This window comes from Juglans microcarpa x Juglans regia, chromosome 5D (genome assembly GCF_004785595.1).
Source record: "Juglans microcarpa x Juglans regia isolate MS1-56 chromosome 5D, Jm3101_v1.0, whole genome shotgun sequence".
NCBI lineage: Eukaryota > Viridiplantae > Streptophyta > Magnoliopsida > Fagales > Juglandaceae > Juglans > Juglans microcarpa x Juglans regia.
The window spans coordinates 35,653,932-35,798,110 of record NC_054602.1 but is presented as its reverse complement, the minus strand read 5'-3'; the positions used below and the strand labels follow the sequence as shown (position 1 = coordinate 35,798,110).

Genomic DNA, 144,179 nt, shown 5'->3' with positions numbered 1-144,179 from the left:
TACAAAAACGTGGTCCAGTCATAAGAGTTAGCAAACTAAAGAATGTCAAACTAAAGTTCTATTCTTGTTCTTTTCTATATTACATTTTCATTAGTTTAGTACAAAACATTCAACTTTCAAGATCATCTTCATATATACAAACAATGTAGACATAGGCATGAGCGTTGTAATAAAAGAAAACTATACATGAGTTGGGAAGATCAATTTTATGAATAAAACAAATTTCATCTTCGTAAAACAAGTTAACTATCTTCTTGATAGCCTGATCATGTGTGAAACTAATACATGGCCGCAACTAACCAACACTAAATTTTACAATAGTTGTATATATGCCTCTTGACTTGACTTGTTCATAAACTATGTTTGGATTCAAATATCTATCAATGGTTTGCTACCTTTGCCACTACCAATTTAATAATTATTTTTTATAATTGACAAAACTCTAAAACACTTTCACGATATTTAGTTCATTATCATATTAACAATTACCACTTTTCCTCAATGACTTCCAGTCTTAATTCTTAGTTCTAATTTATACGTATTTTAAAGATTATATTTTTCCAAATAAAAAATGTAGCAACACTTTCACTTGGACATATGTGCCTTGCATAGTTCAACTAACACATTGTGCCAGAATTTAGCCCTTGCTAGAGATCATCGAGTAAGGCCAATCTGACCAACACATTGTTCAAAAATTTTGAGCATTACAAGAAAATAAATCTTGCTCGGGATCACCAAGGAAGTCTAGTCCAACGGACACATTGTTCAGTTATTTCAAGCATCGCAAGAAAATAACTCTTACTCATGATCACTAAGTCAGTCTAGTTTGACAGACACATTGGTCGGTAATACTGAGTAGCGCAAGAATTTATGTAACAACACGACACAATATTTATAAGGATAATTTTACTGGTACTAAATTACGGTTGATGGACCACATTGGTAAGCCCAATTACACTCTATTGGATAATTTAGAATAGACCCAGGCCCAAAAGTTTATGTGGTAAATTATGGGTTTTTGTATTGGGCTCGATAATTAAGTTTAAAGCCCAATTAATAATTATGGACAAGCACGTCTTACTTAATTGGTATTGGGCCCAAGAAATTATTTATAAGCCCAAAAATATTATTGGACAAATTGAGCCTAGTTTCAAATTTAATATCATACAGCTTCTCATACATACTAGATAAGGCCGCCATAAGATTTGCAGTAGTCTTTTCCTTAATAACTCTGTGTGCAACTAGCCTTGATAGAGTCAATCGAATGACCCCAAAATATGTCGATCTAATAAGTTCCAATCTGCATATTTCATGCCATTTGGCATATTCCCCAATAGATGAAGATGAAGTCTCTTCTCGTAGAGATAATCCTTGATCTGCATCCTCCGATACCCGAGATTTATGTCATTATTGTTCTCAATTCTAAACACCTCCACTTCTTCTCTAGCCATCATTCTTACTCAATTTGAACCTAGCTCTTGATACCAGTTGTTAAAACTGATAAGAGAAAAAGTAAACAAAATCAAAATCAATCACATGCGACATAAAATTTATGTGGTTCGGCAGCGTGCCTACGACCATGAAGTTGTGAAAGATTTTGTTTCAGATGATAGTCGAATACACAATGCAACAATATGGCAGTTGTACATAAATAATATATATACAGTAAATCCTAATTAGTGTGTAAGGGGTCGGGTTGAATTAGTTCAAGAGCTAAGAACGGGTTGGATTGGTTCTAGAGCTAAAAATGGCCCAAGCCTCATTGAAAATCTACCAAAAAAAACTTTAATGAACCCTTGTCGAGTTGGATCATCAAACTGGCGATGTACAAATAAACCTAGGCTCCATACAAAGAAGCCTAACATCCTTAACTCAATTAAGGTCCAAATTAATATAGTTGTAGATATCTTTAAGGGTTTTATTTATTTGAGAAATTCTTTCTTTCTTTCTTTTTTTCCAAATATTCATAAATCTTGATGACAATTTATTGTAGACCCCAAAATATTTTTCATAAATTAGATTTAGAAAGTCAATAGTTTTTCCTAAAATTATGGGATTTGTTATTAATTTTTTTTTTTAATAGAAGTGTTTTTTACCAACTCCTTAATGTTGTACATCAAAACAGAGAGTATCAAGAAATTCAATACTGGTTAAAGAGAAATTATATTTACAGCCATAAAATGTGCAAGCGTCGCGTACGTCTTTTGAAAAAAGTGAGTAAATAATATTGGTAGAATTTGCTAATGGTGATCATTGGGTGTGACCACAAGGAGTGATAAATACGCAAAACAACCTTACTAGATGTATTTAACTCAAATGTGAATTACAAAATATGAAGGAGGAGTTCTCTGCTCAAACTCAACTCTCTCTCTATCTCACATTATCTTTTCTCTCTTATTTTCCCACACTCAAACAATGCAAACAATCTCAGCATATATAGAAACGATTTGGAGGTCCATTGCATAAGCAATGACCTCGTCACTAAATGGCACCGAACTCCATTTTTACTGCCACAACTTTACCATGAGTTCCATGTGAGAAAGCTTCTTCCACATGTCTTCAACAAGTTCACATTATCCAATTTTCCCTTTAAACTTGATTGAGGGTCTTAATTCCCAGCATTGACTTCAGTCTAGTGAACGTATCACCCTTTAGTGGCTTCATGAAGATATCTGCAACTTGGTCATTAGTTTTGTAGGATATTAATTCTACTTCCTTATTTTTTATATGCTCTTGGATAAAGTGATAACGTGTATCAATGTGCTTGCTTCGTTCATGATACACCGGGTTCTTAGCCAATGCATTTGCTGACTGATTGTCGATGTAGATTTCAGTGGGCATTTCTTGTGGAAATCCTAGATGCTTTAGCACATTCTTTAACCAAATTGCATGGCACACTGTTGAGTTGGCAGCAACATCCTCAACTTCAAAACTTGACAAACTCACTATTGATTACTTCTTGGATGACTATGTAAACGATATGTCTCCCATGAAGAACACAAAGCCTGTTGTGCTTTTCCTTTCATCCAATTCTCTGCTCTAATCATTATCCGAGTAGCCAATGAGACCGAGGTTCTTTGTTGTTGTATAAACAACCCTTCATTTACTGTGCCCTTGATGTAGCGGATGATTCTCTTGGCAACATTTAAATGTGACTGATCTAGTGCCTCCATGTATCTACTAATCAGTCATAATCCATATAGAATATATGGTCTAGTACATGTCAAGTACCTTAAGCTTCCTACTAAACTTTTAAAGTAAGTTGGATCCACATTTCCAACTTCACTCCTCTTGAGTTGTAGTCCACTTTCAACTTGAGTTGTTACGAAATAAAATTCTTCATGCCAAATTTCTTGAGAATCTCCTTGGCATATCCACTTTGTGAAACATAGATGCCATCTTCCTTTTGAGTCACTTTGAGGCCTAGAAAATGTGCCATAAAGCCAATATCAATCATTTAAATTCTTCTATCATATTCTTCTATCAACATATAAGTGTGTTTATATGAACACTTCTCAAATCCACTCTCTTGGAAATACTTGTCGATGTAAGTATTCCAAGCATGCAAAGCTTGCTTTAAGCCATAGAAAGCTTTGTTCAATTTGTATGCCCTACCTTCATCACTGAATTTGACATATCCTAGTTGCTGCTCGACATAGATATTTTCTTCTAGGAAGCCATTCAAAAATGGACTTCACATCGAGCTGATAGCTTTTTCATCTATGTTGTGCAGCTAACAAAATCATCAATCAGACTGTCTCTAGCTAGGCAACCGGAGCAAACATTTCTCCATAGTCAATTCCTTCTCTCTATTTATAGCCTTTTGCCATGAGTCTTGCCTTGTACCTTTGTACTTCTCCTTTGGAACTTCTCTTTATTTTGTAGACCCACTTCACACTAATTGTTTTGTGACCATCTGGCAACGTGGTCAACTTCTAGGTGTCGTTCTTCTCAATTGTATTAATTTCTTCATCCATGGTTATCTTCCATTTCTCCTCTTTAATAGCTTCTGTGAAGTTTAGTGGGTCACCATCTGCGAAGAAACAAAATAGATTTGTATCTTTGATTATCTCAGTGGCTTTGTACACTTCTTGCAAGCTTCTCGTCCTCTTTGGTCTTTCTGACATGGATGTTCCTGATGATGACGATGACGAGTCTTCTCTGAAGGATGGTGGGTATCCATGTGGTGGAGTTTGTGTTTCATTCATAGGAATTAGTGGTAATCCTGTTGTCTCTTCCTCTTATAGGATCACATTTGTGTTGACCCATTTTGCTTCCTCTTGATCCAAAGTCTAGTGCCAACCTTCTCATTCTTTAAAGATCACATCCCTACTCATGACCACCTCTTGAGGATGGGATTGTATACCTTGTATCCCAACATCTTGTCACCATAACCGACTAAGATGCATTTTTCTCCTTTGTCATCGAGCTTGTTATAAGTGACACAACCAAATATTTTGAGATGGTTGATGCTTGGTTTGTGTCCACTCCAAGCTTTTGTTGCATGATAACTTGGAGATTTCTAGTTGGGCAGCGATTCAACAAATAAATTGCACATGAAACTGTTTCATGTTCATACTATTCCAACAGATATAATTTTTTAATGGGTTTTTTTTTTCTTACAACAGTCATATTTTTCCAACAGATATATTTTTCCAGCAGTCATATTTTTTCAACGAATATATTTTTTTAACGACTATATTTCTCTAACGGTTATATTCTTCCACTATAAAACATAACATTTCATCAACAATTTTATTCACTTCAATTCAAGTTTTTCTGCAAAATCATTTTTCTCATTTTCTCCTAATGGATCGTTTGTTTTTTCACAAAATGACACTTATCGATTCAAATTCTAGTAAAAATCAAGAGATCTCACATTTTACTACTAATTCCATAAAAGCATCCACAATTAGCAGAAACCAACAAGTGGTCTAGTTCAATCAAAGCCATATTACACACATAAAGACCAGAACTACTTCCAAAACCACATATTGGAACGGGGCAATGCCACAATGATGGCAAATAAAAAGTAAAGCAAAAGGGCGCTACCCTACAGACTAGCAGAAGGGAACACAGAAAAATATATAAAAATGATTTGCCCGACAATTTGGGCTGGCAATATTTAGCCAATAAAAAATGTGAGTTAAAATTACTATAGATATGTTTAGTTTGATGTGGATAGTTTTTAAGCAAGCTAGCCAAATCTTGGCTAAATTTTGACTATGCCTAGTTCACCACTAATGCTTTTAGTTAGCTTAACTTCTCTAGAATCATGTTTTGATCAAACTTATGATCTATCTTTGTTTTGATGTCTTTGGTACTGATCATGGATTAACAATAGTTATAGTACTCATTGTTTTATAGAAACAATATTTTGTCGTCATAGAATATGCAAGTATCGTGTATTTCTTTTGAAAAAAATGAGTAAATATAAGATCCACATGAAAAAATAATAATTTTTTTAATGGTGGACTCGACCGGAGTGTGCACGCAACGCTTACACAATCTATGACTATATCTAATATTAATTAATTGCTTATTCAGTTGTTGTACCCCAAGAATATTGGTGAAGCCAATGCAAACAAGTTCCATTATCCTTTGTCAACCCTTCTTTTGGGATTTATTCATTTTGAGCTTTGCTACTCATAATCCTCACACACCACACACCACACTTTTTTTTTTAATTTTTTTGGTTTTATTCTTCTTAAACTAATTGAATTCTCCTACTCATCTTCCATATATCACACATTTGGTAAGAGAAAAAAAAAAAGTGTGGTGTGTGGTCATCTTGGAAAGATCTTGGAAAGAACAATTGCACTGTCGAAGTGTCCTTCGCAGGCTTTAACATCCGAAGCCAGAGTCGTTGCTGAGCTAGAAGCCAAATCCATATTCACGTCCGAGCCCTATAAAGTAAGGGCCCGATTCTAGATCCGAAGCAGCAGCAGCCACCGAAGAAGGAGCAGCTTATGACTTTGAAGCAGTTGGATATGCCTTATGAATAGAATTTTTCATAATGCTAGGGGCCGCCCAACATATATTGTTGGGCGTGCCCCTAATGCAATTGAATTTTTTTCTTTTTCTTTCGAGTATGTTTAAGCACAATTCAATATTTAAAAGAAATACACACATTTATCAGTAGTAACTTTCTTAATCATTAAGAAAACTAAAATAAAATAAAATATATATGGCTGTCAAATTAAGGGTACAAAATCAGTTCACAAATGACACCCGACCTCTATGAATTAGCGTAGAAAAACCCTCATGATGCCTAATTGATGGGGTCTCTTCTCATGTTTTGGAAATGAGTTGAACTTTGAGATTGTGAGTTTATCTAGATCGTTAAGACAGGTTGCGTTTGGTTTTCAAACTCAGCTGAGCTCAACTAAGTACAGTCTAACTATAAGTTGAGTTTAACATCCAAACACTCAATTCTCAAATTAATAAACTCATCTCAACTGAAAACTTTTTACACTGGGATCTACAACTTTTTTCAACTTAAAACATATTTATATGTGGGACCCACAACCTTTTTCAATTTCTTATAAAAAGTATCAAACTCATCTTAATATTCGAACACAGTACTAGTTTTAAAGTCAGTTTAGATGAGCCTTACATAATTCCCTTCACTACTCAACTCACTACTATTTATAAATAACTAAACTCAGATAAGTTCATCTCAACATACAAACACAGTCTTAAAATAACACTGATGTTTGATAAAAAAATAAAAAATAAATAACACTGATGAAATTTCCAATTAACAACCGGTTCGCATATAATTCCAAGACTTTGATCCAGACAGAAATTGACATGAAGAGAAATAATCACAAAGCTCCTACGTTTCCAGAATCTGCGGCACATGATCCCACTTGGGGCATTTTTTTTTTTTTTTTTTTTTTGTATATATAAAAGGAAAAACCAAGCTCCTACGATTATTTTAAAGAAAAACAAAATTAAAGGAAGAAAAGGAGTTTCTTCAGGGAAAGTGGGAGATAACCCAAAAAGGCAAAGAAGGGGCTGGGAAGATGTATTATATCCATGCAACAAAGAGAGAAGGGGGGGAAAAAGAGCAACACGAAAAACGGGGCTTACATGAGGTGGAGATGGTGCTGCGGTAGAGCGGTTGGTGAGGGTAACAGTTAGTACGTACAAGTGATGGTGAAGGATGATCGATCGGTTTGATTGGGGAAAGAATGTTCTTCGTCGATCCAATCCGTTGCGGTGGAATATATGATTAGTTAACGAGGAAGTGAGCGAGCCAGGGAGATCGATAGCACGGTAATTATTTGGACATTAGGCGTCTAGAAGATCCGAACATCTGATCGAGAATGATGACAAGTGCCATAGCGAGCGGTGCGTCGATTTCGGGCTGTACGATAAGGCGGAACACATCCAGTCCAAAGGCTACTTCTCCCACTGGCTCCTTCGGCTTGATCTCCGCTACCCGTCTCCTCTTTTTGTCCAACACCACGCAGCATCTTTGTGCAAAACAACCCTCGATCTCATAAAGCACGTTCTTGCCGTCGCCGCTGCTCGATAACGAGGACAATGATGATGAGCCACTCCCACCAGTTCCTAAACTGACGCTAGCCAAGTACCTAGTGTTGAGGATATTCACGTTCTTCCTTGCCAGAAATAGAGGATTGACTGCCGACTCTCCATCATACACCAGCCAGTTGTCTCCTAGGCTCAACCTGATCTGATGATCATACACATCATATATATAAATATATCCGATCAGCCAAGATCCAATCAGTTACTGTTGAGAGAGAGAGAGAGAGAGAGAGAGATACATGCCTTGCGGCGGATGGTAAGCATGGGTTTGCCGGTAGCATCCATGAGAACGATCTCGCCCTTATTACCTGCCACATAGTTATCTACTCTAAAAACCAGATTTCCCTTGCCGTCAAATACCGTAAATCCATTACAGTTGAACAGTAGAGACTTCTTCCAAACCGTTAGAATTGCCGCGCTGTCGTTGCTTCTGGCGGGAGACGATGAGGTGGTGGTGGTTTCGAGCCTCTCGGCTACGTTGCTGGGGTATACTCTTGTCATTCTAGTGGGAGTGACGGAGGGAGATGATAAAAACGATGTTTTAATTTGCTCTTCGAGGTTCCCAAGGCAACTTGCCTAATCGCCCTTCCAGGAACATATTTATATACCTTTTTTCGAACATATTTTTATATCTTCTGTTAAATACCCTACGGCAACAAACGTTAAGCGACACTTGAAAAGTTGAAATAGGCTAATGCGCCCCCATACGATAGACAGCACTTTATTTTGGTAAAGAGGAAGACTTATGGGTGGTGGGTAATGTCCTTGACGTGATATTGATAAGGAATTTTAATTGCTTAAAAAAAAAATTGATTACAAATCACAATCATTCAGCCTCCCCCACTGTCTTTACTTCCAAGGCTGATAAAAATCATTAAGACCTATTAAAATAAGTAGATTAAAGATTTGTGTGGCTGAGGACCATTTCGCGGCCGGTCCGCGCCCAAGATATTTCTATCCTTCTTTTACTAGTTTTATTCGTGAATTGTATTGCATATTAATAAATTGAGCAAATAGCTATCTGATTGGTTTGGGCGGTTTGTGCGACTCCCTCTGTGGTCCACCTTATCGAATTGTCGGACCCCTGACTTTGTCTTTGTCCTTGTTATTTTATATTAAATAGTATATGTAATGCGGGACATGGTCACGGATAGATAACATAAATTAACAGTTTCAATTAAGTAATACATGGCATCACTACTCCGTTTGTTTTCATTCCACGAACAGAATAAGCAAATAGTGCCCCCCTCTGCAACGTGTACTTCATTTCTCAAACTGTTTTTCTGTTTTTTTTTTAAGAAAGTAGATAAACACACTTTCATTTACGTAACCCTTTTCAATGCCACTTTTATAAAATAATTTATAAAAAATTATTATTTTATTAAAATATAGTCATATTAAAACACAATTGTGAATAAGGTTGCCAATTGCTAATTCAATTGCTATGCGGATGCTGAAAGGGTTGTGACCATGCGTGGAAGGGGCTAAATACCACTTCGAGGCCTATTGGGCTGCTTCATGGGCCTGGACTACAACTCAGGCTAATAACCCAATTCCCTGAGAGCCCAATCCATCCTAACCGTTGAAGTAATAACTAATTGAGAGTCTCTCAGACAATGAGAGTTATCCGATCATTTGGATTTGGCTAAGTCCTACATCCCGAGACTTGAATTTCAAATAACAGATGAGCCCGCTATCGCATGGCAATAGAAATCTCAGGGGCTTTATATGTACATATCACCCAGGTATGTGAAGATCATCTAATTCATTTGTAGAAAATGAGATTCTCATTGTGATCATTGACTTAGCCATCGACGGTGTTCCCTAGAACCCCCATGCTACACAACTCTATGGTTGCAGGTGATCGTGTGTGTAAAGCTGTGAAACACATCCATAACAGTTTATCTCTACTTGTCCTACAACCAGCGTGTTTTTCACATGCCCACCACCACTCGATCTCAAGCAACCAGACACCAGGAAGTGATGTCGTGAAACATGGAGGGAAGGCTCACGGAAATGGAGGGAATAGTAAAAAAACTCATTGCCGAGGTAGACTCACTACGAAAGGAGAACGAGATCCTCAAGGCGAAAAAGGGGCCATCATGAGGGGACACAACGCCTAGCCAAGCCGGTAGGGTCGAGATGGAAGCACATAACGCTAGAGCTGGCCGACCTCCTCAAGAAAATGATGAAATGAGAAGTTGCACCATGACCTGCACAATTTCATGTACAAATATGAAGAGATGACCAAAAAAATAGGGACAAATTCTTCAGTGGATGAATTGCTAACCAGAAGTAATCTGTCGTACAACGCAGAAATCATGGCAGTACCCCCACCACAAAAATTCAAAGTCCCAACAATAGGCATGTACAACGGATCTAAAGATCCAATGGAGTACTTGGAAAGCTTCAAAACCCACATGACACTCCACGGATTCTCCAGAGAAATCACATGTAGGGCATTCCCTTTAACCTTGAAGGGAATGGCCCGAGGGTGGTTCGGAACATTGCAACCGGGATCCATCGATAGCTTTGAAGAATTGGGCAGACAGTTTTTAACCCAGTTCATGGCTAGCCAGAGGCAGAGAAGGCCAGCAGCATACCTATTGACTATGAAGCAGAGGGAAGAGGAGCGCCTGAAGGCATATTTGGCATGGTTCAATAGGGAAAGAATGACAACCGACGATCAAGATGAAAAAATTATGTTGTCTGCTTTGCTCGGGGGAATTTGGCCAAGAAGTCCCTTTTTGGCCGAATTAGCAAGGAAAACCCCCTCTACCTTGCAAGAATTTACGGACAAGACAGATGATTTCATCAACACTAAAGATATATTGATTGCCAGCCAAACCTGAGAAGAGGGAAGAGCAAGTGCCCAAAGAGAATTCAAAAAAGGAGCAAGATGGAGGATCGGGATCGAAGAGAAACCCACACGAAGGAAGGTGAGACGCCTGCACAAGCAGTCACGTGCATTACTCTAGTGTGTACATGCAAGATAAAGTCAGAGAGGCCAAACATGGTGTAAAACAGGGGCGGGGGTGATAGACCCAAAAGTACTGCACCTACCACAATACAAGCGGTCACAGAACTGAAGATTGCTATAGATTGAAAGAAAAGATTGAGGAGATAAGGGGAAACGGCGAGCTAGAACGCATTGTCTCTTGGAATGCTACTCCCCTTGGCGTTTGGGAGACAGAAGGCAAGAGCACAAGCACCAAGAAGAGGAGGCTCACCAAGAAGAGAAATAATGTCACAGGAATTGTAAGAGCGATAGCCTAGGTAGGACGAAAATCAAAGGAACCCACCCATAGGTGAGGTACAAAAAATCACCAGAGGATATGCCACGAGTGGCCCCACTTCAGAGGAAAGCATATGCTAGGTGGGCTAGATACGAGGAAGTATGCAACATAGGGAGACCTGCCAAGTAGCCCCAAGTGCAAGTTTCACCCAAGATCTCTTTTGACGATGATGATTGTCGAGGAGTAGTCTACCCGCATGATGATGCATTAGTAGTAACAATTCTGGTAGCAAATTACACCACACGGAGAATATTGATCGACAATGGGAGTTTTGTGAACGTCCTATTTTTGGACGCATTCACAAGAATGAGAATTGATGTAGACCAGCTACGCCCGACGCAAACTACTTTGAAAAGGTTTACGGGGGAAGTAGTACAACCCGTGGGATCTATCACGTTTCCGGCATCAGTAAGGGCAGATCCCCATTATGCCACTACCATGACAAAATTCCTGGTGGTAAGAATATGATCGGCACATAATGCTATCATTGGCCGACCTACGTTGAATGGTTTGAGGGCAATTACCTCCACCTACTATCTGAAAATGAAGTTTCTCACGTGAACTGGGATTAGTGAGGTACGCGATGAACATGTGCTTGCCCGAGAATGCTACGTCTGAGAGCTTAAGCAAGGGGAACTAGAAGTGGAAATGATCGAGACACGGAACAATGTTGTCTGACCCTACCATCGCCACCTGAAATTTTCATGACAGAAGCATAAACGAGAGACGAAGATGCCTTGAGACAAAGGGAGGTAGAAAAACCCTTGGAGCTTATCAATATTGATTCAGCCCAACTGGAGAACTACACAAAGATTGGAACCAGAATGACAAATAATGAAAGTCGGCTACTAAGACAACTCCTCCTCGAGCACAAAGATGTCTTCGCGTGTAGTCATAAAGACATGCTAGGAATCGATGTGGAGGTGATCGGTTACTAGTAGCTGGATTGTAGAAGAGGTAGATCAATTACTAGCAGCTGGATTCATCAGAGAAACTAAATACCCTAAGTGGTTGTCAAATGTAGTGTTTGTAAAAAAAACTAACGAGAAATGAAAAATGTTCGTGGACTTCATGGATCTTAACAAGGACTATCTAAATGATAGTTTTCCTCTTCTGCACATAGAATTAATAGTTTTCCTCTTCCAGGCATAGACACAAGGTATTGAGACTTCAGGCGGGAAGGAAATTGAGATGAGAGTGGATTCACAAGTCGTTGTTAGACAAACCACAGGAGAGTATTTGGCGAAAGGATCGAAATTGATCAAGTACCTGCATCAGGTCCAGGAAGGGTGCAATTACCTTTAGTACTTCCAAATCAAGCGAATCCCTTGAGTTGACAACTGGAAAGTCGATCAATTAGCATGAGCAGCCTCGGTGAAGAAAGAGGAAACTCTACCAAGGGAGATCACTATTCGGGTTGTTAACATGCCGACCGTTGGAAATGATGTGTTGGCGATAGGAGATAGCAAGCTGAAGTGGGCGGATAATATAATCAAATACCTATGAATAGGGGACCTCCATACCACCCGTGAGGAAGCGAGAAAAGTCAGAAACAGGGCGACCTGATTCACCATGGTAAACGGGAGGCTATATAAGCGAGGTTTTTCGACCCCAATGTTAAGATACATATCGAAAGAAGAGGCCGAATACGTCATAAAAGAGGTGCATGAAGCAGTGTGTGGAAACCACTAAGGAGGGAGATCCCTTGTCGTGAAGATCATGAGGGTAGGGTACTATTGGCCAAATGCCGTAAGAGACGCAAAAGAGTTTGTAAAAGGATGTGTTCAATGTCAGTTGCACGTGCCAGTCTCGAACACTCATCTTGAAGAACTCAGATCTATACTCTCCCCTTGGCCATTCGCTCAATGGGGTAGAGACCTGGTCGGCCCTATGCCCCCGAGCAAAGGAGGAACCAAATTCATCATTGTCGAAGCTGAGGCGATGACGACAGTGACCGCATAAAACTTGACAAGGTTTTTATGGAAGACTGTAGTATGTAGGTTCGGGGTGCCACAAAGCATTATCTCAGACAACGGTAAACAATTTGACTCAAATCATTATCACATATTTGTCGAACTCGGGATCAAGGTCAAATACTCCTCCCCAAGACATCCGCAAGAAAATGGGCAAGTTCAAATAACCAACAAAACCATTGTTGGACTACTGAAAAAGAAAGTAAATGATTGAAAATGGGCATGGGCGGATGAGCTCCCTGGGATTTTGTGGGCATACAGGACAACGACAAAACCTACGACAGGCGAAACATCATTTGCCTTAGCATATGGGAGCGAAGCAATGATACCAATAGAGGTGGGATTGCCCAGCTGCCGAAGGGAAAGCTTTGAGGTCAAAGCAAATAACAAGAAACTGGAAGAGAATTTGGACCTGTTGGAAGAAGTGAGGATGGATGCAGAAATAAGAGTGGCAGCCCACAAAAGGAACCATTCAATACAATAAGTTTGAAAGCCGTGAAAACTTTGTTATTGATATTATTTTGCATATTTATGTCAGTTAATTTAGCTGCATAATATTTTGTTACATCTAACTCTTATCACCAAGGTTACGCGATGGAGGCATCATCCCTTACACCACTCGCCAGAGTTGCATGGTCGAGGCTACCTCCCCCCACACGCTTATCGCCAAGCTTACACAGTGGAGATATCCTCCCACTACACCACTTGCCACTCGCCAAAGTTGCGCAATCGAGGCTACTTGCGCCACACTCTTATCGCCAAGGTTACGCAATTGATGCATCCTTCCTCTACACCACTCGCCACTCACTAGAGTTGTGCGGTCGAGGCTACCTCCCACCACACTCTTATAGCCAAGATTACATGGTCAAACCATCCTTCCACTACACCACTTGCCACTCACCAGAGTTGCATGGTCGAGGCATCCTCCCTCTACACCACTCGACACTCGCCAGAATGTGGCGGGAGGTGAGTTGCACGGTCAAGTCTACCTCCTGCCACACTTTTATTGCCAAGGTTACGCGGTCGAGGCATCCTCCCACTATACCACTTGCCATTTTCCAGTTTGATTCCTTTAAGAAAATAACACAATGTAGCGCAAGATAACAAGGGAAACAGTACAACAATATTGAAGTAGCATTTACATCATTAAAGTCAAGAACCAAATTGTAAGCAAAATATAGTCCTTTAAAAGAAAAACTCTTAGTATCTTGTCCCTAATACAAAGGCTGAAAAGAAAAATCTTCAAGAAGTATGAGGAAGGGGAAGGCGTCCGGCATAGTATCCCTTCCAAAAGAATAAAAAATATGGTAAGCAGAAGAACTAGCTCAGATTGATTTCCAGTTCAGGGTACGAAGATCTTCCTCAGGATGGTTGAGTAAGAACTTATGCAACTGTTTAATTCCAACCTTGAACCCAAGACCCCAGGCTCAATTTTGAACAGAGTAAGCAGCCATCAATTGAGGAAGAATGCGAGCAACCTCACTTTAAGAACGGACCAACTCGGTGTTCAATTCAGTCACCTTAACTTTCAATTATGACAGTTGCTTTTTGCAAGTCTCCAAAACCTGATTCAGCTCCACATAATGGCGATCATGATCCTTAAGATCTTTTTTCGCCGCCACCAGATCTTGTTCAGCCCTGACCTTCTCACCATTTGTTATGCTCAATCTAGTATTGGCTTCTCGTCGCACTTCTTCGGAGGTTAGCAGGCGAGCAGCGTAATCAGCCTTCACCTTCTTCAGCTTGTCATTCTCTACATTCATTTGTTTAAGGCAAGTAGCTGGATCATCCCGTTCCTTCTTGCTAGTCTCTGCTTCGCGACGATAACGGCTGGATTCCTCCAAAGAGCTCGCCAACTCTATTCAAAGCAATGAGACTGTAACACCCCCTTCCCGTAGGCTAGGAGTGTCACATATTTTTCATAAAATAAACCTGGCAAGAGATCTCATATTTCATAAATGAAATTAGAAATTTATTTTGTAGAAAAATGTCTAATAAAATGTCTTCCAAAAAATATTAAATAAATAAACTGAATAAATTCATGTCATAAAAGCAAATTTTATTTTAGAAAGTCTAAAACTAAAATTAACTGCTCCTTCTAATCCTGGTCTGCCTACTCGTACTCATCATCCTCACCTGGGTGGTTAAAAACATGAAAACAAACTAAAATGAGTCGAAGACTCAGCAAGAAATCCTTCACAATGTAAACATAATAAGCATAAGGTTTTCATAAAAGTTTTCATGCTGAGAGTTTAAATTCATTACTGTTCATACTGATACTTATGCTATGCATGATTGATTTAACTGAATTAACTGATTGATCTGATTGATTTATCTGATTTAATTGATTTATCTGACTGGCCAACACACTTAACCTTGTGTGCGAGGTTTTGCACTGACCCCACGTCCCGGGGCCACAAAGGGAGCCATTGATAGTATTCTGGCATACTATGGTGGACCATGCTTGAGCCCATGACTTGCATACCCACCCTGAAACTGAACTGCATTAGTACCCTGCATCTGAATGGCCATTTAATTAACTGATTTTATCTTATCTTGCACTTGAACTTAAGATAGCTTATGTGTCTTATACATGAGATGCATGACATATTACATACATAATTATAATTTCTGAATTTGAACATGATGCGGAATAACATAATCATTTGCTATGCTGGATGACATGTTTGCATATGACAAGAGTGGTGCATAAATAATGGCTGAAAATGAACTGACTTGAATAATACTTATATATAAGCTAAACTGTGATGATCCTAATTTGTGATCAAATTACTTACCTTGCTACGCTTCTTATTGAATATCACTTCGTAACTTGACACCTATACGCAATAATAACTATCACTAAATCTGTTTGGGAATAATATGTACTAATATCCTACTAAATTAAATTCACATCGTAGAACATAATCAAATAAATATTCTGTTTATCACAAAAATCAATGAATACTGATATCTTAAATTATTTACAATACTAATAGCATATTCTTACTTTCAAAATATAACTTAGTACAATACTTGAGATATAATCAATTCTATTAAAAATAAGTCATAAAAACTTCAATTCTTAAAATAGGTTTCCTTTCTTATAATTAACATACTTAAACAAGAAATAATAATATCATTTAAATATTCTTAACATGTTTCTTTATTAAAATTTACAACTTTAATAGCATAAATATATCAACATCTATTAAAGTAGACAGTAGAATCTCGTTTAATAAAGCGTTCAAAATAATTTAAAAACTTTTACTGCTGAAATATGATATCTAATATTTCAAATATAATTTAACTGTATATATATATATATGAATATAAAATAACTAGTAGAAACATTTGATTAATAAAAGTAGACTCAATCATAATATTATTCAACACTCATAACTTATTCCTTAATTTCTTTTTAAAGTATAACATAATAATTTTATTAACATCCGACAAAATAGATAAAGGAATATTAATTAAAATAATAGGCTTCATAATATACTTCAAAACACATTTTAAATTCCTTAAACATTTTCTTAAGCACAACTCAATTACAATAATCAATCCCACAAGAGTCCAAGCCCATTTAAAAACATATACCAGTTTACAAAAATTAGCCCCTTTCATAAAAAACAAGAAAGCCTGAGGCCCGCGTGAAGAAGTCCACTAGGAACCAGGGCATTCTGCCGGATGGGCTTTAAGGACAACGGGCCCATTATGAAATAAAGGGTGGCTACCTTTCAGGCAACACACGGGAAACACAGTTTTGAAGAGAAGTTGTGCGATGGTAGGGGACTCACCGAGGAAAGCAGCGCGGTTCGGCAGCTCTAGGCAGTAAACGGGATCATGGTGGCGCAACTGGAGGCTCTTCTGAGCATGGTGGTTCGACACAGTGAGAGAGAGAGAGAGAGAGAGAGAGAGAGTATTAGAGAGAAAAATCAAGAACCTGTTATGCCGAAACAAAAGAGAGAAAGAGAGAGAACTGGTGGTCGATGGCGGTGGGCTTACCGGAAGGGAGTGGGCTTGACGGGGTTGCGCTATTCAACGGTTTCTGTGGCCGAGGAGAGGGTGGTCTGCTGCGGTGGCTGCAGGTTGCTGGGATGGAAGCTGCGATGGCTGCTGGACAGAGTATAAAAGGCACAAGTGAGTTCTTCGTACTTTCGTGTGTTTAAAACAGAGTTTTTTGTGAAATTTTATAGACGATGGGGAGGATATATGGTAGGACTTTTCTGATGTGAGTTGGTCTCTTATTAGGACTCGGATTTACCAATTAAGGGATGAGAATGAGTATGAGGTGAGGAGAATGAGTATGAGGTTAGGATTATAAATTCGAGAGATAGGGATGATGCTTACGAGTGAGGATAGGAAGAACAAAATTTAAATTCAACCAAAACTCTAAAATCTGATAAAATCTAGTAATAATTATTGGAAATAATAATAAAACAAAAACTCTAGTAAATTCAACAAATCTATAATAGTAATTATTAAAATAAATGAATATAAAATCTGATAAGATTATAATAATAATAATAATAATAATAATAATAGGAAAAAAATATAACTAGAAGATTTACCTATATACCCTAAATCCATGACTAGTATGTTATAGAGACTCAGCTTGGGATAGTTTGCCAGCCATCTCCTTCTCCTCGGCGCTAGTAGCACGGACGGCACTATGGACCTAACTGACGAAAGATCACATGGATTGGTTTTCTTCCTCTAATTCCAAACGATCCTTAACCAAAACGGCCACCAAACAATCAACTCCCTAAAAAAAAGAGAGAACAGAAAAAGAAAGAAGATAGAGTAAAAAACAGCAGGAAAGAAAAAAATAAATATTAAGGCAAAGAAACTCACTGGCGAAAGGATACTCCGACGATTATGAATGGTAGAGTGAAAGGTCTCTTCACGGTGGGCATGCGAGTGCTAAGAGGGACTAGCTAGACGAGAACTAAATGAACCTCGAGGGTTAGGAACCTTAAAGGAAACACCAATGAAACCCACTGAAGCAGGAGTATCTAGAGTAGACTTTGATGGAACGCTTGGAGGAATGCTCGTATTCACTCCCGCCTGTTGATTGGAGCCAGTTCTATGTCACCCTTTGGAGTAGGTGATGCTCGAGGAGGACCTATGAGAAGATTCTCCATTGGAAAAGTTGAAGAAGGCTCACCACCCCTGGTGGGAAAAATGCTGAAAGTTGAATAGAGGATCGATACCCTACTCTCGCTAGCAGGAGATATGGTTGGAAAGACAAAAGGCAACTTAGGGATAACCCCACCCGAGATGGTCAAGGCAAGGGCGAGCCAGATGCAAGAGTAGCTTCAACATCCTCGACCCGAAGGGATTCCTCAGAAGCATCGAAAGAAGGAAAGCTACTCAGTACAGTCGGAGGTGCATTACAGAACTCTGGGTTCAGAGTTACAATGTCAGTTGATGCAATCTCATGTTTGCTGAGTAACTACAGATGGTATAGTTGGCTACATGACAAATTCTGCCACTATCACTGACTCGAGATCAACCTCAGCTTGAGCCATAATATCATCAAGGGAATTGGTTAAAGGTACTAGGGGAGAATTTGATTTTTCTCGGACATTGGCCAAAGGTGGTGGCGAGGGTGCACCCTTTGTGGAACTGGATTCATCTGAAGGTGCCACGGCCGCACTAGCTTTCTTTTTCTTCCTCACCCCTATAGTGGGTTGTGACCACCTTTTTAAATCACTTGCCAACAATGGGGCACCTAGAAATTTGTGCCCAAAAAATGCAACCGACTAGGTACCTTTAAGAATCTATCAATAATGGAGGGAGTCAATATGACATCCAACCATGGAGAGCTAGCATTCTGTTCTAACCAAGCCTGCACCAATTGGATACGAGCTTCCTCTCGGGTAGAAAAAAGAATCTCGAATCCGCGCTTCTCGGGAATTGGAGACCATGAAGCCCTAATAGAAACTTTTCGATTCGAGACCTCATCCGTAGGGAATTCCCAACAATCACCCAAGACAAAGAAAAATTTCCTCTGCTAATCCTTGGCATGAGAATACTTACGCTCTAACTGAATTGTTTTATTATGAGACCTAAAACTACAAACGTTTCCATCCAAGTGTCTAAATCCATGAAGAGAAAGGAACTCACGGGCCGTGAGATCGAGGTATTCATCACCTGTAGGCTCTAACACTCACCGCCAAAGAACACAACAAGCCATTAAAATCTTCCAGGCATTAGGCACCAATTGGGCCAGGGCAAGTCCTAAGACATCTAACACGTCACAGACAGGTCGTACAAAGGGCAAACAAAGCCCCCATCACAAACATGCCATATAAAGGGCAACAAAACGACCATACCTCTTGCATCGACAGCTTCGCGACGCTGATCAGGCAATCCCAAAGCCACCAAATTCGGGATGTTGAAGCTGTCCATCGCGGCATCCAGTTCAAGATGGGAAATGGTTGAGGACCAACAATGACCCTAAAAAATCGAGCGAGGAGCATTTTCCCCTTCTCTGATAGGGTTAGCAGTGGCTCCTTTATGACGAACAAGGGAATCATGGGGTCGTGAAGAACTAGCCCCATGAAAGGAAGCCATGGGATTTCCCTTAAAGGAAGCCATGGATTCACAGTGAGAGCTGAGAGAGAAAGTGCAAAGAAAACAGAGTGCTCAAAAGAAGAAATGAGAGAACCGAAAGTAGAGAAGTCAAAAAGAGTGTCTAAAGACTAAAAATACCCGCGATGGTTAAAGGGTAATGTGCGAAAGGGCGCTAAGGTGAAACTACATTCTGACAAAGGAGCACAAATGAAGAAAAACCCACATAACGAAGCAACACTATAATTACAAGTCTCATCACGCGCAGCGTGATGAGACTTCGCAAGGTAACTGGAAAGGGCTAAATACCACTTCAAGGCCTATTAGGCCGCTTCATGGGCTTAGGCTACTACTCAGGCCAATAACTCAATCCCCTGAGAGCCCAATCCATCCTAGTTGTTGAAGGAATAGCTGATTGAGAGTCCCCCGGACAAGGAGAGCTATGCGATCATTTGGATTTGGCTAAGTTCTTCATACCAAGACTTGAATTTCAAATAGCAGATAAGCCTGTTATCGCATGAAAACATAAATCTCAAGGGCTCTATATATACATATCGCTCAAGTATGTGAAGATCATCTAATTCATTTGTCTAGAAAATGAGATTCTCATTGTGATCGCTGACTTAGGAATCAGAGGCATTCCCCAAAACCCCCCAAGTCACACAACTCTTTAGTTGCAGGTGGTCGCTTGTGTGAAGCTTTGAAACACGTCCATAACAATGCGGATTGTCAATACATCATTGTCATATACCCTATCATTAGGACGGTGTTTTTGGGCGACAACATAGGTGGGGACCTTCTCAAGGTTACGGACAGTGCTATAAACACAATCCATCGGTGGTACTAAGTGCAAGGGACATGATGTATTAATGATAAGGTTATTTTACGTGTCCAATTAATTGAACATACGGGATAACTTGGATAATTCGAGAAACTCTAGTTTTTTTTAAGACATTTAAAGAGGGGTCTTAGGTATCTCAATTAATAAACAAAGTTTGCTAACAAAATTTGCTCAAAACTCCATGCCTTTATTGTTAAGGTAGATCATGGCCTTATAAAGGCTTACAAAAGATATTTTGAAAAACTGAAAGAGTGATGCTATTTATCATCTCATACCACACACTTTATACATTTAAAAAAAATTATTCTTTTTTATTTTTTATTTTAGTTTATTCTTGTTAAGCTAATTGAGTTGTTCTACTTATCATCCATACACCACATACTAGTTATAGGAAAAATAAAATTAAAATAGATGTGGTGTGTGGGGATGATAAGTAGAATTATTCAAAATAAAATACTACCTAACTTATTTAAAAGACTCCTAATATTTATTTATTTCTTTATTTAAATAATATATAATATAAAATATTAAGTACTCATAGTGTAAAACTAATATGTTGGCATGTTCTTATGACAAAATTTAGTCCAATTCAATTTTAAATATGTTAAGTAGAGTATAGGTTGCAATTGGAACAAAGAGTGCAAAAATTGCAAATCCGTAAGATCTGATGAGATCGATCTAGGCGAATTACATTAGTTATAACTTTTGATTTTCATATTGGATTGAGGTGATATTGGTGTCCTTGAAAAGAAAACTAAGTTATCAACCAAACATCACTCAAACACAAAATATTTTTTAATGTCAATTTTTAACATTTCCATCTAATCATTACCTAATAATTATTCAAATCAATACAACTTTTACAAACTTGAAAACAAAAATTATATTAACACAATTTTTTTAATTTATAATGTTTTTAGTCAACTTTTTCTTTCTTATTTCCCAAAACCCAATAAAACATGTTCACTCAAACCATTTCACTACTATTCCTAAAATTTTGAGATACTCAAAGTGTCCAAAGATGCCCTTAGCTACTTCAAGGATCTTACAAGTGTTTCTAAATTGGTTGTAACGAACATAATTTCTACAGTGAATTTTAGGTGATGACTTACATCTAGAGTGGTCATAGATTTTGAAGACGTTCTTCAAATGAGTTTCCACTTTGTTATCAAAATTGTTGTGTTGATTATTTACTATGATCTAATTAACTATTTGATTGATTGATTATAAATTTAAATAGTCCAGTAAATTTGGAAAACACTTATTGATTCCCCTCTAGATGTATTTAGGATTTGAACCACTAATTTCTCATTAACAAATGAGCGTAACTTTCCTAACTAATAATTATTAAACATCCATGCATAATGTTGAAGCAATTTTTTCAATGGGACCGGAGGCCAATACTATAGTCGAATGACCCAAGATGATGTTTTAGTATTGATACGATGTTCGAATGCTCATCCATGAATTAAATAATAAATAAAGCACATAGAATATAAATAAAAACAGAGACATAGAGATTTATAGTCTTTCATGGCCTCACTTTGCCCTCAATACAATAAAGAAATAGGGTTGAAGAAGATGTGTTCTGATAGAAATCTTGAGAGAGAGAGAGTCCCAAGAGTGTGTGGAGAGGTGTCTACGTTTATAAAGGTCATTTAATTTTATAAAGGTCTTCTTCATTCTTTGGAATTACCCTTTCAATAGCTTAATCATATTTACTTTATGTCACTTGCATATTTTTATATATCAATTAACAACTTTTGGGTTTATCTTTTCTTTCATTTATCTTCATCTCTCGGCTGCCCTTATCCTTTCCTTTTCTACCTGGCAATGGGCTTCCAATGGATAATTCATTTTATGCCCAACAGTTACCCCGCAATTCTTAAGGTTAGCTTGTCCAATAAGAAGGTCTCGAGAATCTTCAATATCAAAGTCAACCATGATAAAAGAAAATCTATGAGAACTATACAAAAATACATTATGGGAACTTGTCCTTAGTTTTTCGTTATTTTGCAACATACCAAAAATCTTTGAGGATGGGCCTCGAGGAAACTTGTGACACTCCTTGTAAGGGACTTCAGCGATGGGTCTCTAGAAAGTTTGTTTATGCGAAAGCATAATGGGCAAAGAGCATTGCAGATCCATAAATGTGTAACTTATTGCTAGTGAAGAGTGTGGAAAGTGTGTGTTCTGTATTTGGTAATTATTTTTATTTTTGTTGACTCTATTATTTTTCCTATTCGATGGAAATGGGTTCCTTTCGCTCTATGGTGATTTCAAGGTAGCATTGTTGTTTTGGCTTTGAAATTAGAGTTTGTTGTAAACTTGCACTAAGTGGATAGGGAACTTGTCGGCCTCCCATATCCATCTTAGGTAGTTTTTGAGTCCGTCAACCCATTCGCGAAGGCAACCTGCACATGGAAGTTATAGAGCTTGGACGCTTGTTACCAAAGGTACCCTACTGGAGGCAGATATGGGAGCCTAGAGGCTCATTCCCAGAGGTAACCCACATGAAGCGATTGCGGAGTGCTAAGGCTCATTATATAGATGGAGATGTTAGAAGTTGGATAAGGGATCTGAGTGCTTGACTCAAGGGCTATCTTGATAGATGCTCCTTTCGTGGGAGGCCCTAGAGTTTGACATTAAGCGGGCTGGCTTTTTTGTACGAGGTGGGGGCTTGGGGTGTTTGACTCTAGGGTGGCTCGACTTCTTTATATGAGGTGGGGGACCCGAGCTTTGACTCTAGGGTAGCCCAACTTCTTTTTACGAGGTTGGGGGGGGGAGGGGGCTAAGTGTTTGACTTAGGGTAGCCCAAAATGTTTGGATGAGGCGGGGGGCCTAGAATTCATGACATATTTCTATAAAAAAAACTAGATTTGTTAGTGTAAATAATCCAAACCATAAGTATGAGATAGTCAAACTTGAGCCAAGTGATCTTTATGCTTTTATCCATTCGCTTTGATACTTTTGAATAAATTCTGATAAGTATGAGATAGTCAAGCTTGAGCCAAGTGACTTGGTCTTCAAGGTTGTGATAGTAGGCTAAATGGGTTATTTGCTGATCTTTATGCTTTTATCCATTCACTTTGACACTTTTGAATAAATTCTAGAGTGCTCGAGCATGGATTGGAGACAAACCTGCTGTTGTCATTTTTCCTTTTCTTTTGTTTGACTATTGTGAGGGCTCAAGGTGCTCAGGTGAGGCTTGAAGGTGGCCCTTCCTCGGTGATAATGAAGACTAGTTATGGCCGAGCAAAAGCTCTAGGGAAATTTGTTCTAGCGAAGATAAATAGCTGAAGGGCTCAAGCGAAACTTGAGAGTGACCCTATAGTTCATGCTTTGTAGAGGGTTTGATGAGCCCTGTGGAGGAATCTACCAAAACTAAAGTTTGTTAACGTAAATAATTTAAATCACAAGTATGAGACAAACAAACCTAGGCCATTTAGCTATTGCTTTATATTTTTGCTTGGCGGAGATTGTTAGCCATTGAATGACTTTTGCCTAATAGAAATTATTTGCCACTGAGTATTTTTTTCATAATCGAGATTGCTCGCTATTTAGTAATTTTTGTTGTGAATTTTCCTGCTTATGTATCCTCTTTGTTCTGTTTGATTGTATTATAGATTTGGTTGGACCCAGGATGCCTAAGCGGTGTTTATTATATAAGACCAATTAGCGAAATGTATGGCTTATGCACTTGTCTATCTCTGTGTCATGTTTTTCCATTCCTTTAGAGTCTCATAGAGATCTAAGGAGTATTATAGGAAGAACATCTAAAAACCAAATTTGTTAGTACAAATAAAATCTAAGTAGCAAGTTTGGGAAAAGCAAACTTAAGCCAAGTGGCTCAATTTTTGAGTTTTCGTCCAACAAAGACTAAGCGCCAATATAATGGGTTGGCAGGTGACATGCTTTGCTCATGCATCCTTTTATTCCACTCATTGGTTTTGGGCTTTAGCTTATATATGGTACGACATTGTTGGGTGACGACATGTTGCCTATTCTTTCGAGTTGCCGAAGAAAAAGTATCCCAGCACATAAAAATATGGTTAGTGGTAAGTTATCACAATGCATGTGTCTGAAGCTTGAGTGTGAAGATTTTAGGAATAGAGGCCATCTAATGCATGCAATGTGCAGATCCATGGACAGATCACACGCGTCGAGGAGCATCCATAGTCACTACTTCTCAACCCAAGTTCGACAAGGATGCATGAGGTTTGGCTCACTTGACCCAAGGAGGTAGAGCTTGGTGGCCTAAAGTCATCATTGATTTTAGCGACGAAGCGCAGAGCGAGTAAGCTTCAAGCTCGCCCTGTGGCAAGGACTGGCATCAATGGGCATGAAGCTGGAGAAATGAGGCTTGGAACCACGTGGCCGGATGTTGCCCACCATACAACCTAGCTTCCAGCGGGTGAGCTCGTGGTGGCAATCTCGAAGCTTGTTGGCTAGTGGGAAAAGCCCCATCATCCCTACATATGTCCTCTGATGCGGTGGCTACTGTACTGGCCACTTGGAGCATGGTGGGCAAGCATCATGTTTGCCCACTAAAGTTTATATGGTGACGGGCTCCCTGCTCGCCACTCAAGGCATGGTGGGCAAGTTGTCGACGCTTATGGGTTGTATGAAATATTTGTGCATGTGTATCTTTGGGTGAGCTTAGGTTCTCGGAGTGAGTCCAATAGGTTCATGGTCACTGCCAAAGGTTGGAGGTGCTTGCAATGGGCTACGTGCCCTCCTGTGGCCTTATGCACAAATGGTAGAGCTAGGTGCTCACCCTTTCATGGGTCGGGCTGGCGGGTTACTACCCATCAACTTTGAGATTCAGGGGCGCACATTTCATGGCCCATCTGCAATGTACCATGCAATTTCTTTTTTATTTTTAAAGCAATAGACAATTCGGGCTCTTGAATAAGAACTCAGACACGAGAAAATTGATAAGGAGACTTACATGGTTGTCTAGAGATATTCTTTCGAGAATAGGCTACCTTTTGTTTGGAGAGCAATAAATCAGATCCCATACATGGCACCAATAGTTAAAAAAAATTTTCGAGAAATTTTACAATTTCTCGTGGCCTCACTTTGCTCTTAATATATTAAATAAAATTGGGTTGAGAAGAGGTTGAAGAAAATGTTGTATGAATAGAAATGGAGAGAGAGAGAGAGAGAGAGAGAGAGAGGGTCCCGAGAGAGTGTGGAGAAGTGTCCACGTTTGTAGAGGTCCACTCCTTTTATAAACGTCTTCTTCCATCATTGAAGTTATCCCTTTAGTAGCTTAATTCTGCTTGCCTTATGTCACTTTCACCTTTTTATATGTCAACCAACCACTTTTAGTTTTATCTCTTTCTTTGTTTATCTTTATCTCTTGGTAGTCTCTATCCTTTTTTTATCCTTGGCAATGGACTTCCAACGGGCTGGACCCTAGCTCAATTTATACCCAACAAGTGACATTCTCCACCCTTTGAAGTTTCCCTTGTGTTCAAGGGCAAAAATAATTTTGGCACTTCATTTTCTTTTTCTTTTTTATTGTTTGATGATGCCACACCCTGTAAAACTTATAATTTCTTTCGCCTCACATAAGTCTTTTCTTGAATATTTGTCCATATCTGCCAATATCTTTGACATAATGAAATGCTCGGAGATCTTGCACTTTGGAACCACTTTGTTTGGCTTAGACTTTGTCTCATTATCAATCTTTGCAAGCTTGTGCTTGTTTTTCCTGTATTTGATGATAGTGTATAGTTTATACTAGTTTTTCTCATTTGGAGTCACTAGAATGGCCTCCTTGATCATGTGAGAATATGGAGGATAAGTAGAAAATTCTGGTTGTTTGGACTTCTTCTCCTTGGATACCTCTCTCATCCTCTCTTAAATGTCTTGTGAGACTCTTTCTTGGTCTCCTCAATAGCTAAATCCTCCTATGGTCTTGGTCCCTCTTCGTTCTTTTTTATGATGGTATTGAAAGCCTCCTTTCTAAAGACTACATGCTCCTAATCATGATAGATTGATTCAATATCCACCATTCTTTTATTCATTTGTCTTTTTATCTCACAATCTCTTTTTCTCTATACACTTGTTTTCATTGTTGCTCAGTTCCCATGAGATTGAGTATGGGATCAACATGACAACCTGGCTTTGAATACCAATTGTTATGTGCCCAATTAATTGAACACGTAACATGATAATTTGGGACAATTTGAGAAGTCCCGAATCTCCTTTGTGGGACACTTCAAGAGGTCCCAAGACCCCCAGTTGATAAACAAAGTTTGCAAACAAAATTGGTTCAACATTGCATGATTTATTATTAATGTAGATGGCCTTATCAAGGCTTACAAAAGATGTTTACATAAAATCAAATACTACTTAACTTATTTAAAATTATGTAGCCATGCATAACCCATCCCACCAAGCCCAACCTTTGATTTGAGAAAAAATAAAATAAATAGTAGAGAAAGTTATTGTTTTAAGTCTCTAGGGTTTGAACTTTGAACTTTTTACTAATTATTCATGGGCTTTAAAAAGTTTCAAGTTAGTCCCTAGGGTTGGGATTATATTTGAAGATAGTCCCTTTGTCCAGACCTGATGTAAAACCTGAAGTATTTTACTGACGAAAAAAACTAACAAGGCAATCAACTGACATGTAAAGCTAGTCAGAACAAGGCATGTATCATATGAAAATCCAATAAGCATTAGAGAAAGAAAAAAAGTACGGTTAGCATGCCACATTTAGCATTGTTCATTCAAGCAGGATCTTTTCCCAATCCGATTCGGAAGTCAAGAATAACCCGAGCCGATATTTGGATTACCCACCTCCCATACCCGAGGTGGGTACCGATATAGGATGTGGATATCGTGTTTAAAACCCGAAACCTTATTATTTTTCTTTTAATTAAGTTTATTTGCAAAATGGAGAAATGCTACTATATCACCCTAGTTATACTACTTACTTTGTCCCATTGACGTAGTACCACCATTTGGTACCTCATGGTTTATTAAAAAAATAAGAGTTAAAAACACAAACATAAAAGGGGTAGAGGGAACCTAAGGTTTCCATCTTCCTCTTTTTGTGTTTTCTAACACCATTTTATTTTGAATATAATTTTTTTTTATTAAACCACATGGTACCATTTGATAGTGTCACATCAATGGGGGCAAGGTGAGCGGTAGAAATGGGGCGGCACAATACCATTTTATAAATGTGGTACCATTTGCAATGTGACGTTAATCCATCCGGATCCTCATCTTCAATAGATTTCCTACTCTCTCTCTCTCTCTCTCTCTCTCTCTCTTCGAAACCCTAGCCTCTCTCCAATCTCAAACCTCCACCGTCGTTTCTCTCTGCTAGACCTTTTGGCAAGTTTCTCTCTCTCCAACTTCTCTCTCGTTGGTTTCTAGAAATTTTAATTGGAAGTTTCAAGTTGGGATGATTTTTGTCATGGTTTCTTGTATGTTGTCTGATTTGGTTCTATTCCTTTTTGTTGAGGAAGATTGTTGTTTACTAAACTAGATTTTTAAGAATACTTGCGTCTAGAAACAAAAAACCAAGTAGAAGTTGGTTTGTGGTCTGCCTCAATAGAACAACCATATTCTTGAGCAAAGGCGTCGGTAGCAGTCAGTGAATATTCTAGGTTTTAGGAATTAGGATTATCTAACATTCTTAATTCGAACTACGTTTTTAAGAGATTGAGAAATTCTATATAAAAGCCTTATACCACACATCTCCACCTAATCAACATGTGAATTATCATTTATGTCTCTCTATTTTAATGCTTAAATATGTGTGAGTTTAAATAAAATGGCAAAAATGACAAATCAAATGTTAGTTAAGTGAAAGTGTCTGGTGTAAGATTTCCTTATAACATTTTTCTAAGAGATTATTTCTTTTTTATTTTAGATTATGTTTGTGAACGTACAATAAAATGAACAACTCACTTTTTTCTTGAACTATAATTAACCAAACCAAGATATTATTTTTCTTTCGTAAATTATTATGTAGGACGTTCACCTTATTGCTTCTCTAGTTCTTAATTACTTTGGAGCTGTGGTTATAATATTGAGAGGAATGATGAAATTGTTAGATTTACAGCCGATCGTTGTCATAAGTGTACTCTTTGGTTACAAAAACTGAACTCTCTTAACAAATTACCTTTTGTTCGAACTTCGGTAGTCTGTTGATGGAAAAAACTTGCGTCTTTTACTGAGAAAAAACTAACGAGGCAGTCAACAAGACACGTGTTATATGAATATCCAGCAAGTATTAAAAAATAAAAATGCACAATAAGCATGCCACATTAGCATAAATATTAATAAAATAAAACAAAGTTCTTATGGGATAAATGGATGACACTTCTTATGATTAGTTTACGTGGGAATTGATTGCCTCTTGAGTCTTTTCCGTCGATAGAGTAAGGTACGTTTGGTTACTAAACTACTCTCAACTCATCTCAACTTATCATTACAACTTTTTCAAATTTCAATACAAAATATAATAAACAATTCAACTTTTCTAAATTTTAAAATAATAATAATATTAAAAAATAATATTCTAATAATATTTTATCATCTCAACTCAACTCACTTCAACATCCAAACACACTCTAACATAGTTCCGACGGAGGTACCATTTTAGAATATGACCCTAACCCAATGACTAACATGAAACTTTTTACACCCTAGGTATCAATTTATAAAAGGTCCGAAACCCAGGGATCTTAAGAGTAATCTTTCCTTAAAAATTAACCTTGCATTACATGTGATAATTTCAGTAAATCAAAACAAAATAGGTTGGACACAAATGGTTTGTGCTTTCTTCTAGTCAGGAGAATTAAGAATCCTTGCACTAGTTGTAGCAGCGATTAATTCAGCACACAGACGAATCACCAAAAGTCAATAATGGCTTGCAAATTAAATGCTTCTCTGGGTATAATTCGACCTGAGACTTAATTTAAGTCGAACAGGAGACTGAGACAAAGGCTAATGAAACGATTATTGTGATTTGTTAATATGAAATGTAGCGTCTTGGGAAAGCTCGACTGCCGGTGGAGCAGGGAGTATATACTTCCTTGAAAATGAGTTTGCACTGGCTTTTACCTATGATCGCACCTGGACAAACAAACATCTACAAATATAATCGCACGTGGAAAGCAAACAAGACTTGCATGCTAATTGCTAGATTTGTACAAGAGTTGTGCTAGGCTGCCGCTAGCTTTGACCGCCTAGCACAAATGTGTGTTTTTATTTTTTTCTCATTTTTCATTTCATATTTTTTTAACATATTTAAATATTTTTAAAAAATAAAAAAATACATCAATATACAAAAAATCATTTTCTTAATCATTAAGTTAAAAAAAAATTAAATACACAAGCTGTCAAAGTAAGATGGCAAAGTAATGGGACAAACTAGCATTTTCCTTTGTACAAACATCACCGCATCGCAATCAGGCTACCTATATTCCCGAGAAAGGCAAATCTACAAAATACTTGTTCAAAAGAACCACACAAATCAAATGATACAATACAAGATCACTTCGAAAGCCTCGTGAAAAAGGGCAGTGCCCTTACGTTATCCCATGATGATTGATATATGATACAGAGCCAAATGAAAAACCAATCCTCTGGCAGCAATCTTATAGCGCCCATAACAAATTAATGAACAATCTAAATTTCAGTTAGACCACACATGAACCAGACCATGCCGGTTACCCGTATAAATCTCATTCCGTTCTTCATCATAGAAAAGGGCAGTGATGTCTTCCAGAGCCTCTGCAACCGTGCTCCTCACCCTGTAGTGATCTGGCTGTTTTGAGCTGCCTGCACTGCTGCTGCACTCATCGACCTTGGGACAGCTGCTGCTTGCAGTTATTTTAGCCAGGCATTTCCCAGTCAAGATGTTACTGATATTGACAGACCCAGCTGCATCCAAAAGTAAACAATGAGACTACAGTTCTGATTCCACCCACCTAAAATATTCTCCTCGTGAAATCACAACCTGACTTCAAGCATCAAATAGTGACAAACTCACAACTCTGATGTGATCTTCATGCGCTTTATTATGAAACAAATGCAGAAATTGAATAAAACCTCCCGCCATCGTTCTTATTCAAGAAAATAAACACTTGACAATTCAAATAAACAAAGAAATTAAGTTCTATAAAATATGCACAACCTTGCAGATGCAGGAATATCTAAAATTTCTATAATATTGTGGCCTTTGCAATAACCAAAGAAAAGCCCAAGCACATCTAGGCCCATACCCCAAACTGGACCAGTCAAAATATTGCAATTAGAGCCACTTGGAATCATCATAAAAGACAAGAATTTCTCCCTCAAAGCAATCTAGTATCCATTCACCACTACCTCATACTACACTTGGGGTACGACACCCTTGCCATACATCACAAAAATTGAAAAAGACTGACTTCAACATGAATTCAGATCAAACTACCAGCCAAACCGCTACACAAAATGGACCGTAAAAAGCCACAGTTGCAGAAAAATAATTATATACTCAAATTCAGCTGTTAGGGTTATAACTAGCCAAAAACAAAACCAACCGAAATTCATCAGAAATGAAACGATCCCACCTTACCCAAGAAATACTTAAGCAAATTAATCAGATGAGCGTTTATTAAACCTGGTAGCCAAAGCAAAGCAATCATGTATTCTAAATTTTGTTTAGTAAACCAAGAATAATTACTCTAGATCTCAAGTTAACCAAAACCAATTAGCAATTCTTGTGGCCAATCTGAAATAAATGCATCATGGTTCTCCAGCCAATACTACAAAGCAGAACTCAAATGGACTTCAACAGAATGTGACTACTTTAGGGTATAAGTAATATGTTACTGCCTTATTCAGTACCTTTTTCCCCCACAAAATTATTAATTTAGGGTTCACTATGTGAAAAATTATAAGGTAAGGCAGATTTGATTTCAAAAGAAGTTCCACAGGCAATCATACAAATTAGGGTCACATAAGCAAGGCTAGCAATAGCCATCAATCATTGGACCTTTAAATAATTACCATTTCCTTCCATCCAATGATCGTCAGAATCTGCCTTGCAGTAAGATATGATAAGGTCCTGATCACTTGTAATATATATGTTATTTGTATTGCAGTCAGGATGCCATAAAAGGTGATCCTCAAATGATGTCACAAGCTCCCCACGAAAGTTCCAAACAGAAACTGTTCGATTCCTGAATGTCAGGAACAACTGGTTCTCATACAGAAAGATAAATGCAGATGGAGTCATGAACTCAGTTCTGCTAACTTCCATCATCTCAGCATTTCGAACCTACATTCAAGGGAAATGATATTTAAAAGGTTAGGATAATCAGAGGCTGCTAAACAATGCCAAAAGAGACAACGACTTACATCAAGAATCTGAAGATTTTCATTTTCTTGCTTAACAAGAAGCTTCTCATTGAATTGTTCTATGAAGTCCACCTTCTTGCTTCGATGAAGTAGATGATTGAATGATTTGAGAACTGTGCCATCTTCTATTGATAAAATCTTGAGAGGGACGTGACTGCTTATCCTATTGAAAATCAATAACATGATTCCTGGACTGTACCAAAAAGTAGACATGATAGGGGTTAAGATGAAAACATAAGCAGTGTGATGCAAAAGTACAACATCAGAGCAAGGGAATGAAACTTCATAAAAAGCTTGGTTCAGGCAAGCAAATAAGAACCAATCACCACATACACACTCGCACATAAAGCCACACGTAACAAAATTACAAAAAGGGCACCACCATGCACCTAATTCATTGTGATTCTTTTTTTTTTAAGTAGTTTACTGTGATTCTTGCCAGGAATCAAAAGCAACCGCCTACCAATGCTTACTAGACAAATCAGTGACCTGTCAACAAAATGCACCCGTGGACCATGAGATCCTCACATCAACATAAAAACCAGATGTTAATTAGGATAACTAGAAGAGGCAGACAGCAAGCACCCAAAATGGCATGCTGTCTTCATTGCAAACCATAGTTTTTTCTATAGGTAAAAGAAGTTTTATTGATAAAAATTAAAATAGGTGTAGCCCAAGTAAAGACGTATACAAGAGAAAACACTAGTAAAAAGCTTGACGTAAATACAAGAAAATCATGAAAGCTGAGTCCGTTGCAAACCATAGTTACATACGAGCATTCTTTTCAAAAAGAGCAAGATACCCCCATTGCATCTTCAGCATCTGCCTTAAAGCATTGGGGATATCAGATTTCACAGTTTCTCTTTCTAATGAACTTGTTAGTGTATTGGCTATCATCTACAACATATTAGAAAAAAACCACATCCATATGTAATGCATATACCAATGAATCAATGACCTAGCACACCACCTGCACATTGTCTTGGCAATAAAAGCAAAGAGATTCCAATAAAGATAATAACTTAATCCTTTTACCTTTTAACCATATATACTCATAAGATAAAAAAGTAGCAGATACAGAGACTCATAAATTTACTCTGTTTCTCACATCTCACTTGAAACAGGAAACAGGTGCACCTGTGTACTTGGTCTATGCCGTTTACTATCAATAAGGTTTGACTTTTACTTATAAAAAATAAAAAAAAGTTGTGTTAGGGTATTTCTTTACAGCATAATTGAAACCACGGAGAACATTACCATCAGACAGAAAATTATGGAAAAGTCAATCAAACGTTATTTTCACTGCATAGGTCGTCCTAAACTAGGGATGCCAGATCTAACGATTTAGGCCTCGTTTGTTTTCAAGAAACATCTCATCTCATCTCATCTCATCTCACTTCATCATTACAACTTTCCCAAATTCCCACACAAAATAAAATAAACAATTCAACTTTTTCAAATCCCAAAACAAAAATAATATTAAAAAATATATTCTAACAATATTTTATTCAACTTTTTAACTTTAATCTCATCTCATCTCATCTCATCTCTGAAAACAAATGAGCCCTTAGAAATGCTGTAGCTTACATTGATAAAATATATAAATAATAATAATGAAAATTTATGGACATCTTTAACTAAACTATTATTTTAATCACTATAAGCACTGCCAGGATAAGAATTCTAAGTCAGAGAAAACAATGGATGAATTCAGTAAAGATAAGTTCAGACACACAAAGTAGCAAAACTGTTTCAGAAGGAAATGGGGGGAGAGATTACCTGATCTTGATTTCTTGCACATGTTTATCTGATATGGAGTAAAGCATGGTATAGTTTTTCAGGTCAAATACCTTGTATATACTGACAATATTCATTTTAAGGTCTTGTTAGCATCCACAAAATGATGTGCATTTGGCACCATAAATAAACTGTATAAACACCAGCAAAATACCTGTCTTGTGCAGAGTAGGTTAGCACCTTTCCATTAACATCATCAAACTCTACAAACCCGGGCCATTTCAGAGACTCGGACTCAAACAGAGCAAAACCAGCATCCGGTTTTCCCCTCCGTATGTACCTAGCCATTTAACATGGGAAATATCAAGATGAAGGATAAACATAAGATAAAGTTAAAGGGATCAAAATAATAATAATGAAATGGTCTGCGCACTCAATCCTTGTGGATCTGCATTTCAAAGAGCTGAAGTTGTCTGAAGCATAAACGGACACTGTGATAAGTGAGTCATTGTTCTTATTATAAAATAAGCTCCGGATTACTTCATCAGGACTAACATTCAAAAAACATATCCTCTTGTTTGTCTCTGCATCCAACATAACCAAAATAACATACAATCATTTTCTTCAATGGGATATAAGCTTCAAATATGTACAAAGTTATATAGTCAAAGTAACGATTTGTATAGTAATAGTAGTTTAAGAATTTTAGTACCTCTACTAAAAGCTGCACACACACCAGAATGTGCTAAAGCAAAGACGATTTCCCGTGCGGCCACTATCTCAATAACTTTTGTTCTCTTCATCAAAAAAGGCAATATCGGGGAACAATGCCCCTTGGGGTCGTGAGTATCATATTCGTCCTGATAAAAAAAAAAAAAAAAAAAAAAACAATGTGAACAATTTTGAAGAAAAATGCATTCCACCACAAAAACCTGTTGGATTAAGATCAAATAGATCAAGCGGGGGTTTATATGGAGTATGCCATGCATAATTTGACTATAAATAAATATATAGTTTACTAACTAATTCACAATCATCACCGAGCATTATTCAGATGCCAGCCTCACAACCTGAAATTAATCTTGGGCAGAAACCGAAGACGCAAACTCGAAGCATATGTCAGAAACCCTACATGAAGAACAGAGAGGAAGTGAAGTGAAGGGGAGAACTGAAGAAGCGGTTGTCTGCGAAGGAAAGTAGTAGAAGGAAGTGAACTGGAAACAGTGCCATTTGAGGAAGCTGTGAAACAGTGCGTGGAATAAGCGAAACAAATCGTTTAGAGGGTGTTTTGGGTTTTGTCGTTGGGTGTTTTACAAGACGCAGAACCTAGGTGTAGTTTTAGAGTCTGTCGTTTAGGCCTTATATTATACGCAGCGTTTTGGAGATATAACCAAACAATGCGTTTAATTGCTGTCAGTTTCCTTTAGTGTTGCGTCTGTTATTTTATCAATTGTCAATAGTTAGTTATCGGGGAATCTCATATAGGGAGGGGTTGTTAGCAGAGGGAAGCATCTGGAATTTGCTTGTAACTAAAAATTGCATGGAGGTTTAGGGATTCCCTCGAAGAACCCTATTGACAATACAGTTTCTATTATTGAGTCATTTTCACAAATACTTGCTACTCATCTTCTCTACTGCTTTTCAATTAATTTTACATACATATTCACTAACCCAGATTACAAGCAATGTTCTAAGAAATGGTATCCTAGAGCCGTTCGATCCTCATGGCTGAAAATACACATTCTCGGCAGCAACAAGAAGGGTTACAATGCCATGTAGAGGGCTTGACTGAATGGCTTCAAGACACAAGGGGTCGGCTGGACCAACTCACAGATCGCCTGGATCAACTCACTGATTTAGTGTGTACTCTTGTGACTAACCAGAACACAATAGAGACCTACAAGTTCCAAATGACACAGATCAGTTTCAGCATAGGGGTTTTTTACCTCGCGGAGTTCGTTTGGATTTTCCTGATTTCGATGTGGCCAACCCATCCGGGTGGATATTCAAAGCTTCTCAATACTTTGAACTCCACCAAACACCACCTACCCAATGGTTGCTGATGGCGTCTTATTACATGGAGGGATAAGCTCTTGTCTGGTACCAGGATGCTATTGACTCAGGATAGTTCACCAACTGGGACACTTGTTTGCACAATGCTGGTCCGCTTTGGACCAAGAGCTTATGACGACCCTATGGAGACCCTCACCCGTCTTAAGCAAACAACCTTAGTGGCAGCTTATAAAATTCAATTCGAAGCCCTCTCCAACAGATTAAGAGGCCTTCCTGATCACCACAAACTAAGCTGTTTTCTAAGTGGTTTTAAAGAAGAGAACGGGTTACCTATTCGTATGTTTAATCTCCTTACTTTAAATGCTGCTTTTGGGTTAGCACAAAAAAAATCCCTTAAAATCAGTCCTGAGAAAGCAGGGGTTCAGCAAGGGGTATTCTAATACTTTTGGCTTGAGTGGGGAAAGCAACAATAAGAACCAAAAGTATAATGCTCCTACTAGGAAGATATCATCTACTTCAATGGATGAAAAGAGGAGAAAAGACCTATGCTATCACTGTGAAGAAAAATAGAACCCAGCCCATGTATGTAAAACCCCTAGAATCTATCTGTTGCAAGGGCATGAGGAGGTAGATGACACTTTGGGGGAAGGGGATATGGTTACTGAGTTAACCAAAAAAAGGGGAGTCACTCTCTCAACCAGTGAATGTAGAACCCAAGATTTCACTAAATGCACTCACGAGGACACTCAACTCTAAAACTATGAGGCTACTTGGTAGAATTGGAGGAAAGCAGGTGGTGATCATAGTCGATTTTGGCAGTACGCATAACTTCCTCGACCCCTTGATTGCTAAGAAAACTAGGCTGCTGGTGGATGACACAGAAGATTGTGGTGAAAATAGCAAGTGGGCAGATTATCCATAGTGAGGGGTATTGCAATGCAGTCCAAACAAAAATACAAGGTACTTCTTTCCACTCTCCTTGTTATGTATTAGCCCTTGGGGGCTATGATATAGTGTTAGGTGTAAAATGGCTAGAAACTCTTGGTCCGATTATATGGGATTTCACTAAGCTCACAATGAAGTTTATGTATGGTGGTAGGGGAATTGAGTTAGTAGGGTTGAGTTTGAAAAAACTCACCATAGAAAGGAGTAATAAGTCCTTGTTAAATTCTGTTAACAAAGGGAAGGGGCTGTTCTTGGACCTGTTGGTAGGAAAAGAAGAGGAGAAATCTAGCCATTGGGGGGAGGAGGTGCAGAACATTCTCACCAAGTTTCAAGGAGTTTTTGGAATTCCAAAGGGGTTGCCTCCCTCACGTGCATGTGATCACATAATACCCTTAAAGAGGGTACTCAACCCATCACAGCAAGGCCATACCGATATCGAAATAGAAAAAATTGTAGCCGACTTGTTAGAGTCAAGAGTTGTAAGGCCCAGTTCCAGACCTTTTTCTTCACCGGTGTTGTTGGTGCATAAGGCATATGGGAGTTGGCATATGTGATTATAGGGTGCCCAATCAAGAAATAGTAAAGGATAAATTTCCAATTTCAGTTATTGACGAGCTACTGGATGAGTTGCATAGATCAGTGGTATTTTCCAAGTTGGATCTAAGATCCGGATACCACCAAATAAGAGTGGTGCCTGTAGATGTGGAGAAGATAGCTTTTAGGACTCGCGATGGGCACAACGAGTTCCTCGTGATGCTCTTTGGGCTGACAAATGCACCATCAACCTTTCAAGGGTTAATGAATGATGTGTTTCGACCCTATTTGAGAAGATTTGGACTAGTATTCTTTGATGACATACTAGTTTACAGTAAGTGCTGGGATGAGCACCTAGAACATTTGGAGAAGGTGCTGGAAGTGTTACAAAAACATCAATTGTATGCTAAACTATCCAAATGTCAGTTTGGGGTTTCAGAAATTGATTATCTGGGACATGTGATCAGTGAAAAGGGGGTGACAGCAGACTCTAAGAAGGTGGCAGCGATGTTAGATTGGCCTAAACCAATGAATGTAAAGTCCTTAAGGGGGTTTTTGGGGTTGACAGGCTATTATCAAAAGTTTATTAAGGGGTATGGGGTCATTGCAGCCCACTTATATATTTACTCAAAAAGAATTCGTTTGTATGGACTACTGAAGCTATGGAGGCTTTTAATAAGCTGAAATCAGCTGTTACACAGCCCCCAGTACTCAGACTTCCAGATTTTTCTCAGCCATTCACCATTGAGTGTGACGCTAGTGGGAGAGGAATGGGTGCAGTTTTAATACAAGCTGGACAGCCACTAGCCTATACAAGTAAGGCACTCAAAGGAAAGGCACTTCGTCTCCCCACTTACGAGAAGAAGCTCCTAGCCTTGGTAACTGTTGTGAGGAAGTGGCAGCCTTAACTTTTAGGCTAATCCTTCATTGTAAAGACAAACCAGAAAGCTTTAAAGTTTCTTTCGGAGCAAAGGGTTGGGACTGTAGCAGCCCAACAAAAGTGGATCAGTAAGTTGTTGGTGTATGATTTTATAATCACTTACAAACAAGGAAGAGAAAATCTAGTGGCAGATGCCTTGTCACGAATGGAGGAGCAGAATGAGGGATGTGAGGGAGCACTAGCTATGATTTCTTTTCTCATGCCTAATTGGGTAGAAGAACAGAAGGCTAGTTATGAAGATTCGGCATATATGAAGGAAATTGTTGAAAAGTTGCAAGAAACAAAAATCCACCTAAAGGTTATCAACTCCAGCAAGGGTTGATATTGAAGAGGGGAAGAATTGTGGTGGTGACTGATTCCTCTATTTAAGGGGAAGGTAATGCAATACATACATGACAACCCTATAGGGGGCACTCAGGCTACTTGAAAACTTATCAAAGAGCCAAAAGAGACTTTTATTGGAGGAGGATGGAGAAGGACATCAAGAAACTGGTTCGAGAATGTGATGTTTGCCAAGCAGTGAAATATGAGACAATTCCACCTGCAGGGCTCTTGAAACCTTTGCCAACTCCACAGCAAGCCTAAGTCGATGTCTCCATGGATTTCATAGAGGGATTGCCTATGTCCTAAGGGTTTAATGTGACCTTGGTTGTGGTCGACAGATTTACTAAATTTGGCCACTTCATTCCATTGTCCCATCATTATACTGCTTCAGTAGTGGCCAACTTGTTCTTAAACCATGTCTTCAAATTACATGAGTTGCCTAGGACTATTGTGACAGATAGGGATCCTATCTTTGTGAGCTTCTTTTGGAAGGCTTTCTTCTCACTATAGGGATCTACCCTGAATCACAATTCTCCCTACCACCCTCAGTCGGATGGACAGACGGAGGCCTTAAAGAAGTGCCTCGAAAAGTACCTAAGGTGCTATGTAGGAATGAAACCCCTGAGGTGGGTGCAGTGGCTAGCATTTGTAGAGTGGTGGTACAACACCTCGTATCACACTTCTACTAAAATGAACCCGTTTGAGGCCTTGTATGGCTACCCTCCTCCCCAGCTACTATCCTATGTCCCCGGAACTTCACAAACAACACAGTCGACCAAACACTTCAAACCAAAGATCAGATTATCAAGTTGCTGAAACAGAATTTAGAGAATGCAAGAAACAGGATGAAGATGCAAGCTGATATGAGGAGATCGGAAAGAAGGTTCAAAGTTGGGGATTGGGTTTACCTAAGGTTGCAACCCCGCCAAAAATCTCTAGCCACTCACCGGAATATGAAGCTCGCACCTCATTTTTATGAACCTTTCAAGGTGATGCAGAGGTTGGAAAGGTGGCCTACCGCCTTGATCTACCGAGCTCTTCCAAACTCCATCCCATTTTCCATGTCTCGTGCCTCAAGAAAAAAGTTGGGGCCCAGATCCAACCTCTAGCCACCCTTCCTCCAATGGATGCACACGGTGAGGTCCAGCCTGAACCAAAATCCATCATAGATTGCCGCATGAAACGCTAAGGGGACAGGGTTGTGACTGAAGTCTTGGTCAAATGGGCGGGCACATCTGAGAAGGATAATACATGTGAGGATTGGATTTTTATGGGAGAAGTTATGGCAGTTGTCAAAAACCCTACATGAAGAACAAAGAGGAAGTGAAGTGAAGTGAAGTGAAGTGAAGGGTAGAACTGGAGAGGGAGTTGTCTGGGAAGGAAAGTAGTAGAAGGAAGTGAACTAGAATTAGTGTCGTTCGAGGAAGCTGTGAAACAATGCATGGAATAAGTGAAATCAATCGTTTAGAAGGTGTTTTGGGTTTTGTCATTTGGGTGTTTTACAAGACGCAGAACCTGGGTGTAGTTTTAGAGTCTGTCATTTAGGCCTTATGTAATACGCAGCGTTTTGAGATATAACCAAACAATGTGTTTAATTACTGTGAGTTTCCTTTAGTGCTGTGCCTGTTATTTTATCAATTGTCAATAGTTAGTTATCGGGGAATCTCATATAGGGAGGGGTTGTGAGCAGAGGGAAGCATCTGGAATTTGCTTGTAAATAAAAATTGCATGGAGGTTTAGGGATTACCTCGAAGAACCCTATTGACAATACAGTTTCTATTATTGAGTCATTTCCACAAATACTTGCTACTCATCTTCTCTACTGCTTTCAATTAATTTTATATACATATTCACTAGCCCAGATTACAAGGAGTGTTCTAACAGCATAATATGGGGAAGTATGAATTGGGTATTAGTAATAACAGTAATATCTCAGTAATGAATCGCAAAATCAAAATTATTACTTTTTAAAAGAAATGTAAAATTAATTTCTTGATAAGTTTAACTGTGATATTATTGAAAGAAACGTCTAAAGAAAGAGAGAGACCATCAATCGCATGTTCCGGAACCTCTCCTGGGAATTGGTGATGGTTAAAGCGCGATGACGCTTGGAAGAAATCTCTCGCCTTTGAAGCTTTTTGACGCTGTTTACGAATCCTTCTCCTGGCCTAACCCTTTTCTTATTAGCCAATATCCTTCGATTCGAGCACGGCGCCGATAACCTCCGTCCTTCCATGTTTATATAAATCTCTATTCAATTCAAGTCAATAGTGCAGCATCATACCCAATTCAAATCGCTCACCAAGATCTGATCTGGATGCTATTCCCATCCGCCCAAAACCCTAATTCCGAAATTCAAAGCTTACACCATAACTATCAGCAAAAACAACACAAATACAATCTCTCTCTCTCTCTCTCCCCCTTGGTAAATAAGGGGATTGAGTTTAAGAAAGAAGACAAACCTCTGTTGAGGGAGAGAGGGAGGGAAGAAGAAGCATTACCGTTACATCAATGTATGAGAAGCCCATGCACAAAGATCGAAAGCGTTCCTGCACGTCTACTTTAGTACTTTCCACCGCTACCACCGGCCATCAGGACTGAGTACAAACTTTTATAAATTCGGGATCGGAATTAAGGGTTTTTTTCCAATGTAGAGTCGAAGTCTGGACACTGGAGACGAAGGACAATTGACGTGGTATAGTGACACGTCAGTAAATAGTTTCTCTTTTTTTAATTCTGTCCCGGTCCTGCGTCCCCTTATAGGGTGGGCAGCACCCCTTCCCCGTCTCCCGTCCCCCACTCCGAGGATGCGGAGTTGGGGTGGGAGGCAGATTCTTCAATCCATTCTATTTTTTTTTACTTAAAATAAAATACTATATTTATTTAATTTAAAAATTATTTATAAGTGTAAAAGTAATTAAAAATATATTTTTAAATTTAAATTATAAATTTAAATTTTGTAAATATGACTATAATTTAAAAATTATGTAATTTTTAAATTTGTTAATGTATATTTTGTATAAATTATAGTATATTAATTTTTAAACTATATAGTTTTTAAATTTATTAATGCATATTTTGTGAATAAGTCTAACAAATTGTAATATATATTTATATATATACAATTTGTAAAATATAAATATATATTTATATTTATATATATGTATATAATATATATATATATATAAATAGGGGAGGGGGCGGGCCCACCCCGCCACTCGCCCCCGCTAGGTGCCCTAGATGAGGGGCGGGGGGCCTCGCCCCCGCATGGGCGGAGCGGGGTTGCCCATCCCGCCATGTGGGGGCGGAGCGGAAGCAGGGCGGGATAGCGGGGGCGAGGGCGGGGCCCCGCTGCCCACCCCTAGCGTCCCCTTTGTTTTTTAATAGAGAGCCCTTGCGCGACAAGTTCCCTGCATTCCCAACCCTAACCTCATCGACGTTGTGCCAATTTTTGATAGAAAATACATAATAATAAAATAAAAAATAATAATAATATGATAAATTCAAATCAAATAAGGTTAGATTCAGACACGAAAATTTCTTTTCTTTTAAGGAGATTCAAATCCTCTACAATTTACAAAATTTTAATTTAACTGATAGAGTAGAATTCTTCTTAACTTGATTTTTCTAGGATACAATAATCCAATCAATCGTCGTATAGCTTAAATTTATTTTGCACAAGTGATTGAGCTTAAAGCTCTACTCAAATAACACCTCTTTTTTATCTGAAAAATCTCTCAAAAATATTTACGCGCACACTTTGATTTTTCTATCAATTTCTCTCTATTTCGTACGAAAAGAAGCACACCAAATTCCAGAATGAAAAGAGAAACCTCAGATGTAAACGAAAAAATGGAATAAAGAGAATAAAGACAGCCCCAAAAGTCACAAAAACCACTATGGAAGCTTAAATACATAAACCGGTAAAGAAATAAAAGAGAGAATTAGAGAGAGAAAAGATTCAGACGGCTAACTTTCTCCCATTGCCGTTAAAAATAAATATCAGAAGATTTTTTTGTTAGTCGATTATTCACTTTGACATATTAGATGCCGAAAAATACTGTATAAATCTTCCTCAATGGAAGAAAATGATTTTGTGTAATCCTTTCTCAACAAAAAAATCTGAGGAAAACTACCGTAATATTAGAAAAAATCTTACCAACAAAAACAATCTATTAAAAAAATACATTCCCCCACTATTTTTTAATAATAAAAAATAAATAAATAAGAGAGATACTTCCAAACAAATAATGATTATTATACATCATGAACGTATGCCATGCATTGAACCTTCACTTAGTGAAATAATAATTTTTACTCTAAAGTTATTAGTAGTCTCAAACTTGAACTATAACTTCTAAAGGAAAATAAAAAAATTACTGCTCACACATTACAGTTCAGGTGATGACATGAGTTTTATTAGCTAGCACGTTACGGCCTTGTACTATTCCCGGTTTCATGAGTGTATTTAAGAACAAGTCACATTCTCATAGAGAGCAATCTCATCCCACTCTCACATAGGTGAAATCTGTCAAAGATACTCCTATAAGTCTAACATCTTGCTCATAAGAGCTGCAGATTTTCAAAAAGTGCATTTAAAAAAAAAAAAACTCATCCTCTCAATCATTATAGGATGAATGCACTTACACCATAGAAATAGAAAAACTCTCAAGTAAAGTAAATAGTACATTTCTTACCACCACCAAATTATTCGTTCTTCCAATTGTACCCAATTTTCAGGATCTCTAATCGATGGGTTGGCCCGTTGGGTATTCTCATATGTGGTTCATGATTGTATAGACTTTAATCTCATTTCCCTCGATGTATTCCAAACTACTTCTCTTGTCAAGGCCTTGGTCAATGGATCTGCTAGATTATCACATGATTTAACATAATTCACGTTAATAACACTACTACTCAAATAGGATCTCTCAGTATTGTGTTTTCTTCTTATAGGTCTGGATTTACCATTGTAATAACAATTTTGTACTATATCAATAGTAGCAGTACTATCACAATGAATTAGTATGGTTTGAACTAGTTTTCTCCACAATGGAATCTCATGTAGTAGATCTCTCAACCAGTTTACTTCCTTACTCGCTGAAACCAAAGATATAAGCTCGACTTCCATAATTTTGTTTTTTTTTTTAAAAAAAAAAAAATCCATTACTCATTCACATTCACTGCAATAACTCTCGGTGCTTCTTCCATCCATATTTAAAAAAAAAAAAAAATCCATTACTCATTCACATTCACTGCAATAACTCTCGGTGCTTCTTCCATCCATATTGATTCCCCAGTCATCTGTAAAGCCATCCTTGAAAGAGAGTGAGTTGCTGCATTGCCTTCCCGAAAGTAAACACAAGATGCCAATCAGATCATACGAAGAAAAGAGATTTACCAGACCAGACCAGACCAGGAACTGTCATTCTTGCAATATGTAACACCATTAATCACATTTTTGCATCGCCGTCAAAGATCACATTTGTAATATTAAGTTCTCGACAAAGTTCAACTCCCCTCCATAGTGCATTACACTCTGCAAGAAATGGTATTCTAGTAAAAAAATTGACTAGAACACAATGAAAATAGTACCTCCGCCTACAATTTATTTCTATCAGTCCAGTCCCTAGTTTTTATTAACCATATCTAAAGCAGCATCAAAGTTTACTTTGTCATTCCTTCTTCTGGTTTTGTCCATCTGGTTTGAATACGATTACCCTTTGTTTCCTCATCTGCTTCACCTTTCAACCGCTGAGCATCTCTATAATCTGACAGACTTAGCAAAGCAGAAGTTATGACATAATTAGGACTATAAAAGTGATCCTCAAAAATGAATTTATTTCACCTGATCCACACCTCTTTAAGAATGATTGCTAATTCTTCAAGCTTTTCTGTTGGAAACTGTTGTTGCATCTTCTGCCAAAGTAGGCTGAAATCCACATCGCTACAACTCCATTTTTATTTTTGGACTATGCTCTGCCCAAACATCACAAGCTAAAGGACAAGTCCATAATGCATGTTGAATAGTCTTTGTTTCCTTCCAACAGATTAGACATAAATCATCATTTACTATTTTTTTTGTGAAATAACAGTTGTTTTGTTGGAATAATAGCTGTTAGAGCCCTCCAAAGGAACTGCTTACTTGAGCCTGGTATATTAAGCTTCCAAACCTTCTCCCATACTGGTCTCTGTGCATAAGAATTTGAAGATTCCCCAAGCTTTTCTTTAACTAAGCTCATCGCCAAGTGATATGCACTCCTCATAGTAAAATCGCCATCCTTAGTGAAGAAATTCATGGGTCTAACTCATCCCATAAAACTAATTCTACAAGAGAGGATTGCTCATTCCTTATAAACATGCCTAAGTCCTTGTCCACAAGCAATGTGAGATTATTCCTCAACACCCTCCCTCATGTGCAGGCTAGTATTTTTTTCTAGTCCTTGTCACGGGGTAAGTAGTGTAAGCCCTAATTCATCCTATGGCAGCCTCTAATACCATGAATTTCAACTCCTCTCTACCCACACTGTACAACTCATCTTCGCCAAGTCCCATACCTGGTATGTCGCCGGAGCTATACCAAAAGTTGCTCACCTTGCTCGCGTCGTTGTCCTCCACCACTTCCTTGCCTCCATCCGCCCACTTCGTTGGTAATATCCTAACCCCTTTTTCATTTGTTTTTTCCTTTGATCGACACCATCACTGGGTGGTGGATAGTGGCGCAAGCCACCATATGTGCCACCGGCGTGCTGCCTTTACCAATCTACAGCGCCCCTCTTCTGAGCACACTGTACAACTCCCGAATGGCCAAGCCGTTCCCATCGAAGGCCTTGACACATGCATTCTCTCCCCCTCCCTTACTTTATCCGATGTTTACTTTATTCCCCAATTTTTACTTAATATTTTATCAGTTTCCCAAATTACCCTTCATACTTCCTGTGTCATTTTATTCTCTTCTCACACTTGTTTATTTCAGGGCCCACGATTGATGAGGCCTATTGGAGCGGATGATCTTTGCAATGGGCTCTATGTGTAACGGCCTAAATCTTTTCTCGCTTTAGCTACCCAATCTACTATCAATAAGACCTTATGACATCAACATTTAGGTCATCCTTCTCATTTTATTATTCCCAGTCTTTTTAACTCCCATGCATTCTCTCTGATTATGATGTTTGTGCTCGATCTAAGCACACCCAATTACCTTTTTTCTATCAATGCAAATAAAAATGTTTCTCCTTTTAATCACATTTTTTGTGATATTTGGGGTGGCTATCATACTTCTTCTCTGAGTGGGTCTCACTATTTCCTAACCATTATTGATGATTTTTCACGCACTACTTGGATCTATTTAATGCGTTTTAAATCTGAAGTTTTTACTCATTTAACGTATTTTTTTGCTCTTGTCCAAAATCAATTTAATACTACCGTTAAAGTTATTCGCATTGATAATGGACAAGAATTTATTTCTCATTAATTTCAGACTTATCTTCAAAATCATGGTTTCATTCATGAATGTATCTATGTTGAAACTCTACAACAAAATGGTGTTGTAGAGTATAAACATAGGCACATTCTAAATGTTGCTCGTAGTCTCTGCTTCCAGGCACATCTCTCTTTAAAATTTTTGAGAGATTGTGTACTCTTGGCTGCATATCTCATTAATCATACCCCCAGTTGCATTTTCCAAAATAAGTTACCTTTTGAAATTCTTTTCAATAAAACACCTAGCTATGATCATCTCCGCGTATTCGGGTGTCTTTGCTATGCACAAACCCTTAGTGCTCACCACGACAAATTTTCCCCCCATGCCACTAAATGTGTTTTTCTTGGCTATCCCAACACTCATAAAACTTACAAACTCTACAATCTTGACACTTATTCCATCTTTTATTATCGTGATGTCACCTTCCATGAACATCACTTCCATTTCCAACATATTCCTTCTTCCTCTCCTTCTCATCATGTCCTTCCACTACCTGTTCCTGAAACTCCTATACCATCTCTAGAAATTCCTTCTCCCAACTCACCTGTGCCTCTTCTCTCCTCACCTCCGTCTCCTCCTATCTCTCATCCCTGCCGCACCATCACTCAGCCCGTCTATCTTCATGACTACGTTTGTCCTACACTTTACACAGAGCCCACGACATCTTCACCTGCTACACAAGCCTCAAGTACTGCCCACCCTCTATTTGCTTTTCTTTCATATTCTCGTTTTTCTCCATCTCATCTCACTTTTTTAACTAATCTAACCACTTGTATTGATTCATCCTATTATTCTGATGCTATCTACCACTCTCATTGGCGTGAAGCAATGTCTGCTGAAATTCGTGCTTTGGAGGACAATTTCACTTGGACTTTTGAGACACTTCCCCCGATAAATAATCCATTGGTTGTAAATAGGTTTTCAAAACTAAGTTCAAGGTTGATGGCTCCATTGAAAGGTACAAAACTCGGCTAGTTGCCAAGGGTTACACTCAGGTTGGAGGCCTTGACTCTCATGAGACATTTGCACCGGTTGCCAAAATGACCATTGTTCATTGCTTATTGGCAATCGCTGCTGCCAAACATTGGGTCATTCATCAACTCAACGTCAACAATGCCTTTTTACACAGCGACCTAGATGAAGAAGTCTACATAACACCACCTCCTGGATATTACATAAAGGGGGAGACTCATGTCTGTCAGCTCCAAAAATCTCTCTATGGCTTCAAACAAGCCTCTCACAACTAGTTTTTTAAACTAATCTTTGTGCTTCTTGATGCAGGTTTCCATCAATCTCAGGCCGATCATTTTTTATTTACTCTTGTCACTTCACTAGCATTACATTTTGTTCTTGTTTATGTTGATGATATCTGGGTTGCTGGTAACGATATCTCTCAGATCGAGGTTTTCAAAAAACTCATCTCCATCCATTTCAGAACCAAAGATCCTGGTTCTTTGAAATATTTTCTCTGACTTGAAGTTGCTCGCTCTTACAAATATATCTTTCTCAAGCAGCGCAAATACGCTCTTGATATTATTTCCGATAGTGGACAACTCGGTGCCTGAACTGCCCTTTTTCCTATGGAACAGCACTTGAAACTCAGCATTAAAGATAGCAATCTCCTCCCTAATCCATGCACTTACAGGCGCCTAGTCGACCAACTCATCTATTTGACCATCACCCGACTTGACATTGTCTATGCAGTCAATATTCTCAATCAATTCATGCATGCTCCTTGGGTTCCTCACATGACTGCCCCTACTCATGTTTGTTACATCAAAGGCAGTCCAGGCCAAGGCATTTTCTTCTCTTCCTTTAGCAGTATGCATGTCACAACATACACCGATTTTGATTGGGTCAGCTATCCCACCACCCGTCGTTTCACCACTGGATATTTCATTTAGTTATGGACTAGTCCAATCTCATGGCGTACAAAGAAACAGATTACAGTAGCAAGGTCTTTCGCTGAAGCTGAATATCAAGCTATGGCTGTCACCACATATGAACTCACCTGGTTGAAGCAACTTCTCATTGATTTTGAAATTTCTTATCCCAAGTCATTCACCTTACGTTGTGACAATTAATCTGCTCTCTACATTGCGCACAACCCCGTGTTCCATGAGGGTACCAAACACATTAGGATTGGTTGTCACATTGTTCGTGATAAAATTCGCTCGGGCTTCCTTATAGCCGTTCACACTTCTTCCACTGAACAAGTTGCCGATATCTTCACCAAAGCCTTAGGACGAGAACTGTTTCATCATTTTGCATGCAAGTTGGGCATTACGGATCTTCATGCGCCAACTTGAGGGGGAGTATTGATAGTTTTCATATATTGACCGTTGCCATATTTTCCAAATTGACCATCTTCAGAAAATCAATCACCTTAATTCTATAAATTTGTCTAATTTGTATAATTAGTCTACTTACCTTTTATACATGTTTCCATACTTAGTCTTCTGTACATCTATATATTTGTAAAGTGATACACAAATGAATATACAGTTTTGCATAAAAATAATTCTCCCTTTTAGTTTTAACACTTAGTGAAACCCCATATAACTTTGTCCTTTGCACCTCTTTTACTCAGGGGTATACTACATATTTTGATTGCTTCTTCTCTATCAAGAATTCCATAAATAAGCTTTTAGTTCCAATAGTTTAATTCATCAATGATCAATTCCCTAACTTTTGCATCATCTCTGATTGAATTTGAAAGGAAGTAGACTGGGGGATCCATTCTTTGCAAATAGAAATATGTTTCTCATTCCCCACCCGCCAAACCATCCTAGCATGCAATAAATCCTTTGAAGACCACACACTTCTACAAATATATGATGGATTGTAACCAAGTTTTGCTTCCATGAACTAACTATTCTTATAATACTTTTCCTTGAAAATTCTAGCCACCAACAAATAAGGTTCCTACATCAATTTCCAACCTTGTTTAGCCAACATTGCCTTATTCAAATGTTCTGAATCTCTAAAACCCAAACCTCCCACATTTTTTGGTTCTCCAAGTTTATCTCATCTCTTCCAATGAATATATTTGCCTTCAAATTTACTATTCCACCGTAACTTTGCAAATAAAGAATTAATCTCCTTACATAGGTTCTTTGGTAGCATAAAAATATTCATTGTGTAAGTGGGAACAGCATGAAGAACGCCTTTATCAAAATCTCCTTACCAATTGAAGACAAGAAAGTGTTTTGCCAATTGCTAATTTTCTTCCATATTTAATCCTTCACTACCCGAAAAGTCTTGTACTTTGATCGACCAATCATAGTTGGGAGTCCTAAATATTTTCCATAGTCTCCACAAACCATTGATTCAGCATGGTGTAGGATATGCCTTTTGTCTTCCTCACTCATGTTTGCACTAAACATAATTGACGTTTTTTGCCTATTTAAGGCTTGACCTAATGCTACTTCATATAGATTGAGTACTTCTTGTATCTTCTGTCAATCCTCTAAATTAGCTTTACTCAGTATAACACAGACATCTGCAAATATTAGATGATTTACTTTGGTCCCTTCTTTAACTGTTGCAACACCTCTTAGGCCACCCTTTTGCTTTGCTCTATTCAACAAAGAACTTAGACCCTCTGCACAGAGAATGAAAAGGTAAGGGGGCAAAGGATCTCCTTACCTCAATCCTCTAGAAGGACTAAAATGTTCTCCAACTTTGCCATTAGTTAGAACAGAATATGACACTGTAGACACACACTGCATCAGAAGCTTGATTCAACTTTCATTAAAGCCCATCTTCCTCAATATAGCTTCCAAGAATGACCATTCCACCCTGTCATAAGCTTTAAACGTATACAACTTAAGTGCCATGCTACCAATCTTCCCTTGCTACGTATATTTCATGGTATGAAAGACCTCATAGGCCACCATGAAAGACCTCATAGGCCACCATTACATTGTCTATGATTGATATTCCAAAGACAAAGGCACTTTGACTAATAGAAATGATGTTAGGCAAAATCATTTTTAGCCTATTAGCTAGGACTTTTGCAATTAATTTATACAACACATTACAAATAGATATAGGCCTAAAATCATTTACAAAGCTGGTTGAAGTTGTCTTAGGTATTAGAGCAATGATAATATGATTAAGGAGAGTAGGGATACTGCCTCCATGGAGAAAGTCAAGTACAACCATGCATACCTCATCGCTCACACAACTCCAATGATCTTGATAGAAGCCAGCTCCAAACCCATCTAGTCCAGGAGATTTGAAAGGGCCCATTTGCTTCAAAGCCTCATAAACCTCAATATTAGAAAAAGATTCTTCCAATTGGTTATTCATCTCATCAGTCACCCTTCTTCCCATATTTTGTAAACAAAATTGTATACTCTCAACACAAGGTGCAGTAGTCAAAAAACTTTATTGAAAATGCATCTCAAAAGCCTCAGCTATCTCCTTCTCCTCCAAAACATTTCTGCCATCAATACCTTTAATCTGCTTGATGTAATTCTTTCTTCTCCTGTTTGTTGCACTAATATGAAAATATCGAGTGTTCTTATCTCCATGTTGATCAAGCTGCTTAGCTCTTTATCTCCATTTTAGATTTTCCTTCTACAAGAACAGATCCAGTTCCTTTTGGTGTTTTAGAATTTCCCCAATATTATTTTGATCCTCAACATCTTGAAGATGTTTTAACAAGGCATATTTGACTTTAATCTCTTTTCCAAGATCAGACACCTTATATCTACTACATTTATTTAAAGTTGAACTACAAAAAGAAAGACTCTCTTGAACCCCTTGCAGCTTGTTATTACTATAAGATCTCTTCTGACATACTTGTTTAACAATCCTTTTACATTCATCATCACAACTCCAAAAACATTCATATTTGAAAGACCTGGTATTACATCTTCCTGTGTTAAGATCTCTATGATATGTTAGCAATAAAGTTCTATGATCAGAACATCCTGCAGGTAGTATGTCCACACTTATTGCCTTAAACATATCTAACCATTTTAAGTTTGCTACCCCTTGTCCAACCTCTCCTTAGTATAGATGCCATATTTGTGTCTATTACTCCATGTAAATTTAGACCCCTGTCAACCCAAATCATACAAGCCTCCTTTGTCCAAAACATGTCAAAAATTAGCCATCAGAGTTTCATTATGAGGGAGGCTCCCAATTTTTTCATCTTCAAATAATATTTCATTAAAATCCTAACAAACCAACCAAGCCATCGTAGAATTAAGTGTAAAATATTCTAATAAGTCCCAAATTTGTTTTCTTTTACTTGCCTCTAGATGCCTATATAAACATGTGAATTGCCATTCTGCACCTTTATCTTCCAGTTTTATTTGAGCTTTGATGCGGTGTCGAGAATAAGAAGAAATCAAGACTCCCAGCTTCTCCTTCCATAATAAAGTCAAACCTCCACTCCTCCCTCTAGGCTCCACCACAAAGCACCCATCATACTTTAGTTTTCTCTTAAGATAGTCCCATTTAAACAATTTCAGTTTGTTTTGCAAAAGGAACACTAAGTCAGGTTGCTTTTCCTTCATATCACCATCACCCTTCAGTTTTTTACATGTATCACCCACCACCATATCATCTGCTTCATCAACTAAGATTCTCTTTTTTGGTAAAGGACCAATATTAGTTTATAGTGGCATACCTTTCTTTCTAGTGAACTTCTTCCATTTCCCATCAGTGTGAAATCATTGTCCTGCCCTCGAGTTTACACCAACACTTTGTTCAATCTCTATAAAGTGATCATCCTTGTGGGTCGTTACTAGCTTCTTCTCTAATGACTCTATCCCATTTTCAAAATTTGGGCTCAAGTCCATTGGAATGGGCTTCTTCAAGAGACCACCTAAACCCAGCCCATCTTCCCATCCCATACCCTTCGTAGACTCTCCATCCTTTTCCAACTGCTAGTGGTTAGTAACCCCCTTCCATATTATTCTCCAACTTCCTCCCCCTAACTACAGTTGATTTTAATAATGGTACAATTGTCACTATAGCTACTCTGTGATAGACTCCACATTTCTCTGCCTTTTCAAAATTCTTGTCATCCTTGTAGATTTCTGCCGCCGCATGAACCACCTTAGCCACCGTATTGCTACTTCCACTTCCTTCTACCGTATAGCCTTTCTCAGTGCCCCTCCCCCCCTTAATTGATTCTCATTCCATCCAACACGAGTAAGAGATCGTTTAATAACATTTGTTTTGGCCCTTAACCAAGGACCAAATTGGTCTGCATGCTCAAATAACCCAAAGTTATCAATTGGTTTCAACAAACAACCTTCTTCCCCGTGAACATACAGCCACAATCAAAGCATACATGAGGCAATCTTTCATATTTTAATGGAAGCCAAACCTTCTCACCGTGCACATGACAGATAGTTCTACCTCTAGCCAATGGCTTATGAAGAGACAAATCAATTTTAATTCTCAAATAAGGGCCCCAACCAATACCATCAACAGGCAAATCCATCTCAACAATCCTCCCAAGTGATCTTTCGATATGCTCCCCACATTCCTTATTCGTACAAGCAAAAGGCATATTATGAGTTTGGACCCAAATCAACTTGCTATCAAATTTTAGTTTTTGCAAGGGAGTGAAAGCATCAAACTCGTGCAATACTAGTAAACTATTATCAAATAACCATGGGCGGCCATCCATCACTTTTTGTTTATCAGTATGTGTATCAAATGTAATAATGAACAAATTTGGACCACAGAATTGGAAATTTGCAGATTTACTCACCCTCCAAATTTTACCCATTGTCACTGCAAGAACCTCCTTCCCAATTACCCTATCTAGATATAATTTTCCTACCACACTCCATTCACCCTACCTCTGTGAGTCAATAATACTATCCTCATGCAATTGATGACAACATTTTCCTCTTCAGTCAGATTCAATTTACACCACATACTCTCGAGATCCTCCATTGTTAAGGAACAAATACTCTAATCCCTAATAGGGATCACAACATTTCTCTCAGAGAAGAGACAAAACTGGGAAAAAAGCTCAACCCCTATAGCCTAGAGAGAAAATAGAGAAGAGACTTTCGAGTTCCTCGACTTCCATAATTGAGTTAGCAGTAATAGTTAGTTTTTTTTTTTTTTTTTTTTTTTTTCTTTTTACTTCCTACATACAACACCATTACCCAATGTAAAAATACAACCAATAGTTAAAACAAAATCACCTGACAAGGTATTCTAATCGGCATCACTAAAGCCTTTCAGTATAGCAGGATATTTTCTATAAAGCAAACCATAATGTTTTGTACTGGATAAATATTTCATTATCCGATCCATTACAAACCAATGGTCTCTTCTTGACTTGGTAGTAAATCTACTAAGTATTCCTACTACATAAGCAATGTCAGGTCTTGTACAATTAGTTGCATAACGTAAACTACCAATCATGCTAGCATATTCATTTTGATTAATCACATCATCATCATTTTTAATAGAAAATAAATTAACACTAGGATCAAAAGGAGTAACAACATGCTTGCATCCAACATAATTATATTTCTTTAATCATTTTTCTATGTAGTGCGATTGATTAAGAAAAATACCATCACATATTTTGGTGACTTTCATACCCTGTAATGTTTTGATGGATATATCTTATTATTTACATAGATGAATTTTATGGTATAAATATAATTGATTGCCACATGAGAAGTTTCAAGTCATTTACAATTCTTGAGGTACTTCTCATGTGGAGAAAAGACAGCTAGAGAGAAATGTGAAAATCATCATATTGGATTAAAGGATTGAGTACCATGAAAAATATTATGAGTCGGGCTATAACTCTGGCCTATTTCCCTAAATTTTTTAAAAATGTATAGTAAAACTCTTAAAGACAATGGTGTATGTCATAGACCATGTTCCTAGTAAGGTAGTTTGAGTTGTGAACTGATATGATACCCGATTTAAGGCATATACATGTATGGATAGTCAAACTAAAGTAAAACTTTACAACTCAAATGAACGGAGTTGGATCCTATAACAATTAATGAGTACATTATTGATTACTCAATGAGATCCAAACTATATAAATTGTACTGTTTTAATCATAATCTGATTATTGAGAAAATTGAAAATGTTGAATTCCTTAAGCATGGCAAAATCAATGAGAGTATGGTAACTAAAAATGTGATTGTCGGGAAAGTGCATTCTTGTATCTTCAAAAAGGCTTGTAATTTCTTTTACTGATCATTTCAATGATAATATGAATATCCACCAATAAGCAAATGGTCATTCATCTCATAAGAGAAATACCGTTGAAGAATTAGTCATGAAAACACCAGAACAAGTAAACTCATGCAAACTCCTTGATTTACTATTTGGTTATACTACATAGTGTGTTTTCAAAATTAGATTTTGACACTGAAACAGATAAATATCCTTTATGCTTTCATAAGTTACAAAATGAAGTGATTACATAAAAAATCGATGCATAAAAGATTGATTGAAATCTATGAATCAACGTAAAGGCTGTAATTTCGTCAAATTGTTTAAAAGATGTAAAAAATTGAATGTAAATAGATCTTAGAGACAAAATCCTGACTTTAAAGATAGTGTTGAATAATATAAAGTTAGATTTATAATCAAGGATTTCACTTAGAACTGAGCATTGATTAGTAAAAAAAAGGATTTTCTGATAAACCTAAAGAACTCATTCAAGATCCCTGTACCATTATTAGCTCATTATGATTTAAAGTTACATTAACTAGATATGAAAAAAATTATAGAGTAAAAATTTGAATTATGAGGTCTACAAGAAAGAACCAAAAGGCTACTTAGAAAAGCTAAAAGTTTTTTTAAAATTGAATCCAAAGTTTGATAATATGAAAACTGCCTTTGGATCCAAAGAAAATAATTACTGTTAATGTAAATATCCAAAGGTTAGTGGAAATAGGTTTGTATTTATGGTCATGTATGTAGATGACATTTTGGCCAATAGGAATCATGGTTTGCAATAAGACATTAACACTATGTGAGATGAAACTTACGAGTGAGACATCCTTCGTGATTAGATTTGAATTTTTAATACCAAGATGATGACTATTAAGATTGTCTCAATAAACTTACAAAGAGATTTTTTAGAGACTTTGCATGAAAAATTATTAATAGATATATTGAAAAACAAAAAGTGACATGCTTGGTAATTTTATAGTATCCTGAATTGATTAGGTTGTTAAAGAGGTTCTATATGTGTTGGTTATAAAGAGTTTAATAGTTACACAAACTTGTATGAAGTCGAACATCATTTTTAAAATTGGCATCCTTAGTTTTTGCAAAATTAACCCAATGATATTTGACCCCACAAATTGTAAAAAAAAGTGCTATATTATTTGAAAGAGATTAAAAACAATATTGTTGACTTTAGAATAACCGATACTTTTAAGGTAACTGGATATTCAGACTTTATTTTTGTGATTGCTTTAATGATAGAAAACATAGTTATGATATTCTGCCATCTAGTAAAGGTATTTATGGAAAAATATGAAGCAGATCTATTACTACTTGAAGTGTAATATAGCGAAGTTGCTGTAAATGTATTGCAAGAACTCCTCATAGTGTTTTCCTCCAATATAATGAGTACTTAATGAAATTTTAAATACTTAATTAAGTGTCAAGGAAAGAGTACAGAAACAAATAATGGCTATAAAATATATCAATACTACATTCATGATTGTAGTTTAAAAAACATGTTTAAAAGATGGGTCTTATGCCTAAACCCATAATGTGAATATGCCAACGAGCTCATTAATATGGTAAGTACTTTCTTACTGGACATTGAGATATATTTATTATGATTGTTTCTGTGATTTTGTATTTCCACTTTATATGTATATTGAATGTTGTGTATGAATGATGACCAGATGATGTCTAAAATAAAAAAGAATTGGAAATCAAGACATTACAGTATAAGCCTCAATTGTCCCTATTAAAGATGATGTTGAATTAAACTTCAAGTGTTATAATACATGGAAGGAATTTTGTTGATTCTATAATAGAAGACCGACATGATTTGCATTAATTAGCTAATTTGACATTGATATTACGGAACTCATAAACCCATGAAAAGTGTTTTGGAAAAAATTTTCAAATTATAAATAAATATTTTGTTTTGTTTTATGTGAATGGACCAAGTGGTGGAGAATGTAAGAATTTTAATTAGAATTTTAATTTTATAAGGCATTCCACACACTGTACTTCTAATAGGTTTATACTAGCCTAATTAAATTATAGTACAACACAAATACCTCTAAAGTTGATGATAGCCTGGAAATCTAAGCACTAACAGAGGCAAAGGTTCTTACCTACAAGATAATTTTGCCTCTAGTCAATTGGAGACACTTGAAAGTAAAGTTGTTGTGGGTAATCTCTCTCTTGAGATCACGTTAGCTCTCGTCAAATTATCAGAAGAAAACAAATACGTTTTTAATCTTATGCTATTTTATTAGTTCAATATTATAAAACATAGATTGTCGAAAATCTATGTAGAAATTAAAGTTTCATGTTAAAATATTTAACACCAGGTTGATATTTGAAGGGAAGACGAGATGCTTTAGCAACGTTTCTAGAGCATGAATTATAGATCTAAGTCCGTAGACATGACTCAAACACAACTAAAAGCTTTCCATTGGCAATACCTGCTGTTTGTGCAATGAGCAATTCTAGGCAATGGTCGTGAAAACACCATTCTTGCCTTAAGTTACGGAGTTCAGCAAAACCTATATCCAAGCAAAAGATACCGCTTGGACAAAGCCGCTTGACAGATGCAAACCTATCGGCTTTCAGTATCTTGTCCTTGTATGGTACTCGTTGCCATGGGTGCCCTGTACATTGCATTCATAACTTTTCTTATCATGTTGAACAAATCCTACATTCCTCGTCAGAAATTCAACTAATTACATTCAATAACTCGGCAACAGATCCTACGGCTGCAGTTCCACCTCTTTCAAGCAGAGAAATAGCCAGCTCACATTCATGCCATCCTCTCAATCCACAGGCCAATTTCCTCAATGTCTCCTGCTTCACTTCTTGAATCCATGCCGGAGCGAAACGCACCATTAAACCAACTAAACAAGAGAGATAAGCTTTCCAAGTGGCGGGATCACAGCCAAGTGATATGTTTCCCTCCAATACCCCAGCCAAGAAGTCCATATGGACCCCAACCACGCAGGCCCTTCTAGAAAATGCACATGTTGTCAGTTTCGCCTCCACACCCCATACAATGGCCCCGGACAATATCAACAGATATGCCATGGCATACCCCTCTACTATACGGGACACCGCACTCACCTTGTGAAGTTTCTGTTTCCTTGACGATATCAGCCATGTCGGAATGGTGTTCCTGAAGAGTTCTTGGACTAGCTGAACCCCACCTGTCACACATAGTAGGCTTGCACCTAGCGTTGCCACCTCCCTTGCCCTAACAGAGGCAGTGGATAATGATGCTTGACTAGACTTCAAACGAGGGGAGTCCATGCTTGCCCATCTGGAAGCTAAATTCCTCGCATACTCTGCTACAAGCCCTACAATAACGTCACTTACATAGTGGACATTGTGTATTGTTCGACAAGAGCGCAGGAACAGAAATCCAGGTGCAACAGAAGGACCACCACCACCCGCAGAGATAGTGCTGCCCAAAAGACCATTCACACTACTTTGGTTACTCAATGAAGAAGTTGATATGTCGAGCGATCCAAGGAATGAAGTGAAGCAACTTCTCAGTAGCTGGGCAATAGCTTCTTTGTTTTGTCTGAATATAGAGCGGGATGATGATACAACAATGAAATTATGCCAGCGTCGAATCTTTTGAGCCCATAGAGATCCAATTATGTGCATGCTAGGCCAAGGACAACCAGATGCACAGTGCTCCAAGGCCAGCCCAGCAACTGAATGGATGTACTCCAGACTCTTGTCGAGTTTAAAAGTAATGGTTAAACTGACAAGGGCCGCCATTGGTAGGGGAAGCATTATAGGTGAATTCCCTATAGCACAAGAAGAATTAGCAACTGAAGTGCAGAAGTTTCAAGAAAACATTCAAGAAAACATTTCTGCGCCATCTGTAAGCTAGAATATTGGAGGTATTTATATTATAAAGCAGACAAATACAAATAAAGAGGTGAAATTTACCAGTAGAACAGCTTGGAGCATCAACACCCACAGCAGCAAGTATTGCTTTTATTTCAGACTCCATTGACGGAAGGATTGCTGCTGGACTGGGCCAATCCTTTCCATTCATTGCAACTGGTTTCCATATGCCACGAGTAACTTCTGCAGAGAAGTAACTAACAATTGCAGCAAGAGATGCAGGCAGAAAATCGACAAGGTCTCTTAGGCCTGCAAACATTCAAGGGCCAGTAAGATAAATGCTGATGATGGGAAGGTGCAAAATGCGTCCCTGAACTTTTAATTTCAATAGACACTCTTATCTAATATCTGCAGATAAAAGAACCAGAAAATATGTTCCAAAACTTGAAAGAAGGATAAACAAGAAAATGAAAACACACACACAAACATTGAACCTCGGCTGACAAGTTAGCATTTGACCTGTAGTCAAATCCCGAGATGAAAGTCTTCCATGGGCACAAGCAGTTAAAATTGCCTCAAGAACAAAAGGAATGGCTTCCAACACCTCCCACGCAGGGAGCACGGGCCTCTGATAAGCATCTTCTCCAGTACTTCCGGGAGATCCACATGCACTGCTGCTATTTGGTGTTGAAGAGTTACCGGATGAGGCAGCACTTTTTGTCATTTTCCAGTAAATCATACTTAAGATCTTATTAGCAACTTGGTGAACAGGATTTCCACTAGAGAGGCCAGCAAGTGTGGAGGCTATACAAGATTTGTTTTGACAATACCATGCTCGTAATCTTGGATAAGAATCAATATATATAGGTTTTCCTGATGCTGGCTCAGACTGGTTTGGATTGCTGTATGTTTCAACCTGACAAGAGGAAATGCTGCGATTGCGTAATAACAGAAGATACTCCAAAGTGAGCTCACCTCGAACTGCTACCCCTCGCTCTGAAATGCATTGCTCAAGAGGGGGCCTGTAGAATTTCCACAGACGAAGAAGATACAGAAATGCAAAAGAAAAAACCATGTAAATTGAGGGCTCATCATCCTTGCTTGATTTGTTCCTTGATGCAGGTTTTAGTGACCCAAAGACCTCACAAAGTGGCATTAATGAAGCAGCAACTTCAGGGACCTGTAGAAACAGAAACATATTGCATTAATCAGAATATACATATCAACATGTCAGAGTCAAATACAAATGAAATTGTGTAATGGACACAAGTATGTCTTCCAACAGTATAGCCATAGATGGCTGATAAATAGGGAAACCGTCCAAAATCCAACTTCAGAGTATCTCTCGACAAAAGTTCAAATCATGGTTCATTTTTAAGTCAGCCCTCAAGCCAACCCAAAAAGGTTTTGACCATATCCCAGTTCAACTAACCCACTTTTGCAATGCGATTTATGTTAAATATATAGTGGTCAGAATGAAAATCTTCTATATTTCTTAGAGTATCACTCAGAGCACATGATGTTAATTGAAAATTCATGAGTATTGGCTAAGATGTCGGGACCACATAAAACTCATCAAAAGGTCTGAAGTATTATGCATATAAGTAAAGAATCCCCCATGAGTTTTTTAAAATTAATGTCATAACTTCCACAAAGTGCAAAAGATTAGCAACATCGATACTCAAGTAACTTTACCCACTCTTTTAGGGATTGACTGTTCTTAACTAAAATACCAAAAGGTCAAGAGGAACTATGATCTTCAGGGTTAGCAATTGCAATCATGGAAAATTATGGTTTAGAACTTTCGTTCAAAGAGAAAGCAGTAGGAAGGGGCTGAGGGGAAAAAATGTAGTAGGGAGAGGGGGGGCAAAATAGTAAAAGACACTAACAGCATGATCCTCTAAGCAACAGCAAAGAATGTTATTATTACATTAATGTCATCTAAGAAGTAAAAAGGACGAGACATAACAAGCAAATGGTCGGCAGCTGCCTTAGCTACCACTTATAAGAGGTCTTTCATATGGTACAACATATAATCAAAATGCAGATACAAAATGTTCAGCCAATTTTCCATCGTATTTACTAAGCAACTACTTGGGACTTTTCACACAGCCAGGCCCCAAGCAAAGGAAAGGAAGTGGCTTCTAGATAAATGGTTAAGTCAAAACAAATAGTCAAACCTTATGAATGCACCAAGAGCTTAGGGATTGAGGAATCATCATGATGACAGGAGCTGAGTATTTGCATAGCATGAAACCAAATAATTGATACTACCATTAACGACTATAAGAGAATCTCATGGTGAACACAACAAGCATCAACACGATATTCTGAATTGTTTCAAACAGCAAACAATATATATATACTACAAGTATTGAAACAATATACTAAGATCATTAAAACAAGAAAGTAGACAAGAAAGTAAAATTCACACTTGGATCCAAAAAAATACTGAAAATTGTATCAGCTCATTTTAAATGTCTCACCAAGAGTCAAGACAGAAACAAACTTACTTTCAATGAAATGATGGAGGACAACATCACCAATGACATTTAGATCCCTTAATCTTAATTTTGTATATCATTGTCATAAAACATAGAGAGAACACAAATAAGAGGGAAAAACATTTGTTCAAACTTTTGTTTATTCATTACTGTTCCACTATATATACTAAACATACAACTGACGATTATACCCTCATGAGTTATACTTATTACAATAATGCCCTCTAAAACACTCCCCCTCAAGTTGGGGCATATATGTCATATAAACCCAGCTTGGAACAAATAAACCTTAACCAACTATGACACAAGGACTTAGTAAACACATGCAAGTTGATCAGCAAATTTCACAAAAGGTGTAAAAATGTCACCACTCAGTATCTTATCTCGAATGAAGCGACAATTAATCTCTATATTCTTAGTCCTCTCCTGGAACATAGAATTAGAGGATTAGAGGCAATATGCACTGCAGCTTGATTATCATAAAATAATTGAAGAGGAACAAGAGCTGGAAATCCAATCTCTTAAAAGAAGTGTTGCAACCATGTCAACTCGCTAATAGTGTGAGCCATTGCCTTAAATTCAGCTTTTGCATTAGAACAAGCTACTACTGTTTGTTTCTTTCCATTCCATGTAACCAAGTTACCTCCCACAAAGGTACAGTATCCAGCAGTAGATCTTCTATCTGAAGGAGATCCTGCCCAACCAACATCTGAAAAAGCTTCAACTCTACAGTGTCCATTTGGCCTATACAACAATCCAATGCTAGAAGCTCACTTCAGATAACGAAAAATATAGATTGCAACATCCTAATGTGAGACCCTTGGTGTTTCTAGAAATTGACTCACTACACTCACTACATAAGAGATGTCAGGTCTACTGATAGTAAGATAATTCAATTTCCAAACAAGTCGTCGATACCCACCTGGATCTTCAAACAACCCCCCTTCATCCTTCAAGTGTTTACAATTCGGATCCATAGGAGTGTCAATAGGTCGTGCACTCAACAAGCCAATTTCTTCCAAAAGGTCAAGTACATATTTTCTCTAAGATAGACTAATACCCTTTTTAGACCTGCCCACTTCAATCCCAAGAAAATATCTAAGCTTGCCCAAATCTTTGGTCTGGAACTGATCATGCAAAAATTGTTTCAGCCTGCCAATCCCAACTGTCATTGACAGTAATTACAATGTCAGTCACATATACAACCAACAAAATATGACCTGCATCACTGTGTAGGTGAAATACCGAATAGTATGTTTGACATCTATGAAGACCAAATGCCAATACGACATCATAAAACCTTTCCAACTATGCTCAAGGAGATTGTTTCAAACCTTATAGTACCTTTATCATGCATACAACACCTGAACCTCGATACAATCCCTAAGCAACAAATCCAGGTGGTTGCTCCATATAAACTTCCTCATACAAGTCGCCACGTAAAAATGCTTTTTTAACATCAAACTAAAATAAGGGCTAGTCTAGATTAGGTGCAAGAAAGATCAACACACGAACAGAAGAGATTTTGGCAACCAAGGAGAAGGTCTCTTTGTAATCAATGCTATAAGTTTGGGTGTAACCCGTAGTGACCAACCATGCTTTCAGACGTTCCACAGAACCATTAGAATGGAATTTAAGTTTATAGCCAACAGGTTGTTTACCAGGTGGTAGTGGAACAAGATCCTATGTCTCATTATGGTGAAGAGCATCCATTTCATTCTTCATAGTTGTCCTCCACCCCGGATCAAACAAAACATCCTGGACTGTTTTAGGAACAAAAAGCTTAGGAAGTTGAGAAGTATAACATGAGAATGAAGGAGATAGGCATGACAAGAGACAAACTGACTAATTGGGTGTTAAGTAACACAAGAACGAGTATCTTTTCTGAGAGCACTAGGCTGAGAATCTAAAGTACTAGGTAACTTAGGATCTGAAGACAGAGACGAGGTTGGTGGAAGCATGGGACTAGTGGCCGCAAGCGACGCGAATAAACCTATAAGGGAACGACGGAAGGCGCTGAGGAAAAGTGGGTGAGAGTGAGGAAGGAATGGTAAGAGTAGGTAATGGTAGAATATCACACTCACCAATCGAAGATGTGTCCAAGAAATAGGGTATGGACTCAAAGAATGACATCAACACTAGTGAAGTAGCGTCTAAGAACGAGATTGTAGCAACGACATCCTTTTGGAGTCCGGGAATAACCAACAAAAATACATTTGGTAGCACATAGATCAAGTTTATCAAAACCTAGGCCAAGGTTATGAACATAACAAACACACCCAGATTTTTGGAAGAAGAGAAAATGAAGGAATTGTAGGGAACAAAATAGAGAAAGGAGAAGCAATATCGAGAAATGATGAAGACAGGTGGTTAATAAGGTGACAAGCAGTAAAGACTCCACTCCAAAAACGTTTAGGAACATGCATGTGAAGTAAAAGTGTTTGGATTACATCTAACAAATGAAGATTTTTGTGTCCAGCCACATCATTCTGTTGAGGGTATAAGAACATGAGGTTTAATGAACAATTTCTTTATTACTTAAGTAGCAAAGGAGCTAGATTGATATTCTTTAGTATTGTTAGAACGTAAAACTTGAATTTTCTGTCCAAATTGGGTTTTAATTTATTTCCAAGAGATTTTGTATATGGAAAAAAGTCCAGATCGTGCCTTCATTAAAAACAACCATGTCAAACAAGAATAATCATCCACAAATATAACAAAATACTCAACGTTATTTGATTCAATATTGATTGGTCCCCATACAGAGTGAATCAATTCATTTTAATTTATTTCCGAGAGATTTTGTATATGGAAGAAAGTCCAAATCGTGCCTTCGTTAAAAACAACCATGTCATACAAGAATAATCATCCACAAATGTAACAAAATACTCAACGTCATTTGATTCAATATTGATTCGTCCCCATACATACAGAGTTAATCAATTCAAAAGGACTCAAGCCTCAATTATCAACTTGAGGTATAAAAGACACACGATGGTGTTTGCTATGTTGATACACTTCACAATGAAAGGAAGATACATTTCCAAGATTCCTAATCTGACGTTTCACAAGGAAAATAGAAGGGTGATCAAGGCGACAATGCCATTCAAAAGCAGATGATGATGAGGATGTGAGAGCTCGAGTGGGTGAATGCTTGAAATCAAGTTAATACAAGCCACCAACTTCATGCCCCCTACCAATCTTCTTCCTCATCTTGAGATATTGAAAGAAACATAAAGAGGGGTTAAAACTCATTGAACATTGGAGATTTCCAGTATTCTTACTAATGGACAACATACAAAGGGAAAGCCAGGAGTATATAGAACAAATGACAAGGACATAGAATCAGTGAGATAATGAACATATGATTGGTTTGTCTGATTCCTTATCTAATTGAGAAACAGTGAAATCTCCAAAGAGTGTTTCTCAGTATGGCAATCATATTTGAATATGGAGGTGGGTTGGAGCTAGCTAAAGGTGAGGTGGTATCTTGGCAAATGGCCTGATTAGTGTACCCAGATGGTCTACCATGTAAATCCCAACAATAGTCTACTGAGTGATTACTACTACCACAATGGGTGCACTTATGAGATTCACAACCTCGAGTGCGACAACCCTTGGAGTCATGTTCCCCACATGCACCTCTACCATCAAGAACTCCATGCCTAACACGAGGAACATTGTCACTCCAATAAAAGACAACTAAAGTAGATCTCTCCCCACTCTGATCAGAAGACAACTGATGTCAAGACAACATGGCACATTGAAGCCGAGAGAACATATCAAGAAATTCGGGAAGCTGTGGACTAGCCAAAATTTGGGAACAAACAAACTCGTATTCTAGCTTCAAGCCAATAAGGAACAGAACAACACTGAAGTCTTCACGTTGTTGTTGCATACATGAAACATCAGAAGTAATAGGCTAATACATTTGGAACTCTTCACATATACTCATCACCTGGGTATAGTATTCTTCAAGACCCAAAATGCCTTGTTCCAACCCAAAGAATTGCTTAAACAACTCATAAATGCGGATCATTTTCCAAACACTTGAATACATATGCTTGAGATGCCCCCACACTGCTTGAGCAGTGTCGAGATGCATCAAACTAGAACAAATATTAGGCTCAATGCTAGACGACATCAAGGACAAGATTTGAGCATTTTTTTGTTCCCATTGAGCAAATGTGGGACTAGTTTAGTCAGGTTTTGTATCAACCAAGTGGCTATGAAGACCCTTGCCCTTCAAAAACACTTCAACAGATTTTGATCAAAGCACATAGTTCTTTCCATTCAATTTTACCATGGTCATAGGCACATTAAAGCTTGATGTAAGAGACAATGACTTAAATTTAGTAGACATGGAGGCTGAAAAATACAACACAATCCAACACCCAAAGGTAGCAAACCAATACAAGATGTGAAATATGGATGAAAACCAAAGAACCCAATCTGAAAAGTATAAACCGAGTTGAAGTCGTTTGAAATATGCAGAAAGTACACGAGAGACAGACTTGACTGACTGGATTTCAGCTTGTACCGGTGGAGTAACAGCAAATATCAGTGAAAATAGCTTAATATCGGCTTTGAACCAGTTTGTATCGGCTTTGAATCGATCTATATCGGCTTTGAACCAGTTTGTATCGGTAGGAATTGGCTTGTATTGGCCCAAACCAGAATGTATCAGATCAAAACAAGCCAATATCAGATCCGAACTGGAACGAACTGGGTATGTACCGGTACAATGGCCTTGTATTGGATCCGGCTTGAAATCTAGATTTAATTAATCTTAAATGAGAATAAGTGGATTGTGGGTTACCTTATTCTCATTATCAAATAGGCACTATTCAAGATAGGAGAAGACACTTGGGCCCCGTTTGGATAGTGAAAGTGCTTCTCTCATCTTATCTCATCTCATCATTACAACTTTTCCAAATTCCCACACAAAATATAATAAACAATTCAACTTTTTCAAATTCCAAAACAATAATAATATTCTAACAATATTTTATTGTCACAGTCCCCGTATGAAGGACATGGGTAATGGGCCTTGGGCCAGTTTAATTCCATTTACAATTTCAGATTCAGCATGTATTTGGACTTCAAGATAGCTAGTGGGCCTTGGGCCTTAGTTTTATTTTCTTTTATGCTTTTAGTTGTGTTAGCCAGGCCCATGTAGGGGTCATCTTCCTTATGTATGAGCCAAGGGCTCTAGGTTTGAGGTATCCAAAAAGTTAATGAAAATGTTATTTCTCTTTCTCTTATCATCTTCTTTTCTTCTGCAATGGAGGTGCTCTCTCGAAGTGAGCAATTTCTAAGTATTTCTCTTTAAATAACTTGTCGTGTGTTATAAGTGGTATCCAGAGCCAGTCTTTCCTTGGCATCGGCTTCATCAATCCGCGAGAATGGAAAATATCATCTCATCCTTACTCAATATCAAGGAGCTAATGGAACACAATCTTCAACAGTTCGATGCTCTTCAACAACATCTGAAAGATTTTCGGGAGAGCCACGAAAAAATACACAAAGTATTTCAACAGTCCCTACGAATTTGCTAGCAACTTTCATGAAAGTTTCAACCAGTTGGAGGATGGAATCTATGAAATACAAGACGAAGAACAAGCAGCACGATCGATTCCTGATGGTGAAATTATCAAATGTGAACTCCACATTCCTAGGGATGATATTCATTGAAATAGAGGGTACCATCGAGCTGTTTATGTGGGGATTTTTGCAGACATCACTCAGATTTCACGATCTGGGTTGTGGATTTTTGACCATGGTATTCGCACTCGCTCTCTTTTCCCAAGTCAGATTCATTCGTTTCAAATGGGAACCCCATATCCAACACACATCACATTCTCACAAGCTCGCATAGGATGGATTGGCTTGAAGGGGAAGAACTCCTTGATGCCTGGGGAGCGCCAATTCGGGAGGAATTTGCCGACAGAGACTGCGATGGGGAGCTCATTCACTGCCATTCTCATCGTCGACTCTGGACCTCCTAGTCTTTCGGTCTTCGTTATCCTGGGGAGAGCAGGATCCTATTCTCTGTCTTTCGGTCTTTCGGTCTTCCTTGCCGTCGGGGAGAGCAGGATCCTCCTTATCAATATCCCGGTCTTCGTTCTCCTATTCTCTGTCTCATTCACTCTCACTCCCTGCAGAAAAGGCGAGAGGTGGACACAATCATCAAAGACACCATCGACAAGGTCCTCGTTCTCTGTTTTGGCCGCTCTTCCAACCCCTTCCATTTTGAAAATCTGAGAGGTAAAAAGTATGTTGCTCCCCTTGTGCTTGATGTATTGCTGCTGAGAGGTGTGTTTGAGCCGTCTGATAGAGGAAGGGGGCCCTTTGATATATTGCTTGGTTTTATTTGTTCACGAACTTCTCAGTTAACTCTAGACATGAAGAGGGTTTTGACTCATAATGGTAGTCATTTGGCAAGCACGTATAGTGCTCTAGCCATACTAAAAATGGATGGCGAGGTTCGCTATGAGAGTTCCAATAATTCTATTGAGAAGCAATTGATTGAGAATGATGGTCAATGGCTACATGAGCTAGCATTGAACAAGATGGTTCTTGAAGCTTTGAATTTTTATATGACTGATCTTGTCAAAATACAAGTGTATTCCACATCAATGACCATGCTGCTTACCATGGTTTTACCTGTATACTTATTCCATTTCAAGCCGACGCTACAGTTTTGCTTGGGTATTATCATCTACATGATGTCTCTACACATGTATTTTGCACCTCCATACTCTTTTGTTATAAAAGCTTGTGGTCAGTGCTTGAGCGTTGGAGGAGGTGGGACGATGCAGTTAGTCGCTATAGGGAATACTTTTGTGAGGATTTATGCAACTTTCACCATAATCGAGCTTGCAAGTCGGGTGTTTGATAAAATGAATGTGCTACTGCTGGTGGACATCCAAGTCGGAGCAAACCCAAAGCTATGTTTCGGCCAATTTTCTAAGGATTGTATCTTTACCTCCATGCTTAGTGCCAAGCAAGTTGTTCCAATTCTGAGAGAGGCTGCAAAGGAGTGCAAAATAATTCTGGATGGAGTTGAATCGGCACTACCTACTAGAATGTCTGAGGGCATTGGTGAAGACTACAAGTTGCAAGAGATGTTTCACAAAGCATTGGAGTTGCTCCCCGTCTTGTGGACCAGGGCAGGGTTTCTTAATGAAGCTATCATTGCATATCGTCGGGCTCTAATCAAGCCATGGAACTTGGACCCCAGAGGTTGGCTGGTGTACAAAAGGACTTAACTGCTACTTTACTCTGGTGAAATTGAAGCAAGCATTCCACCTCAGTTGAAAGTATGGGGTCCAACCACCCTGAAAAATGATACTGAAGAGGCTATCCTTTTGTTGTTAATTCTCATGAAAAAAGTGGCACTTCGGGAAATAAAATGGGATACAAAAATTATGGACCATCTAACCTATGCATTCTCAATTACTGGCCAGTTTGAATTGTTAGCAGACCATGTGGAGCAGGACCTTCCAAGTATCTATAACCGAACAGAGAGGTGGTACTTTCTTGCTCTTTGTTATAGTGCTGCAAGACATGGTGTAGAAGATGGAAACTTTGATTGGATCACAGATGATGAGCTGGAAGTTAATAATTTCCAATTACAAAGGAAGCATGGCAGTCAAACCGCACCTTGTGGACAAGGTGCTTCTATGGGGGATGGTTTGTCACAATCCCCGCATGAAGGACCTAGTGGGCCTTAAGCCTTAGTTTTATTTTCTTTTATGCTTTTAGTTGTGCTAGCCCATGCCCATGTAGGGGTCATCTTCCTTATGTATGAGCCAAGGGCTCTAGGTTTGAGGTATCCAAAAAGTTAATGAAAATGTTATTTCTCTTTCTTTTATCAACTTCTTTTCTTCTTCAATGGAGGTGCTCCCCTCAAAGTGAGCAATTTCTATGTATTTCTCTTTAAGTAACTTGCGGTGTGTTACATTTATTCAATTTTCAACTTTAATCTAAAACCATGTCATTTCATCTTATCTCACTATCCAAACCGCACCTTAATCTAGGTTAAGAGCATCCTCACCCCAAGGCCAAATACCTAAGCACCACAACCAAACACTCCCTCGGCTTCGACGTTGTCGACAACAAGTTGACCTATCAGCTACCTCATTGTAAAGGATCAACCACTATGCATACAAACTACCGAACCAACAATGGAAATTCAAGACAAGATATCAAGAAAAGGATTCAAGAAACCCAAGAACCAATCTTTATTCTTGGAAAGAGGTTTCAAGGAACTCTCAACCTCCCCTTTACAGAATTCTTCTAAAGTGTTGTTTAGATAGTGAGTTGAGATGAGATGAGTTGAGTTGAAAGTTTAATAAAATATTGTTAGAATATTATTTTTTAATATGATTATTGTTTTGGGATTGAAAAAGTTGAATTATTTATTATATTTTGTGTGAAAATTTAGAAAAATTGTAATGATAAGATGAGATGAAGCACTTTCACTATCCAAACGGGACCTAAGTGTTCAGATGATCTCCTTACAGAACTCTTCTTCCCTTTTATACTAGACGATCTACAAAGAAACTTATAAAACGCAGCTACTCACAACATAAAATGCACACTACATCAAATCTCCCTCTTCAACGTACCGTTTCACTTACTCTAAAATGCCACAATCAGAACATAAAATGCAACATTATATCGAATTCTTTTACACAAAATGCACTGTTTCACTTATTTCCCCTAAACTCCACATTTCATTTAATCCAAAACTCCTCGTTTAACCCTTCCTTCTCCCTTCCAGCCGTTAAGTTCATTAACACCATGACAATCTCTCCCCCTTAAAAGCCTTGTCCTCAAGGCCAATTCACTGCCTTGTCCTCAAGGCCAATTCACTGCCAAATTCTTTCAGCACCTCTCTCCCTCGAAGGATCTCGCCCACAAGGTGAGGGTAGATGTTGCCCAACTTCCACAATGACTCCCATATGCTATCCTTAGCAGGTGCTTCCAACCCTTGATTAACACTTCTATTGCTACATGGTTTCCAACCTTAACCATTTTTCTCACTAAATTTGCCTCAAGCTTAGGTTGTATAATGCCTTCAGAATCTACTGGAGGTAGAGTAGGTAAGGGAGAAATTTGCTCACCCAATTTCCTCTTCAAACATGACACATGGAAGACTGGATGAGTTCATGAACTAGGAGGTAATGCTAGCTTATATGCCACTGCACCAAGCCTTTGAACTAGAATAGGCAAGGGCTGCAGGAACTTGTTGGATGAGTATTTTCATGTTTATTAAGTTGGCAGATCTCACACTCCTTCACCATATTCTTGATATCTCTACACATTCCTTCCCAAAAAAAAATCCATTTTTGCTCTCTGCAATGTCTTTTGATACCCCACATGGCCTGCTTGAGGATTGTAGTGAATAAACTATAGAACTTTGGTTTTAAAAGGGGATAACAATCACAAGCCTCTCTTTTTTCAGTAGCAACCCTAGTTGTAGAGTATACCCTTTTGGTCCCTCACCACCTTGCTACAACTGAGTAACAATATTAGTTATCTCTGTGGATAACTCATAACTGTGCTTCAACTCTTCAATCCAAACTGATGCAGGGAAAGAAATTAAAGCCAAGGTAGCTTCTTCTTCCTCCCACTTCCTTGGCAATGCATCAGCTACCTTATTGTCTCTCCCTCTCTTGTACTCTATCCTAAAATTGTACCCCATCAACTTAGCAATCCATTTTTGTTGTGCTTCAGTGCCTGCTTTCTGCTCCAAAAGATACTTTAATGCTTGCTAATCAATTTTCCCTTTGAAAGTCTGACCAAGCAAGTCTGGTCTCCACTTTGCTGCTGCCGAGACTAATGCCAATAGCTCTTTCTCATATGTACATAGCATTAAAGCTTTCCCCTTCAAAGCTTTACTGAAAAATGCTATTGGCTAACCTTCCTGCATCAACACGGCTCCCAGCCCTATACCAAATGCATCACATTCAATTGTAAACTCTTTAGAGAAATCTGGCAACCTCAGCACAGTAGGTTGGGTGACAGCTTGCTTCAATTGTTGAAATGCCCTTGTAGCTTCATCTGACCACACAAATGCATTTTTCTTTAGTAACATGGTTAATGGGGCTGCTATAGCCCCATAATGTCTCACAAACTTCCTATAATAACCTGTGAGACCCAAGAAACCTCTTAAGGATTTCAATGTGCTAGGAATGGGCCACTCTAGCATAGAAGACAGCTTGGCTGGGTTTGCCCTTACTCCTTCACCCGAGATAATGTGACCCAAATAATCCACTTCTTTAAGCCTTTGACATTTTAGCAAACAAGCTATGATGTCTAAAGCAAGTCAGTACAGACTTGACGTCTAATGTGATCAGAGAAATTTTGGCTATAGACTAAAATTTCATGAAAAAAACCAATACAAATTTCCTGAGATAAGGCTTGAATACCTCATTCATCAAACCTTGGAAAGTGGCTGGTTTATTTGTGAGTCCAAACGGCATGACCAAGAACTCATAGTGGCCCTCATGAGTTCTAAAGGTTGTTTTGGAAATGTCTTGCTCCCTCACTCTAATTTGATGATAGCCTAACCTTAAGTCAAGCTTAGAAAAAATTTGTGCACCAAAGAGCTCATCAAGCAGTTCATCAATGACAGATATTGGGAATTTTTTTTTGATGGTCTCTTGATATAAAGCCCTATAGTCTATACACATTCTCTAGGTTTCATCAGCTTTCTTAACCAACAAAACTGGTGAAGAAAATGGGCTTTGGCTTGGCCTTATCACTCTATTCTTCAACAAATCTTTGACAATCTTTGGTATCTATAGGGTCTTGCTGAAACAGGAGCAATCCCTTCCTTCAGCACAATCTGATGGTCAAAAGATCTTGGTGGTGGCAACCACATGGGTTCCTCAAAAACCTCTTGAATTACTTATGCTATTTCAGGCTGCAATTGATTCACTTCCTTTTTCTCTTCTATTGTCACCATTTGTAATAACCAAGCCTGTTTCCTCACAAAGGAGGACTTAAGCTGTTTGTCAGTTGCTTCTACTGATATCTCCTCAAAATTAAGGCCCTTCAAGGTCAACTCATTACCTTGAACTACAAATTGCATAGTCATATTAGTGAAGTCCCAATTAATGGGACCTAAAGGCTTTAACCATTGCACACCCAACACAACATCACACCCTCCAAGGATCGGTACATGGAAAGGAACCAAAAACCTACTTGTATTCTCACTACTTCTACACATCTGCCTTGACTCAAAATTTTATCACCGTTGGCCACCTTCACCTGTAAACTAGAATCTTTCTGAATTCTCAATTTAGTTGCTTACACGACCAAAGGATCCAAGAAATTGTGAGTACTTCCTAAATCAACCAAAATTTCCACTATAAAAGATCCAATTTTCCCAAGTAACCTCATTGCATTGTTACTAGGGAAACCAGATATAGCATTAATTGAAATCTCCAAATCTTCCCCAACATGATTCTGATCTTCATTATCAATCTGCACAATCTCCCCATATTCATCATGCTATAATTCACTCTCCATAGAATCCTCAAGTTGCAAGAAATAAACTTTAGGATTCTTGCAAATATGAGATAGATTCCATTTTTCATCACAATGGTAACCAAGACCTTTCTTCCTCTTCCCATCCATCTGTGAAGAAAACATCTTCTTAATTGGAACACTACTCTTTTGTCCCCGAGTAACTTCAGCACTTGGTTCAAAAGAACCCTTCTCCATATTACTTCCACCTTGCCTCCAAGACTTTCTTGATGTCAACACATACTCTTCTTGGATATTTGCCAATCCAAAAGCAGCACTAAGATTGATAAGAGTGAGCATTCACACTGCCAAGCTAATCTCATCCTTCAATCCACTTAAAAAGCAGTTGAGCTTGTGCCTTTCTAAGAGCCCTTTCAGCCTATTCGATAATACCTCAAATTGAGTCTTATAAAAGGATACAAAAGAAGTTTGCTTCAAATGAGTCAATAGCTCCATTGGGTCATCATAAGCTATTGGCCCAAATCTAACTTGTAGACATTTCACAAATGACTCCCAACTGTTAAATTGAACCCCATCCAAGGCATCTTGATACCATATTAGGGCCTCACCCTCCATATGGTAGGAGGTTAATAAAAGTTTTTGACTAGGGGGAGTCTGATGAAACTCAAAGTACTGGGTGGCTTTGAAAATCCACCCAGTTTGATTATTTCCCTCAAAGTAAGGGAAATCCAACCGTACTCCCCTAGGCACGATATTCCTCTCTTCATATACCCCTCTAGGCTCACTTATTCCTCCTTCAGTAGAATCACATTGTCTACATTCTACTAGTGATCGAAGCATATCACTTAACTGATTTAACCTTTCAGTGATGCCATGAATGGCCTACTGATGAACTTCCAGTTGTTTGTAAATCCCTTCATGTTGTAACTTCAAAGATGTTGTAACTTCGGAGGATCAGTCCTATCTAATACCAATTGTAAAGGATGAACCACTCTGCATACAAACTACAGAACCAACAATGGAAATTCAAGACAAGAAATGTAACGGCCCGGCCCAATAATTCTAAGATCGGAATATTGATAATTTGTATTGGGCCTAAATTATAGTTAATGGGTCATATTTGATAAACCCATGAGTTATTAAAATTATATCGTTCTCTAGGAACTTTAATTAGGCTCATATGCCTAAAGTTAAATCCGATAGATTTATTTATTTTTTTTTTTATGTCGGGGAACCTCTCCAAGGCAGGGCCTTTCGGACCCACCCTTGTAGAGTAAACACCGGTCCCGTGCACCGCACCCTTAAAAGTTTCCCTAAACAGAACTGATTAAATCGCTGACATTTCACCAGGAAGTGTGGCCCCAAAGGATTGTTTGCACCTATGAGGTGTTGAACCTTGGACCTTGAAGGGAGTGATACTCCAAGACCAAGGTCTTCACCACTTGGGCCAACCGCTTGGGGTTCCGATAGATTATAAATTTTCAATGGGCTCAATAATTAAGTTAAAGTTCAGTTAACAATTATAGCCTAAAATGGAGCCAAGTTGTTAGGCCCTAGACTGTATTGTAACTCTGCTTAAGAATAAGAAAGAGGAATCCCATGTAAATACCATGTAATAAGTTTGATCCTATTCATGAGGATTCCGTAAATATTCCATTCCAAAAATAGAAAGTTCGAAACAATTGGGATTTTTTTTTTAAGATTGGAATGAAAACTGGCATGTACAAAATGAAAACTTCATTCTCGATTCTACGAGAATTTTTATGAAAGCCTTTCATTTGCTTCTCTTCGATGGAAGTTTGAAAGTCATGCACGTCTCCACCTTCCACTAGGATTCATGTCTCAATAGAGTTCAATAGGGATTACAATTCTAGAGCCCTTCGCATTAATATTTTTAAACATGATTTCCTTCTATATATACCCACGTAGCCCCAGCCACACCTCACTTTCTCACGTTGCTTGTGAGTTCCTCCCCTGCCTTGATTTTTCTTCTTCCACCGGCCATAGCATAAACCGTATCCACCAGCAAGCATCATGCAAGCCGCAACACTATAGCTCCGCCCCTTCAACCAGCAAACAGCCTCCATGTACGACCAGTGCGCCATCCCTCAACCTTCAAGTTAAAACTCTCCTCCACGCTGCAGTAGTCACAGACAGCCACGACAAAATAGCCTCTGCATGCTCTTCTACATCCAGCCACCCCATGCCGCAGGAAGCTCCCCCACATCTCCTCCCTCAACCACAGCACCACCTCGAGCCACCACCCTTATGCATTGTCCGGCAAGCACCTTGACCAATTTCTCTCTTTGTCAGCAACCACCGCACGGGTTGCCCCTCCACGTCCAGCAATGCATCAACATCACTTGGTTAAGCTCCTGTTTCAAGCAACAATAAACAAAGCACCTCTATAGCAGACCAAACCGAGAGCCACGACGCATGCCTTGCAACAGCTCCTCCACGCCACCACCGCCAACAACTGTAGCACATTGCAGCATCCACCATGAAGACCAATGCTGCTGCACGTGAACCACCATCACGCTCCCACCTTCAATTACCATTCATCATCCATCACACGACGTAAGCCTCTCCCTCACGTTAGCTCTCTCTCTCCTTCTACATCATGTAACTCTATCTACCAACGTAGCTGTCTCTCTGCACACTATTTTTCCCTCATCTCAGTGTTGTAGCTTATCCTATCTTTGTCCCCTCATTAGACTACCAAATTTCAAATAATATCCATGCCCAGTTGGTATTAACCATATGATTTAAATAAAATAGAGAAAATAGAAGTTTAGTGATAAAAATATTTGTAAGGTTCAATCGCTTGATTATTGGAGAAATTTTGTGAAAATCAAAGTATTTGGAGAGTGACGAGATTTTAGGGTTTCGAGGATTTTAGTATTTTTAGGAAATATAGGTTATTTTAGTATTTTAGGTTTTAATTACGAAGTACGTGATAACTTAGAAATTTACGTAAGTTACATGTATTTTATAGGAAATCAGTCGCGCCCCGGAAATATTGGATTAACGCTACGAGGTAAGTAGCATGATCATACCCTTACACGTATGTATGGTAAATGGCATGTCTTTTATAAAAGTATGATGCATGTACACCCTTCATTGGAAACCCTTTTTTATGTACCCAAGTCATGATAAAATTATGAAAATCCATGATTTTACGTAAAGAATTATGCATCAAAATATTTATGAAAAGTCATAATTTTATGTGAGGGTTATGCATTAAAATATTTTGTGAAAAGCCATAATTTATGTGAAGATTTATGCATTAAAATATTTATGAAAATTCATGATTTTATGAAAAGAGTTATGTATTAAAATATTTATGAAAAAATCATGATTCTATGTGAGGAAATATGTATCACAACATTTTATGAAATATGTGAATTCATTTAAAATCTATGATATGACAAGTATACAAGTATGATTATGATGAAATATGAATGATAAGGTACGTAACGGCCTATGTTATGATATGAAGACAATACCATGTGTTATGGGCATATTACATTGCCTAGTTGTACATGTTGGTATTGCACCCAGTGTCTTCCGTATGTATGGATTCTACAACCAGCGGCCATGGGCAGAATCAGAATCTACTTAGATTCGCTAACCCTAACTCACGGGAGTCAACAGTGGATACCGACCTATGACAAGTGAAAGATAAGTTCATGTTCATGTTATTTATGTATGTATTTATGAGTATGCATATTTTCTATAAAACCCTATCTTTATTATGTTTACTATAAGATATGTTGCTTATTTAGTATTCGACTCATTTTTTTATATTTTAACCACCCCAGGTGATTATTTGGGTCTGTAGGACAGGACTTGGCCTAGGGAGGCGAGGCAGAGGCCTAAATAGTTTATGTTATGCTTAGTTTTATGATTTTAGTTTAATAAGTTATTTTGATAAGAACATGAGACTTTATTGATTTTAAATAAGTGCTTATGCATACTCTCTTTTGGATTTTAAAGATTTAATAAAGATTGTATTATAGGGAATCTTTGTACCTGGCACTTCGTTAAGAGGAAAAGCTTTTAATTCAAAGTTTGGTAGCACAACGGTTCTTCGAAAATTTTAAAAATGACTTTATTAGGGAGCGACGTGTTACAAGAAATCAAGAAAAGGATTCAAGAAACCCAAGAATCAATCTTTATTCTTGGAAAGAGTTTTCAAGGAACTCTCAACCTCCACTTTACAGAATTCTTCTAAGTGTTAAGATGATCTCCTTACAGAACTCTTTTTCCCTTTTATACCAGACGATCTACAAAGAAACTTATAAAACGCAGCTACTCACAACATAAAGCGCACGCTACATCAAATCTCCCTCTTCAACGCACCGTTTCACTTACTCTAAAACACCACAATCAAAACATAAAACGCAACACTGTATCAATTGTTTTTACACAAAATGCATTGTTTCACTTATTTCCCCTAAACTCCCCGTTTCATTTAATCCAAAACTCCTAGTTTAACCCTTCCTTCTCCCTTCCATCCATTAAGTTCGTTAACACCATGACACTCCGACGACGAGAAAGTCACCTGAAGATACAGAAGATGATGGTGAGCTCAAATCCAATAGCCAATACCAGATACAATGCTGGAAACACCGAAAACAACGTAAACCTGAGTGTTCCGCCGAAAAAGTCCGTTTTCGCCACACCCAGCGGCACCACCGCACCACCAACCACCACAAAAAGGGCCGGCGACCACAACCAGCCCTTACCAATTGACAACTAACGACATTCATGCCATCAAACAACCACCACCCAAAAGCGACTCAATTTTCTTCTTTTCCTTTTTCTTTAAATATATGCAAACAAACAACAGCAAAATCAAGTGAAATCAGCAACAATCTAGAAAGTACTCTCTAATATCATGTTGTAAAACATAGAGAGAACACAAACAAGAGGGAAAAACATTTATTCAAACTTGTGTTTATTCATTATTGTTCCACTATATATACTAAACATACAATTGACAATTATACCCACATGAATTATACTTATTACAATAATGCCTCTAATAATCATTAATGTGGCCGATATGTAAAGTACACCAAGGATATTGCCAACTAACTTTAAGGGCCCGTTTATTTTCGGAGATGAGATGAGTTGAGATTAAAGTTAAAAAGTTGAATAAAATATTGTTAGAATATATTTTTTAATATTATTTTTGTTTTGGGATTTGAAAAAGTTAAATTGTTTATTTTATTTTGTATTGGAAGTTGAGAAAGTTGTAATGATTAGATGAGATGAGATGAGATGTTTTCTGAAAACAAACGAGGCCTAAATATATCCATAAACAGATTGATGTTTTGAATAATAAGTTTTTTTTATAAGTAATAATATTATATATATATATATATATATCAATAGGAGTAACCAAGTACACTGGACGTATACAAGAAAAACACATAGCCCATACAAGAAAGCCCCTAATGACTCAAAAGCCCATGAAAACCTACCCAAAATACACAAAGCCCGAATTGGAAAACTATCGATACACCTCCCCGACCCCATCCCCTAGATTCCATGAAAATAATCCTCTACCCAAACATCCCACTACGAGAACGTCTTCACAAAACCCTCCCTTTAGCCTTCCCTCAACTTGAGCTAGCTCTCTTAGTATCGTAGTTGATTGCCCACGAAAGATTCTTTAACTCCCTGCTTTTCTTAAACTTATATTTGGTTTCAAGCGTGTGGCTCGCCTCGATTGCAGTGAGTAGTGTTTTAAATTGGTCTACATATTCTCCTTGTTCTCCATATGAAAGTCTCAGGGTTTGTAGAAACCCATTATCTTTATTCAGAATCTAATCTGTTGTTGAACCCGCTATATCGTTAATCGGAGGAAGAGAAACCAGAGGAACGACATTATCCCCAGCCACAGTACCCGACTACACTCCCAACTCTAAGCCTTCCCCCACACGAGGCACCAATGACAATTCTAAACCTTCCCCCACACTAGGCACCAATGACAAATCGATAATTCCCTTCTCGCCAAATAGTTGCTTGACAAGTATATGGTTGTTTTCCCCTCCATCTGTTACCATTACAGGTTCCTTCACTCCATCAACATTTTGTGTATATGCTCCACCATTCGATAATTTCCTTCTAGCCAAATGGTTGCTTGACCCTACTGCTTCCTCAAGAGGGGAAGCACTACCATTTGTTACCCTATTTGCATCTTCTAAAAGAGGCTCGACTGTTTCTTCCAAGACCTTGGAGGGACCCCCGTCTTTAACTATAAATGAACCCTAGACAGAAGGACCAATTACATCTGTAACTGGTGCATGAGACCCTACAACTCCCTCAGAAGGCATGGTGACACTATCATGACAAAGATGCCACCGTCCAACGACTCTATCATTGACACACCCTTTGCCTGCACACTTTCCGGCACCCTTGCTGGCACACTTGTACCCACGACTAGGTCCAACCCCTTATCCACCTTAATCATTAGATCTCTTACATAATCCATAACTCCCTTCAATTGAAATTTGACATCCCACAAGACCCCTTCCAACTCTCCTAAAGTCACTTGAAGTCTTTTGTCTCCTACAAGTGCCTTGCCCTTTCTTTCTACCGCTGAGCTGGTCACGGCCTGACTACCCACCAGTGACCTCAACACCGCTGCGTACGAAGCACCTTTGATTGAGGAAGGCCTTCCCACTGTTTTCCCATCAACAAACTCTCCACTTCGAGAAGTGGCTTTGGATTTGGTGACACTTAGAATGGACTGCAGAAAGCCTTTCCATCCAATGTCATTTGCGCCCTCCGGAATCACCAACAAACCTTTCCTCCTTCCATTACGGAATTTTGAGAGCTGCAAAAAACTGTCCCTTGCATTAACATGATGTTGAATGCTAAAAACTCCATTACCCATCCTTAGTTCTATGAAGAAACCTTCATGACAGTTAAGGTCTAAACAATCCTCAATCCCCTTAGCCACCCACGAAGCTATCGTCCTCCCTAGATACATGAACTTAGCTATCCTTTTGCTACGTTCAGAAATATGAAAGATATTTCCTCCCTCTTTCGTAAAAACGAAAGTTTTTTATTCCACTTCCAACCACCTCTCACCTTCCAACTGGGACGAAACCACATCGTGTTTCGTCGTCATTGTCAAATCTCACTGCAAATCTGTTCCTAGTGCTCCCTACTGCTTCCACTTCATTTGAAGGTAAAACACAGATCTGTTGGAGGCCCTGAGTTCACGGATTTTCTTGCAAAAAATCCTTGAGATAACGGAGAACTTTCAGTCGCCGGATGATGACGTCGGAGGCCCACAATGTGGTCGCCGGGAGTCTGTCGAAACAGTCTGTAGCGGTGGCTAATGGAAAAGCTCAAATCGCAGATCGCCAGAGGAGGAAACGGAAGAGCAGCAGAAAAATACCAGTTGCTAGAGAAGGACCCACGACGGAGGCCCCACGACGGAGACGCCTAGGTCTGTCGATCAGTTCTGTGACGGATTCCAGTGCATAGAGACCGACGTCGGCAAAAAAAAAAAAAAAAAAGTGTTCACCGGCGAGGAACCAACGCCGACGGCCCTCAGAGAGGACGCTAGGGCCCGTCGGCCTCGTCTGAATAATAAGTTTAACGCTTATGGTTGCCATTGGATATCTCAAAATGTTGAAAAGCAGTTAAAATTCCCAACAAAAGTAATATAAAACACCACCTCAAACCAAGTTGATTGGCAACCCATAACCTTTGTATGAATAAGGAAAATAAAAATCCCTAGCTTTCTTTTAAGGCCTCGTTTGAATGTTGAGATCAAATGAGAAATCTGTGAATAGTAGTAAAATAGTTTATAAATAGTAGTGAAATGGTTTGAGTTAAGATGTTTTATTAGGTTTTGGAAAAATAGAGAAAAAGTTGAATAAAAATATTATAAAGTTAAAATATTGTTAAAATATAATTTTTTAATATAATTTTTGTTTTGGGATTTAAAAAAGTTGAATTGTTTTTTATGTTTTGTTTGGAAGTTTGGGAAATGTCATTTTTAAGTAATAATTAAATGAAAAAGTTGAAGATTTGAAATTGAAAAGTTTGTGTTTGAGTGATGTTTGGAAAGGAAATGAGATAAGATGAGATGAGATAGGTTGAGATAGCTATCCAAACGAGGCCCAAGACTTTTTCAATGTTATGACTAGCAAATAATGGCCCACTTGTTATGAACCAACATCATGGCTACAAATTTTGAGAGGTACACAAGTCAAATTGAGTCTATAACAGCAAGATCCTAAAAGGCATACAAAACTCCTACATCCTAAGATGAGGAAAAAGAAATATAAAATTGCTTACCGCACCATGCAAAGAAAGAATATGAACAGTATCAATAGAGGAAGCTCCAAAAAGAAGAGCACATAACATGGACATATAATCAACTAAGTGACTCCCTGGTCCAGTATGACTAGGAGGAATTGGAGGAGAAAGAAGCTTGACCACAAACCGCACCACATGTTCCTGCCAGAAAGGGGAAAAAAAAAATGTGATTTTCAAGATCATACATACTTATCCCTCCTCAAGAAATCGGAGGAGGGCAAGGGGATCAAATACCTTATGTCCTAAACACGCATAAAAAAAATCTACAAATCAAGAAATGCAAACTTAATGGGAACTAAAATAAAAACCTAATGTCATTGGTCCTTGTGTTGAGCATTAAAACAGAAAGAAGTACTAAAGACACCTACTGGATTTCAGGTAGGAACTGTGAATGTGGTATTTTAAATTTCCTAGAGTGCGGGATTGGCTTTGGGTGAGGGTGTGGCAAAGAGTTACGATAGCCCTAAGCCAAGGGTTTTTCATCCAACACCCCTTGTGCTTTGGCCTACTTGAGATTGCCTCCCTATGCAATTTATCTTTGTGAAAGAACCCTATTTGCCATGCTTCAGTGAGGATGCAGTTCCTCCATTAGCTTTTCCATCCAAAAACACATGCAGTCAATATATTTTTTAAAAAAGTTAAAGAGTAGGGCCTGGCCACCACCAACTGGCTCGCCACTTGTCAAGGCTAGGGCCACCCAGGGCCAAATTGTGCCAACAATGGGGGTGGTGCCAGCATTCCTAGTGATTGCCACGTGTTTTTCGTTAATGAGTTCACACCAAACTACCTGCAGTTTAGCAGAAAAAGAAGAAACAACATGTTTACTCAGTTACTCATACTGCTCAATTGATTCCAAATAATACTTCATGGTTTGGTTATTGCTCCTTAATATCTATTGAGCCCCATTGTGGAAATATAGTTGCATGTTTGATTAGGCAATGCCAAAGTTGGCCAGACTTCTTAAACTCACAAAAGGTAGAGAGTCAGATGACCTCCTTGAATGAGAACCCAAATCCCCAAATTACAACAGTGAAGTTGGGACAGCCTCAACTATTTGACCTGGTACACTGTCACAGTACGCATTAATGTTTATTCGAAGCAAAGGAAAAATGAGCTATTTGAACGGAAGAAAAAAACCCACATATGACGAAAACAAACGGGAGGCAGAGAACTCCACAATTATGTCTCGGTTGGTGCACTCAATGCAACCAGATATCAGTCGGAGATATTTATTCCATTGGACTGCAAATGAGATTTGGGAAGCATTAGCTCAAACTTCCTACGAAATGGGAAATGCAATGCAGGTTAAAGACTTGAAATGTTGAATTTAGGCACTTCCCATGGTGATTGGTTGGTTGACACCTACTTCCATAAACTTTGTGGTATGTGGCAGGAATTAGATAACTTTCAAGAGTTTAAAGCTAAGAGTGCTCGGATGCTGCAGATTTCTCAGAAATTCATCGAAGACGGGCGTATTTATGAGTTCTAGGGAGGACTATGGTCTGAACATGATCATGAAGAGAGAAAGGGAATGCACAACAAGAACCTTAATTTCAGTTCTTGGGACAAGTGAAACGGAAAGAAACGATGCAAAAGAGATGAGAGCTCTTGTAAAAATTCTTCATGAGACTTAGTTGACTTTCCTAATGGAGAAAAGATTGTTGGATGCACCTGGATGTTTACAATAAAGCATACAGCAGATGAGACAACAGAAGGATGAAAAGCCAGATTGGCCACAAAGGGTTTCTCATAGACCTATGGCATTGACTATGAAGAGATGTTCGCACCAGTGTTCTTAAAAGCGCTAGGCACACTTGAGCTCATAAACCGCCTGGAGCTTGGAGCCTGGGCGCAAAGCACGCGCCTGAGCGAAAGCACAAATTTTTTAAAAAATGATAAAATATAATAAAAAGGGTTTTAAGTATTATGCCACATGACAACTAAGCGATTAACTAATTATATAAGTTTCGAACATAAAAATTTATATATTTAATTTGATAGCCATAACCAAAATAAAGTATATAGTTGAATCAAAAATTCAAAATACATATAAAAGGCAATGCCAAAAGCTACACAAAAAAAGTTGGAATATATTAAAAAAGAAAAACTCTACTTATCATCCCCCACACCACACACCACCATGTGATTTGTCATTTTTGCCCTTCTATTTAAACACACATATTGATGTGTAAATATGTGTGTTTAAATAGAAGGAGAAAAATTGCAAATCACACGTTAGTGTATGGTGTGAGGATGATAAGTAGCATTTCTCTACTAAAAATTACTCCAATACAATGCAATCCTAGATTATATAATCACCTGGTTTATTTTATAATCACATGTGTTATATATTTGTTCCTTTTGGTGCCTGGCTATAGAGTCATGTGCTAAAGTACTGACAGGAGCTTTTTTTCATTAAAATGTAACAAAGCACGCATTTTGCACTTAAAGCTCACCACTAAAGTGTAAAATGCGCACTAAAATAGTGCTTTTTGAAATGCGCTTTGCTTTTGTAAAGTGAAGCGCTTAGCTTTTGAAAACACTAGTTCACACAAGTGTCAGAGATTAACCCTATTTAAGTCCTTACGTCATTGGCAGAAAATCTAGATTCGTCTCTACACCAATTGGGGTAAAGAGTGCATTTCTCCATGGAGACATTGAAGAGGAAGTATACATGGAAATTCCCCCTGGTCTTGAATTGCCAGCTTCTAGTGGAAAAGTATGAAAGCCTAAGAAAGCATTTTATGGCTCAAACCAATCTCCTAGGGCATGGTTTGAGTGGCTTTCCCAAACCAAGCAGAGATTTAGTTACAAACAGTCAGGCTGACCATGCACAACTTATTAAGCAATCTCCACAAGGATAGGTAACTAATCTTATTGCATATGTGGATGACATAGTGATGATAGTGCTGACAATAAATTTTGACAAGGAAATATAGAGACCAAAGTAATCCCGGGCACACAAATTTTAAATAAAAGTCCGGGGAAGTTTGAAGTACTTAGACAGAAAGATATACTTGATATCCTTAAAGCTGCGTTTGGATGTTGAGCTGAGTTCAGCTGAGTTGAGTTCTTTATGAATAGTAGTAAGTTGAGAGTGAAGAGAGCTATGTGGAGCATCTAAACTAAGTTTAAAGTGTGTTTGGATGCTAAGATGAATTTAGTACTTTTTATGAAAAATTGAAAAAGGTTGTGGGTCCCACATATAAAGATGTTTTAAATTGAAAAAGATTGTGGGTCCCACGTGTAAGAAGGTTTTGAGTTAGGATGAGTTTAATAATTTAAGAGTTGGGTGTTTGGATGTTAGACTCAATTTAAATTAGATTGAACTCAGCTCAGCTTAGCTGAGTTTGGAAACCAAACGCAACCTAAGGAAACATGAATGCTGGGATGTAAAGCTATTGACAATCCAGTTGAACAAAACGTCAAGTTTCGATATGATAGTAATGGTCCTCTGATGGAGGAATTGAGATATCAGCGATTGGTTAGCAGATTAATCAATTTATCACACACTCGACCAAACAATGTACATGCAGTGAGTGCTTTAAGTCCGTGTAATCAGTCACTGGATGAGACACAGACCAAAGCTGCTCATAGAATTCTATGCTATTTAGAATCCTTACCTGGTAAATGGCTATTTGATCGACATGATCACTTGAAGATAGGCGATTAAATTGATATTGACTGGGCAGGTTTGATCACAAACCAACAGTCCAGCTTTGAATATTATCTATCTAAGGGAGGCAATTTAGCTACTTGACGAAGTAAGAAACGGTCAGTTGTTGAGTTTAGAGCAATGGCCCATGGAAAATGCAAGATATAAAGGCTGAGAATATTATTGAAGGAATTGGGATATGACAATAAAGATTCAATAAGACTGTTCTGTGATAATAAGACTGCCACTAATATTGCTCATAAACCAGTCCAACGTGATCGGATGAAACATAATGAGATTGATACACACTTTATCAAGGGGAAATTGCATGAAGACATAATTATTGCTCCATGTGAGAAAGCCCGGAGACCAACTTGCAAACATCTTGACAAAAGGTGTGGCAACCAGTAACTTCCACACAATCCTAAACAAGTTGAGCATGTGAGATATCTACGCCTCAATTTGGAGGGATGAATACATGAAATTTTCTTTTGAGTTGAGAGCAAGTTTTCTTGTTTCTTTTACCCAAAAGGATAGGAACTCAGGTATGGGTTTACTTGTTTAGACCACTAACCAGATTAATGACTGATTTCTTTTCATTACCTTTTAGAGATTGATAATGTATGAATCTATGTCAGGAACATAAGAAAAGTGTAATCACGTCCATAAATCATAATCAGTTGCACAAGACTTTCATCCATTGAGCAAATTCTTCGCTTTCCCTCCAAACAATCGATGGTTTTTCTAAGAGTTGAGAACAAGTTTTCTTGTTTCTTTTACCCGAAAGAATAGGGACTCAGGTATGGGTTTTCTTGTTTAGACCACTAGCCAGATTAATGATTGATTTCTTTTCATTACCTTTTAGAGATTGATCATGTATGAATCTATGTCAGGAACATAAGAAAAGTGTAATCACATCAGTAAATTAGAATCAGTTGCACAAAACTTCCATCCATTGAGCAAATTCTTCGCTTTCCCTCCAACCAATTGATGGTTTTTCTAAAAAGGAAAGGACTGAAAGGGTCCCCATTGTCGTACCAAAGCACAACCCACCCATTCAATCCACATCAAGGGACAATGCTACTTTAATAATAATAAAAAATAACTAATAAAGAAATATATAATTTGGTATAGAGAAACTTTCAGGCATAACTCTCGCCTCCATCACGGTAACACACTCATACTACATTTTGAAAAAAGACTTTTCGTGCCAGGGTTTTCCAAGGTATGTTACATGAATAGGCTAGTCATGAGTAAGCTCAAGTAGAAGCAATTCAATGAAACACTTACTTTTTATATAAGCGCAGTTAATGAAACATACAAACAATTGAGTTAATGAAACATACAAATAATTGAGTTAATGAAACATACAAACAAATGAGTAATGATACTGACTACTTTTTTACAACACTCTTTACAACTCTCTTTTAAACTAAGGGCAATGTAAATATTGAAATTCAAATTAAAAAAAATAGGATTTTTATGAATTGGCACTGTCACATTGGTTAGTTGTTAAAACGGTTGTAAAAAGGTTGTATGAATATCATTATTCTTTTGCAACATCACTAGTGAAGCTACCTGAATGTTCCATCCACGAGAAAGTGATGCACCACATAGAATCTTTGCCGCTGCTGACTTCTCCTCCTCTGACCCATTTAATGCTATACTAAATAACTTCTCTATCTCTGCTAAACTTGGGGAGAGAAAATGGAGGGAAAATTATTCAATGCCACGCTTAGTAGCATTAAGATTTAACAAACTAAACTTTTATCATACCTAGAAGCAGGATTCATGATAAGGTAATCTATTAGAGAGCCATTTAATGGCGCTCCTTCCATAAACATTAACCAAGGAGATTTGTCATGTGATGATGAATCTGACAATGAGCTTATTGGCGCAGACACATAACCGGGCCAAATATATGCTGACGTGTCAATTAAATTTCTTGCAATGCAAGCTTCCACTATGAGGTGTCTCATGTTGCCTCCTACAAAGCGTAAACAATAAATTGCAAAAACATTACGGACAGCACTCGACAAAGGTGACTATGCAGTAAGCAAGACTCATGTCTATCTAATGTATGAATTCTGTATTGATTCGTGTCATAATCAATACCAAGAATTTGAGATTAGAAATAAGTAATATACTTCCCCACACTACCTGCTTTTATAGAAGCATCAACAAGACTGCCTCCACGTATAATGTCCCTTTGATTCTTGGCATTAGTAATGAAACTAGCTGCTTTTCTAGCTGCAGTATTAGCTGCATCAGTGACCAATAAAGGAGGGCATAGGAGGCCAGAAAAGTGTCCAAGGATCTGAAGAGAGGAAATCAGTCCATCTTTCCTTGACGCACAGCCCTTTCCATTCATTTTATGTCCATACCCAGACTCAACAGATCCAGTAAAAGTAGCTCCTGCAATAGAAGAGTGACGCAACTTTGCCTCATCCTCCAAAACATTAGTGATTGCCAAAGGGACAATAGACAAAAGGACACAAAGACGAGCCTCAAGACGTGGAATTGGACCTTCTGGAGGATCACGTTCCTATTACAAAGGATCAAAATGGTCAATATTAGATTAGCATATCTCATTTTTCATGTAAGAACCGATAACATGGACTAATCTCAACTCGTTGTACAAGCCGAAGGGCTGAAAGCCAGAGTGCCAAGAAGGTCTCTTGCCAGCTTGCCTGGTTAAATGCTTGGAGCGTCTTAATTGTCTCTGCAGAAAGGTAGGAAATAATTGATTCCTTGAAATTGTCCAAACAAATATCTCCTTTAAATGTGATACATGTGCAAGCACATGCAGACACATTTAATGAAAATTGAGATGAAAAAGAGAACAAGGTATGCTCTAGGAGAGGACAACCTGTAAGTACATCAACAGCAGATTTGATAGGGAGTTGTTTCCCATCCATTGCATTCTCCATGTAAATATCAAAAGGAGCCCAACAAGCAGACTGACCAAATTGAGAGTGGAAGCAAGACATTGGCTTACATGACGCAATATCAAGAAGCGATCCAATAAGCTGGCTCCTGTTTAACTGGTACTCAAAGCCCATCACTCTCTGGATGTTGGCAGATAATTTTGCCAATAATTGATTTGCTGAATTCAGATGTGGGGATACCAATTCACTAGCTTCAAGAAACTGGAGCCTCTGTAGGAGGCCATTGAAATTCACAGGCCTTTCAAGTAAAAGAAAATGAGATAAAGAGATGATATGTATCAGTTTTTCCATGAAGACGTGTCTGGCATAAAAAGTAGATTTATGTTTGTGCATGAGCACAACAATACACATGAAAGTTTACCTAACCACTTGAGAGTAGGATAGCATACATTGTTGCTTTGGGAGGGATTAGAGGTTTTTCCTTTCATACGTTGTTGCTTTGGGCTTCGGTTATTGTATTGGAGGGGACTAGTCTTAACGACTTTAGTGCAGATTTTCCAGCTTTTGTTTTGTAATTAGGTGTTTTCTCTTGTATACTTCCTGTGTACTTGGGCTATGCCTAATTATGTGAATTAATAAATTTTCTTACTTATCAAAAAAAAAGAGTAGGATAGCATCATACATATATGCAGTTAAACAACAAGCCAAACATACAATTGAAAATGTATTTCATATGCCCCTAATTGCCCATACAACTGCAAATAACATGGTCAAAGTGAAAGAGAGAAAATATCTTCTCCCTTCTGACTCCCCATCTCTTATTAAGTGTATGATAGAATAGCCACTGGCCTCTCTCTTGACTTGCTACTTTTTAGACATTGGTTCAATCTGTCAACCGTCTCTCCTCCCTCCCGCCCCCAATATAGAAATTATGTTGTTAGATCCAATTCTTAGTAAGGATCATCATAGAAAAAGAAGCTTGCTTCGATTATCAAAGAATCCCCTCATCCTTATGCTGAAGACAAGAGGATAAAAATTACCACCCTTTTTTTTTTATAAGTAAATGGTAGTATTAATAAGGATCGGCATAGCCCAAGTACACAAGAAGGTAAACAAGAGATAAGACCTATCTAGGTCGCTATAGAAGAAAAAGTACCACCCTTATCGACAACAAAAATAAAGAAAAAACTCAAGAATCATCAAGGAGAACATCATTTCAGTTTGAGTTCACACAAAATTGAATTCATGCATTATTCATAAGCATTCAACCTGAGATAGGAAAATTACAGGCAAAAGAATTTCTTTTAATGCCAAAAACATGAAAAAGGGCATGGTCTACTGCTAGAGAAAAAACAATTCCTTCAAAGACAATATCCATCAATTAGTGGATTCAACCTAAGTAATCCAAACTTTTGCAAGACATTTCCCAGACTGATCACAGACATATATGTCGAGAAATAAAAATTATTCCACCCATAAGAGTGCAGCCTGGTGGTCAAAGGGCAGGCCTGGGATGAGTTATAGGCATAAGAGTCGAGACATCCTGAATTTGATTCCGCACTAGGAGCTCCCCTGGGTTTCCTATTACATGGTTCGGTAGGGTCATGTATCCGGGATTTTCTCCCTATGGTTGGTTCAAAGAGCCCTCACTTGGTGAGGTTACACATCATCAATAAAATGATAATTCCACTCAAAATCAGATCAAAGTTTGGCTAAGAATAGCAATATGATGATTAATAATATGCACTATCATAGCAACATGCACCATCAATTATTTAGAAAAGAATGCATGATTTACTTCTAATAACATCAAAGATAGCTCACAGGGAGGAAAGGAAAACAACCTACCAAAAACAAATTAAAGGAAACTACACAAACAATGGCTGGCATACATGTTCAAGTGAACAAGGCGGAGGATGACCATTGCTTTTCTGCTTTCTGTCAGTTTTCCCAAAACCTCTATGGCCGTGAAAGAATTTGTAGTCCTCATCTTTTCGTGATGTTCATTTCCTTTGACATTGTGGCTTCCTTTAAAATCTATGTCCATATCATGGTGGTCTGTGCTCCCAAGCGCTAAACTTGGTCCGTCTGTAGGTGTCATATGTAATCCCCAATCATCCAATGTGCTATCAATCAAACCAATAATCATACTGAAAAAGAACAACACAAATGCTTGTCCAAGCTCCAGAACACGAATCCTATATAATTGAGATAGTTGAAGAGCATCATCAACTGATTTTGTTATCCTGAAAGATAGCAAAGAATGTATTCAAATATTTGTTAGTTCATAGATTGTGATTGATGATTGCAGTGACTACATTCCTTAAGCAAAAATATCAAAGTCTATCCAAATCAAATAAAAAATAGAAAGTGCGGCTGTATGATTGCCTATGTTTTTCAACCGAGTAAATCTATTCATCATCCTTTTTCTCATCAACCCATGATGTGACATTAGATAATAAGTTTACAAATGAAATATAATAAATAGACTCCAATCATCTAATGCCACATCATGGGATGATGAGAATTGAGATGATGATGAGTAGCATTACTCTTTTCAACCACACAGCCCTACTGGCTTTTATCCATCTTTGAAACCCCTGCATTCACATCCTTTAAGGCTACAGCTGCCTATGCAAAGGAATTAACAATGACCTCCTCAGCAAATGCAAATATTACTATAGGTTTACTTGAATTGTTTCAATCATTTACTATAAAATCCAAATACGATAAGAAAGAAAATACGTTAATGTTAGGAAGTAAGGTCAGCTGATTAGCTAAAGCTCAGGTCAGAACCAACAGAGTTTTGACATAGCCTTCTGGAAATAAAAGAACAGTACCACAGGATATAAAATTTCTCCGTTCATAAATATAAGGCCTTTAAAGCGAAAATAATTGTCAAACAGATACAGAAAACAGTCCAACATTGACCTGGAGTTCATGAAGTATTAACACTTCAAATCCAGAATAACTATCATTAAGGACTGTTGACACAAAAAAGAAGAAAGAAACAAAACTGTTCCCATTATAATCTTATCAACAACATAGAGCATACAAATTTAAACAGTGATGAAATATCTAATATTAAGACACTTACTTCTCTTTGCAGGCATCTGCCTTTCCTGGATTAAATGAAAATGCATATCGACTAAGCAGTTCAAGATAGAGTCTATACGCCTTTGGTTGAGACCGACGATGAGGAAGAACCCTGAAATCACAAACAAATAAATAGATGTTGAGCACGAAAGAAAGAAGAGGGGGAGGGAGGGAGTAGATGGAAAATGTGGAATGGAGGACCTAGAAGTGAGGAGGGAGAGGACATGAAGAGGGTAGAGGAGGCCAGAGGAAAGGGCAAGTTCCACGAACTTCCAAAGGGAGGAGTTGTTGTCCTCGAAACAGAGTTGAGAGACCAAAACTTGGCCCAACTCCAGGCAGGGGAGCCCCACACCCAATGACCTAATGCACTTGGCTACTTCCATTACCCAGACCAGAGTGCTTTCATTTTGCTGGCACCTCTTCAAGGTCTCCAAAACCACTTGCTCGAACCCACCTAAGTCGCACTCGCTACCCATCTCTCTCTCTCTCTCTCTCTCTCTCGCTCTCGCTCGCTCTATATATCTATATATATATATATATATATATATATATAAAATCGATTCTACGGCATCATCGCACCATGTGAACTGCTGCCCGCCTAAACCTTGCGCTTGCCTTTTGAATGGGTGCCAGGTATAAAATGCTTTGTGCCTAATCTGTGCCAATATTTGCAAGGAGAAGCGGGATAGACGTCACCGCGGCAGTAGCAATACATTCAGCTTCAGCTAGGACAGAGGAGTAAGCATATTATCCCCAACAGCGGCGTCTACCCTCGTACAAATACTTTCAGGTGCGGACGTGTCGTTAAGCGCTGTTAGGTGACTCGTTCATCAATTCTCTCACCTACCCCCTCTCTCCGTGCAATATGAAATCACCTTCTCTCTCTCGCATCACAACACATACGATAGAAAAACTTTACCTTTATTTCCTGAATTGGAGCTAAGAAGGGAGTTTACTTCCTTCGCTTTGGGTCGCGTTGGGTTTATTTCCCTAGCGGCCCAAGCCGGTTAGTAGATAGTCCAGGGACAACAAGAAGAGGAGGACCAAGCTAGACCCAAGAAAGCCCATCAGATATAGTAACTAGTCACATCACCTGCCTTGGCTAACAGCCCACGCCGCCAAATAGAGGGCACTCGCATTAAATGGCCAAAAAGACCAGCACACAAGGTCAAAACACGATGTCCACTCACCTATGTAACCATGACAATGTGCGCACCTCCCCCTCACCTGCAACAAGGGACAAACTGTAAACCCACGAACAATACGGCAAGGCGACGACTGACATGACAGAGGGGGGACCCTGCCGCCAGTACAGCGCCCAACACACCCTTACACAATCTGCTAGCAGAGGGTGGGAATCACCACGACTAGGTATATAAGCACGTCCCGGGCTTAGGTAAAGGGATCTGAACACTTTTTCCTAGCTCTTTCTCCCCACAAAAAGATTATTTTGACTTAGGTATCAAAGGTATCTCTCACCACCCCGAGCCCTCATCTCAGTGGGTCTTGCAAGTCATCGACGAATAGTTGGGTTGATCGGGCTACGAAACACAACATCAACAGTGGCGTCGTTTATGGGATTTCTAAATTAGCGTGTCTTTTGTATGCTGGCAACAACGCATTCCCAAACCACGCGCGAACAAGAAGAATCATTGAGGAACATGGAGGTGAGGCTAGAAGAGATGGAGGACATGATAAAGAAGCTTACCACTGAAGTATGAAGTCTCCGGCTGGAAAACAAAGTTCTACAAAGGGCAAATGGCGAGTTTGTGGAAGACGTAGGACCAAGCCAGAACAAGCACGCCAAATCATGAAGCCTAAAGGCGATCACGTCAATCTATCATTTGAAGATGAAGTTCCCCACTCAATTTGGTGTCGGTGAAGTCAAGGGCAAGCAAGTACTTGCTCAGGAATGCTATGCAAAGACGGTCGGCGACCAGGGACCCTCGTCGCTGCCCAGTTTGGCCGACCGAGATGAAGAGGTCCGAGATGAATAGACCCTTCGGCAAGCAGAGCCGAACGAACCCTTGGAGTTAGTTCCTGCAGATCTCATGAGGCCAAGGTGTACAGTACGAATCGAGACCAGAATGAGACTAGAAATGAGGCAATCTATGAAGCAACTCTTGATTGAACACTGAGATGTGTTCGCCTGGAGCCATACCCTATAGCCAAGAAAGTCCAACAGAAGCGCAAGAGCTTCAGCACTGATAAGTATGCTTCCATAGGCGAGGAAGTTGATCGCCTCTTGGCAGCGGGGTTTATTCGAGAAGCACACTACCTCGAGTGGTTTTCCAATGTCGTGTTGGTGAAGAAACCGAATGGCATATAGAAAATGTGCGTCAACTTCACCGATTTGAACAAGGTCTACCCGAAGGACCGCATCCTGCTACCTCGCATCGATTTGATTGTTGATTCCACTGTGGGCCATCAATTGCTCGGCTTCATGGATGCTTACTCGGGATAATACCAAATCCAAATAAGTCTAGAAGATGAAGAAAAAATGGTGTTTATCACCGATCCAGGACTCTACTAATATCGAGCCATGCCCTTAGAGATGAAAAATGCAGGGGCAACTTACCAATGATTGGTCAACCGGATGTTCAAAAATCAAATTGGCTGCAACATGGAGGTATACATGGATGACTTGTTAGTCAAGAGCAAAGAGCCCGAGAAACACTTCATTGATTTGTGGGAGGCTTTCGCAATTCGACGATACAAAATAAAGCTTAACCCGTTGAAATGTACGTTTGGAGTGGAGTCAGAAAAGTTTTTGGGCTTCATGGTCTCCGAGTGGGGAATTGAGGCTAGCCTAGAAAAGGTTGTAGCGATAATGGATATGCCACATCAACGAGGTGCAAAGGTTGGCCGAGAGAGTGGCCGCTCTGAACCGATTCATCGCTCGTTCGACTGAGAAATGCCTACCATTCTTCAAAGTCTTGAGGAAGGTACAAGACTGGGACTAGGGGTGTCAAATCGTGTTAACGGGTCACGTTCGTGTCATGTCAAGGTATGTACATTACACTTAATGGGTCAACACGAACACAACCCGTTAATAATTTCGTGTCAAAATTTCAAACACGAATACGATACGATAAGATAACGGGTTGATACGACACAACTCGTTATGACCCATTAATGAATAAGAAATAAATTGACACGACACGACCCGTTCCGTTCCGTTTCAACCCGCTTACGTTAATGGGTTGAACAAACACGATACGACACGACACGACCCATTTGACCTAATTGATTTTATATAAATATTTAAATATAAATAATATCTATAAAAAAACCAACTGCAAGTCTAAAATTACAATTCAAACAAATATGATCCACACAATTTGTAATAATATTTATTATTAAAATTACATCCCAAATATAATAAACAAAACATACATTGCAAATATATTAATGTTACAATCTCAAATATAATAAAAAATTAAAAACACAGATCTAAATAAATTTAGAACTTGAAGAAAGAAGTGGGTTAGGTAGTTTAGGATTTTTTGAATCTTAGGTCTAAGGGTATAAAGGTAAATTCAATTTTTCTAACGGGTCATAACAGGTTATAATGGGTCATAACGGGTTGACCCGTTAGTAACTCGTTAAGCAATCTTATCTTAACGGGTCAACCCGTTTTGACCCCAACCCGTTAAGGCTAAATCCTAACCCACTTTTATCCTGTCGTGTTCGTGTTGGGTTAACGGGTCGTGTCACATATTGTCACCCCTAATTGGGACATAGAATGCGGTGAAGCATTCGATAAGTTGAAAGAGTATCTGACTCACCCGCTGCTCCTCAGCTAGGCAGAACCAGGAGAAGATTTGCTGGTGTATTTGTTGTTGCCACCGCGTGCTGTGTTGACGATCCTGGTCTAAGAGAAAAAAGACCAACAACAACATGTTTACTACATGAGTCGCGCATTTAGAGGAGCTGAGGCAAGGTACACGCCGATGGACATGATGGCTTTCGCCCTATTGATCGCCATTAGGCAATTGAGGCCCTATTTCTAGGCTCACCCATGAAGGTGCTCTCAAAAGCCCTCCTTAAGAAGGTCTTACAAAGACTGGACAACTCAGACTGCCTACTAAACTTGGCTATCGAACTTAATGAGGTTGAATTGAATATCTCCCCCGCACGGCGATAAGAGGGTAGGTCCTGGTGAATTTAGTGGCCGAGTTCACTAGCTTCCTAGAAAGCCCTGAAAGGTTTATGCCGATGGCTTCTCCTACCAAGCTAGCGGGGGTGTGGGAGTGCACATCGTCACGAGAGCCAGCGGAGAACACAACTACACAATCAAGCTCACCTTTAAAAAGACCAACAACGAAGCCTAGTGCGAAGCACTGCTAGTCAGTTGGCGACGACCAGAGCGCTGGGAGCAATGGAAGTGGAAGTCAGGGCAGATTCCTAAGTGGTCATCAACCAGGTACGAGGCAAGTCCGCCACCAAAGGTGAAAAATTGAAGAAATACCTTCAATTGGTGGGGGAGGAGCGCGATATCTTCCACTACTTCCACATTCAGTAGATACTAAAAGGAGAGAACCAAGAGGTGGATATACTAGCGTGAACAGCTTCGGGACAAGAAGGTGACTTGAACAGTGGACTTCCTGGCCATCAGGATCGAGGTTTTGATCATCGGCCCCAAGACATCGGGATGGGCGTCGAATATAATAAAGTACCTAGACACCAATGAGTTGCCAAGTGATAAAGAGGAAGCCCAAAAAGTCAAGAACAGAGCAGCACGCTTCACGGTTATAGATGGAGTCTTGTACAAAAGAGGCTTATCTAAACCACTACTAAGATGTGTCTCGTAGGACGAGGCCCAGTATGTACTGGCCCAGAGACACGAATGAGTCTGCGGTAGCCACTCGGGAGGCAGAGCACTAGTCGCGAAGGTAATGAGGGCAGGGTATTACTAGCCTCACTCCCTCAAAGACGCCGAAGAGTTCGTAAGAAGATGCTCGAAGTGCAAGGTGCACGCGCCGATCCCACACTATCCACAAGAGGAGCTGACGTCCATCATGTCCCCATGGCCATTTGCACAATGGGGGTTGAATCAGGTCTGGCCACTTCCCCCAGGCAAAGGAGGAGTAAGGTTCATAGTTATAGCGGCCGACTACTTTACCAAATGTGTAGAAGTGGAAGCTCTGGCAACTATCACCGTTGTAGCTATCACAAGGTTCCTATGGAAGTCTGTGGTCTGCCACTTTGGCATCCCTCAAAGCATCTTATCAGACAACGATCGACAATTTGACTCATTCCATTACAAAGAATGGTGTGCAGAACTTGAATCAAGTTCAAATACTCTTCCCCCGGGCCATCTGCAATCCAACGAACAAGTCGAGGTGACCAACAAAACCTTGGGCATGAGTCCCAAGACTTGCCCAGACGCCCAGAAGGGAAGATGGGCAAAGGAACTGCAAGGGGTCTTGTGAGCATACCGAATTACCGTTAGAACTCCAATAGGAGAAATGTCATTTGCCTTGACTTATGGCGGCGAGGGAGTGATATCAGTGGAAGTATGGATGTTGTCCTACCGAGTGCAACTCTTGGACTTGCTAGAAGAGAGAAGATAGGAGGCCGAGAGCCAGACTACGAGCAATAAGAGGAAAGCTAAGCGGTACTTCAACAAGCATGTCAGGCTTAGATCCTTCAAGAAATGTGACTTTGTGTTGAAGCAAACTAAGGTCACGACACAAGAAAAAAGGAAGTTGGGACCACGATGGGAATGACCTTTTTTGGTAATAACCAGCAACTAACCAGGGTCATACCACTTGAAGGATGACAAAGGGAAAGAGCTCCGCCTCCCGCTGAATGCCGAGCACTACAAGAAGTATTTCCCTTGAAGATTGTAATTCGCCAACGTGTATGTAAAAGCCAAATTATGAAAATGAATGTGCATTTCTCGCAAGTTATCTCCTTTGAACAAACGAAACACCAAGTTAAGTCCCCTGACTTGCCACGAAGTCAAGCCGGCCACAAGTCTCTCTTGCCCAGACGGCCAATTGAACACAAGTTCCTTGACTTGTCGACTTTCGTGCCGCCAAACTGAGTACTTTGACTAGCCACGAAGTCAAGCCGGGCATGAGTCCCAGAACTTGCCCAGACGACCAATCGAACATATATCCCTTGACTTGCCACCTTCGTGCTACCAAGCCGATTTCCTAGACTTGCCACTAAATTAGGTTGGGCACGAGTCCCAAGACTTTTCAAGACGACCAGTTGGACACAAGTCCCTTGACTTACCGACCTTCGTGCCACCAAGATGATTCCACCTACTAGCCACAAAGTCAAGCCAGGCACGAGTCACAGGACTTGTTCAGACGGCCAGTCAAACACAAGTCCCTTAACTTGCCAACCTTCGTGTCACCAAGTCGATTTCCTATACTCGCCATGAAATCAGGACGGGCCCTAATCCCAAAACTTGCCCTGACAGCCATTTGGACACAAGTCACTTGACTTTGTGACCTTCGTGCCACCAAGTCGAGTCCATCGACTCGCCATGAAGTCAGGCTAGGCACAAGTCCCAAAATTTGCCCAGACGACCACTAAAACACAAGTCCCTTGATTTGCCAACCTTTGTGCCACCAAGCCGAGTCCCTTAACTCCCCACTAAATTAGGCTTGGCACGAGTCGTAAGAAGTGCTCAGGCGGCCAATCGGACACAAGTCCCTTAACTTGCCAACTTTCGTGCCACCAAGCTAAGTTCCTTGACTTACCACAAAGTGAGACCGGACATGAGTCCCAGGACCTGCCCAGACTTCCAATCGGACACAAGTCCCTTGATTTTTTTACTTTCATGCCACCATGCTGAGTTCCTTGACTTGCCACGAAGTCAGGCCGGACACGAGACCCAAGACTTGCTCAGACAGCCAGTTGGACACAAGTCCCTTGACTTGCCAACCTTCGTGCCACCAAGTTGAGTTCGTTGACTTGCCACAAAGTCAGGCCAAACATGAGTCCCAAGACTTGCCCAGACGGCCAGTCGGACACAAGTCTCTTGACTTGTCAACCTTTGTGTCACCAAGCCAAGTCTATTGACTCACCACTAAGTCAGGCCCGACACGAGTCCCAGTACTTGCCTAGATATCCAGTTGGACACAAGTCCCTTAACTTGTCGACCTTCATGCCATCAAGTTGAGTCCATTAACTTGCCACGAAATCAGGTTGAGCACGTGTCCTAGGACTTGTCCAAATGGCCAGTCGGACACAAGTCCCTTGACTCACCTTGAAGTCAGGCTAGATAATAGTGACATGACTTGCCCATGAGGCTAGTTGGGCACAGGTCTCTTGACTTGCCAACCTTCTTCTCAACAAGTCTCTTGAGTCACTAGAATCACCACAAAGCTAGGTCAAACTTGTATGAGCCCTAGACTAGTCCTTCGACTCATCGGTTACATGGTCTCCCAACCAACTCCTGAGTTAATGGTTAACGCTCGAAAGTAAATCAAATCCAAGGCAAAGACAAGTGCACAAAGGAAAAAAGGGAAATGTTGGACGATGGACGAATTTCATGTTTTTTACAAAGAAACAAATTACCGCAACTCATGGCAAGAAGAAAGAGGAAAATTTTCAAGGGATCCCTAAGACTAGGAAGAAGAAGGAGGATCGGGGAAGGCACCAGGCTCCAAGTCTTTGGCCAGGGTCCTGGCGAAGCGGAATGCCTTTAGATCAGGTTCGAGAGAGGCCAATTGAGGGCTTTCAAATTGGCCCTTGGGTTTTGCAACATGTGGTCCCTCAAACTCTCAAGGCCCTCCTTATGGCCATAACCCCAGGCTAAATCCCGAACATCTCTAACCTTCTTCATCTAGGAAGCGATGTCCTCCTAATGGGAGTCTTGGGCTTGGATCTGAAGGTCGCGAGACAGGACTGCGTCACGTGCCGTGGTTAGCTTGGACTCAAAAGCCTTAATTTGGGCAACGCGCTTCTTCAAGTCATCCCCTTATTGTGCACTGACTTGGTCAGCTCGGTATACTTACTGGTCAGCCAGCTGTGCTGCCAAATGGTCGTATTGTGTTGCTCGACCAATTGTGCCTTCTCCTCGCAAAAGACGTTGAAGGATCCCTTGACTTCCTTCAGCTCCCCTTCACGCTTGTCTAGCAGGTTCCGAAACCATTCCCTCTCCACCTCCAAGAGTTTGGCCTCTAGGAGGGAATCTCCCACCTCGTCCCGCGATTAGCTAAGTCATTCGTGAGGAAGACCACCTTTTGGCAAGCCTTAGCCATCTGACGCTTCCGACGCTTACAGCTTGCCTCCAGTTTTGCTGCATTTTCCACCACGGCGTCTCTCTCCCAGAACGCCTCATTTGCCTCCTGTCTCGCCTTGCAAACCTCCAGGTGAGCAAGGAGGATGAGAGACCTGAGTGGCCAGACCTCTTCCTCTAGCTCTCCTCTCTCCTCCACGGTCGGGGCAACCAATTGGCCGACTCCCTGAAAAATGCACATTTTTAGGAACAAAAGCAATGAAAACCAAAAAAGCAAAAAGAAAAAAAAAATCAAAATCAGACTAAATCCCACACAAATACCCATGAAGATACTCCCCTCAGCTTTTTGGCCTCAAATTCAACAGCCTCCACTCGGGCGGCATCAAAGCCAGGGCCTGTTTTCTAGGAGTAGCCATCCCTGGGGAACATCGACGAACCAACTCCACCCAGCTGCCAGAAAGAGTTAGGAATATGTGGGGTGGATGCCTGGGAAGGCCCGGCACCACTAACGTCTCCCAAATTGGTTGGCCCTCTGCCAGGAGCAAACCTGAACTTCGTCACTCCTCAAATGCCCCCAAGGGGATGTCCCTAGCCCTTGTCCCCTCCAGGTTCATCACCCCTTGGTTGGTATCTCCGGTCTCGGGAGCTGTTGTCTCCGAGAAAGAAAGTTCTGGCAACCCACCAACATCCTCTTCCTAGGGGCACTCGCTCTGCCTGCCAGAGGACTCCTGCAAGGTGGGGGACCCTTGCTCCATCTCCTGCTCGAGCACGAAGATCTCCCCATCCTCTTGAGTAGGAGGGGCCTAAGGGTGGGCTCCTTTCGGGCGAAAAATGCAGCAACCTAAAGCTCGAAGGTCTGGCTAAAAGAAGGGGAAGGTATCAAGACCTTGTCGTTATTGAGTTTGACCACAAAAGGACAGCCCTGGCTGTCTTCATTATGGCCGGGACTCACACTAGGGCTGCCTTCGTTGTGGCCTTGACTCACTCTCACTATGGTAAAAGCTATGACAACAGAAGCATTAGCCAAGTACTCAGTGGGAACAGATTGAAACTGCTCGACGATGTCTTCAAAGGGCACCGCCGACGTCGGAACCTCTCTTGGGGCGAGATTAAGAAAGGCCTCAAAGAAAGCCATCAGAAAATCAGCCTCTTCTTTGTCCAATTCACCCTTAGGAGCAACTGGCGAGGCAGGATCCAGGGTAGTTACTTGAGCGATCAGTGGAGTTGGGACGGTGGGAGCCACAACTTGGCCAGGGGGCTAGCCCGCCACAGTCCTACTACTCGACGCCTTTGAGTGTGGGACTGGGACCTCATGCCAGGAGGCCTTCTTTTTGGGCCTTAAAGATGCCACAATGGCATCACGGTTGACCTAGAGCCTCCTCCTCCTACCACCAGCAGTGGGAGGATTAGAAGGCCTCTTCTAGCCTTGAGAAGCGGAGGACTCCCTCAGGAAGCACCAACCAAGGATATAGAAGCGGTCTATGGAAGAGAGGTGATGACGAATATTGGCCTCGGTCAGCACATTGTCCAACATCGAATCGTCGAGATGATCCTTGACCCAAGATAGGACGTCCTCCAACCTGGCCTCCTCCTATTTAGATAGGGCAATGAAAATGGTCTTGTCATCCAACACGTCTCCCTAAACAGCTTAGACCGTGAAATTTGATGAACAACTTTTCCCTTAGGATATTCCCAGCCCGTTCTTGACACAAAGAAAATCACCTAGTCTAGTCCTTGATGTGGGAAAATCGCTTCTCCAAGCCTGTGATCCGTTTTCAACCACGTGCCTTGAAACTATACGGGTCCCCGTTGAGGCACAACACCTTGTATACAGAAAGGAACTCCCACGTGGTCAAATTGGGATATTCCTCGGTCTCAGGACTCAACGCCATGCATAAAATTATACATCTCGCAAGCAGGAGCCTCCATGCATTTGGATGAAGCTAAGTGGGCGCCAAATGAAAGTAGTCCAGAACGTCGCGAATGGGGAGGCAGAACGGCAACCGTAGCCCGTTCACAAACATTAGAGGGAAAAGGGCCCCATTCGTCACTAAACCCACGTCATCAATGGCTGCAGTTTGACGGCTTGGAACTTCCAAATCCGTCGAGTCAGGACACCGAACGTCCCCCGTAGTGCACAGAGGTCAGCGAGAGAGGCTATTGACTCTCAGGTCTGACCGTCAAAGAGTGATGACTCCTCTCCACCAGTAGATTTTGCCTCACCTTCAAGGCCACCAAAAGTTCCCTCAAGGCATATAGCAGTCCTTCTTGGAGCTAAGGCTAGGAGCGTTCTTGGGAGCCATTCGAGATAAACAAAGGGCAAAGGTTGGAAATGGTTAACGAAAAGGAAGGAAGGAACTCGAATAAGAATGCAATGAGAGCACGAAGACAATGGAAACTCAAGAAGGAAGCAAAGGGAAGTGAAAAATGAGGGGGAAATGAGATAGGGTACCCGACGCATGAAGTGACAACAGCCATCAGAGACGAAGCGTCAGGAGCAAATCCTGAGATTCACACTATGCACAATGATGAAGAAAATAAACTATCGCGCATGCCCCAGGCAAGGGATCACGTGCGTGGAGGACACTGGCTAATCGATAATCGCATGGAAGGTAGGTCACCTCCTAATGCATGGCAACGTGGCCATAACCCGTAGTAATAGTCAAGCGAGTCATTCTAAACATGACAAATAGTTTTTGAATTCTCACCGCACGTGCAGTTTGCGGGGTATTGAGAAGAGAGTTTACTTCCTTTGCTTTGGGTCACGTTGGGTTTATTCCCTTCGAGACCCAAGCTGGTTTGTAGACAGCCCAGCACAGGGGCCACGAGGAAAGGAGGGCCAAGCTGGGCCCAAGAAAGCCCATCAGATACAGTAACTAGCCACGTCACCTTTCCTGGCTAATAGCCCATGCAGCCGAACAACAAGCACGCCGCATTAAATGGCCAGAGAGACCAGCACGCAAGGTTAGAACCCGATGTCCACTTTAGGGCTAAGCAAAAATCCAAAAATCTGACTCCGACACCAATTCCACTCTTGCTCCGCTTTGACTCCGATAAGATAAAGTTGGAGTAGTAGTCAGAGGTGGCAATGTACCGACTCCAATCTGCTTCGACTCTAGCTTTGATTGTCCGACTTTGACTTTGCCATTCGACCCGACTCTGATATTATACATATTTTATAAAAATATATGTATATTTTATATAACTATAACTTATATAGTTAGTTAAATTCAATAAGGTACTAGTATAACTTATATAATTAGTTAAACACTATGCTATTACTACCATGTAACACTAATGTATAATAACATGTAATACTAATTTATGATAACATTTAATACTAAATCTAGTATATAATTAAATTAGAAATAACTTAAAAACTAATATAATAACATGTATTTAAAACTATAGTATAAGTTTATAATACTAATAGGAAATTAGGAATAATTTAAACATTAATATAAAAGATTATAATGTGTTAATATTTAATAACATGTAATACTATAGTATAATAATAAGTAATTAGACATTAGTTAAATAATAATTGTTAATAATCAGTCAGTCAGTTAGTGAGGTACCACCGTTCATTATCAAAGTTGCATGCATTATATTATTACCAAGAAAGAGTATCATGAGTTTGCAAAGGCACCATTACATTACCTTGTCGGGTTGGGGGAACTCATACAAAAAACTTCTTTAAATGCTCTACATTCCACAATCGTGGAAGCCTTTTCCCTTTCATGTCCTCCAGACGATATGAGCTTGGTATTTCGCAAACGACCACTAGGAATGGCCCTTCCCAGTTGGGCCTGAGTTTGTTCTCTTCCTGTCATTTGGATGTCATTCCTGCCTTTCTCAGCATGAGGTCCCCTACTTTGAACAAACTATGTCTGACCCTTTTGTTGAAGTAGCATTCCATCTTTCTTTTACTGACCTTATATATGTTTTTTCCTTCTTTCTTCTAAGAAGTCGAGGCTTCCCTCTAGGCCCCTGTTGTATGGTGCCTCGTAGTAATGTTGGACTTGGTAACTGGGCATGCCGATCTCCACCAGTTACGGCCTCACGCCCATAACTCATTGCAATCTCCCCAGATGGGGCCCTTACAGTGGCCTTGTTCTCCCGCAATACTTTGAGAATTTCTTCCTTCCAACCTCCTTTCTAGCTCGTTAATCTCTTCTTCACTATGTGAAACACTATTTTATTTGTTGCTTCACCTAGCCATTACCCTCAGGGTGGCCAGGTGATGATATTTTACTTTGATGCCTAGCTCGGCGCCCTAGTTTCTATAATAGTCTTACTCGCACTGCTGCCCATTGTTTGAGATTATGACCCTTGGTATGCCAATACGACATAAAATAGACTTCCATGGGAATTTTACCATAATATTGGTTGTCATTGTTGCAAGCGCTTTCGCTTTTAGCCACTTCGTGAAGTAATTGATGGCAGCCACCACAAACTTGACATCGCATTTTCGACTGGTAGTGGTCCTACGATATTAACACCATCAATCTGGAGCGAGGTGTCAGAGGTAGGATTAAGAATCCCAGATTGGGTGCACGAAGTGGCCAAATACTTAACTACGGAAAGTTGCCAGATGAATGAATAGATGCAGGGAAGGTGAAGAACAAGGCGGCAAGGTTTACCCTGATAAAAGGGGTGTTGTACAAGAGGGGTTTCTTGGCACCACTCTTAAGATGTATCTCCGAGGGAGAGTCTCAATAAGTGATGGAGAACATACATGAATGAGTGTGCGGGTTTGGGTGGTAGGGCATTGGCACTCAAAGCCCTAAGAGTAGGATACTATTAGCAGCAGACACCAAAGGACACAAATGAATTTATTACAAAGTGCAAAAAGTGCCAACAGCATGGTAATATACCCCGCCACCCACTCGAAGAATTAACAACAATGACCGCGACGTGGCCCTTGTCTACTCGCTAGTTACTTTCCTGAGGTATTTTTTGAATGCCAAAGTACTGGAAACATTGCACCACTCCCACGCCAGTCGTAGGTACATTCTCAGTCTCTCCCCTTTGGTTTGGTATTGTCCCATCACTTGGTTTACTGTTAGTTGGGAGTCCTCATGCCCCTCAACTTCCTGGGCTCCCAGCCCTTCTGCCACGCCAGTCCTGTCAGCAACTCTTCATATTTTGCCTCATTGTTAGTGACCTTGAATGTCAATTTCATGGCGTCAAAGATTTCTTCCCCGTCCATGATGATATAGAGGCCTATTCCTCCAGCTGTTGCAACATGAGGAGTCGTCCACATGCACTTGCGAGGGAAACTGAAGAATTCGACAATGAAGTCCACCAAGACTTGTCCCTTTACATCGTTTCTAGCAATGTAGTCAATGTCGAATTTGCTGACTTCGATCGACTAGTTTATCAGCTGGCGGGAAGTATCGTGCTTGTGCAAGACTCTTTTCAGGGGGCTTTCTGTCTATACCTTTATTGAGTGGGCCTAGAGGTAGGGTCTCAACAGGCATGTTGTAACTACCAATGCCAACAGTTCCACGTATGAGTAACGTGCCTCTTCTCCTTTCAAGGCATGGCTTGTGTAGTGCATTGGCCTTTGCTTCCTATCTTCCTCCTAGGCTAGTGCAACAAAGGTGGCGTTTAACATAATCAATAGGTATAGGTATAAGGTTTCCCCTACTTTGTTTGGCTTAAGAGGGAGCGGATTAGCTAGGTATGCTTTCAGTTGTTCGAATGCCTCAATACACTCGATGTTCCAACTGTGCACTTTTGCAGCAACTTGAAGAATGGTAAGCACTTGTCTGTTGATCTTAAGACGAATCAATTCAGTGCCACTATTTTGCCGATCAACTTTTATACCTCATTCAAGTTCTCCAAGGGCTTCATTTCTATTATTGCTTTGACTTTCTACAGATTAGCTTCGATTCCCTGTCCTAAGATCATGAAGCCCAAAAACTTGCCGAAATCTACACCGAAAGCACACTTGGTTGGGTTATGCTTCATCTTAAATTTGCGTAGCACTACAAGGGCTTCCCTTAGGTCCGCTATGTTGTGGTAGGGTTCCTTACTTTTAAAAACAAATTCTCTATGTAAACTTCCATGTTTTGTCTAATTTTCCCTCTGAACATACGATTCACTAGCCTCTAATACGTCACTCTCGCATTTTTCAGTTTGGATGACATTACCCGGTAGGATTATAGGGCTTGGTTAGTTATGAAGGAGGTCTTTTCCTTATTGCCATGAGTCATTCAAATTTGGTTATTTCCTTAACCATTAGGAAGTTCGCCATGACCATTGTTGTGTAGGGGGCGATCCTATGGTTGAACTGACTCCCTCAAGAATCCCTTCAACGACGTTGGGTGGGGTGCAACCTGTCTTGCCCTAAGCCCATTTTCTAGAATGCTTTCCAAAATGGAACATCGGTCGAGCTCCCATTATCAATCAAAATCTTGTGGGTAGTCTAATTGGCAATGAGCAAGGGTGAATATTACTTGGGTTGCTACCTTGGCCTTACTTGCTTCATCGGTTGATCGACGACAAACACCCTCTTACTATGCTCTTCTGGCATGAGCCTTTGTGGATGATGTGTTGTGCCACCTCTGGTAAACCCCCTGATATGATCATGATTTCGCCGAATGGCTAGTTCGACCTATTAGGACTATGGCGTGAGGAGCGTGCTCGAAGCTTTTCTCCTTCTTAGACTCTTACTTCTACCTTGCCCTGCCATCCTTTAGAGTAGCTCCTTGGCTGGTCGTCTGGGTGTGGGCTTGCGCTTGGCAGAAAAGTGCCCCAATCCCTCATCCATCTTCTTGGGTCAATCAATGATTTCAATATGTCCTCCACATTAATGAAGTCGGCCATCCTGACCATGAACTCTTGCAACGTTGCCAACATCTTCCTTGCCAATTTGGCCGTAAAAAGACTATTCGAGCAGATCCCTCCAAAGAGTGCTGCTAGCATTATTTTCTAATCCTGGTCGTATGTGGTTAAGCATTCCTTGAACCGCATGAGATATGCCTTTGGATTCTCTTCCCCTCACTTCTTTACCACAAGCAGGAATGCAGCTGGTCGTCTTTGCGCCAATTGGCCATGAACTAGTTTAGGAATTGCCTACCCAACTTCTCAAATCTGGTAATGGATACTAGTTTCTACTTTCCAAACCAGCCCCTCACTGTTCTTTTGACGTTTAGCGGGAAGACGTGTCATGCGATTTCTCCAGGGAACTCGTGGAGAGTCATATGGGCTTTGAAAGTTCTCAAATGCTCGATACGATCCTTGAACCCATCGTATAGTTCAACTTGCGGGTTTTAAACTTTGGTGGGAGGGGCACCGCCATGATTGCTGCACTGTATGGCAGGTTTGTGTTGTTGAATAAGTTATTGATAGTTGATGATGTTCCTATGCGTCTTTCCATTTCCCCGTATTTGTCCATGAGGTTAGGGAGGCTATCGAGCATTCTCTTTTTTTCCTCTTTGTAGTTCGGGGTTGCCCCTGCCTCCCCTTATGACTCTTCGTCGGCTTGTTTAATGTGATCTTGGTCTGTTCCCCTTTTGAGTCTTGCATTCCGCTACCTTAGGGCTTCATTTTCCCTTTGCAAGGCTTCCATTTCTGATATCACTCTTTCTATCATTTCGTCCATCTCCCTGAACCTCCTTTCCATCTTGTTGTTTGTCGACTCCCCATCGCAGCTATCTCTTGATCATGAACTACCTGGAAGCACATAGTAGAAGGCATACAATGACAATCGGTCACACAGATGGTGCCAACTCTTGATACCAATTTTGGTATACCTACTCCTATCAAGCTTCCTACAAACAGAATAAACCTCAGAAGTGCGAGGGGGCATATCTCTGATACCTAAAGGCTCGTTTGGACACTTAGAATATCTCAAGGTATCTATAAATAATAGTAAAATAGTTTCTAAATAGTAATAAAATTGTTTAGGTTAAGATGTTTTATTGGGATTTAGAAAATGAGAGAAAGATAGAGAGAGAAGATAAGTTGAATAAAAACATTATAAGTTACTATTGTTTGAATATAATTTTTTAACATTATTTTTGTTGTGAAATTTGAAAAATTTGTATTAATTTTTGTGTTTTGTTTGGAAGTTTGAAAATATTGTAATGATTAAATAAAAAAGTTGAAGATTTAAAATTGAAAAGTGTTTTGTGCTTGAGTGATATTTAGAAATCAGATATATGAGAATATCTAAGAATACCTGTATATATAAACAAGGCCTAAGTTCTTATCCTTTGGTGCATGTGTGTGTTCATTAAGGAGAAATTCGTGGGGTTTAGGTTTATCTCTCTCTCCCTATATATCGCCGAAGGTGTTGGCATAGCCTTCCCTCTTTTCTGTGGCCTGACATGGGCATGCTCCTTGAGAGGACACTTCAGGGCATTTATTGCTGTAACCCTCCCTAGGCCTCTAATCTTCATGGCTTAACATGGGTATGTTCCTTGAGAGGGCACTTTGTGAAATTTAATGCGGTAACCCTCCCTAGGTATGGAGGTGGCTGCTCTTGTTTTTCATACGAGTCAGGTGGGATGGACTGGCCCATCCCGATGGTGTTTAGCTGTCATGGGTTATAGCATCAATGGGTCCATGGGTTTCCCTTTGGTGGGTTGTCCTGTCATAAGGGGAAAGGGCCTTCGGGCCCAACTTAGGGGCCTAGAGGACCCTTCTTGACCCAGTGATTGTTTGGGCATATTTCCCCTAACAGTCCTCATAATGTGATTTCTTTCGATATCTTCCTACTTCACTTTATATAATATTCAACTGGATAACATTCTAGTTTCGTTAAACTTATTGATTTTTCTTTATGGATATACACTTTTTTTATTGGCACCGGGTGTCCAACTAATTTTAAGAGTTCACAGGTCTTCGACAAGGAGTTCTCCAAAAATGTACCTCGAGTAATTTAAGAAGAAATTCTCTTAAAATTTATGTTGAACTAGAGAGTTTTCATGGATACTCAACAATGACAAGTTATGAATAGACTACCATTTATTTTAGGATCAACACGTGTTTTACCTATTGCTGACTATTGGCTATGATATCCTTTATTTATCTCACTATAATGATTTCAGCTTTTTGCATCCAAATTATTTATGTCAAAGCTCAAACCGACGCGAAATAACATCAGTTGCGTCGAAATTCAACTCGCCACTAAATTTTGTCGTAAATGATGCCATATAGTGATTTAAAAAGGATATTATTTTTATTGTGGCATTTTTTAGTCGTTGCAAAAACAAGCTACAACAAACCAACTTTGTTGCGACCAAAAGTTTTTGTAGCGGTCTAATTTTATTGCTAAAGTTAATTTTTGCTACCAAATTAAACGTCGCAAGTAGTTTTACGACCGAAACACCGAAACGGTGTGTTTTCAATTCCCCTTTAGATTTGAATTCCTTAACCCTAAAGACGCCTCCTCTCTCTCTCTCTCTCTCTCTCTCTCTCATGGGAACTACTAGGGCCACCGAGAGGTGATCCCGATAATTCTCACCAATAAGTGTAAAATAAAATTTTTATTTTGTGTATTTTTTAAGCATTTTTTAAATCACTTTAAACATTTTTTTTAAAAAAAAATCACAAATTCATTAAAAAATACTTTCTTAACAATTAAGTAAAAAAACAAATCGGTAGAATTTCTTGGAACAAACTATCGGTGGCTTAAGCATTTTTCCTCTCATTTCCCCTCTCCTTCCTTTGCATAGACCACCCTTGACGGTCCTCTCACTCTCTTTGTTTCTCTCATTCTCTCTTACCATCTGCTCTTTCTCTCTCTCTCCCCCCCCCCTTGGCCTCCTCGAATTGCCTAATGCTTCCCAATCCCAGCCAATCCCAGTAAAGAGGTATACATGCGGGTCTTTCGGATCAAAATCAAAGCAGACGATGTCTTTACTATCAAAGTAAAGCTTCTGTCCTATAAAGAACACAAGTAATCCTTACACCAAATCCAAATGGTAGAAAAGAAAGAAAAATAATTCTAAAAGTAATAGAATGGAAGAACTGAGAAAAGAGTTTTATTTTTCTGAAGTTAAATTAGTTTTTGTCGGTCAATCCAACTATGAAGAAACTGATTTGATTTTCTATCCTATATATGACTCTAGGAAATGAGAATCATGCATGAGAGTAAAGCAACTACTTGATTGGTGGCAGCGTCATGGTGGGTGGTGCGGCAGCAGAGCTTTACTTTGTAGCAGGATCGGATCTATGACAAGAGCACTCAAACGCAGTCCACTTCGAATGAGAACTTACTAGCTGATAGTGGTGGAGGAGATAAGCACCTCGACCCTGATGGACGGAACTCAACTAGCAGGCAGAGGGAAATTTAGGTGGTGGGCTAATCGATAAAAACCAGAGCTTTACTTTAGGCCGACGTTACCAATTGGTGGTGGTGGAGGAGCAAAGTAGGTCAATGCCGAAACTTAAATGGCAGGAGAAATTTTGGGTGGCACAGGTTGGACAGTGGAAAATTGAATTTCAATCTTGAATGTTAGAAATCTAGCGTCAGAGCAGTGGGTTTTTTTAGGAGTGTGTGATGGGTGTTCCATGCCCATGCAACTTGGTCAAGAGTTGTAGTTGGACCAATAGATTAGCTGCTGAAGCTTTGTCAAGAGTTGTAGCTTCCACCATCCATGCTAGTTGTTGGTAAATACTTGCTGCTGGAGCATCCCATTGTCAAGATTTGTGGTTGCTTGCCCTATGAAGCCTCACCTATAAAAGAAGATCATTTTCAGTGCAATGAGCCATGATGTGAGGGAAAAAGCACAAGAAGGGCTCAGTGAAGAAGCGCTTAAAAGAGGAACTAAGAGAGAGCCAGGATGAGCTCTAAGAAAAAAAGAGAGTTGAGTTAAGTTGAGTTGAGTGTGATCTTCCTCCTCTGTAATATTTTCTGTGTTTCACTAGTTAATAGTGAAGCTCTTTCTCTGTGGATGTAGGCAATTGTCAAACCAAGTTAAATTCTTGGTGTTATTGTGTGCATGTTTGTCTTGAATTCCGTTGTGCAAGTATCATATTTTCTCTGATACTGCCTCTGGACCACTATGATTTCCCAACAAGTAGTATCAGAGTTTGTTGGGATAAGGTTTTTTAGAAAAAAAAAACTTGATTCTGGTATGTTGCTTAGTTCAAAAATCTGAGCATACCAAAGTGTTCATCTCATTGAGACAAGAACAACGACGAAAACCAGAGGCTGAATAGATAGAGCACGCTCTACAAGATGCCGTCTAAAGGTCGGTGAGTAACTCCACACGCTGCATGCACCAAAGTGAGGAAGGAGAGAGTGAGATCCACACGCCTTATGCGCGACATAGAGGCTGTAGTGCGTAAAGTACACGCACCAACGCCCCCACACGCATACTGAAGGTTGAAGACGCATGAAGTACACTCTCCCACTTGCCCCAGGCTTAGAAGCACGTGATGCACATGGGCCTACGTGGTTTCACGCGTGCCACGCACGATAGATTCCCTTTTTTGGGTTCTTGCTCAAACCTTGTGCTATTTGAGGTCGATTTTGATCAAACAAGACTTGCTTTTAACAAAATCAGGCATTCTGGACACAATCATGCTATCCATTTTGCAAAATTCCACCTCAAAGATCTCGTACTTGCATTTTGAACTTAGAATTAGTCTAAGTCCATGGAGGATTCAGCATTAGGCACTATGATAAAGCTGATTGCCTCAAATTACAGTCTTTGGAGATATTGGATAGAGGATCTCTTGAACTGTAAAGATTTGTCTAACCCCTTGGAAAATGAAGGGATGAAGCCAGATGAAGTTACAGATTAGGTGTGGAAAAGAATGCACAAGAAGACTATCGATCAGTTTAGACAATGGATCGACCATAGTGTCTTTCACCACGTGGCCCAAGAGACGGATTCATATGCCCTTTGGAAGAAGTTGGGGGATATGTATCATGCTAAGACTGCTCAAAACAAGGCCATCTCGATGAGACAACTTGTTAACTTAAAGTTGAAGAGTGACACTTCTGTTGTCGAGCACACTAGCTAGTTTCAAAACCTAGTTAACTAGCTCAGGTCTGTCAAGTTGATTCTTGACGATGAAGAACAAGTCTTGCTACTTCTCAGCTCATTACTAGACAGTTGAGAGACGCTAGTGGTCTCCCTTAGTAACTCTACTCTAGATGAAAAACTTACCATGACGATGGTTAAGGATGCCCTATTCAATGAGGAGGCTAGATGGAAGGAAACAAGCATGAATCAGTCTCATGCCCTCATCACCAAGAGTAGAGATTGGCCTCAAGGTAATGGTAGAGGCAAAATTGGAGGAAGAAACAGAGGGAAGTCTCAGACACATGGAAGGTTCAGTGATAGTAAGAACCAGTAGAAGGGTAACTTGAAGTGTTACCGTTGTGGCAAAGAAGGTCACATGAGGAAGAACTGTCGCAAGCTTATGAGGGAACAAGGTCAAAGCAGTCAGCTGAATAAAGAAGAGGGTGCAACTTTAGTCACTATTTTGGGAGATCTTGCAGTACTCTCCATCAATGACGAGACATGTTTGCACGTTGCAAGCCACAATGTTGAGTGGGTGGTAGACATAGTAGCATTATACCACACCACTTCCCATAGTGAGTGTTTCACTATGTACAAAGCCTGAGACTTTGGTATGATAAAGATGGAAAATGTCAGTTCCTTGAAGATCATGGGAGTTGGCAATGTGCAAATCAAAACCAACATTGGTTGCACCATGGTGTTGAAGGATGTTCAACATGTTCCTAACCTTCGGCTCAACTTGATTTATGGGACAGCCCTCGATTGACAGGGCTATGGCAATTACTTCAGCAATGGCACTTGGAAGTTATCACAAGGTGCCATGGTTGTCGCTCGAGGACACATTTGCGGTACATTGTACAAAATGCATGTGAAGATCGATTCTAATAGCCTCAACGTAGTAGAAACCGAGGCATTACTAAATCTGTGGCATAAGAGATTCGGACACATGGGTGAGAAAATGTTGGATAAACTTGCGAATAAAACACTCATCAAACTTGCCAAATGTACTACATTAAACCCTTGTGATTATTATTTGTTTGGCAAACAATACAGAGTCTCGTTTAATTCCTATACCAAGAAAATATCAGAGTTATTGAATCTGGTACACTCTGATGTATGTGCTCCCATGGAAAAAGAGTCAATGGAAGGTAACAGATATTTTGTGACACTCATTGAAGATGCTTCATGAAAGGCACTATTTTCAATTTCGTACCACACCCCAAATTTTCCGTACCAGCCGCTGGGCCGGTACAGATACTATATACGTTTCGTACCGGCCTTAATTTCGGCCTGTACCGACCTATATTTCGGTCAGTACCGGCCTATATTTGAGCCTTCAATTTTTTTTTTCATTTTTTTCAAACTACAAGCTTATTTTTTGACCCCTAATATATATATATATGTATTTATATATAATTTATTAATATATAGACTATTATTTTGGAATATAATTTATATATATTTATGTATATAATTTATTCATATATTGACTATCCTGAAACGGTACACGAAACGGTACCAGTACCGAAATATTTCGTTCCAATGCCTTGACCGATACGACATCCGGTACGGTATTCAAAACATTGATGAAAGGTCTAAATGTATGTTTTGAAAACAAAGGATCAAGTTTTCGAGCACTTTAAGAGTTTCCAAGCCCTGGTGGAAAGAGAGACTGTAAAGAAGTTGAAGTGCCTGCGAATAGACAATATAGGAGAGTACATTTCCAAAGAGTTCATTGCATACTGCGCTGATCTTGGTATTTGACATGAGAAAATGGTCCCACGTACCCCATAACACAATGGTGTAGCCGAAAGAATGAATCGGACCATCATGGAAGAACAAGATGCATGCTTAGTATGACCAAGTTACCAAAGCCATTCTGGGGTGAAGTTGTTCGCGCTACTTGTTACCTGATCAACAGATCACCTTCAGTACCACTGGAATTTGAAATTCCTAAAAAGGTATGGTCTTGAAAAGATATCTCTTACTCTCACTTGAGAGTGTTTGGGTGCAAAGCCTTTGCACACGTATCCAAGGAGCTGAGATAGAAGATCGATGTCAAGTCAACTCTATGTATCTTTGTTGGATATGGAGATAAAGAGTTTGGATACAAGTTATGAGATCAGGTGATAGAGAATTTTCAAAAGAATGGACGTTCTGTTCCATGAAAACCAGCACATAGTAACTAAAGCTTCCTCAAAATCAAAAGAGTTTAGTTCCTATACTCCAGATCCTGCACCATTACAGTTTGCCACAGATAATGAGGATATGCAGGATTGAGATCCAGAAAAAGAAGAAGAAGATTAAGGTGTTAAGCAGGGGGAGCAAGAAACCACAAGGGTTCGATAGTGAGGAACCTCCATTGGTTGATGAAGCTCAACCAAGGAGATCGATAAGAGGCCACCCTTTGATTTCGTCGAGAAGATATCTAGAATCAAACTATATTCTGTTTACTAATGAGGGGGAGCAATAGAGCTTCTAGAAAGTTCAAACTCGTATTGATAGAATCCTATGGATGCAGGCCATGCAAGAAGAGATGAGTTCTTTGCAGACAAATCAAACCTATGAGTTGGTGAAGCTTCTTGAAAGAAAGAAAGCACTAAAAAACAAGTGGGTGTTCAAGCTAAAGAAAGATGGGAAAAGCTTGTTAAGCACAAGGCCATAATGGTTGTCAAAGGGTTCTTATAGAATAAAGGAATCGACTTTGACGAAATCTTTTCACCAGTGGTGAAGATGACCTCAATACGAGTCGTACTGGGATTGGTAGTCAGCTTGAATTTAGAACTCGAACAGATACATGTGAAGACAGTCTTTCTCCATGGAGATTTGGTGGAGGAAATCTATATAGAGTAGCCAGAAGGGTTTGAAACTCCAGGAAAAGATCAATTAGTTTGCAAACTAAAAAAGCGTCAAGCTTTAGGCAAGTGCCAAGGCAATAGTAGTAGAAGTTCGACTCATTCATAGTGAGTCATGGTTACAAGAGACCTGCTGCAAATCAGTGTCTCTATGTTCGAAGATTCCGGAATGACAAGTTTGTTAATCTCCTTCTTTGATGATATGTTAATCAATGGTGAGGATAGGTCCATGATTAACAAGCTAAAAAATGTACTATCCAAGTCTTTTGACATGAAGGACTTAGGCCTAGCGCAACATATTTTAAGCATGAAGATTGTTCGTGATAAGAAAGCCAAAAAGGTGTGGCTATCACAACAAAAATATGTTGAATGGGTAATCAAACATTTCAATATGGGAGAAGCCAAGCCAGTCAATACTCCACTAGCTAACTACTTCAAGTTAAGCAAGAGCTCGTATTCTTCTTCAAAGAAAGAGATTGAAGAGATGAAAGTAATCCCCTACTCGTCAGCTATAGGAAGCTTGATGTATGCAATGGTTTGTACATGACCAGACAATGCTCATGATGTAGGCATTGTGAGCAGATTCCTTTCAAATCTAGGATAGGATCATTGAGAACAGTCAAGTGGATTCTCAAATATCTGAAGGGTACGTCGAAGTTGTGCTTGTGTTTTGGGGGAGCTAAACCGGTTTTGGTAGACTATACTGATTTAGATATGGCAGGAGACCTGGATAGTAGGAAATCTACCTTAGGATTTCTCTTCACTTTTGCAGGAGGAGCTGTTTCTTGACCGTTCAAATTGTAGAAGTGTGTTGCATTATCTACAATAGAGGAAGAGACATTGCCAAATAGTACATTGCACCAACGACCTACCTATATTTAGTAGGATCAGTTAAGAGTTCACCATCATGAGCTGAAAGTTTCAAACCAGAAACAATAGGAGAGGCAAGGGGCCTAGCACCAACCATATGAGTTTTCTCTAGTAAATCAGAAATATATTTCTACTACCTTAGATGTAAGCCTTTTTTATCATGAGCAGCTTGGATTCCTAGAAAATAGGAAAGATTTCCAAGATGTCGAACATGAAAGGAGGATTGCAAACCAAAGATAAAGTCCTCGATTTCTAAATAGCTAGAACCAGTGAGAATAATGTCATCTACGTAGATTAAGATAAACAATTTAGAGTTGTATGCCTGTAACGTGAACATGTTGTAATCAACTTCAAATTCTTTAAGACCAATGTCAAGCAGATGCTGAAAGAGTCTCCTAAACCTAGCTTGAGGGGCTTGCAAACAAAATATGGTTTGGAATCATCAATAACTCCCTATGGTTGCTCCATATATACCTGTTCATCTAAGAAACCATGCGAAAAGGCATTAGAGACATCCAGATGCTTAATAAGCCAATTAAATGTGACAGCCAAGGATAGAATCAGTCGAATGGTGGAAGGCTTGATAACTGGATAGAATGTCTCATGCTAGTCTATGCCACAACATTGATCAAAGTCCTTAGTCACCAATCTTGCCTTGCACCTATCAATTCTGCCATCAGGTGTTCTCTTGATCTTATAAACCCATTTATTTCTTACAATATGATGGTGTGACGAGCGAGGACAAAGAGACCAAGTCCCATTAGCCATCAGTGCATCAAATTCTTGCCCATTACTGCTCTCCAATTTGGATTTAAGACTGCTTTACTGTATGAAGTAGGTTTCTGCTCATTAAAAACACTAGAAAATAATTTTAATGGATAGCGAGTGTTGTATAAAACCTTATAGTCAGGAAACTGTTTTGGCTTGGAGTGACTAGTTTTTTGTCATGTGAGCATATGAGGTATATGAGCAGGATTTGGCCTATGTTATGGTTGGTGTGTTGGGATGGCTTGCTGGACACCGCAAGGTAGAAGGTCTAAAGGAGGAGGTTCGTGTATGGGAGAGTCAATAACAGGGTGGTCTATTGAGGTGGAGGGTCTAAGCGTAGGAGAAATAGGAACTTCAATAGGCAAAGGACCTAAGACATTACCTGCAATAGTTGGAGTTGGAATAGGAGTAGAGCTTGTGGTAGACTCTGCATTAAGAATGTTAGTCAACAAGTTACTAGATAATATTGTATCTGCCAAATATTTCAAATTACCAGATGGTAGAGCACTTCTCCAATTAAGTGAATCCTGATCTTTATCCTTTGCTGGAAACGTTGTTCCATCAAAGAGCACACTTCTAGAGATATAAACCCGATTGGACTCTTAAGTCCAGATAACGATAGCCTTTTTTATTATTGGAATAACCTAGAAAGACAACATTTACTACGATATGCAAGTTTATGTGGTTGATAAGTCCTTAGCAAAGAATAGCATGAGCAGCCAAAGATCCTTAGTTCAAAGTAACTAGGAGCTTTACCATTTAAAACTTCAAAAGGACTACGATTTTGTAGGACTTTGGTAGGTAGTCTATCGATTAAGTACACTGGCATTTGGAAAGCATTAACCCAAAAATTTTGTTTAAGATGTGATTGTGCTAATAGCGTTAAGCCAAGTTCTTGAATGTGATGATGTTTTCTCTCAGCTATTCCATTTTGCTAAGAGGTATGTGGACATGTTAATCGATGACATATCCTTGATTTTGATAAAAAGTCAATAAATTGTTTAGATAAAAATTCTCCTCCATTATCAATCTGAAATTGTTTGATTGAGCAGGAGAATAAAATTTCAGCATGAGCCTTAAATTTAAGAAATGTAGCAGACACTTCAGATTTGTTATGCAAAGGATAAATCCATGAAAACCTTGAAAAATCGTCCACGAATAGAACATAATAACGACAACTACTAATAGATGCTACGAGTGATGTCCAAATGTTAGAATGTACTAAAACCAAAGGATTAGTAGACTGTCGAGTGGAATCTGGAAAATGCATTTGCTTGCTTTTGAGGACAAGCAGAACATAAAGCTGATTTATGTGCTGTTGGTGAAAGGGAAATGCAATTGGAATGCAGAAGAGACTGGATAACTGCCTGTGAGGGATGTCCAAGTCGATAATGCCACTGCCCAACATAAGTCTTCTTTCCAATGGTGGCTGCTAGACTATGAATTTTGTGAGGGAGGCTTAAGTTGCCAGCAATGGGATAAAGACCATTTTCAACCTGCTCATGGAGTAGAGTTCGACCTGTTTGATTCTCCTTCACAGTAAAATCAAATCCAATAAGTATAAAGTAACAATTGTTTTCTAAACAAAACTTACTAATGGATAGAAGATTAGGAGAGGCATGTGGACAATGTAGGATATTTGATAAACAAAATTTGGTGCTGCCTATTTGTAAGAAGGTGGATCCAGTGCTTTTAATTAATAAACCTGTACCATTTCCTACAGTAACAGTTTCTCCTCCATCGAAAGGCAGTTGCTGAGAGATTCTAATCATCAGATGTTATATAAGCATTAGCTCCACTGTCTGCATACCATACTTGGTGTTCAAACTGAGCATTTGATTCAGCCACCATTGCTGCAAGTTCGGAGGGACGATGACGTCCTTGGTATGCAAAATCAAACCTGTGATAGCAGTCAATGGCAATATGACCTATCTGACCATAGATTTGGCATATAGGGCGTGTGCCAGTAAGGACTTGAGTTGAATTTTGGCGCATGGCAGGCTGTCCTAAGGAATGGCCCTGCGGACAAGTGCTTGGACGAGCAGTAGAGACATGTGGTTTCTTCTTTAGTGCAAATGAGGACTTCTTGTTGGCAGTAAAGGCAAAAGTAGTGTTGGACACCACTACCAGGCGTTGAGTGTCCAGGAGTGCTTCATGGATAAGCAATTCAGCCCTGAAATCTTCAAAGGTAAAGTCTTTATCCCTGGAAGCAAAGTTAAAAGAAGTTATAAAAGGATTGAACTCCTAGTTGAGACCTCCAAAGATGAACAAAATTAAATCTTGATCATCAATGGACTTCCCTACTACTGCAAGTTGATCTGCAATGGACATAGCACCTTCCAGATATGCAGAAAAGGTTCTTGAACCTAGGGGTGGTAATAAGTGACACGAGCTGTTAATCCAATACGAACACGACACGATAAAAGTGGGTTAAGGTTTAGTTTTAACGGGTTCGGGTCAAAATGGGTTGACCCGTTAAGATACAAACGCTTAACGGGTCAACCCAATTTGACCCATTATGACCCGTTAAGAAAGTTAAAGTTACAATTATATCCTTATACCTAAAAATAAAATTGTTGGGATTTTAATTTTGATCTTTTTATTATTTGGATTGTAATTTTGGACTTGTAGTTAGTTTTATATTTTTTTTATAGATGTTGTGATTTTAACATTTTTATAAAATTATGTTAAACTTAACTAGGTAAAACGAGTTAATTTCGGGTTTTTTCAACCCATTTACGTAAATGGGTCAAAACGGGCTGACACGACATTACCCATTATGTTAATGGGTCGTGTTAGGGTTTGAGATTTTGACACGATAAACTAAATGGGTTGACACATAGTATAATATACATATTTTGACACGACACGAACACGACTCGTTAACACGATTTGACACCCCTACTTGAACCTTGTGTGATAGTCTTCAACTGACATTTCATATGAGCAATATGAGAATGTGACTGGTTGGAAAAACTGGTTTTAAGAGCAGTCCACACTTGTTTAGATGTGTTTAAACCATACACTGATGAAACAAGATTTGAACTGATTGAGGATAAGATAATTCCAAGCAGAGCTTGATCTTTCTCATACTAGGTTGTATAAGAAGGATTGGGGGAATTATTAGCATTAGTCTTCTCAGGGACGGGATCAAAGCTTCCACAAACCTTAGATTATCATTACTGTTAAGGAATGACAAAAATTGAGATTGCCAGCCTAAGTAATTTTGTCCATTGAGTTTGAAGGATGCTGGTGGTGAGGTGTGGGAGAGATGGAGAGGGTTGTTGGTATTGACATCATTTCAGGATGAGGAGGAAGACATTATGTGAAAGCAAATCCAGGAAAGAAAAGTAGCGTGAGCTATTCCTCTTTTGATACCAAGTTAGAAAAAAATATGTTTATAATGTGTTTGGCCAACCTGCCAAAACACCATGTATTGAATTGAATTTATAGATTTACAGTATAACAGAATGAAGCAAAAAGTGGAGAAAAAATAAGAGCTAACTTAGCTCACAGTTGTACACTAACGTCTACTAAATCATTACAAAAATTCATAATTCAAATGAGTCCAACGGTTGAGCAAGGGTCGATATTCAACAGATGATGTAGCACCAGATTGTGCAGAAAAATCTGTAGTGGATAAAGAATCTTGAACTTCCTTAATAGACACCTTAACAATTACAAGTGAGAAGCTTGGGCTATGTAAAGACATAGCTGAGATGGACGCTAACTAGAGGAAATCAAATTGCGTTCTCCACTGATGGGCATGGAGGGGAAAAATTTATGGGTGTTCCATGCCCATACAGCTTGGTCAAGAGTTGTAGCTTCCACTGTCCATGCTAGCTGTTGGTAAATACTTGATGTTGGGGCATCCCATTGTCAAGATTTGTGGGAGCTTGTACTCAGAAGACTCACCTATAAAAGGAGATCATTTATTGTGCAATGAGTCGTGATGTTGGGTGGGGGGAGGGGGGGGGGGAGAGGACAAGAAGGATTCAGTGAAGAAGAGCTTAAAAGAGGAACGGAGAGAGAGAACCAGGGTGAGCTCTGAGAAAAAGAAGAGAGTTGAGTTTAGTGGAGTGAGATCCTCCTCCTCTGTAATATTTTCTGTGTTCTACTATTTAATAGTGAAGTTTTTTTTTTTTGTGGACATAGGCAGTTGACGAACCACATTAAATTCTTGGTGTTATAATGTGCATGTGTGTCTTGATTTCTGTTGTGCAAGTATTATATTTTCTCTGATACTGCCTCTGGATCACTGCGATTTCCCCAATAGTGTGCATCCTGACCGGATTTTTTTTTCTAATCTGGTCTGGAACCTGAAAATCCTAGTGAATCTAGGAGGGTAGGATCCGATTACGGATCCGGTTTTTCAACTGGTTATCCGTAATCGGTTTCTTTTTTAAAAAAATTGGGAAATTTGCGAAAAAAAACTTAACGAAGTTGTAAAAGAAGCCGAAGGAACAAGTAATACAATAAATGCTTGTTGGAAAAAGAGAGAAGCTTATGTCAATCTGCAATGGATTGCATAAAACAATATTCAGCCAAGTACCATCTAGACGACACAAAGGCAGAGTCAGATCTTCCATGGAAATTAGCCAAATCGAGCATCTTATCTAGCTTATTCGTAGAGGTGTCGATGTATATTGCATTGAGGAAATTAGGCAAAAGCCAAGCTCACTCATCGACTTAGAAAACGACGCACATGCATTGGTCTCGTGACTAATCAATGAACCATACCTCCTTGTTTCCATTGTGGATATGCTAGAAATAGGTAAAACAAGTCTTACAAAAATTGTTTGAGCATAGCGCCATCTGTGAGCATTTCGCTCACTGATCTTGGGTTTCAATACCTGAACAATACAATGACAATGCACTCCACGACGGTGTAGCAAACCAAGTCCCAAGGACCAACTGGCTGGAGGAAGTGAAGGTGTCCTTGAAAGAGAAAAAATGCCTTCTAGTTCTGGAAAACATCTCGACAAAGGAGGAGGATTATAAAAAAATAATAATAATAAATTCGGATATTCGGATTTACATCCGGTTAATACCCAAATTATTTTCATGTTTATCTAGGCGGATAATTGCCTATTTTTGAAACCTGGATATGGATCCGGTTATGGCCAGGTATTTGGATTTGTATCTAGTTCTACACCCTTAGGTTTTTGGTCATTGTGATAGTAGATAGGGGCTTTTTGTTCATTCAACTTAGGCTAACATGGACATGAGAATGTAGATGGAGTATGTGACGATTGAATTTGAGGGATTGCATATAGCAGTTCTCGAACTGTGAATATCATTTCTCAAAATGAAATATTGAGATGATGTTGAAATCTATTACTATGTATAAAAGCATAATCATATAATTTCGACGTGGCATTCTACCCATAAAAGTAGGCATTCTATCCATTAAATTTGAAATGTTATGTTTATAAAGCGGTAAACCTTTTGAAAGTAATGTTTCATTATGAAATATTGTAACTTTTAATTTTTTTTTCTTTTCCTACATATAAAGATATAAACCGATTCAAGACTCAACTCAAAAGCACTAATTCAATATTTATATTGTTTTGTATTTTAAGTGGAGTCATATGACTCCGATGTGACATTCTGCTATAAAAGTAGGCATTCTACCCATAAAACTTGAAATGCTATGTTTATGGAGCGGTAATCATTTTAAAAGCAATATTTCATTATGAACTTTTGTAAATTTTAAGTTTCATTTTTATTCTTACATATAAAGATATAAACCGATTCAAATCTCCACCCAAAGGTACTATTTCAACCACTACAAGAAATCAGAGTTTTCTTGGCGATTCATTCTCGCTGGGATAACATACATAAATTCTGGAAAATTCCTATACCAGCGATTAAAAAATCGCTGCAAATTCGCCGATATTAAGACCCCACTTTAGATCTACTCCAATGGAACCCAAAAATCGCCGTCAAATATTTTTATCACCGGCGAATAAAATTCGCCGCAATATCAACCTCTAATCGCCGCAAAATCAAGATACGATTCAATTGTTAAACGCTGGGAAAGATTAATTCCAACGATTAACTTCTGTCGCTAAAAGAGAAAAAATCGCCGGCAATAACATTTCCCAGCGATGTTTTCAAATCGTTGTACTATGATTTACGGAATTGAAAGAACAGTTATGGCGATTAAAGTTCGCCGGTATATCTTAATCCCAGCGCTTTTAACATCGCTGCAAATGAGTTATACTCATTTGCAGTGAACATAACATCGCTGGGAAAACTCACATAACGGCGATTATAAAATCGCTGCGAATTAGCGTTTCGTTTTCAAAATCTGTTGGTGGCGATCATAACATCGATGAGAAAACATTAATTACAGCGATTACAAACTCGCCGGGAATTATGTTTTAGCAGCAATGTTCACATTGCTGGTATTGGACAACCACGTTTTTATTTACTGGCGAAAAACTTATCGCCGCTAAAAACTTGAAATTCGCCAGGAAAACTGAATTCCAGTAAAACTTGATGACCCAATTTTCTTACTAGGCCTGGTTTTTGATTGTTCCTAAATGCAACATTCAACCAACTTCTGCTTCATTTATTCAAGTTGAACATCGAAAACACATGCAAAATAAAATCCATCAACAAAACAACCAAACTCATATGTATTACACTGGGGGTGATGTGTTATATTCTCATATCAAGTACAAACTGAGCTACATCTAGAATAATAAATAATCATCACGGTCATAACAAATTGTAATCAACTCTACTAGCCACTAAAATAACCACTACCAAGTTCCACAACTCTATTTAAGTGGGACCGTTCATCTGCATTAGCACCCACAGTTCTGCATCAAGTCTTCGATCGAGAAAGGTAGCAAACATGAACAGCAAGGGATGGGGCTGACCCCCCACAAAAATGCGATCAGGCCCCTCAAGCCCACCTGCAGATCCCGCTGTTAACCCAACAGCAGCCAGGTTCATATTAGGATTGGGCTGGCTTGGACCAAGTGGAAGAAGCAAGGGATGGGTTGTAATCACTAGGTCTCCTCACCTTAACAGGGGCACCCTGGAAAAAGTAGAAAGAATGAAAGAGGTCAGTCCCATGTCATGTACTAACCCAATTTGTCAAGGGTAGACATGCAAATGTCCATCAATTCAAAATACACACCTAAAAAAAACCATCTAAAGCCATTGCATTACTAGCCTCCTCAACAGATATCATCTCCACGAAAGCAAAAATCTTTTCATGGTTTATGTAAACATTGACAACAGCATCTCCTGCCCAGAGAGAGAGAGAGAGAGAGAGAGATGATAAAGAGAGAATTGGTAGAGAAACCATCCACCTAAAAGGGCTAGTAGCTTATGAAGATAAATTTAACTCAAGCAGCAGAATACCTGGACCAGCAATGTTTCCTCCAATTGCAGCCATAACATGACTTAAATATGTTGCAACAGACTGCAGTAGAACATTTGAGATAATTATGATCATTGGGTAAAGCAAGTTATTCAAACGATAATTAGGTGAGGAGGGAGATTGAAGATAATAGTAACAACAAAGTCAAATAAAATCCATGCGCAAGTAAGCTACATCTGAAATAATACATAACCATCAACAAACTGAGCACTAGGACTAACAAATCCTTCTTCCACTGCTTTGTCAATAAATGACAGCAACAAATTATAATATCCGTAAACTTCTGCGAATTGTGAAAATGTTATAGTATCAGTCATCTGAATAAGTTAGCAGTTTTCCAATATGCTAAGTTCGTTGGATTAGGCAGAAAATGCACAAAAGTATAATACCAGTTGTCCTGTGAATTCCAAGTTGAGCCCAGGTTATCACTTCAAGTAGCTCTTCCAGAGTTCCATAACCACCTACATTGAACACCACATGAACTTCTACTAAGACAAATATAAGGGGCAAATCATCACGAATGATTTGTACTAGAAAGTAGGTTAACATTTGGAATATCTTTGAATGTTTTTGATGCCCATTACCATTTCAGAGACAAAATAGAGTTAAACTATTTTCTTTGATTCGAAAGGGAAAAGAATCAACAATTGTGTAATCCTCAAAAAAACCAAAAAAAAACTTCACATTCAAACAGCTCATTTGAATTTCCGCCCCTGGTTTTACTTCTATTTTGATGGACATGGTTTTTTATTCATCCATTACTCATGAGCCTAATTAAGCCTATACATTTTTCCAACTCTAGTATCTACTACTCTTGTTCTATGTAAAAAATAAATAAAAAGATGCATAACCGTAAAACACACTCATTATCTTAAAGGTGTGTTCTAGTCCTCGTTTCCACTATCTCCTAGGCAAGGTGTCCCCACTTGGTGGGCAAAAGAAAAAAGAAAAAATAGATGGGGGTGTTGGAAGGTGGGGTTTTCCAAGCTAGAAAAAATGGCTGTTATGCCCTACATGTCCTCCTCCATTTTCACCTGCTGTATTTTCAGGCTCAGGAATAACCATGAAAATGTAAATAACCATGAAATTATATGCATAAACTGCAGCCGGCATTTTCCATGACAAAAGGTGATGTTGCGGGCATAGTTCAACAATAAAATCAATCCAAACAATTCCATAATCACGAAAAATCACAGCAATCTGTCTCCATGGACACCGAATAAAGGAATACAAGATAAATAATTCAAAATGTATCGGTTCATGTACTACCTGTCATCGTCCCAACTTCGATGGTAATCATCATCATCTCTATTCCTGCCCCATTCCCTTCTCTCACTGCGAACTTGATCCCTATGGCGATCTCTATGATGACGGTCCCGGTCCCTATCTTTGTCCTTTTCCCTATTCCTGTCTCTTTCCTTGCTTCTCTCCTTATCACACACCATATCACTGCAGAGCATATCAAACCAAATCAGAAATAGTCAAGTATTTGTACTGTTTAGTTTATGAAATAGGAAGTTTTTAAATTAAAGAACTTACACTGGGATTTAACTTTAATATCATAATCGTGATATAGATCTCAGTCCTGGTCTACTAGTGATTAAAAGGGACATGGACACTAGATAGAGGAGAACTTGTCCTACACTTAATGGTTCAGGTATGGAGTCTGAAGATATGCTCAAACCCCAACAAAAAGAGGACACCCAAACTTGTTATCTCCCCGATGTAGACCTCAATCCCATTATATATAAATATATATATAGTACTATATATATATATAGCCCAATGTCGTATAGACTAAGTACAAAAACCACCCAAAAGACTCGTTGACACCCTAACTTCATATCTTCCCGATGTCACAAAAAACCACCCAAAAAATTTCAAAATATGAGAAGCCCCTTATGGGCCGGGGGAATCGTTACACTGAGTCTGTCGAACTGACTCAGTGAATGACGGAAACGCCCTAAAGAAAGACTGCATAAGGTTGTCGTTCTATATCTGATGCTCCCTAAGAGCCCGCATCTCTGTCCTCATTTCATCCAACTGACTCTTGTAGGCTTCAGCATCTTTCTTATATTGTTCAGCATCTTTCTTATACTGTTCAGAATCTTTCTTGTGCTTTTCAACCTCAGACATGTATTGTTGCACTTGAAGTTTGTCACGCTGTCTACTTGACTCAGGGATGACCATCTCCCCAAGTCCTCGTGCATAACCAGGTCGATGGCCAAGAACCTCCCTAAAGACAGCCGCTGCTGCCTCATCACTACATTGCTCTGGTCCTAGGCCATCCAACCTATCTTGCATCTCCTTCTGCACATTTGACAAAACAACCATTATTAACAAATCTAGGTTCAGTGCTATGTTTGCATTTATGACGTAGAGAAAGAAACTTAGATCCCAACTTCTGTAAGTGTACTACTCACATAAGTATTTTCTGCATCTTCTGTGACAAATGCATTCTTCTTCTTAGACCATCGCGTCTCTTTGTAAAAGTCGACCAAATTCACATTCTCAGTGCGCTACATGTGTGACAAATGAGTACAAGAATATAATATATATAAGAAAACGTTATTCTGTGGTAGACATGAGGATTTTAAGCCCAAAATAAGTGAGTAACCACTACCCAACAGTAATATAATACCATCACAAAAATCTCCAAGTAAAGTGCATTTTCACTAGTCTATTGAAATGAAAAGATTCTTTTCTCTTAGAGATACCTTTTGCGCAAGTAATCGGACGAATGATTTACATCCTGATGTGTGATTAACCGCCTGCTTGTGGCGGTTCTCCCGATTTTGAGCTGAAAGTTTCTGCCATACACATCAAGGGAAGATTACTTATGATAGACAAACAGATTTGCCATAACAATATTTAGACATATTAAATTGAAACATATATAGTTGTATGTGAGAAAGAGCGTATGTACCTTAAAGGCATCGCTGCCCCACCTTTCACACAACTTCACCCATACAATGGGGTCCACCAAGCTGGTTCCATGAGCCAACGCTTCTTCGTGGCTTCCATATAATTGATAAATCTTGTGCAAGTCGTGATGGAAGGAGTTGAAGCGCTTACGTAAGGCCTTTGTCACCGTCAATCGGTGGTTTTCACGATCCCAGTCAAGCACAAAGTCACTCTACATAAGGCAGCATGATTTGGGTTATGTGTCATCTCATTATTTGGGCGATGATTATACTACATAAACAACTTTCAACTAATCAGTAAGAGTAACATGCACTTACTCGAACACGGTCGATGAGCTCCTCTTTAATCGCTTGTGGGACATCCGACCAACGCTTGTAACTCATGTTGCAATATTGTTTAACAATCCACGATACTCGTGTTGTGAACATAGAAGCGTGTTCACAACATGGGGCTGTCTCTGTCTCACCATCATTTATTTTCAACTGCACTTTCCCGTTCTTCCTTAGCTTCTCAAAGAAAATGCATTTAGCTGGCCCACGAGTTCTTCTCCTCTGTTCCTGCGTTGCTACGGCCTCTTTGGGTGTATCTGCAACTGTATTTCAAGGTTCAATATATAAGTGGACCCCATTGTGTAATGTGGAATATTCACACTTAATAACACAAACATGATAATGCCCTCAAAATTAAAGTATTGGAAAAACATGCACCAATTTGTTCCCTAGGAGGTGATTGTTCCACTGCATTTGGTGGGGGTTCTTGAATAGGTTCTGGCACGTGATTTGGGTTGGCGCGTGGCGGGGGACTTGGGGGCTGTGTTGAGTCATCCGAGGAAGATTGATTACACTCCTTCGTGCTGTGATATGAAGATAATTTCGCACCACGTGGTCGGATGTGACGACCTGAGTTTGGGATATAACGCCTTCCACGAATACCTCGAAGTCTGCCTCCGCCTCTTGAACTGGATCCCGATTGGTTACCTGCAAGAGTACAAGTTAATAGCATTATGATAAAATTAATAAGTCAATTGATACATAATAATCAATAAAAGTCACAGACAGGTTTGTAAAAAAGATCATTTATCTACCATTTTCAATTACTTTTGGGTAGACTAACCCTTACACTATGAGCATAACATAGATAGACGAATATAACTGAATTTTCAAAATATATACCTTGATAATGCATAGTGCTCCTCATGCAGCCTCCTGGTATTGAACATCACCTGAAGCAAATAAAATAAGATTGTTTCACTGCTATATAACACTTATATATAGTTTATCCAACAGTACCCATGCCTTATGATATGGTTTATATATAGTTCATCACTGTCTAATCTACACACCATAATACCACAACAAAATAATATTAACTTGAATCAAACCACAATTAACAAAAACGCTACCAATATTCGATAAAAATTATGAGTCATCGTTGCATTATGTGTTCCTCTTGTGTATCACAACTTAGCAATACAAAGTAAGACGTATTTAGTACTCGGTATGTTTCTTTTCCAGAAATTAAGAAAACTAAGTTTTAAAACTAAGTCATTACATTAAAGTAACATATACATGTAAAAGAAGCCATATGCTACAACAACTAGACTTGGCCGAGATGAGCAAAACACAATTGAGTCAAACAAATGCCTATTGTTCCTCAGATATAAACAGTTTATGTAGGCAATAGAAACAGGCATGGCCTTATGTCTACAGTAATTACCTCAAAAGGGCTTCCTGCCTCTTTAATAAGATCTTCTAGAAGACAGTTGCACAGAAAGCTCCAACTATAAATGGCACATCATCCTCGATAAATTTTCCTAATTATACACACATTAGCATTTGTTTAGAAAACAGCTAATTGTAAGAAATAAAAAAGACTGCATGAAGAAAATGCCATGAAATATATCACAGAATCTAAGATTAATACCAGAAACATATATATATATATATATATATAGACCAATATTAAAGATTGAAAAGAGAACAATAATCAGTTCAGATATATATGCTTGTCCAACCAGCATATAGTAAGAGACTTCAAGAGATTGTTAAGAGATTTTTATAGTTTAATTATGGATTGTAATTTGTATGTTTTCATTTTCTATGAACAACCTAACCATGAAAACTAAATTCAGCCAACTACTAATATTAATTAGCCTAGTTAGCAATAAATATAGACAAGAAAGTTTAACTTATAATTTTTTTTTGTAAGTACGTTTAATATTTCAAATGGCACTCACATAAAAGATAAAAGGCTTGATATCAGACAATGATGTTAAATATCATATATTAAATGCATTAAAATTATCCGCTCACAATATCAACTGCGTGACGTGAATCATATATAGATATACTGAATTTTTTGGTCAGATTCTAATAGCAGGCTAAGTGGCTAGCAGTAGCCACTTGTTGGACTTTGGCTTTGATATATCAGTGGGTTGGGGGAGACCAATATAAGAGATTTTGGGTTCATACATTTTCATGCGTAAAAATAATTATTAGTTTTAACACTAATTTTATAATCCCCATACTCCAAGGAACATATATATATGTATATAAATATTTTATCCATTACAGCTTTATAGGATCAAATGCTAGCTAGCTAGATCATGCATGCAGCACGAGGTTTAATTAAAAACATTAAAAACAGCTCCATACTAACAGACATCAACAGAATAGACATGCACTTTTTACCCAGTATCTTCAAGCATTCAAGTTAGTAAAGCTGGACATTACAACAATCCACCCAAGCATGCATGGGTTCACGGTGTCAGAGTTTTCTGTATCACATAACACACAAGAAGATCATCATCGTTGCAGATGATAAAATGACGCTTAAGGCCATATGACTAATAAAGATATCTCTTATAAGGATCAGTAACATGCAGGGTTGCCAACTTGGGACTGCCCAATAAATGATGAGAAGCAATAACCCAAGAAAATGAGGTTTTTGTTTAAGCAACACTGATAAAGATTTTCTGCCATCATTTACAGGAGTACCAGACAACACACAAGACTTGCCCAATATCAAAAGACCTCCATCATCCACCGAAGGTTAAGGCCACCAGACCAAAACCAACCACACCCCCCCTCTTCCCCTTCCCTATCCCTTCCCTGTTAAGGATAAATCATGGCTGCCTATGAGTCCTCACCTCACCTCACCTCTTAACTACTTACTCCAATATGAAGCCACAATATTTATGTTTATATCAAGAAGATGATTCATCCAAGTAAGAAGGTAATGGAGTGTTTCTTGAAGTTTTAAAACTGAAGACAAAATATTGATGGGTTTTTAATTGCAAGAAATTGAGAGTGATTCACAAATTGAACTTCTTGTATTCCAACAGCCTCCAATTCTAAGGGTCTAAATCATAATGAGCAGAAAATTATAGTAAGTTGACATCCATGTCAAAAGTATAAATGTCCCCGACTTGTGACAAAAATAAGACACTTTTAGGGCCCACACAAGTGGTTTTGACAAAATTAGTAATGTTGGTATTGTTTTAACAGGTTCGTTGGAAATGCTGTTGCAGATGATCAGCTTCTTCTCTTCAGGCAGCAGTTATGGATCCTTTAAAAAATTATCTAATAATGTGCAATAATGCTCTCATGTATATTTCGGTTGGAGATTAGACTTTTACGTATAAGAAAGAAAGAGACAGCTTAAACTATGGTTTATAACAGACGGGAAGTTTTGCCACTTTAATTTTTCAAACGATCATTTCATCTTCCAACGACTCTATATCAAGATTATAATCAGAAATATCTGATTTGACATAAGAACCATCAAGTCACAACAGATAATTGTTTTATATAGTAGCGTTACTCGAAGCTTAACGAGAATAGATAAAGAACTTCACAAAGTTGACACTTTTTAGAGCATAAAATCAATTCCACCTTAAGAAAAACTTTGATTCCAAGCCAATAAATTAGTCCCCTAATTCAAAGAAGATGCTTTGAATTTCAGATCAGGTGGGGAATCCCAAGCTGTGTTGTGAAGGCATTCCATTCAAGTTAGTGGGTGGACAAATTACCCTGTTTTAAACAAAAGGATTGGGTTCCAATCTGTAGTCCAATGAGTTAAAAGCCACCACTGATCCAGCTTTGAATTCCCCCATGCTATCGATTCCAAAATCATTACCATTTTTTTATTAGTCAGTCTAACATAGGATTGTTTGTATTTTTTTTTTTAAATTCATTAGATGGCCACAGTTACATTATACGTACACAAACACATTTTCAATTTATGCATAAATTGGAAGAGCAAACCACCCATGTTTACACGACACAGACTAAAGACTAGTTGCCATTCTACACTTCAGTAAAGTGTACAAAATGGATACTAATTTTGCATTACAGTAAATAGAATCATTAAGAACACACACGCCAAAAAAAGACTATCTTACCAACATTAATCGACTCCAACCGAGTGGAGGAGAGGACGGGGAGGAGGCGAGTTGGATAACCCTTTGCCACTAGGGAAAGGGTCTTGCTTGATGCCGAACGACAGCTTAGGAAATGTTAAAAATCTAATTTTTGAACTAGAACTGGCGATATATGGACTATCAAATGCACGCTGGAATTGGTGTTTTGCATGCGTCAGAAAATGTGGCACAATAGCTTCCGTGGTCTCCAAATTGGTGGAATCTCCATTGTTAGTGGTGGTTTTGGGTGGAAGAGACAGCCGTGTAGCAACGTTTTTCGAGTGGGTTTTGCTTAATGTGCATGTGGAGAGATCGAAAATGGAGAATAAGAAGTTACGGAAGGGAGAATTGTTCCGAAAATGGGACAGTGAAAACATTGGGAAGGGTGGATTTACAGGTGAAGGGAAGCTCGAGTCTGATGGAGGAGGTGACGCCATGCATAATAGCTGGGAAGGGTGGCTTGCAGGTGGAGGGAAGCTCGAGTCTAATGGCTTCGTCGAGTTGCAGAAGGGTACTGTTGGGGGAAAATATCTTGGGGGGAAAAATAAAAGATTGGTGATTTCCCGCCCCACACAATATAGTGACGGAAATCAAAGCGTCGAAAATTGTTTTCCTCTTTTACAACGAAATAAATCATCGCAACATCAAACTAAAGCGCCACAATAAAGTAAATTATGGACCCCAACGTACGAGCATTGAATGTACATGTTAGAAGCTGTGGCGATTTGAAAATCGAGGGGAAAAATAATTTTTTACAGCAATTTTAATTGCATCACTTTAAAAATTGCCGAGAAAACTCTGATTTCTTGTAGTGAACTTTTATATTGTTTGGTTAAATCAAACACCCTATAAACGACTTCGAATTTCTCTACTATAAAATCCGGTCTCTTTCTAAGGCTCCGTTTGGATATAGAAAGTCTTTCATCTCATCTCATCTCATCATTATAATTTTTTCAAATTCTCACACAAAATATAATAAATAATTCAACTTTTTCAAATTTCAAAATAATAATAATATTAAAAAATAATATTTTAACAATATTTTTTTTAACTTTCATTTTTAATCTAAAAACATATCATTTCGTCTCTGAATTCAAACCAAACCTAAATCTCTCTCTCATACACCATATACATCACATCCACAACAATCCTAGCATAACACAGGTTATAGCCTCGTTGTAATAGTTGTAGGCTTGGAGAGCGCATAGGATAATTTCCGACCGTTTCATCTGGAAAGAAATTTCGAAACAAAACCAGTATTATTTTTCAAAATTTGAATTTTGAAGGGAGGGAACACGTGCCAAAGCCAAAATTCAAATATACTAAAGGAGGTACAGCCAATATGCCGCTTGGGCACACCTCCTCCCCTCAAACAAATTTCAAACCTTGATCCATCAATTCTCGAAGAGAGAGAGAGAGAAAGCGTGCGACTAGAGAGAGAATAGCGGTTATTAGGGTTCGGAGAGATTCATAGAAGAAGAAGGCGAAGCCAACGACGGTAGAATTCATGGAGAAGTACGAGAAACTGGAGAAGGTAGGTGAAGGAACGTACGGGAAGGTGTACAAGGCGAAAGATAAGGATAGCGGAGAGGTGGTGGCCCTGAAGAAGACCCGTCTTGAGATGGACGAGGAGGGAGTCCCTCCCACCGCTCTTCGCGAGGTCTCTCTCCTCCAGATGCTCTCCCAATCCCTCTACGTGGTCCGCCTCCTCTGCGTCGAGCACTCCCTCAACAAACACGGCAAGCCTCTCCTTTACCTCGTCTTCGAGTACCTCGATACCGATCTCAAGAAGTTTATCGATTCCCACCGCAAGTGCCCCAATCCTAGGCCACTCCCTCCCCCCTTGGTCCAGAGCTTTCTTTACCAACTCTGCAAGGGTGTTGCCCACTGCCATTCTCACGGCGTTCTCCACCGCGATCTCAAGCCCCAGAATCTGCTTGTAGACAAGGACAGGGGCATCCTCAAGATCGCTGATCTTGGCCTTGGCCGCGCCTTCACCGTTCCTCTCAAGAGCTACACCCACGAGATCGTCACTCTCTGGTACAGGGCTCCCGAGGTCCTCCTCGGATCCACCCATTACTCTACCGGGGTCGACATTTGGTCCGTAGGTTGCATCTTCGCCGAAATGGTAAGACGCCAAGCCCTTTTTCCTGGAGACTCCGAGTTCCAGCAATTGCTTCATATTTTCAGGTTGCTCGGCACACCTACCGAGAAGCAGTGGCCAGGAGTTACTTCTTTGAGGGATTGGCATGTCTATCCACAGTGGGAACCTCAAAACTTAGCCAGGGCTGTTCCTTCTTTGGGACCGGATGGTGTTGACCTCCTCTCGGTGAGCTCTTACATTACTGATCTTCTTCATTCACAGTAAGCTATAATTGTCATCATTGCAACATTATACAAACTATTCGCATGAAAAACCTGATATTGTGGACTGGAAGGCATCTCTTGGGTTTTGGTTATTTATTCGTGCATCAAGCATTCACTGCACATATTCATTCCTTTCAACTTGTATGCAGAAATCAAGCTATTTCCAGTAATGCAGTATATGAGACATGGTGCAAAAAACTCAATGTATTATATGATTATAAGACATTTAAAGCGTTTACTTGGTAATTTAAGAAAAAATGTGCTAGAGTTTACTGTATACCAAATTCTTCTATATATCATTGTCGTTGAAATTAACTCGTTAAAAATCACAGAAGAAGTCCTTCAAGGATAACTGAAATTTTGATTAGAGGTTGTGAACGTTGTTCCTCTCCTGTACCGGGCAATCTAAACCATACTCAGAAATTTAACGACTGCACTTGCCTGGTTGATATGTTTATTGAAGTTTTTGTGCTTCCATTCCGAGCCCTGACAAATTTTAGGAGGGACATTATCAGATTTTGACCGCATCTCATATTTGAGTGTGGTCTGGTAGGCTTGAAAGGTTTCAAACAAGCTGCTGATACTTTTTGTGGAGAATTAGAAGCATGATGGTACAGTTAGGTTGGCAGCACTTCCGTTAAAGACAATACTGTCTCAATGAGCAATGAAGCCATGATGATGAATGAATTGTCAAGGAGAGCAAGTTACCCAAATGCTGTGACATTGATTAATCTGAGAAACTATTTTACTACAAAAGGTGTTCCCGTTTAATACTCATTGTTCCTCGCATGTTAGTGGAATACGTCTTACCTGCCGGAAAAAATACTGGTCTGTTGTCGATTAGATTGCCTAAAATTCTTATCTGAATTCTAGGGTCTAGATTGGAGGATAGATAAACAAAGGATTTGTTCTACAACGTTTATTAAGCATTAATGTTGTCTAGAATATTTAATGCTGCCTCGAAGATTCACGCACAGTAATAAGTAGTGTAAAATTTAGGTTTTAGAATTTGGACAGCGATTTTAAGGGATCAAAATGTAAGTTATATATGTCTCCGTTGTGTCTAACTTTGTGAATGTTGTATTTGGATATGCAGAAAATGCTAAAATATGAACCAGCTGAAAGAATCTCAGCCAAAGCAGCGCTTGACCACCCTTATTTTGACAGCCTTGACAAGTCTCAATTCTGAAGTTGTGTTGCTGGTCTGAAGTCTCTGTGGTTAATGGAGTCTTTACAGGGAACTTGCTTTAATGTGGTTTGAAGGGCTGACTTTCTTTAATTGATGCTTGGTGCAATCATTTCTCATCATCTTGGTGATTTAAACCTTGCTGTATGTGATTCACAACTGATGTTGCAATATTTTTTTTTTATTTTGCAGTTTTTTCACTTTTAGATATAATATCAGCAAGTTAACGCTTTTGCACTTGCAAATATGCCAGGGTCGTGGCCGAGGCATCATTCCTATATTTATAAGATAAAATAGATAATGGAAATTATATTTATAATCATAGAGCTTGTAAGTGCCGTGCAATCTATTTGAAAAAAGAGACTAATTACGGAATTCATATAAAAAAGAATTAATTTTTTAATAATGAACTTTACTCTATTTTAAAAATATTGTGTGATGTTCATACATTCCACGATTGTGTGATTGGATGATGGTCGCATTTCTTTTAAGGAAAAATGAAAGTTGCCACTTGCCTTGATGAACACGAGCTAAAATGGGATAATTGGTGGAAATTAATTGAGAAGGCTAATAAGGCCATTCCAACATTTCTAAAAGCAGAATGATATTTATACAACACATTAGGTGATACTTAGCACCCTCGGTGCACACTTGCTAAGATGATTGTATTGTCCTCATGTGAGCCATAGCGTGTCAAGATCACAAGTAGCTCTTGAGCTTGCCATTGGAGGGGAAAGGGAGGAAACCCCAAGGCGAGGAGCTAGTGGGAAGTAATTTTGACTCCACTCCATTGCCTTTTGTTGAACAGCCCTCCCACCCCATCTTAGTTTGCCCTCCAAACCCTTCCACGCCCATATTGAAGGTTATTGCTTCCATCCTGCCAACTTCTGCTCTTAAGGTTGCGTCGCTTTCTACCTTGCCGAGCAAGGCGAGGGCCATTGAGGTAGTTTGGGAAGCTCAAGCGTCCCGTAAGTTGGCTCAAGTACCACATGTTGTGGTCCCTCTGACTGCGGTTCCCCTGTAGGCCCCTCTAGTTATGTCTTCACCCGTCCAAGTGGGTGATGTGAGGGTGATCGAGACTTTTACACCAACCTAGGAGAGGCTTTCACTTTGCTTCAATGGAGCTCTCTTGAATTTCGCCCCTAGGGAACCCAAAGTTTGCGTCTTGCCACCCTTTGTTAACATCGAGACGGTTTTCTCCCCAGAGGCTATCAAAGAAGGCGTTGAGAGGTTCCCATTTGCCAAGGAACAGGGGTGCGCCGACGAGGAGGAGGGGGCTCAGATCTTGGTGAGGAAAAGGTATCTATTCTCAAGTCCCCAATACAATACTCTTTTGAGCACGAGGTCGTCTCGGTGGGAGCTTCCCCAAAGATTGCATCCTGAGTTGCGACGATTGAAGATGAAAACTGAAGGGAGATGGAGAGTGAGGTCGAGACGAAGCTAGCTGAGGGCTTGGAAGAGTTGACCATCTCACCCAGACTTGAGGTTGAGATGGTCATGATGGGGGCTAATGAAGTCTCCCCTGCCCTGTTAAAGACTGAGGCTAGGAAGACGTCAAGGGAGATTGGGGAGGACTCGACTGTTGCACCAGAGTCGGAGGTTGAGGAGTAGCTAGTGGAGGTCATTGAGGTCTCTCGCACCCTGCTTAAAGTTGATGTAGGAGTGTTAAGCTCAAAAGGGAGTAAACCTCCCGTCAGTGAAGGTACAGGGAGGGTGCATGCTTGTGAGCAACCAGAGTCTGTGGAGGGCATAGACTAATCCAACAAGCCCAGGTTGGGACCTAGGTGCAGTGACGAGGCCCATCCCCATCTTGAAGAGCAGGCAGATCCCATCTTGGGTTTCCTTCCACTTCCTAGTCTTGAAGAGTAGGCAAATCATGGGGTTGGGGAAGACACCTGAGGACTCCATCTGGGTGATGGCCAGGTCACTTAGAGACCTCTTCTTCGGGGTATGTGCCATTTTGATGTCTTCATTTTCCTTTCCTTAGATTCTCTTCAAGTGTTCTAACTTTGTTTTTCTTTTGTGATAGGTGGCGAAGTCGCTATTAACTTTCAAAGTAGACGGCTAGGGAGCTCTGAAAGAAGAGAACCAGGCACTTCAGTCTATGGTGAGTGTGGCCATGCGCCATGCCAGGCGTGAGAATGAGAAGTTGGAGGAGGCCCTTGTTAAGGTCGAGTTAGTCCGTCGACAGAGGCGAAAGAGAATGACTAAGCTTCGTCGACAGAAGGCCATGCTCAAAGTTGATCTTGCCAAGTCACGGGAGGAGGCCGAGCAGAATAGGCTCGACTCGGTATTGCGCTTTAGGGTGAGGCATGAGCCAATCTGCAAGAGTCACTTGACGCCCGAACAGTAGAGCTGGAGGAACTGCGGGAGGAACGTAATTAAGCAATTCGGTCGTCCAACTGGCTTAAAAAGGAGTTTGACTCCCTCTCTAACTTCCTGAAGAAGAAGATGGAGTCTCTTAAGTCCAAGTCGCAGCAGGAAAACGAATTGGAGCTTCAAATTACTTTGTCTCGTGCCACCAAAATCCAAGAGAAAACTCGGGTTGATGAGGCTACTGCAAAGCTGGTTGATGTGGAGCGCCGACTCGCCACCAGCCAGGTCATTGTCCGCAAGTTGCAGAGCGAAGTGGATGACTTGAATGGCTTGGTCTCTCATCTGGACGCCCAACTGAAGAGGCACCTCTCGTTCGGGATGAGGCCTGGTCGCATGGCTACATAGATGGATTGAAGATGATGCATGATCATGTGCTAGAGAATTCGCAGAGTGATTTGAGGTCTCTTGATCTAGCGACTTTGCCATCGGACCTGTAGGTGTTGGAGCATGGCACCTCCATAGGCTTTGAATGGATGCTAGATGCCTTTCTGGATGACCCATCGGCTGATTTTGTAGATGTTTTATACCATAGATGTTTTTTCTTTTTTCCGTTGTATATTCTTGCGCTTTTTGTTCCATGTACTCATTCGCGCTTCATGCGGCATGTATGTTAATGACACTTTAACCTCTTCTTGTTCACATTCCTTATTATCTTTGTTATCGTCGTGTAAACAACTCGGATTAACCATCATAAAGAACCTTGGACGAGAGATAACGAAGCATTAGGAAAGTCGAGCAGCTTGCAAGACCTGTGAACTTGAGACTTCATAAACTCATGAGCTTGATGTTTATGTTCACAAGACTCAAGCCGCTTTTAGGATTTACAAAGTTGATGGCCTTGCCTTGCAGACTTTTAAAATGTACTCGCCTTTTATGCACTTGTAAACTTTGAGGAAGCTGAGCAGTGCATTAGATTGGACTAGCCTCGTTGAACCTTGCGGTGTGAGGAGGTCGGGCAGTACGTTAGACTGGACCTGTCTTTTGCACTTGTAACTTTGTGGAGGTCAAGCAATGCATTAGACTGGATTTGCCTTGTTAACCCTCGCGGTGTAAGGGGGTCAGGCAGTACGTCAAATTGGACTCGCACTTTGCACTCGTAAACTTTATGGAGGTCGTACAATACATTAGACTAGACTTGCCTTGTTGGCCCTTAAGGTGCATGGGGGGGGGGGGGGGGGGGGGGGGGGTTAGGCAGTACGTCAGACTGGACTCGCCCTTTGCATTTGTAACTTTGCAGAGGTTGAGTAGTGCGTCAGAATAGACTCGTCTCGTTGACCCTTGTGGTGTAAGGGGGTCGGGTAGTACATTAGACTGGTCCCACCTTTTGCACTTGTAAACTTTACGGAGGCCGAATGGTATATCAGGCTGGACTTGCCTCGTTAACCCTTGCGATAGGAGGGAGGTTAGGTAATACGATAGACTGGACTCACCTTGTAAACTTTACGGAGGTTGAGCAGTACATCAGACTAGACTCGCCTCGTTGACCCTTGCGATGCAAGGGAGGTCAGGCAGTACATTAGATTGAACCTGCCTTTTGCACTTGTAAACTTTGTGAAGGTCGAGCAGTACGTCAGATTGGACTCGCCTCGTTGACCTTTGCAGTGTGAGGGGGTCGGACAGTATGTTAGATAGGTTCCACCCTTTGCACTTGTAAACTTTTTGGAGGTCGAGCAGTACGTCAGACTGGATTTGCCTAGTTCACCCTCGCGGTGTGATGGGGGTTGGGCAGTACGTCAGACTGGACTCGCCCTTTACTTTTGTAAGCTTTGAGTAAAATATATTCCTGGGAGAAATCAACATTTCATTTATCATTTGTACATTATCAAAATCAATGCAACTTACACTTTTAACAAAAGAATTTCTACAGGTGTTCGGCATTCCACGGGTATGGTAGGTCCTTTCATTGTGCATGTTTTAGTCTTTACGAGCATGGGCGATTTTTGGTTGTGACCACATAGGGTCCCTCCCACCTTAGTCCCAGATTCCCTTCGTCTCGGTGGTTATCCCAACTTGCCTTAGCACTAGGTCCCCGACTTTAAAGGAGCTCAATTGGTTGAATAAATACTCTGCCCTTCTTTTATTGATCGATTTCCTTACTTCTGCTTTTAACCTTCTTTCTTCCAATAAGTCGAGCTCCTCCTCCAGTCTTGCATTGTTGGAGTCTTGATCAAAGTGTTGAATCCTGTAGGTAGGCATTCCTACTTCAACAGGTGCAACTGCCTCATGTCCGTAGGTGAGCATGAAAAGGGTTTCACCCGTTGGTGTTCTAACCGTGGTCCGGTACACCCACAACACTCTTGGAAGTTCTTCTGCCTATGTCCCCTTCTTATCCTCAAGCCTTTTCTTAAGGATCCCGAGTAAAGTCTTGTTGGTCGCCTCGACTTGCCTATTGGACTGTGGGTGTCTTGGGGAAGAATACCTAAACTTGATTCCCAAATCCTTGCACCAGTCACGGTAATGGTTCAAGTCAAACTGCCTCCCATTGTCTGATATGATAAAACGAGGAATGTCAAATTTGCACACGATTGTCTTCCACAGGAACCGAATAATATTACTTGATGTTGTTATCGCCAAGGCCTCAGCTTCAACCCACTTAGCGAAGTAGTCCACAACCACTACTACAACTTTTACCCCGCCTTTTCCTGGGAAAAGGGGCCGACCAGGTCAACACCTAATTGTACGAAAGGCTATGGTGTCGCTATCTATGTCAGCTCCTCTAGTGGGCAATGAGGTATTGGGGATAACTCTTGGCACTTCTAAGATTTCCTAACAAACTCCATGTCTTTTTGGGCGAGTGGCTAATAGAATCTCACTCTCATCATCTTACTCGCCAGTGTTTTTCCTCCTGAGTGGTTATCGCATACTCCTTCATGTACTTGTTCGAACGAGACGTATTGTGTCGAACAAGACACACCTCAAGAGGGGCATGGAGTAACCTTGTTTGTACAGAGTCTCGTCTGTCAGGATGAAGCAAGCCACCTTATTCTTAATTTTCCTCGCTTCCCACTTATCATCGAGTAACTCGTTGGTGTCGAGGTACTTGATTATGTCCGCAGCCCATTCTGGAGCCATTGGCCTAACCTCCGAGATCTCGTCCCCTATCACGGACATCTCTACTATGCTGATGACAACTTGCTCAGGTAGGGGCAAGTCTTCCTGCCTAGATGCAACTCGTGCCAGTTCTTGGCCTTTTGGTTCTTGGCTCTTGGTATCTGCTGAATTTGGAAGTATCTGAAATGGTGTGCCTTTCTCCTACTAGCGTAAGGTATTTTTTCAATTTTTCGCTTTTTGTGGTGAGCTCCCATAGACTTGGTTGACGACTACCTGGGAGAAGGCTTTTACGTTTATTTCATTGGCGCCCAGCAACTTAGCAACTGCCAAGTCGGCTAGCAGTACTTCATATTCCGCTTCATTGTTGGTAGTTTTGAACGCTAACCTGATGGCTTAGTTTTGTTCTTCCTCGGCATCCATGATGATATGCACCCCCACTCCCCCCCTAGTCTGACAAAATGAGCCATCAATGAAGATTTGCCGAGGCGTCTTGAGAGGTGCATTTTGAACCTCTTCCTGTAAGCCAGTAAACTCTGCAATGAAGTTTGCTAGTACCTGTCCCTTAACGGAGCTTTAGGGGACATATTCGATGTCAAATTCACTCATCTCTATGGTCCAGTTCATCAACCGACCAGAGATATCCGATGCAGTAAGATCTTCTTCAATGGGGCTTCAGTTAGGACCTGTATCAGGTGTGCCTGGAAGTATGGTCTGAGTTGGCGGGCAGTCATATGAGGATATCTTGCTTCAACACCCTAGAAAGCACGTCTAGTGTAGTAAACCAGCTTCTGGGAGCCCTTTATGTCTCATACCATACGAGGATATCTTGCTTCTGCACCCTGAAAAGCATGGCTAGTGTAGTAAACCAGCTTCTAAGAGTCGTTCATGTCTCATACCAAAGTTGGCGGAGATTGCATGCGGGGAGAGAAACAATATAGACTTAGAACTTCTCCTAGGTCGACTTGACTGAGCAAAAGAGGACTAGTAAGACACAGCTTGAGGCTCTCGAATGCCTGGTCGCATTTGTCATTCCAATTCTACGCCTTCCACAGTACCTTGAAAAATGGCATGCACTTGTCCATCAACCTGGACACAAACCTATTAAGAGACGCTACTCGACCAACGAGTTTCTTCACATCATTGATGCTTCGTGGCAGGGCCATGTTGATATGGCCTCCATCTTTTTCTTGTTGGCCTCTATTCCCCATTCCAAGACCATGTAACCCAAGAACTTTTCGGATTTTACACCGAATGCACACTTGGCCGGGTTGAGTTTCATTCGGTATCGGCTTAGTATCGCAAAGGCCTCACACAGGCCGGTTAGGTGTCGTTCGGGGATCTTTCTCTTCACAAGTAGGTCATCCACATAAACTTCTATGCTCTATCTTATATGTTCCTTGAACATGTGATCTACTAGTAACTGGTAGGTGGCCTCTGCGTTCTTCAAGCCGAAAGGCATGGCCGTGTAGCAGTACAAACCCTTATCCATGATGAACGACATCTTTTCCTTGTCCAGATCTGATTGTATCCCGAGTAGGCATCCATGAAACTAAGAATTCTCCACTTGTCTTTGGCCTTCTTCACGAGCACAACATTAGACAGCCAGTCCGGGTAGTGTGCCTCACGTATGAATCCTGCTGCTAGGAGGCGATCGACTTCTTTTGTGATGGCGGCGCATTTCTCAGCACTGAAACTTTGTCATTTCTGCCTAACTTTCCCGACTCAGGGTTCACACATAGGTGGTGTTGAATGATGTCTAGGTCAGTCCCGGACATGTCTTTGTGGTCCCAAGCAAACATATCTCGATGTTCTGTCAGGAGTCGTATCATAGCTTGCTGCATGCTGGGCATTATTTTATTGCCAAGTCTGATCATGGCCTTGGGGAGGTTCGTGTCCAATGGAGCCAACTCGAGCGGCTCATTTAGCTCTACTTGGCGGAGAGCTTGCTCGTCCCTAACGTATTCCTCTCCCACAATGAACCCAAGTGGGGGCAGGATGGCGTCGTCGTTTTGGGGCTCTATCATATTGACCCTGTCTTTTGTTGGCCTTAACTCTTGCACGTAACATTCTTGTGCTAGGATCTGTTCGCCGAGGATCTCATCCACTCCCTTGGGGTTGAGAACTTCATCTTTAGGTGGTAATTCAATGTAACCACCCTCAGGTTGTTGAATGTGAGTCGCCCAAGTATAGCATTGTACGAGGATGAGGCCTTCACCACTATGAAATCAGCCATCGTGCAAGCAGTGTGGGGGGCCTTTCCCACCAAGATCGAAAGAGTGATGGTTCCCATTGGCTTAACCATATCTCCTGTGAACCCTTTCAGCAGCATGGTTGCTAGTCGTAGGTGGTTGGGATCAATCCCATTTGAGAGAAAGCATCCCAAAAGAGGATGTTGGCGGAACTGCCATTGTAGATGAGGATCCTCTTAGTGGTGAAGTTAGCCACCTGCATCGTCACCACCAAGGCATTGTCGTGGGGATATAGGACTCTTTCTTCGTCGTCCCCTCCAAAGGTGATGGTTGGTGTGGGCTCGTTCCTCCTCTGCTTGACTGGGCAGTGCTCGACTGAAGACACATCCTCTAACCGTGCCCTTCTGGCGTGGACCTTTCTGCTGGAGGAGGTTGACCCGCCCCCAGCGAACCCCCAACCTATGGTTCAGATATTGCCTAATGGGGCATTTTCGCGAGGTGGTGACCGAGGGCAGTTTCGCAGGGGGTCCCACTCTACTCGCCTCCTTGGAATCTCACTTCTTATTGGCAAGGCGAACCTTCCCCGACCTCGCTCCCTTTCCTCCCGTTGGTTGGCATAGTGTCGGGGAGCTGGGTATCCCGCTCTCCCCTTATCTGCAGTGTTTTGAGTTATGAAACGGTGATAAATGCAATAACAGAGACCACCATCTTGATGGTCAACTTCCTGGGGAGCGAGCATGTTCTCCTCCTCTATAGTTGATGTTGCTCTCACGTGCCCCCCCTTTCGATGGCAGATAACTGTCTTGCCCTTGCCGCGATGTCTACCCTTGGCCTTGTCCTCAGTTTTGGATTTGGCCTATGTCTTGGCCTTCCTATCGGCCTGCTCCAACTCTATTTTTCTTGGTGGCCTGAAGCGTATCTTTAGCATTTATGAACCTGTCCGTTTGGTCCATGAATTTTTGTAGCGTAGTGGGGGTCTTTCTGACCAACTTAACCATAAATGGGTTTCGAGGCCATACGCTGCCCAGGAGGGCGGCGAGAGTAATCTTCTTGTCTTAGTCATCACTAGTCATGCGCTCTTTGTTAAATCTGGCCAAGTAGGCCTTTAAGCTCTCGTCCTCTCACTGCTTGATGGTTAGGAGGTAAGTCGTAGGGCGTCTTCTCCTCCTACTGGCCATAAACTATGTGATGAAGAGGCGGCCAGGTCCTAGAAGCTACATATTGAGTTTGGCATCAGCGATGCGAACCATTTCCCCACGAAATTCATGAAGGGTCATATGAGCCTTGAAGGTGTCCAAGTACTCCAAGGGGTCTTTGGATCTATCGTACAAGTCTATCTAGGGAACCCTGAATTTCGATGGTAACAACATAGCCATCACTTCCGTGCTGTAAGGCAAGTTCGTGCTGGTGAGCATGTGGTCCACTTAGGATGAGGCTCCCACATTTTTGGCCATCATTTGTACTTGTCCATGAGGTCACAAAGTTCGTGCTGCATCTTCTTTTTGTCCTCATCATCGGCGCTCGTCCCCCCTATGGCTCGTGGCTTGTCCGGCCTATTATGATTGGGTTCAATGTCTTTGGACAGCTTGTTAGTGTCTACCCACAGGGCCTCATTTTCCCTTTGGAGTGTTTGCACTTGTGCCATTAGCGTCTTTACCAACTGCTCCATTTCTACAAAGCGTGCTTCCATGTCTTCTGATAAGGCTTATGGTCCTTGAGTTGTTTGAGAACGGGTTGTCATTGGCATACAAAGGACACGTTATGTCTATAGAAAAGATTTCACAGACGACGCCACTGTTAATGTCGTGTTTTGTACACCTAGGCAAGGTTCTAGCAACTCAGGCCGAGATCTTCACCTGCAAACACTAAGATGAAAGTAGGCTCGGGGTCGTCCAAGGAGCCTCCGATGCCTATGTTAGAGTTTAGAGAGAGTCTTTTGTACTTGGGTGGGGAGCTTTTATAGTAAGTCCTCAGGGATCATTATGTTCCTTGTGTCAGGGTCAAACCATCTCTCCTGTGTCCGTCTTAGCTTAAGCATTTAATGTGACGTGGCGGCTTGGGTTAGGGCCTTCAATGCGATGTGGCTTCTGGCATGGTGCTTTTAATGCGGTGTGGCTCCTAGGGTGAGTCCCAGCGGTGGGTGAACGGCGCGGTCACTTCTGGTCTCCTCCGTTAGAGAATGGAGGGTCGTCCACGTATTCCATTTATTCAATCGACATAAGTCTTTAAAGTTAGATGTAACACGGGACGTCAGAGTCGGCGGGTCCCATTTGTCCCTTATGGATGGTTTCCCGCGTTCCATACCCCTCTTTCTCCGATGCAACTTTGGAAGGCTTGAGCCATTTGGATAAATCAGGGCCTCAAGATAATGAGGCCAACACTGGACATCCAGCGTTGGGCTTAGGCCCAATTGTGATAAGGGGTAGAAAACACCCCTCCCACATCACCTTATTGATCTTTTGATCATTTTGTTCTTTGGTCGTCACCAATAAATTTATTGGTGTGCTGTTGGACAAGGTCTTCTGAAGAGGAAAGGAGTTATGACACACCGACAATGAAGGCTTGAAGCGGAGATGTGTTATGTCGGCTGAGATGGGAACCCTAACTAGGTAAAGGTTAAACACGTGATGGGCCACTAAGACAAATGGGCTACAGACATTGAGGCAGCGGGCTATGAGAAGCTGATCTACAATTGTTGGGCCATGGGCCAAGAGTTGTCACTTTGGGTTTATATCATTATATGCTTTATTTAATAAAGTCAGTATTTCTTTATGTAGTATACAGGTTTGTTAGTAAGAGGGGTATTTCAGTATTTTACATATTGTTTGTTATATAGAATTTGTATAGAGGAGAGTAGTCTTTAGTTTGGAAGTGTCTACTGTACATCGTCTTTATGGAGGAGCTCCCCTCGAAGAGAGCATTATCTATACTATTCTGAAGAAAGGTTTAAAAACTTGGTTCATCAAATTCTGGAACGTGGAAGGGGCGTTAGCTAAACCAAATGGCATAATTAGGAATTCATAGTGTCTTTTATGTGTCCGAAATGCAGTCTTGGGAACGTCAGCTGGGTTAACCCTTATTTAATGATAACCCGACCTTAAGTCGAGCTTAGAAAATACCTTAGCACCATGCAACTCATCTAGTAATTCTTCCACAATGGGAATAAGATATTTATCCTTCACTATCACACTATTCAAAGTCCTATAATCCACACATAAACGCCATGTCCTATCTGCCTTTCTCACCAAAAGAACAAGTGAAGAATAAGGACTTTGACTAGGGCGGATTACCCCTGAATCCAACAACTCCTTCACTATTTTTTCAATTTCATATTTTTGAAAATATGGGTAACGGTATGGTCTTACTGATACTGGTTTTGTGCCAAGCTGGAGGTTGATAGCGTGGTCATGAGAGCTTGTAGGGGGTAGGCTAGAGGGAGTGGAGAAAATATCTTGGTATTGGGTAAGGATGTGTTGTATGGTTTTAGGAAGGTTTTGATTCTGTGGTGGTTGTTTCTCTTCAATCAGTTGTAGTAAAACTCCTTTGGATTCCAATAGTTTGGATTTAGGAATAGAACCCTTTTCAATCCTAGAATTCATAGTGAGGCCTTTCAACTTAACAAACGTATTTTGATGGCTGAACTGCATAGTCAGCTCCTTGAAATTTCACAAAATTGAGCTCTTGTAACCAATACACCCTAAGCACCATGTCACAACTAGCTAGGACCAAAACATACAAGTTCACATTAAAAACTTGCCCCTAAATTGAGACATTAGCCCCTAACACCTTCCTTTCACTATCCTGCTCTACATTTGCAACCTTAACTCTCACCTTCTCCTCCTTTACCATAGGTATGGGAAACCTCTTAAGAAAGGCTGGATCCAGGAAATTGTGAGTGCTTCCTGAATCGATGAGAATGACTACCCATTGTCTACCAATTTTTCCCTTAACT

The 144,179-nt window shown here is 39.7% G+C and overlaps 4 protein-coding genes across 8 annotated transcripts; 1 reads left to right on the top strand and 3 right to left on the bottom strand.

Moving 5' to 3' along the window:
- Positions 1-6,715: 6,715 nt before the first annotated feature.
- LOC121266224 (protein LURP-one-related 8) lies at positions 6,716-8,225 on the bottom strand. Its single transcript, XM_041169995.1, has 2 exons — positions 7,801-8,225; positions 6,716-7,702 (listed from the first exon to the last, which is right to left on the bottom strand). The coding sequence occupies exons 1-2, from the start codon at positions 8,056-8,058 to the stop codon at positions 7,286-7,288; spliced, it is 675 nt and encodes a 224-aa protein (XP_041025929.1). The 5' UTR covers positions 8,059-8,225; the 3' UTR covers positions 6,716-7,285.
- A 21,494-nt stretch (positions 8,226-29,719) lies between these two features.
- LOC121264886 lies at positions 29,720-40,834 on the bottom strand. 2 transcript variants are annotated; one of them, XM_041168227.1, is made up of 9 exons: positions 40,617-40,832; positions 40,163-40,457; positions 34,072-34,219; positions 33,793-33,943; positions 33,574-33,699; positions 33,402-33,482; positions 31,623-31,815; positions 31,272-31,542; positions 29,720-30,161 (listed from the first exon to the last, which is right to left on the bottom strand). In XM_041168227.1, the coding sequence occupies exons 2-9, from the start codon at positions 40,349-40,351 to the stop codon at positions 29,914-29,916; spliced, it is 1,407 nt and encodes a 468-aa protein (XP_041024161.1). In that variant the 5' UTR covers positions 40,352-40,457; positions 40,617-40,832; the 3' UTR covers positions 29,720-29,913. The 2 variants fall into 2 exon arrangements, with proteins under 2 accessions (XP_041024161.1, XP_041024162.1); XM_041168228.1 differs by lacking the exon at positions 40,163-40,457 and having other exon boundaries at positions 40,617-40,834.
- Positions 40,835-56,216: 15,382 nt separating this feature from the next.
- LOC121264433 (mediator of RNA polymerase II transcription subunit 33A-like) lies at positions 56,217-90,463 on the bottom strand. Of its 4 annotated transcripts, none has more exons than XM_041167592.1 (12): positions 89,830-90,463; positions 89,630-89,740; positions 88,425-88,778; positions 86,514-86,830; positions 86,275-86,366; positions 85,805-86,189; positions 85,421-85,631; positions 85,223-85,337; positions 79,969-80,130; positions 58,157-58,817; positions 57,740-57,946; positions 56,217-57,594 (listed from the first exon to the last, which is right to left on the bottom strand). In XM_041167592.1, the coding sequence occupies exons 1-12, from the start codon at positions 90,102-90,104 to the stop codon at positions 56,501-56,503; spliced, it is 3,984 nt and encodes a 1,327-aa protein (XP_041023526.1). In that variant the 5' UTR covers positions 90,105-90,463; the 3' UTR covers positions 56,217-56,500. The 4 variants fall into 4 exon arrangements, with proteins under 4 accessions (XP_041023526.1, XP_041023527.1, XP_041023529.1 ...); XM_041167593.1 differs by having other exon boundaries at positions 88,425-88,620; positions 89,830-89,999; XM_041167595.1 differs by lacking the exons at positions 89,630-89,740; positions 89,830-90,463 and having other exon boundaries at positions 86,514-86,802; positions 88,381-88,567.
- Positions 90,464-121,580: 31,117 nt separating this feature from the next.
- Positions 121,581-132,842, top strand: LOC121266259 (cell division control protein 2 homolog C). The gene is made up of 3 exons (XM_041170034.1): positions 121,581-121,601; positions 130,464-131,387; positions 132,522-132,842. Exons 2-3 carry the CDS (start codon positions 130,566-130,568, stop codon positions 132,612-132,614), a joined length of 915 nt encoding a protein of 304 aa, XP_041025968.1. The 5' UTR covers positions 121,581-121,601; positions 130,464-130,565; the 3' UTR covers positions 132,615-132,842.
- Positions 132,843-144,179: the final 11,337 nt, after the last annotated feature.

Excerpts from the sequence above, each read along its gene's own strand:
- LOC121266224 (XM_041169995.1), bottom strand. The coding sequence starts at position 8,058 with ATGACAAGAGTATACCCCAGCAACGTAGCCGAGAGGCTCGAAACCACC. Across the intron at positions 7,703-7,800 it reads TGCTTACCATCCGCCGCAAG|ATCAGGTTGAGCCTAGGAGA; the intron begins GCATGTATCTCT and ends TATGATCATCAG.
- LOC121264886 (XM_041168227.1), bottom strand. The coding sequence starts at position 40,351 with ATGGAAGGACGGAGGTTATCGGCGCCGTGCTCGAATCGAAGGATATTG. Across the intron at positions 34,220-40,162 it reads TCCGGAACATGCGATTGATG|GACGAATATGATACTCACGA; the intron begins GTCTCTCTCTTT and ends TTTTTTTATCAG. Across the intron at positions 30,162-31,271 it reads TCATTGGATGGAAGGAAATG|CTGGGTCTGTCAATATCAGT; the intron begins GTAATTATTTAA and ends TTTTGGATGCAG.
- LOC121264433 (XM_041167592.1), bottom strand. The coding sequence starts at position 90,104 with ATGGGTAGCGAGTGCGACTTAGGTGGGTTCGAGCAAGTGGTTTTGGAG. Across the intron at positions 86,367-86,513 it reads TGCTGTTGATGTACTTACAG|AGACAATTAAGACGCTCCAA; the intron begins GTTGTCCTCTCC and ends ACCTTTCTGCAG. Across the intron at positions 80,131-85,222 it reads CTCGTGGATGGAACATTCAG|GAACATGTGGTGCGGTTTGT; the intron begins GTAGCTTCACTA and ends CCTTTCTGGCAG.
- LOC121266259 (XM_041170034.1), top strand. The coding sequence starts at position 130,566 with ATGGAGAAGTACGAGAAACTGGAGAAGGTAGGTGAAGGAACGTACGGG. Across the intron at positions 131,388-132,521 it reads ATGGTGTTGACCTCCTCTCG|AAAATGCTAAAATATGAACC; the intron begins GTGAGCTCTTAC and ends TTGGATATGCAG.